We start from the raw sequence: 144,179 nt of genomic DNA on the forward strand, positions 1-144,179 counted from the left end.
GCCAGAACTGGAGGAGCGTAGATATCTCAGAGGGTTGTGGGACTGGAGGAGATTAAAGATAGGGAGGGCTGAGGCCAAAGAGGGATTTGGAAACAAGGATGAGAATTTTAAAGCTGAGGTGTTGCTTCACTGGGAGCCACTGTAGGCCAGCGAGCTTGGATAATAAGTGAACGGGATCTGGTGCTAGTTAGGATTCAGGCAGCAAGAACTTTCAATGACCTCGAGTTTAGAGAAGGTAGAACATGGGAGGCCATCCAGGTGAACATTGGAATCGCCAAGTCCGGAGGTAACAAAGGCATAGATGAGGTATTTCTGCAGCCACTGAGCTGAGGCCAGGGCAGAGTTGGGCGATGTTACATGGGTGAAAATAGGCAATCTTTGTGATGGCCTCAGTACATGGTTGGAAGCTCATTTCAGGGTCAAATATGACGCCAAGGTTGCAAACAGTCTGGTTCAGCCTCAGAAGTTTGCAAGGGAGAGGGATGGAGTCTGTGGCTAGGGAGTCAAGTAATTGGCAGGGATAGAAAAAAGTGGCTTCAGTAAACTCGATAGTATGAACAAATTTTTGTTCACCCTGTACCAAATGTAGGGCAAGCAGTCTGACGACTTTGAGACAATGGGGGTGTATCAGTTCCAGTGCTTCCAACCAGCTCTGGTATCCTGGGACCATCTCCCTTTGCCCCTCCAGGTTTTTACACCTCTCCACACTTTGAAAAGCTTCCTCAAATCTTTGTGGAGTGTGCTGTCAGAAACAGAACCAGAAACTATCGTAGCTCTTAAAATTCGAGCATGTTTAGTCAGTAACTGTGTTAATAGGTACACTTTAAAAAAAAAAGTGTATTTGTGTTCCATGTAAATTGAGGGGGAAAATGCCCGCAATTAACTTCCTGCTTTTTCTCTCCATGTTTGCATTTTCTACAGAGATGCAGTAGATGGTGACAAAGCATTAAGCAGTAGTGGGTAGGAGGCAGGAATCTCTATTTCTGGCTCGTACAGCCGCAGTCAGTGGTCAGCATGATTGTGCACTGCATTTTGCCACACCTGGAATTTTGAATTTCAGCTGTGCCTCAGCTTAAGTGTAGACGCAGTGAGTGAGTGAGTGCCGTGTGCTTCATAACAGCGGGTGACAATGTAGAACTTGGACCCAGGTCATTCATCCGAAGCATCTTAGACCGTGGAAGGAGACCATTCAGCCCATTTGCAGCTGTGCTGACTCTTCAAAAGGACTAACCCACTTGGTCCCCATCCCCGTGCATTTTCCCTCACACTTTTTTTATTTATAAACTTTTTTCAAATACTTATCGCTTTTAAAACCTATCCTGAATTTTGTTTCTAAAAACTCCTGACCTTTCCCTTTGTCCATTTCAGTGATCATCTTGAGTTTCCAACCTCTTGAAGACATTTTTTTTAAAAATGATTTATTCGTTCATGGGATTTGGTTAGCATTTATTGCCCATCCCTAACTGCCCTTGTTCAGAGGGCATTTAAGAGTCAACACTTGCTGTGGGTCTGGAGTCACATGTAGGCCAGACCAGATAAGGACAGCAGATTTCCTTCCTTAAATGATAAGCTAGTGAACCAGATGGTTTTTTACAACAATGGTTTCATGGTCATCATCAGACTTCTTAATTCCAGATTTTTATTGAATTCAAAATCTGTCATGGTGGGATTCGAATCCGGAGCTTTACCCTGGGTCTCTGGAACACTGGTCCAGTGAAAATACCACTATGCCACCACTTCCCCCTCCAGTCTAATTGTTTTTCCTTTTTACCTTTTCAAAATGATGAGAGTTATTGATCACTTCTATCAGGTCTCCTGTTGACTGCCTGTGCTCCTGTAACTGAAGCCCCTCATCCGTGACAGTATCTCAGTAAACCTCTTCTCTATCACCTCGAGGGCTCCAACCTTGTTAAAGCAAGACATCCACAACTAGAAACTGTATTAACTGTGTCCTAACCAAGCAGGATTTCTCTCAGTCCGGAATAGTTGTGTTAGGGCGCAAGGAAACCAGCAGAATGGTGAACAATTCACGCGCCCTGTGCACAATTGGATCTTTATTCCACAAAAAGTTACTTTTGTTCAGTTCAGGAGATCTGAACACACTTTCCGAAGCTTAGGCTACATAGAATGCGCAGCCCAGAAACAGGCGGTTTGGCCCAACTGGTTCATATTCAGTGTTTATGTTCCACATGACCCTCCTCACGCTCCTCTTCATCCAACCATATCATCATTGCTTCCTACTCCTTTCTATCTCATGTCTATCTAACATGCTATTTACCTCAACTACTCCATGTGGCAGCAAGTTCCACATTCTAACCACTCTCTGGGTAAAGAAGTTCTGAATTCCCTATTGAATGCATTGGTAACTACCTTATTTTGATGTCCCCTAGGTTTGATCTTGATGAGTGGTAACATCTTTTACCCTATATCCACCCTATCAAACCTTTGATAATCTTAACGCCTCTTATGAGGTCACAGGGAGAAGATGGCGTAGTGATATTGTTGCTGGACTAGTAATTCAGGGACCCAGGGTAATGCTGTGGGGACCTGGGTTCAAATCCTGTCACAGCAGATGGTGGAATTTGAAGTCTAAGGATGATCATGAAACCATTGTCGATTGTTGTTAAAACCCATCTGGTTCACTAATGTCCTTTAGGGAGGGAAATCTGCCGTCCTTACCTGGTCTGGCCTACACATGACTCCAGGCCCACAGCAATGTGGTTGACTCTTACATGCCCTCTAAACAAGGGCAATTAGGGATGGGCAATAAATGCTGGCCTAGCCAGTGATGCCAACATCCCATTAATGAATAAAAAAAAACCTCTGAGTCTTCCCTTTACTAAAGAAAAGAACCCCAGCCTAGTTCAAATCTTTCAATCTGATAGTTATAACCTTTCAGTTCTGATGTCACCCTTGTACATTTATTTTTCACCTTCACCAGAGCCTCGATACCCTTTACATAATTTCATTACACTTGGTGCCAAAGTCAGTTAATGTAGAACATTTCCACCTCCACCACCCTCAAGGTACTTTATGGAGGCTGAACTATTATTCTGTTCTCTATTGAGCTTACTCATCCTGCACCAGATGCATTAACCTCCAAAAGGAGGACTTATTGCTTCAGAATCAGGTTCCATTAAGTGAAAGCACCACTTGCTGATGTCACTAATGTAGGTTACCTTATAATGAGGCATATAGCAAACTTCACTCAAAGTAAAAATAGAACCTGGGGAAGCTGCACTCGAGCTGGTGAAATGAAATCATTAGTTTCGAGAGTTTAAATGAGAATTACTGATCAATAATTGGTGCCATTCTGCTTTTGTCCAATTTTATTGATGTTCCATCCTCACACTTCCTTGCATGTGTGACCATAGACGTGTCCCTTTGTGGAAAGTCTGAAGAGAGGGCTTGTGCGCGATTGGAGCCATAGCACAAAGCTTCTTCAAATGGTTTTGTAATTGAGGTCAGTTGGATGGAAATTTTAGTTATCACAATACTGTACTGCCTCATATTTAAATCTCACTCTTAACTGCAATTGAGATGTTGATACAGTAAAAACTCTCCTCACCCTGAGGTTGACATTACTCAGCTTTTGACATGGTTCCTTGAGAGTCTGCAATCTCTTCCAGCATCTCATTGTCTTCCCAGCTGGGTCCAATTGTATCATTTTTATATCTTGTTACGATCTCCGTAGAGATTGATAACTTGGGGGAAAAAAATTGCATTTCCAGTGACTGACTGAAAGGATCACTTGGCAAGATTTCGAGTTTTAATACTTTTACTGTAACAAACAAACTAAAAGCAACATGGACTATATTTGGTAGGCAACTTATACTTTGAGCAACAGAAAAGATCCCTATGTGACTTAAACACAACTGAAAATCGCACCCAATGAATATACTCTACGCTGTCCTTTAAGGAGATTCTTTATTCTCCTGGACCCAGTCCAAAGCTTTCCTTTCCTTTCTGGGTAACTTTAATCCCAGAACTGATTTTCACTGAGGATTACACTGAAGATTCCTTCCCTCTAGCCCAGACTAGGCTAATCTTCCAGCCTCCTTTAAATCTTCATGAATTCAATCTGAGCATGAGCTCCCACCTGGATCCTGAATGGTGAACAGTAGGGTCAGCAGTTTCTCTGCTTCAGATGCAGGACTAGCTGCCTCTATCTCCTTCTCTCACTTGCACTCTCGTTCGCTCGCTCGCTCGCTCTCGGTCACTTGCTCTCCGTTGCTCGCTCGCTCTCATTCGCTCACTCCTGGAGGGACGTTATACAGATTGGGCCAATTTTTACCCATCGGTGTGGTGAGATTTGATCATAAAGCGGCAGTTTTACCATTCCATAAAAATCAAAGCTTCTGAAAGTAGAAATTTGCAACCTTTTGAAGGGGTTAGAGGAAGAAAGGGAGGAGGAGGAGGCTCGTGTGGAACAAAACACCAGCACAGACAGGTTAGGCCAAGTAGCCTGTTTCTGTGCCGCACACTTAATATAACAATCTAAACCATAAATGCCTTTCCTTCCTGTACATGTTGATGGATCGGCAATTTTGGAATTCAATGGTTTTATGTCTCTACATTAAATCTGTACATGGTTAACTCCATTTTCAAAGCATGAGATCATTATCTGACTGTAAACCAGGGGACATCCAGCCCGCTGTATAATAGCACACTCATAGGTCAGAAATATGGTAACCTCGTAGGCAGAAAGAGCACGCTTCAGTGTTATGCATTGAAATAAAGAGCTTTAATAATTGAGATTCTGCTTTGTATAGTATGTTTAAAAATGTGCATTACTATCAAGTAGAAGCTTAAAGGTAATGGATTCATGCTAGGTCATAAATGTGGTAATATAAATTGTTTGGGTTCTAATTAAAATATACAAATATTTTTATTCCCTTGCTTCCTCCTGAAAGCGTTGAAAACAGTTCATCCCACCTCCCCACCACTGCTCTTTGGCAACCTATCCATAGGAAGGATGTGATTGCACTGGAGAGGGTGCAGAGGAGATTCACCAGGATGTTGCCTGGGCTGGAGCGTTTCAGCTATGAAGAGAGACTGGATAGGCTGGGGTTGTTTTCCTTAGAGCAGAGAAGTCTGAGGGGGACCCGATAGAGATATACAAAATTATGAGGGGCAAAGATAAAGTAGATAGGAAGAAACTTTTCTCCTTAGCGGAGGTGTCAATAACCAGAGGGCATAGGTTTAAGGTAAGGGGCAGGAGATTTAGAGGGGATCTGAGGAAACATTTTTTCACCCAGAGGGTGGTTGGAACACGGTCCTGAGGGGGTGATAGAGGCAGGAACCCTCACAACATTTAAGAAGTATTTAGATGAGCATAGCGTACACGCCATAGCATACAGGGCTACGGGCCAAGTGCTGGAAAATGGGATTAGAATAGATAGGCGTTTGATGGCCGGCACGAACACGATGGGCCGAAGGGCCTGTTTCTGTGCTGTATAACTCTGACTCACGAAGGCAGATGTGCCTTCAGTCAACATCTCAAACGCCTTGGCCTGGATTTTCACTCTTTGGTCAGGAGACGGGACATTTCCTGACTCCACGAACCCGACCCAGAAAAAAGAGGCCCAGAAGTTGCAATTGGGGGGCTGGGGGTAGGGGTGGTGGGCTGGATTAGAATTTGAGGGGGATGGTGGGGTGGTGGTGGGCTGGATTAGAAGTCTAAGGATGACCACGAAACCATTGCTGATTGTTGTAAAAACCCATCTGGTTCACTAATGTCCTTTAGGGAAGGAAATCTGCCGTCCTTACCTGGTTTGGCCTACATGCAGAGGCTGCCAGGTGTGGAGGCAGGCCGGGCAAAGACCTGCCCTCTGTGCACTGGCACTTTGTTGAGTTTATTTTTTAAAATGATCAAAACATAAAACGTCCCTCTAACTTTCACCCCTCATCCCACCTCAATCCCCTCACACACTCCCCGTGCACCATCAAAGCTAACCCATGCCACCTTATGTTGCCCACCCATCCCCCCCCATGGCCCCTCATACTCCTATGCCATCCTATCACCCTCTATCCAACCCATGCCCCCAACCCATCCCCATGACCCTTCATAGTCTCTATGCCAACTTAGTGCTGATGCATGCCAGCCATGCCTACCCTTTGCCCTTACCCTCTCCATGCCAACTCACCTAGTATCTACCATGGGCAAACATCAGAAGCCATGCTGACAGAATAAAGTTATCTATTGATGATGTCACCATTTTAAAAAATTGAAATTCTTTCAGCTAAACTCTTATGAAAACAAACATTTCTATTCTATAACCACTTGGAGCTGTCAATCAAACAGCTTAGTTAACAAGCACCCCACTGTGATAATATCAGGTTGTAAAATCAGTCATTTAGCACAAATCCTATAATAGCTGTCAGGCTTATGTCAACAGACAGTGAAATATCAAGCGCTGACTTTTTTTTCATTAAAAAGAATTAAAGCCCAGCAGAGTTAAATCCCTTGACAGTTCCAGTGGGTTTTGACAGTTCCAGTGGGTTTTGACAGTTCCAATGCATTTATACACTTTTTACGCACAATCTTGTCTAGTTTTAAGAATCCCAAAGGGCACCTGATCTCTCGCAAAGGTATCCTGGGACCATATCCATAGGGGTACCTTACCTCTCCAAAAGGGTACCCTGACTATCCAAATGAATACATAAGGTTCAGATTTGCTCCTCAGGTCTAATCTGCACACTTTGGGTTTCAAACCCCTACCTCACCAAAATCAGACGAGTGGAGGAAGTTGCTGGTTTATATGGGTAGCTGCCTCCGTGACACATGAACACATGATGTGCTGCTTAGAACCCGCCACCATTGCGCCCCCCCCCCCCCCCCCCCCCCCCCCCCCAACCCACCCTGCAAAAATGGCAGAGGCTGGGTTCGAGCCTTGGCCAGCATTTATGTGCAGAGTCCGCCTCCATCTGCGTGAAAATTCAGCCCGTTACCCGGTCATTTATCGCCTTACTTTTTTTGGGAACTTGATGCGCTCAAATTGGCTTCCATGTATCCTCCATGACAACAGGAACTCCACTTGAGAAGTACTTTATAAGCTGCAGAGTGCTTTGGGACATCCTGCGGTCACAAGGGTGCTATATAATTTCATTTCCCAATTATTTGGGTGTACCGAGACTTTTTTCTTTATTCTTCCATGGGATGTGGATGTCACTGGCAAGGCCAACATTTGTTGACCACCCCCAATTGCCCTTGAACTGAGTGTCTTGCTATAGACCATTTCAGAGGGCAGTTAAGAGTCAACCACATTGCTTTGTATCTGCCGGGCCAGCTAAGGACAGCAGATTTCCTTCCCTATAGGACATTATTGGACCATTATTGGGTTTTTACAACAACCGATGATAGTTTCATGGTCACCATTACTGAGGCTAGTTTTCTGTTCTAAGCTTGTATTAATTGTGTTTAAATTCCACCAGCTGCCTTGGTGGGATTTGAACCCATGTCTTCAGAGCCTTAGCCTGGAGGTCTGAATTACAGAGTCCAGTGACATCACCGCACACATTGAGTGGTGGCTGGGGGAAAACGGTTGTCAAGTGTGTGAAATGCCCATGTTTGACTTCCCAGTAGAAATTCTGCCTTGTTTTCCCCTCTGTGATTCACGAGTGCTGAGTCCCATTGCAGAACCCCTACTGTCTTAAGATCAGCAATCTCTTTATACACTGGAGATTGGGCGTGGAACTTGATGGCACAGCTACACGCTGTCTTTATCAATTGAGCAATCGGGGAACCTGCAATTATTGTGAAACCTGACAATGCCCAGCTTTTAAGTGCCGTTTCTGGCTTAGCTGCAACATTGGCGTTAGTCATTGCTCCTACATCTCTGGAAGTGTAAACAGCTCCATGTTAATCACTTTGTCAGCACACGTTTGGCAACTGGACCATATTGCAACCTCCCAGCCTCCTTCATTAGAATTACAATGGATCAGGTTTACTGTATGGTTAACAACATGTCATACTGTAGTTAAAAAGTAACCTTTATGCTTTCTTACCCGCTCCCAGACACCAGTAGATGCGTGTGTTTGATACCAGAACTCTATTTTTTTTACCTGCATTTCACTAGTGTTTTGTAGGAGATTGAACGTTTTGTTTCCAGGGGAGTTTGGCATGGAAACTGTGGTGTGCTGTATATATTTTTTAATACGTCTCCATGTAACAACTCCAGCCAGCCCTCCATTGAATAATCCGCATCTTCCTTGTGATGATGCCGAAGATTTACTTTGGCAATGTCCCTTGATTGTGTGCACCTAGTAATTTAAGAAATGTCTTGGTGGTTTTCTGGCAACTCAAGCACAGGCTTAATTTCTGTGAGCTGTAATTTACTGCATGTAAATTATTGTCTAAGCTAATATGGTACTTATCATTAACTAAATCCGCAGTGTTTGTCATGTATTTAACTTGTGTCCTCTTTGGTTCATTGTCGCTCTTTTTCACAGTATCAAAAGTAGAAAAGTGTAACTTTCCATCCAGCCTCATTCAAATTTAAAAATACCTATTGTCTGTGTCTGTGTGCGTGCGTGTCTGCATGTGCGCGTGTCTCTGCGTGCACACGTGTGCCTGTGTGTATGTGTCTCTATGTGTGTGCGCATGTGTGTATTTTTATACACAATCTAATCACAATAGTGGCTACACTTCAAAAGTACTATGTTATCTATAGACGTTTGGTGGTTGTGCAAAGCACCATATAAATGCAAGTCTTTCTTGCTCACAAAATGTTAGAAATGCAAACAGGTTAGCCAGCGTCTGTAAAGCAAAAGGAGAGGTTATGACGTGTAATGTGTTTCACCTTCAAACCCGAGTGCATAGCAGAAGTGTCACAACTTGTGACACGTGAATTTACCTGCTGTGCATTTTCTGCTTTCCTATTTCTAACATTTGCATTTAGTTAATGCCTTCCACCCAATCCTGAAGGGTTTTGAGAGAGTAAGCAAAGGAGAAACTGGCAGAAGGGGTCTGTAAGCCTTCAGATCCAAGGTAAATGGCAAAAGAAGCAGCAACAGGATGAGAATTTTTTTTAAATGGTCTAGAATGCGCTGCCTGAAAGGGCGGTGGAAGCAGATTCAGTAGTAGCTTCCAAAAGAGAATTAGATAAGTAACTAAAGAGGGAAATATTTCCGGACTGGGAAATGGGACAAATTGGATAGATCTTTCAGAAGCATGATGGACTGAATGACTGTGCTGTATCATTCTCAGATCGTAATTTTATTCTCTTCTTCCTATCCTGTTGCTTTCCCTGTTATCGTAACTGGTGATGCGATGACCGATGGTATCAGCTGGCCAGATACACAAACAGTTGCACTTGGATCAAAAATGTGCATGAGGTTGCGGAGGAGAAAGAGGGACAGTGATGGTTAAAATCTTGGACTGTTAGATTCTTGATTTGGGGTGTCAGTGGAGGAATGTGAAACGAGACCCATGGTCTGAGCGTGGAGTGTGTTTAGCCTCAATGAGTGTGATCCAGATGTAGTTGGAGTGGTGGAAATTATCCTCATCGAAATAGCTTTGGAAAGACAAGTTTCCTAAAGGAAACACACCCCCGCCCTCTCTTGTTGATGTCTAGAAAACTTAGCTGTCTTGAATTAATGACAAACTTTCTCAGATGAGTGAAGAAAATCACACTTGACAATCTAGCATTTGGGCAGACGTTGACCTCAGTGGGAAATGAGTTGTTGTGGGAGATAGAAATAGATTTAGAAGTATCTTGACTGAATTATAAGGCAAACAGTAACCTTTAGGCACCAGGATTGCAAAACAAACTATGGGAGATAAAGTCATAAGGGCAAAGATTGAGTTGAATCTCACCTGCGGCATTATATAGGGACATTAATTGTACTTGACCCCCAAGGCTGATTCTGCTTTAATTCTGGAAGTTATTCTGTTTCTTGTGTTTTTCATGCAGTTTATATCTTTACAGGGTGAATTTCCCAAATAACAGGGATTTAAACGTCAGCCATTAGTGAATTTTTACTGCTGATATCTCTGCTTTTTTCTTTTTCATGATTTTATTTCAAAAACATGTTGGCAACCTAATGGTGAACGCTGATAATATGAGGGGAGGTGAGAGCCGTTTAGATCAATAATATTTGCAGTGGCTCTGCTTCACCTGTGTTCTATGTAATAACTAAACCCCTGTGAGCCAATTTCACCCAATTATGTCATAAGCAGCAACCTAACAAGGTTTAATAAAACTATTATATTCAGAAGTGTGAGAGTTCCATTCGCCAAGCTGGCTCACTAACTACAGTCACCACTGCCAATGGCGGGCAATTTGGTCCTTGTGTGAGTTGTCTGCTGCACACATTGGATGGCTAGATCGTTATGACCCCCCAGCTGAGATTACCCCTGGACAAGCCTGGTCCCAGGGTGGAACCCAGCCTGATAGATCCTAACTTTTATTTGTTTGTTTAAATACGTGGAGGGTAGCTACTGAACAGAGTCACAGGAGTCAGCTAATGAGCTTTTAACAAAAGAATAAAACATCTATTAAACAAGAAAAGATTAACTATATTACAATACACCTTCATCCACAACTATACCTTTACAGATATATACAGATTTGTAAGGAAAACACAAGTTACAAAAGCTATATTATACTCTAATGTCCATGTACCAATAGGCAACCTGTGGTCAGACACACCACACTCTGAAACCAAGTGACGGATGCTACCTCAACCAGATGCTATGGATCTCTCCTCAGCTACCCCCAGATGTTTGTCACACCGCGAGCTGACCAGTCTCACTGAATTCCGCCCTTCACACGAGGGTTTCCAATCTCCACTCTTCAAGACCTCACCTTGGAATCTTCTCCCAAACCGACACTTTCTCTCAGACTCAGCCGTCAGCAGTACCACTGCATCACATGCCCGTAGCAAAGAGTTACAGACCTTCAGCTGTCTCTTTGGACCTTCTGGCCTCTTGCAAGTTGTTCTCGCTTTAAATCTGCTTCCTGAAGCTTTTGTCTCTTTAAATCTGGAGCTTGGAGCCTTTTTTCTCTGCCCCTCACTCTTTACTTCACTTAACAGGACCTTTTCCAGGTTCCTGTCCTTCCTTTGGCTATAAGGTCGTCTTTGGACTTTTCCCTCTTCCACTTCCCTGGATTTATGGGGTTTTTCCTTAGTTTGGGATTGGCTATCTATCCCTCTTGCTCCAGTCTCTCTCTTTTTAATTTACTCCAGCAGCTTCCCAAACAAACTGCTGTTTCTAGCTTTTCTGTGTGTGTCTATGAGAGGAACCTGTCTCTTTGGATCCCTGTTGCTAGGCAACAGTCCAATTCCTCTACCCTTGTTTGTTTACCTTAGTTGCAGCAGACGTAAAAATAACCTGATTAGAAATGCAGGCACCTTTTTAAAGTGAAACTAAAACTCAATTTGACCTTTCTTAACACAGAGATACAGAAGTACAAATCAAACTTAAACTTTAAAGCTAAAACTCATTCCTAACACTTACAAATGCCAACATAACTTATTTAAACTATCTCTATTTCCAAACATACAACATCAAAAAGTTCCCATTACTGATTACACTGTGTCTCCTGCCAAACGCAATAAAGTCCCGCCGTTCACCACTACCTTGTTCGCGTTTTCTCTTACCCATGCTTTGCATTTTGTACACTGCATCGCCAGTCACGTGAGCAACGCTCGGTTATCCATGTTTTCTTGCCCCTCTCTCCTCTTTGCTCGGGGAGAAGAGAGCAGCAGCCACGAGCGAGCAGAGACTGGAATCGCTGCAGCTGAAGAGCAGCCCGAATGAAGGGACTAACCCGGAAATGTCCAAATCTCTCAGCCCAGGACTGCAATGAAGGCTCTGTTCAGTTTTGAAATCTTCACCAATGTATTGCTCAGAGGCTCCCCCCATCTGTCGTATAAAGGAATTGCGCCACAATTTGCTGGTAGGGTAAATGCCCAAACCAATGCTGCCTTCATGTGGCTAGAACCTATCGAATTGAGTCCCATTTAAAAACAAGTTCATCGTTCACGATTTCACCGTTTGCGAGGTTTTGCGGCTACGTAACCCCCACGAACGGCAGGACTTTACTGTGTGGGCCTGCAAGATGGCTGCCAATACCCGCGCTGATATGTGCATGCACAGAAATCCAGTGACATGCACAAACCAGTTCACGTCGCCAACTCATTTTGCTTTCTGACGCGGTTATCACAATATGCTCTTAGTTTCTGGAATCCTGCATCAAAATGCCTGTCACGTCCTGAAATCTTTTCAGTTTAAGAAGGATCAATGAATTAATGACGTTGCAGAACTAAATACGATTTTGAGAAGCACTGACAGCCACTTTATTTTGATGCACGATACATAGTTCTTGAAAGTAAATAAGCTGGGTTCACGTTACACATTGCCCCATATAAAGATGGAGGAGCGCATGCGCCCTCTTGCACACTGCCCCCTATAATGATGGTGGCCATTAACCTGGGCCTACCATCAGCGTATAACTGCACATGCACAGCGTTGGCGGCAAACACAGCCTATTAATTACAATGAAAGACTAATTACAATGAAAGACACGTATTTATATAGCCCCTTTCATGATCTCAGGGCACTTCAATGCACTATACAGCCAATGAAGCACCTTTGAAGTGTGATGTAGGAAACTCAACAGCCAGTTTGCACAAAGCAAGCTCCCACGAATAGCAATGTGAAAGTGACCGAATAATCTGTTTAGACAATTTGGTTGAGGGATAAATATTGGCCAGGACACTGAGGAGAACTCCTCTGTTCTTCTTCAAAATAGTGCACCTAAGAGAGCAGAGGGAGACTTTGTTTAATACAAATCTCAAGCTCTCTTGAAGGATCCATTCTATGTGTAGTGTCAGCAATACTTCACATAGAAAAGGAACACTCTCTGATTTAATCCTTGTTGCTTGTTGGTTTTGACTTCCTCCTCTCAGTTACTGCCTACATCAGAGGATCCTGGCCACTGAAGCTCAGAAGCGTTAGTTAGCAGCTGATGAACCTCATTACAGAAAGGATGTAACTGCACTGGAGAGGGTACAGAGGAGATTTACCAGGATGTTGCCAGGACTGGAAAATTGCGGCTATGGGCAAAGGTTGGAGAGGCTGGGGTTGTTCTCCTTGGAACAGAGGAGGCTGAGGGGAGATTTGATTGAGATGTACAAAATTGTGAGGGGCCTGGATATAGTGGATGGGAAGGGCCTGTTTACTTTAGCAGAGAGGTCAGTGACTAGGGGGGTATAGATTTGAAGTGATTGGTAGAAAGATTAGAGGGGAGATGAGGAAAAATTATTTCGCCAAGAGGGTAGCAGGGGTCTGGAACTCACTGTCTGAAAGACTAGTAGAGGCAGAAACCCTCAACTCATTTAAAAGGTGTCTGGATATTCATTTCGAGTGCCGTAACCTGCAGGGCTACGGGCCAAATGCTGGAAAGTGGGATTAGGGTGGGTGGCTCTTCCTGTGCTGTCAGCTTTCTATGATTCTAAATATCAAAGATGGAATTTTTTTTAAAGTTCCTTCATGGGATGTGGGCATCGATGGCCAGCCCAGCATTTGTTGCCAATCCCAAAACTTGCCCTGAACAGAAACTGTCTGTTATAAAAAGGCTGATTTGGATTGGCTGTGACTGACCTGTTTGGCTGGGGTTATAGTCATGTGATTTACTTTTATAATTAAAAATGTACATCTAAACGAGCTGCAAACTACTTACTACAAATCTGTCCAAAATAGCCAGCATCTTGACTACGCGGTAAGCGGTGAGTTGGTGGCGGTAGTTCTAACGGAAATTGGTTGACCCGACTTGCCACATTTAAGCGTGGGTGGTTTAAGTGGTGAGGATTATATCGCTACCACGTCTGCTGTTGCTGCCACAGTCTACCCAGTAGCAGTCTATTATTATTGTGCTGCCTTCCAGACTGAACTGCGGTGTGTTTAGGGGTGTTACATGCTCAGAGATGAGCTGCATTGTCCCCTGTTACAGAATAATTGTTTCTGCCCATGTTCAAAACAAATCCATTACTAATCCACCCACAGGCTGAATCCCAGTTCAAAAATTAAACACAACAGAAAGCTGATTTTGGAAGGATGACAGATTTGCTTTCATTGAGATTTGCGACATTGTTTAACCATGTGGCTCCTGGTTTTTGATGTTCAGAAAACATTTGGAACTCATTTCTGGTTTTCTAGGAACACAACTAAAACTTACGCAGCTGTCTTTTGCGCAGGAGAAGCATCCTGTACCTCGTGACGCCCTATATGAACAGGTAGAAGTCTGAAAGAGCAGAGGGGAGATGGTGAGAAAAAGCAGGGAAACCTGCGACTCTCTTGAGGCAGAGGAGATCTGAAGAAGAGTTTTGAGGAGGCCTTTGAAAGTGGGCAGGTGAGATAGTCAGAGGGCAAGTTACAAGAGTGGCCACAGTCAGTGGGTTAGAGAGATCGGAAAATGGGCCATCATGTGTACACAGATAATTGGCTGGTAGAAATAAGCAATTTAGATTGGAGTGAGCCTGCAGGAAGGGTTTAAAAAAACAGGTCAGGGATCTTAATGTTGATTGACAGATGTATGGAGATCACTGGAATTGGCAGAGGAGTGTCAGTGAGGGTGGGAATGGTTTTGTAATTTGAGTGTGTTGGGGAGCAGGGAAATCAGCGTTAGCCAAGTCCGGCCTTGTGACCAACAAAGTGCTGGGTACATTTTTTAAACTATCAAATTTCCCCACATTCCAAATCTCACTCTGAAGACAAGCTCTCTAGTTATCAGACCGAATTAGTTCCAATTACAATGCAAAAGCGTGCTTGGCAAAGAAACAAAATGCGCACCTGTTCTATCCCGAAGGACGCTCTTCATTAAGGTGAGCTTTGCAAAGATCTAATTTGTTTACAATTGGTGTTAATTGACTTTTTGCTTTTCCCCTGAAGGCTGTGTAATATACAGCACTCTGAGAGAAAGTCAATTTAAAGTTTTCCTAAAGTTTCAGCAAGTGAGAACTTGTCATTCTAGCTTCTCGAACACACCTGTAAGAGGTTAAAAATACCTTGTTGAGGTTGCAAAAATTGGGTTATGACTTACCAGGGCGATTTATAGACTTGCCAGTGCAATCTTAAGAACTAAACATCAATTAAGCCACCTATTGTCAACATACGAGATAATCCGGTGAATTAACTCAAAGCAATTTCTTCTTGCTACACCTACAGGGTTAGTTACAGGGCTGATAATATGCTTTTTGAATTAGGAGCACAAGATAATTACGAATGAGAAAAGCCTTTTGGCCTATCTTAGTTCATATATCCAGAGAAACGTCTCCCTGGTGTCCAATTGTTTCTTATGTGTTTCCAGGGTTTTTGCCTGTGTCTGGAAATTTACTGTAGACATTCATCACTGTGTGAAGAACTATTTTCTGAGTTCAGTCCTAAAATTACCTTTTCACTAGTTGAACCTGTTTGACTTGAGCAGTATAATTCAAAGTAATATTTTAAGTTAACTTTTCCGTACCTTCAAGAGTCTTGCTGCATTGCAGCAGTGACTAAATCTTCAAAAAAACACTTCATTGGCTGGAGAGCACTTGGGGATGTCCTGGAGTTGTGAAAGGTGCTGTACGAATGCAAATTTGTTCCTTCTTTCCATAAGATCACCTCTCGGATGCCTGAAGAACCCATGTTTCACCATTATTTCCACAAACTCAGGCCCTTGACAGTGAGGATTAACTTTGTGGTTCTCCTCTGTGCTGCCCCCAGTAGTTGAATGCCTCTCTTGTTTCTTAGCGACCAGAACTGGATGTTTGATAATTATCTCCTCTTCTGGCCGCTTTGGCTATGCAGTTAATTACTGCTCTGCCTTTGCTGCACATGCAAGTTTATTAAGACTCTCTTAGCTTCATCTTTGGCAGTTTCAATGCCATTCATAGGGTATGAGTGTTGTCTATTCTCCTATCCTAAATCTATACTGGTCTGTAGTCAGTTTCATCTGTCATTCTTTCGCCTACTTGCATATTGTACCTGACCTTTTCTGAAACCTCTTAGCTGCCTCCTTCAATTCCACTCTTCCCTCCTTGTTTGGTATCATCTGCAAAAGTTGGCCATGTCACGTGTTTCTGAAACCAATTCATTTGTGTAAGTTAGAAATAGTGATCTCAGCACTGAGCCTCGAGATACCCCATTCAAACTTCACTCCCACTCCACCATAACTTCTCTAACGAGTGCTTGTTTCCTACCCTTCAGCCAGTTTCAGATCCATCCTGAGCGTACCCTGAACCTCCATAGCCTTGAGGTTAATTTGAAGCCTTTCGTTTGGAACTTTATCAAAAATCTTTCAGAAGCTGAGATACACCATTTTGGAAGGAAATTGGTCAGAAAGAAATTTCCTCATCTGGATCTATGCTGTTAACTGGGATATCCTTCATATAGCCATTTTCTTCTATTTATCCTTTAGATGCTTAGTTTTTACTTAACATGATAATTGGAGACTTGTGGTTGTCAGATGAGCAAAGCAATGTTGAGAATGCTGCAGTAGGCAGGGGAAAGAGACTGTTTATAAAAGCAGCAGATCGCGTTGAAGAGCACCAACGTAGAGTCGCACCATTACCTTAGGAGTGAGTGGGACAGGGTTAGCGATATCCAAACACACTAAATTGGCAGACAGCTGTTCTATCAAGTCTATCGCATGCTCATGATGGCTGGAGCATCTCGACTAAGCATTCTTTCCCAGCGCCATACAATCTCCTAGAGCAGCGGGAAAAAAGAGGGGCACCGGGGCACCCCCCCTCCCCCCCCCTTGGACAAATCAGGGGTAGTACTTTCGGCCGCCCCTCAGCCAATTGAAATCAGTCCAAGAAATCACTCGGATCAAAATTAACGATTTATACAGTGGATCTCACCGTGCTCTATGACAGAAGCAACCCTGATGATTGGAATGGCGTTTCCTCATTTATGTGTCACTTTCTTAAAACAGAGGGGCCAGAATACTACCCCCCGTTTGTAAAAGAGGAGAGGAGTTTAAATAGCAATTTGCTGCTATTTTTTTTTCATGCCTTTCCTTGGCAACTCTCGAGTGGCATTTGGTAGCTGCCTGGGAGTTGCAAGTGGCAGGAGCAGAGGAGAGAAGGCGATTCAGGAGAATGAACACGTGACTAATGCAAGTCTAGTGATGAAGGGAGATTCTAATTGAAACTATATTCAGCAACAGAGTGGATATCTCTATTCTAAAAGATTCATCAGGCATTGTGGCTATGTGCTGAGGCTTGAATGAACGTACAGATTTGATGGTGGATTCTAAACTGACCCAAAAATGACCAAACCAAAAAAAAGATGATTTTGGAAAATTCAGACGTCGACAAAAATAATATACTTTTGGTTTCAGTTCAGTGGAATATTTGGGCTGGATTTTCCTGTAGGCTTTGGGACCCCCAATACCGGGACCAAATGGGAGTCAAAGCCTACACTTCCTGGCAGTGAGACCAGCTCAGCAATCCTCCCAGACGAATCCTCCTGCCTCCACGCAAGGGGAGGGAGGGAGGTCCGGTCCCCGATGCTGTGCTGGCCTCATCGAAGGGCTGTCAGCTCAGGAGGTTTGGTCACCCACCCCACCCCCCCCACCCCCCCCACAACCCCCCCACCAAGGAGAGTGGGGTACTGCTGAGACGTGTCAGGGGCTGTGAGGGTCCCTGAACATGGAGGCCTCCTCACTGGCTAACGTAGAAGGGCTGTGCTGAGCTGGAAGGGGCATTGGGATTGAGGGAAACCCCATCTGCAGGGCCAGATGTGGCTGCGATTATGACCTTTCACCCAGTCATTGGAGTGTGGAGCCCCTGGCTGCGATGGCCCTCTACCATTGCCCCTGGCCTACCACAGGGAGGCTGCCTCCAGTGAGCTGGTGGGTGGAGGGGGGGCTCCCATCTGTCGTCCATTGTCCCTAACTGGCTGCCATCTCCATGGAGCGGTTAACCTATCCTGTTCTCAGTTCACCCCTGGGAAAATGCCCTGGGGATGGAAATGTGTTGGGGTGCATCTCGGTTCTGCCCTGTAGCACCAACACCCCCACCCCCCACCCCCAGTCCCACTCGGTGTCCACAGGGTTAGGAAAATCCTGTCCATTGTGCGATTAATCATTTGTCCTGTCACGAGCGAGTCATAATAGAAAATTCCCTTCCATCTCCCCACTAAAAGATAAGTTAAAACTCCTGCAGCCTTTAGATTATGCTGAATGGGGGAGGGGGGGAAAAATCAGACGGTGACCTCCTCTTAACAAATAATCAGTTTGTTGAACATATTGCACTTGATACACGAGGTGCTTTTATGAGACACGTGGATTATATTGAGATGTAGATTCTTCATTTGGGTGTTTCATGCTCATTTTCATTCCTCCCTCTCTCTCTGCAGGGAACCATTTCTTGCTGCACTTCATGAGGGCTACTTGGCTCATCAATATCTTTCTCATGTGGTTACTGTTCCCGTAAGATTTGACAGTGTTAGCATCGCTATTTTATCTATCCTCGGGATGTGGGCAGCATTTGTTGCCCATCCCCAGATGCCCTTGAGGGGTGGTAGTGAGCCGCCTTTGTGAACTGCTGCAGTGTAGATTCCGCCCACAGTGCTTTCTGTAGCCGTTTTGTACAGCTGAGTTGCCATTTCAGAGGGCAGGTGAGAGTCACCAACATCGCTGTGGGTCTAGAGTCACATGTAGGCCAGACCAGGTAAGGACGGCAGATTTCCTTCCCTGAAGGACATTAGTGAACCAGGTGTCTTGATGACAATCTGGTAGTATCACAATCATCATTAATAAGGCTTATTAGTTAATTGAATTTAAATTCCCCAATGCTCGTGTGAGATTTGAACTCGTCTCTGAAGCATTACTTGCCCAGTAACGTTACCGCTATTCCACCATTGCCTAAGCTACCCCACCATGGGGACCATCATGGCCAAAGCCAGTCCCACCCTTACCCAATGCCCATAAAAACACCCTTTGGAGCAAGGGTCTCAGGGTACTGAACAGGAATGATAGCTAATTTTCACATTCCCAGTCCGCTGGTTGATGGCATTTCCATTTGGATTCCAAATGGAATGTTTTATCATCACTGTGACTAATGTGCAGGAGCCATCTATTGCTTGTATCAGGACGTTGCTTCTGGTCACAAACGTTTCATGAGACCGCTGATGATTTGTTTTCTCATCTGACTGTTTTTGTTTGTTGTGGAAATCAGCTCAATGTTAGTTTGCAGTTTCAGATCCTTGACAGCGCATTGCCCAAGATAATATTAAGCCCAAAGCAAAAGCCGTGATCTGTCTAGCTGGTATCCTGTGTTACAATGTTGTCATTGGTGCTCTGTGCCTTCTAGCCCCTCTGTGTCCGATGGAGTGGAAAGCTTACTGCTGTCAACAAGCATGTCCTTCAAACAGATTAATTTTCTAAGAAAGCATTTTAACTTGCGAGTTTGTTTTGCCCGATTCCATGGCCACCATATGAAAGAGGCCAAAATTGTACATGGCCACTGACAGAGAAATGCACAAGCAACATAAGACAGCGAAATAGTTGTAAATATAGAGGGTGACAATCCTTCAACCAGACTGACATTGGAACAGGTGTAGGCCATTCAGCCCCTTGGTCCTGTTCTCCCATTCAATTAATGTGGCTGATCTCGATCTTAACCCTGCTGACCCACATTTCATACGTTTACCAAAGAAAACCTTATCAATCTGAGTTTAGAAATTTTCAGTTGGCCTGGTTAGGCAGTGGTGGGGACAGTGTCCTCTCTAACTTGATTTTGTTGTGCGTTGCCTATTTAGGGGTGTGGCACCTTTAGGGTTTTTGGTTTTTTGCAGACACGCACGCACTTTATCTTGTGTGTGGCCGCAGAGCTCGGAGGGAAGATTAGGCGGAGGGATGGAGTTTTGGATTTTCACGACTCTTTGTGTGAGGGATTCTTCCTGGCCTCACCCCAGAATGGCTTGGCTCTAGTTTTAAGGTTGTTCCCCTTACCCTCTGCAAGTCATAAGCACTTATAGTACCTTATTACATCTCTCAAGCGTCTCATAGTGCTTCAGATGATTTACATTTGCAAGTTGCCTGTCAAAGTGAAACGAACAGTGTTTTTCAGGCAAATGAAGCGGCCATTTTGTACACAGCACAGTCCAAATTATGCAGGAAGAAAGATCTAGTTTCCCTCATACAAAATCCCAGGACAGCAGGTGCGATTTTTAAACTCTGCCTTCCCCCTGATTTTACTTTTATTCATTTATGGGATGTGGGCTTCGCTGGCGAGACCAGCATTTATTGCCCATCCCTGATGCTCCCGCTCTCTCTCTTCCCCCTCTGACAGCCCCCTCTCCCCCCACCCCGACCTCCTTTCGAGCCCAAGGGGCCTTAGAATTTAAATTGTTAAAGGAATGTAATTTTTAAACTAACGTTCTAACATTTTTCTCCCATGTCTTCACTGGAACATTGGCTTCAACGAAGCTGCACAAGTAGATCTAGGGAATCGGGTTCAAAGTCATAAAACAGTCATTTTAGGGCAAGGATCAGGAAATAATTCTCCGTGGTGATCAAGGTGCTAAGAAAGAAGTGAGCAAGTACTGTTCTGCTGTTTTCACAATATCTTCACACTCGCCTGGCAGTATCTGTGGCGAGAAATACAGAGTAAACATTTTGAGCTCTGAGGTCTTAAGGAGTTGAGTTACAGGGAAAGATTAAACAGGTTAGGACTTTATTCCTTGGAGTGTAGAAGAATGAGGGGAGATTTGATAGAAGTTTACAAAATTATGAGGGGTATAGACAGAGTAAATGCGAGTAGGCTCTTTCCACTTAGATTAGGAGAGATAAACATGAGAGGACATGGCTTTAGGGTGAAAGGGGAAAGGTTTAGGGGGAACATTAGGGGGAACTTCTTCACTCAGAGAGTGGTGAGAGTGTGGAATGAGCTACCATCTGACGTGGTAAATGCGGGCTCACTCTTAAGTGTTAAGAATAAATTAGATAGATACATGGATGGGAGAGGTCTGGAGGGTTATGGACTAGGTGCAGGTCAATGGGACTAGCGGAATAATATTTCGGCACAGACTAGAAGGGCCGAATGGCCTGTTTTCTGTGCTGTAGTGTTCTATGGTTCTATGGTTCTAAGAAGAGTCTTACGGACTCAAAATGTTAACTCTGTTTCTCTCTCCACAGACGCAGCCAGACCTGCTGAGTTTTTCCAGCAATTTGCGTTCTTAGATCAGATTTCCAGCGTCCGCAGTATCTTGCTTTTATCTTCACACTCGTGTTTTACTGCCTTTTGTAATGGTGCTGAACAGATGTATGGAAAATATGACATGCTGGCCCTACTGCTGTCAGTCATATAAATTTCATAATGATGGGGTGTGATAGAATCAAGCTCGTAGTTTGAGCATTAATGAGACGTTTCGATCATTGAGGCACAAGCGACGCATTTAAGCCCTGCGGCAGCACAGAGAGCAGTGGGGTTGATCCCTTGCATTGATTTGCCTGGGAGAACGGGAGAAATCTGACCTCAAACCGGAAAATGTTGGAGAGGGATCTCTCTGAAATATGGGAGAGAGAAACGAAAACAGACACTATTTCAGAGTAAATTATAGCTGAGAGGTTAAAAGGAACAAAGTTCGAGTTGATGGGAAAGGAGCCTATGACAGATGTCGCGAAGTTCTTCACAAGGAAGAGTGAGCATCAGACGGGATGTCGATCAGATGGAAACAGTGGAGGCAAAAGCCTTGGAATAGTTTGTAAGACAGATGCTGTGAGTTGTGGGGGAGCCTCCTGGGTTTATCTGGATGGATGAGCTAAGATGAAGCAAAAGGCCACCCTTGACCAGCCATCCAAAGGTTCACAAGGCAACAACTTGTGCTAATATCGTTCCTTTTGAGTGCATAACACACGGGAGGGGAAACTAACTGAGGAAGGAAACCAACTTATTTCCTTTCAGATCTTAATCCATTTTAAGTGCATGACTTTTTTTCCTGTGCGAAGCACCATTATGATTCGTCGTGGACAGTTTGTACACTGGTGCTGTTGACCTCTACTTTTTGGATTGAGTCTCTTCCAACCAGGGAACCAACACTCTACTGTGGAGAAGGAACAGAAATCCTGCTACGCAACCCGTGTGTTACTAATGTCAGTCCCTGTCGACAAAACTAATACATGCCTTCGAAATGGATTAAGTTTGGAAATATTTTGGCAGGAAGGTTACTTTAGCTTTTCGAGAAGAAAGATTAAATTCTAAGGTATTGAACATTTCCATTATTTGGGACTTTTTCCTATTTTACATTTCATCCATTTCTCATGCATTAATACCCAATCCTGTTAAATATTTTCGTAGCTTTCTGAATGAGAAGGGTGAGGTGAGCTATCAGACTCTGAGCCTCCCTCTAGTGTTCTGTTACTTTTCTCCACCGCCCTCTTCCTCTCCCTGAGGCAGTGACCCATTGATTATTTAAGAGTTGGCATTTCCACAGTCACTGGGCTTTCTCCGGCACTCGATCAAGGACAGTCCCCAGATATGAAATGAGTTTGCGTGTGCTGGCAGACTGTTGCATTGCGGAGAGTGGAACCTAGCCTGGCCTTCATCAGATATCTGTACACAGTCATACAGGGGTTTCTAGGATATGAGTGGAAACTATTGAAAACTCTCTAGACCAAAGTGGCAGTTTATATGGCTGAGCCAAACTGGATTTCAAGCACTGGACAAGTTCCCTGCCCTGAAACCTCTCTCGACTATTTGCACAGTGACGCGATTTGAGGCCAAGCAAAAAATGAGTTTCGAATGCAAATGGGCACCACTTTCAAGGTAACTTGACAATTGGGCAGTGTTCCTGTTCCACCTCCACTGTGTGGTAAGGAACAGGAACTAAAGAAATCCGTTTGCATCACAATATATATTAACAGAGAAGAGAAGCAGGTGGTTGCATCAACAACTTCCATTACTGCACATAAAGAAAACTGCCTCGAGTCTTTACAGGGAAGGAGAAAAATGATCATTAAAATATCTCATGGTGCACTGGTAGAGTGGTGAATATAGATTTCTATGACAAGGGTGCAGATCAGGTTGACTGATTTGTAGAATTTTTTTTATTGCCTGTAGCACTTGCTGGCTTGATGGCCTCTGATTCTCCTCGTACTCTCCATTGAATGTGTCAGTTATCTGAGCACAACATAAATGTCTCTTGTTTTTTTTTGAATTTGCAACTTGGGTCTCTCAGACCCCTGCCCCCAACACTCGACAAACCCAGAATAAATCTCAAAGGCTTCTGGAAATTCCAAAATAGAAATGCTGGGAATGCCCGGCTCTGTGGGTGCAAGAACCCTGGAAAGGTCACTGACCTCGAACGTTAACTCTGTTTTGCACTCCTTTCATGCTGCCTGACCTGCTGAGTGTTTCCCTGTATCTTTTCTGTTTTTATCGCAGGTTAAAATGCAAATCTCTTCCAGAGAGTTTAGCAGCACTTTTCCAACCAATGATTAGATTTTAAATCTAATTAGAATCAAATTGGAATCTTTCTTTTAATAAAATGTTAATCCTCCCTCCACCTGCCCCGGAATCCCCAAATGAACTGCATTTGAGCACAATGCTGGACATTACTCCAATAGCTGTTCTATAACATACATTCAATCAGTACAGCTGCATAATAATGCCATCTGGTGATTTCCCCTAACCAGAGGCTGACTTTGGGAATGAAGCCAAGTGGCCTGGCTCGGAGTGAATGCTCTGAGTGGATTGACCTATAAAACCACACAGTACATTACATTTAATTTTCAGTGGGAAGATCCCGAGCCTACGTAGTCGCTGCTGAAGTGTGTGGATTCTTAGTGTCCCTTTTTAAAACCTCAAACCATTCACAGTCGCTGACCATTAATGAGCTAGAGGGCTGGGATCATGTTAATTGGTATTGCAGAAGTAGCACTTCCCCTGCCTCAGATGAATGTTGGGCATCTCCTGGCAAGGCAGAGTGCCAAGCACGGAAGTGCACCCGCGGGTGGGGATCCCCAGCACCTCGAGTCAGTGGTGACTTCGTTGGCTGGGTCATGGGAACCGCATCCCCAAAGACACGCTCCATGGCGAGCTGGCTCTTGGCACGAGACCAACAGGGATGCCTGCAGGTGAGACCTCAAGTTGACCGGGATTGGAATCGATGCACATGCTGACCACTGTACCTGGGGGTAAGCAGTCAGGAAGGGCGTGGAAAAAGCAGAGGGCAAAATTAATAACCAAATGGCAGAGAAGACAACCCATCGAAGGGAAAAAAACACCTTGGGCCAACGCTATTCATCTGTGCCCACTGCAGAAGGGACTGCCACTCTCGATTCGGCTTCTATAGCCACGAGAAATTTCAACCCAGAAGTGACATGTACCTTGGGTGCAGCCCGTTGTCTCCCGAGATGGATGGATGGTTGGATGGCGACCAGCAACTTTTGCTGTGCCATTTGAAGTTTGAGAAGTAACCTCAAGAGGTACCTCAGGCATGGATAGGAATTTCAGTGTCAGTAGGGGAAGTTAGGGAAGAGGCAGGAGTTGTGAAGGTGGACACAAGGATTCTTGATCAGTAAAATGTAGGGTTAAAGCTTGGCTCTGCGTTGATTAAAACTCATGAGTTCTGCCTGAGAGAGCAGCTGTAGAGGGGGGGTTGGAGCCATTGGCAAAGCTGCAGAATGTTTGGCAAGGACCAGAAGTGAGGTCTTCCCAACGTTCAATCATTCGCAATTCTGATTCATCCACCACTTACATGCCAGATGGAACACATGGATCCTCGTGGAGAGATGCAGCTTGGTGTCTTCAGCATGCTGATCATGCCGCTACAGGGCAAGATGTAGAGGAGGTGAACAAGGATGGATCCTGAAGGAAATTTGGAAATGAATCCCCAATCTTAATCACTCCACCACTGGCAGTGATGATCTCTGCTCTGGAATTTCCTCCCTAAACCTGTCCACCTGACTTTTCCCCCTTTACTAGGCTCCTTAAAACTTTCTTGGTCATCTAACTTAATATCTGCTAAAGTGGCGCAATGTCATCCTTTTATACCTCTCCTGTGAAGTGCTTTGCGATGTTTCGTTACATTACGGGTGCTATATAAATGCACGTTGCTGTCTTTGAATGAGTGAGAGCTGGAGATGAAGCCATGGCCAGAGATGGGCTGACCGTATTGTAATGCGTGGGGTGGGAGGGGAGAACCGCACAAAGACAGTCCTGCTGCAATGAACTGTGAAGGAGAATGACATGATCCTACAACAACAACGACGAAACATTTTTCACCCGAAGGAAGAATTCCCAGAAGGTGGTAGGGATCTGAAACTCGCTGCCTGAAATGGTGGTAGAGGCAGAAAACCTCATCTCGTTTAAAAGGTGCCTGGATGTGAACATGGAAGTGCCATAACCTGCAGGGCTACGGACCAAACGCTGGAAAGTGGGATCAGGTTGGCTGGCTCATTTTTTTTGGACGGTGCAGACACAATGGGCCGAGTGGCCTCCTGTGCTGTAAACTTTCTCTGATTCTATTCCATGCTATGAAATGATATCTTGAGCACTGTGTGCAGTTTTCGTCACTTTACTCAAGGAGGGACGTTCTTGCATTGGAAGCAGCTAAGAGCAGGGTCATCAGGCAGATTCCTGAGATGAAGGGGTTTGTCTAATGAGGAAAGGTTGAGCAAGTTAGGCCTTTACCCATTTGGAGTTTAGGAGAATGAGAGGTGATCTTAATGAAACATATAAGATTCTGAGGGGGGCTTAACAGGATGGACGTTTTCCACTCGGGAACGGGGAATGGAGAATTAGAGGCCACCCTTTCAAAATAAGGGGTCTCCATTTAAGAGGGAGATGAGGAGGAATTTCTCCTCTGGGGGTCTTTAGTGTTTGTAATCCTCTTCCCCAGTGAGCAGTGGAGGCTGGGTCATTAAATATAGTCAAGGCTGCATTAGACAGATTTTTGATTGACAAGGGAGTTAAGGGCTATGGGAAACAGGCAGGAAAGTGGCAATCAGATCAGCCATGGTCTTATGGAATGGTGGAGCAGGCTCGAAGGGCCGAATGGCCTACTTCTCCTATTTCTTCTGTTCTAATGTTTGCATGCTACAGAGGATAAAGTGGGATAAAGCCCCATAGTTACAGTATGGGATAGCTTCAGCACATAACTTGTATAATCCAACTAACCTGCAAGCCTTTTGGATGAAATGTTTGTGAGCTGGTATCCCTGCCTCCTAAATAAGACCAGTTGTCCACGGCACCAAGCAAAACAGTTCAAAGATATAACGGTATGTTCAGTGCATTGAATCACTTATGGTTACTATTCATGTGTTGTCCTTAACTAACTAAAGTCTTGACTGTGTTTAATCTGTTTAGCTTTGGGTCATAATTCTCATATTCTGGCTAACTTCAGATCAAAGGGCTACCTATAGCTGGGCTCCAGTCCTCACCTGTTGCCCAAGTGAAGCCTTCCTCCTCCTTAAAAAAGATTGATTGCTTGCAGACGTCTTAAAATTTTATACAATAGACATTTCCCCTAAAAAAAAGCTATTGCTTTTCTTTCAACATTTCAACATTTTGTCAGCCAATTGGACCTTTCTGTGTATCTTCAGACTCAAATTGAATGTGACCAAGGAATGATCTAATCAATAGATATAAACACAAAAAACTGCAGATGCTGGAAATCCAAAACAGAAACAGAAATACCTGGAAAAACTCAGCAGGTCTGGCAGCATCGGCGGAGAAGAGCACAGCTGACATTTCGACAGAAGGGTCATGAGGACTCGAAACGTCAACAGTGATCTAACCAGTTCTTCTTGGTCCCTTGATGATCATTCAGTCTAGTGTCATAAACCATTGTGATTAAATGCTTAAACCTCCCTGGATGAAATGGGGCATATCTCCACAAGCACTATTTAACCAAAAAATATATATAGAATTAGAAATGAAAGTGGGAATATAATTTCTTGAAATTCCCACCCCGCCCCCGTGCATCAAATTTTGTAATTCGTGTAACACTGTAAAAATGTTGGCTATTTATTCATTGAGCGACCAAGTGTTTGTGTGTAGGGCATTTGTCACTTTAATTTTCAAAATTACGTTTCAGTGGTACCGCTGGTAGTGATATTCTTCACAAAGATTCTTTAGGAGATTTGCCAAGTCTTCCTCAGGGCATTTTAAAGCTCGGTAGGGTCAGGAGAGATTCCTAACCCTTGGTGAGTTTTGCGGCCATCTTTGGATTCCATCTTAACCCTTTTGTGTTTTGCCTTGCAGGACAAGCATGGCAGACATCCTCACCAAGGTAAAACAAGGGCAGCAATCCTTAAATACCGTCACTGCAGATAAAGTCTCTATCGGTGAGATCAAGGAGCACATTCACATTGTCAAGGAAGACGTTGACAGCTTGACCAACATCAAGGTAAGACTTAAACATTCCTGGATTTCGCTTCAGTGTGCGTTTGGTTTTTCCACTGTGAAAGAGCGTTTGGACCTGAAACTCAAACTCCTATTAACCTCTTCAAGTGGTTTTGGGAAAGAACAGGCAGAGTCCCAGAGAGGATTAAATTGGCTTGTATAAGTTAAGTCTTTGTTAGCAGAAATTGGTAAAAGTTTGAACTACAAAAGTTTATTTAAGTTACAAGGGGAGGTTAAGCATTACTTTGAATGCACCAAAGGCGATGTGTTGTAAGAGTGCAGACAAAATTTGTGCCTAATAAGAGTTTCTCTGGCCATCACTGTGTTTCCAGCAAATTTGTAAATTATTGGAATGGGTTCATTGTTATCAGAAATACTCAACTAGGGGAATCTTCAGGAGTGCAAAGATAATATCATCTTAGCATTTTACTTGAGGTGGACAGGTGATGGGGAGAGAATAGATCAACGTGGGTCAATGCCACTAGTTAGTTTGGAGCGTTGCTGGGGGCCTGGGAGGAGGAGGTTAGCCTGAGACTTTTGCTGATTGGGATGATACTATGTAATGTTGGTGCTTCTTGAAAATGAGGATCAAAAACAAACTTGGGGAGTGGATTAGTGGGGAGAAATGAGAGAAATTGTTCTTTCCAATTTCTTGAGAGTTAAAAGAAACCCAACCAACTCAACTGCATGCTATTTATTGGTCTCTCACCATTCCATAAGTTGGCACCCAGAAGGATCAAACAGTTCAGACCAGTACTCTTATTTCCCAGCTTTTACTGGTGTTCCATTTTGAGGTATACAAGACCAGGCCGGACCAGTATTCTTATTTCCCAGCTTTTAGTGCTTTTTTCATTCTGGGCAGTAGGATAAAGCAAAATGCCAAGGCTACCTCTTTAAACTGGAAGCATGGCCTTTGAATTTGAGTGCACAAGACCCCACATTACCTGAATAAGCAGTTACTCATTCTAGATATTCATTGTAACTAACTGTACCAAGCATTGTGGTGTTTGTGACAGAGCTGTTTTTGTGTTGTTACACTGAGCAAAATTGGAGGGTCCCTCTTAAAGGCTCTTAAATTGGATCCAACCTACTGGCAAATCCAAACAAAGTGGATGTGCTTTAAATGTCGTCATGTTGCTTCCATTTCTAACACTTTCTTTTTCAAGGCTTTCAGTAATGGTTCTTCTCCCACCCAGCCCCCACAACATGTGCTTATTGTCCGTTGGAGAAAACTACTATTCTGAAGGCAGAATTAATGTTTGTCAGATGTTGCACAGATTATTCATCCTGCTTCTGTAGGACACGTGGCATTTCCCCAGGGGAAGAGTGAGACCCAGGCCTGTTTTTGATAGAAATTCACTTTGCCAGGCAATCGCCTGAGGGCTTCCGTTAAAAGCCTTCCTATCCTGAGAGGAGGAGGAGGGGATGCAACCTTGCCCTGCTTTCAGTATTACTGCCGGGCATCCCAGTTGTACTCTCAGTGACAGTGTCAACTATTCCACAGGGCCACGCAGGATGCAGATAGTCTTCCCCAGAGACATGTTCACTACATGCACTCCAGTAAGCGTGTTTGAAACAGTGCCCTTCAATTTGTGGTTTCACTCAGGAATGTACAGTAGATGACATTTTAAACACATAACAAGATGCATTTCCCCTTCCCAAACAAAACTCTCAATATCTTGTCGATATGTTGGTCTGGAGATCTGGAATAAAAAGGACGAATTATACTTGAGACCCTTTCCACCCCAAACTACTGCCTCCAAAGTAAATCTTAAATTATCCTCATAGGTATCAGATATTTATCATGCATAAAAGATAGCTATCCTATTAGAGAGGCTAAAGTTCCCTGCAAAGAAGATGCAAATATGCAAATTCTAAGGAACAAAGGGACCTTGGCGTGTGTATCCATAGATCTCTGAAGGCGGACGGGCATGTTAGTGGGGTGGTGAAAAAGGCATATAGGACACTTGCCTTTATCAATCGAGGCATAGATTACAAAAGTAGGGAGGTCATGTTGGAGTTGTATAGAACCTTGATGAGGCCACAGCTGGGGTACTGTGTGCTGGATTGGGTAGGTAGGTCAGGTGTTTCTCACGTGTCCGTGCAGACTCAATGGGCCGAAGGGCCTCTTCGGCTCAGTGATTCTGTGAAATATTGGTTTGCTGTTTTGTGATTGTGTAAGAGTGCATTTGCTTGGGTAAGTAAGCAGAGTTATGATCCCTGTAGACACCGATAACATTTATGACAGGAAGCCTCAAGATGCCAACCTGAAGGATTTAATTTTTTGAAACTTTTGCTGAAACAAACCAATTAAAATCAACATAACTCAAACATTAATTAGCAGGCGAAGGATATTTCAAATAAAAATAAAAATTTCACTTTAAATAGTCGACACAACAAAGATACGTCTCACATAGTTATAAGCACTCGCATCACTTCCTGCATAAATGTGGCACTAGGGGCGATCTGTGTTTCCATCCCTGTCTTCGTTTGTAGGATCTCTCACTTTCTATCTGATCATTTTAGCCCTTGAGTCGCATTCTCCAACAGCTTTATTCCATCTGAAATCCTCAGGCACGTTATCACTGATGAGGCACACAGGTCACGACAGCCCTCATGGCACAGCATCTCCAGAGCCTCCCTTCTTTAATCTCCTAAACATTCTGGTGGGCTCTGATACCACATCAACAACAGCAATGGGTATTGTCCAATCCACAACCCTTCGCTCTCCCTGCCTTCAGTGTTCTGTCCCTTCTAACTATATAACACACACAGTAACACTGTTTCTGCTCTATCCTCAGAGCCCTGCTTCAACACCAGAATCTGTTTAAAAGTTCTCAAACAGAAAACTGTTAAATTCCGAGAGAGCCTTACCTGTTTTGCTCTTTACATTTATTCTCTGCCAAATGGAAGAAACAAACTGAGACCCAACTCCACTGCAATTAGCTTTCTATTTACCCTTTGTTTCTTAGCTGTTCATCCCCATGGCAACCCCAAGTCACATGAGTATTTCTTGGACTCTAATGGCATCATTATCAGGAAACCAATTAACCCACTTTCAAAATACTCCCCAGCACATTTTGTTCACAATGGGATATTACACAAAAGAAAATATAGACTTTTCCCAGCCCATGGGTCATTACAGCAGTGAACCTCCAAAAACTCATGGAGGGAAAAAATTATATGTCCATTAAAGGGAAATTGGATAGATATTTTGCCTCTCCCTTCTGAAACTGTGACCTCCACTTTTTCACTCGCATTTAAGTCAGTGTGTTCATCTTGGCACTTTTTAGTTTGGGTTGTGCCTGTACATGATTAAAGTAACTGCTTTTGACTTGCTGTGCCATGTTTTTGAGATGCATCCTAATATTCAGTTAGCTTTGTTGACTGCCATTTAAATTGACTGTATATTTTCAGCAAATTATTAACACTCCTGTTCAAAGCCTTTTTCCTTCACTTTCTCCAATGAACATGTTCTAAGGGCACAGAGTTACATTTTCCTCTTCCAATATGAAGTGCCTTAGATGACTTGCCAATAACAAACTCTTAAATGGTAGAGTACTAGTTGTTGACTTGCTGATGTGAATGACTGTTTTTCAGTTGGCTCACAGACAATGGGTCAAGTAGCCTCCTTTTGTTTCCATGTCTACAGGTTGCATACGGTAAAGTGCCTCAATCATTTGTTTTACAGGTTCAACATGTCACCTGCCCAAAGGTCCCACCTGTTCCATCCTGTACTTCAGTTTGGCATTTCTTGGCGTTCATTGTCCTCCAGTCTATATTCTTCCTCTCTTACCTAATACACAGGTAATCCGATTGTGTGCTTGAAAGAAAAGTATACTGATAATATGCACTATTAACAGTGCTGTTGAGCTAGTTAAAGGATAAGCAGCAATGCAAAAGCCAACCATGCAGCTCATGTACCTGGCCTGTTTGTTAGCAACGCTGAAGGTATTGGTGTAACTTTTCCTGTAGTCCTTAGCAATAATACATAGCCGCCCATAAGTCAGGTATTATCATGTCACGTGTAGGACGTCTGAGGACAAATGAACCAAAACTCGTGAACTGTTTATTTAGTGGACAGTACTGAAACTTTACTGGGTCTGATTGGTGGAAAGGTGCACACAGCTTGGCGTGATGATGAGCTACACAGACTTTAAAGGTCCTTTTTAAAAAATATTTCAGCCCCCCCCACCCCCGCCCCCACCCCCACACCGCCCCAGCCGCCTGTGGTTTGAGCCGGGAGAGCATTAAAAGTTCCTCAGCTGTACCTAGGTGAGAGTGCGAAGAGACAGCCAAGGTGACCTCCACTTTTTCACTCGCATTTAAGTCAGTGTGTTCATCTTGGCACTTTTTAGTTTGGGTTAATGTTAATGTTAATAGCCCAGGTTAATGTTCAAGATCTCTGCTGAGAACTGTAGACGCGATTGGGCATGTAGTATCCCAAAAGCCTGCCAACGAACACTATCCAGGTCCTCGTGATGATTGGTACCTTGTAGGACGGAGCCAGAGTATGGCTCGATGCCTCCAGCACAACAGGGAAAGAGAGGAATTTGATTTTAAACTTAATGCTCCTCTACGTTACCTTCCCACTATTGTATTTATTTGTCAGCTCTTAAGAAATCAATGCAGGAGCAGCGCTTAAGTTGTGTGATCTTGTCTCTTGTCCTTCAGGGACTAAGAAACTGTGACTCATCCAAGCTTGTGATTTCTTGAACTGCCATTTTGGGGATGAGAAGCATTTCACTCGACTTCACTGTTATTGTCTACACAATGAGCACGTCATAAGTAAAAGGGAAAACGTGTATGTTTGTTCTCTTTTAATTATCCACCTGATAATAATATACCCTTGCTATCTCGACGTGTTATTAATGCCTCAAAACTTGTGCATTGTTGAGCGCTCCCTGTTTGTCTAAGATTATGTGGCACAATATGCCCAAGTGTTACTTCTGTGAAATCAGAGTTCAAATCCTGGTGACTGAGTTGAGGTAATGGTCTCACTTGTCGTCAGGTTGTTTGAGAATTGAAGGAGCAATGGATTTAGGACATGGTCCTTCTGACTAAGATGTTTCCTCAGCTCCTGACTGTCCTGACTCAGGTTTAATTAATGCTGAAGCAGAAAAAACTGACTCCAGTGCTTTGTGGTACCTCCGTGCTTTAATATCATGCCTAGCTCCGGCAACTGCATCCATTTTTCTCATGTTTGTGGTGTGTGGTAGCATAGCTGATAACGTTACTGGGCTAGAAATCCAGACTCTAGGACTCGTCCAGCAATACGAGTTTCAATCCCATCATGACAGCTGGAGAATTTAGATTCAAAAATTAAATAAATATGGAATAAAAAGCTAATATCAGTAATGGTGACCATGACATTACCGCGTTGTCATTAAAAACCCAACCAAAAACCCAACTAATGCCCTTCAGGGAAGGGAGTCTGGCATTTGTGATTCCAGGCACACAGCAACATGGGCGAATTCTAGCCACCCTCTGAAATGGCCTAGCAAACCACTCAGTTGCATTTGAGAACCATTGCTATTTTTTCTTTTCCCTCCAAGAGTAATTTCAGGGGCTTGGAATGACTGAGGAACGATTGTGAGACTGTCAGAGGTCGATAGGTTCTTTGTTTTGGCAAGGATATTAAGGATTACAGAATCCAGGCGGATAGATGGAGTTTAAAGGTGCAGATTGGCTGTGAGGTAATTGAATCGTGGAACAGGAACAAGAGGCTGAATAGCGTCCTCCTGCTCCAAGTAATGCTTCCTCCCCGTGGAAGTCTTGCTGACTATTATACAATGAGCTCTCAAGCCTTGACCTTCAGAAACTTGTACTTTAAATTTAGTAATGAAAATGTTCAAAAACTCCAAAATATTTATCTTTTAACAGGAGTAAAAGAGAAACAAGTTACAAGAAATATTTCTGAGGAACTGCCGCAGAATCATGAAAAATGCGGGTATATATGTTTTTGGTTACATTTATGAACAAGTTTCCAAAGTAATTGTGTCTTTTAAGACTGCCTTATATTCCTTCTTTACTTGACATTCTAAGTGCAGCACAACAAATGGACAGTACCTGCAGCCACCATCATGGTGTAAAGTGATTTACTTTCAAAGTGGGGATTATTTTTTAAAAAAAACTAATACATGTAATTCAAAGACTGGCACTTAAATATTAAATTACACAGGAGTATATTTTACTGCCAGTAATAATTTTCATGTCAAAGTGGCTTGGATTTATAAATGAAATATACTCCGTATTTATATGCTAAAACCCTGCTTGTTAGACTTTTCCCTTTTTCATTAATTGAAAATAATCTAAATATATGTCCTAATTTATTTAAATCAGCCTTATAGATTGTACAAGGTGTTACAATGTACTGTGAAATAAATTCATAAGCATTCCTTACTGGAGTTATTTTTATATCCAGTTGTGAAAGATCTGGATTTTCTAATCCTAAAGCCGATTTATTAATGCTTGTTCCTATCTCCACGGACTCTTGCTCACTCATTTGAAATGCCATTGTAATATCAGTTGCTATACCACTCAGAGTGTAGAGGGCAATTGCCTCCTTTTGAAAGCCAAGGATCAAAGTGTGAATGATGGCAGGTAACAGAGTGCAAGCATTGAAAGAAACTACCTTCAATGTTCCGAGAAGTACTGACATGTCCGAGATGCTCGCACCTGCCAAAAAGAAGCAATGATTCAAAGCAATTCAACTGCAAACACTTACCTTGAGGCAGTAATCTCATTGATTCCAGTTTTGCTAGGGCTCCTTGGTGCCACACTCTGTCAAATGCTGCCTTGATGTCAAGCGCAGTCATTCTCCCCTTACCTCTGGAGTTCAGCCCTTTTGGTTCAAACATGGACGAAAGAGCTGAACTCCTGAGGTGAGGTGAGAGTCACTGCCCTGGGCATCAAGGCAGCATTTGACCGAGTGTGGCATCATGGAGCCCTAACAAAACTGGAGTCAATGGGAATCAGGGGGAAAACTCTCCACTGGTTGGAGTCACACCTAGCACAAAGGAAGATGGTTGTAGTTGTTGGAGGTCAGTCATCTCAGCTCCAGGATGTCACTGCAGGAGTATCTCAGGGTAGTCTGAGGCCCAACTATCTTCAGCTGCTTCATCAATGACTTTCCTCCCACCATAAGGTCAGAAGTGGGGATGTTCGTTGATGATTGCACAATACTGATGCAGTCCATGTCCAAATGCAGCATAACCTGGACAATATTCAAGCTTGGGCTGACAAGTGGCATTCATGCCACACAAGTTTCAGGCAATGACCATCTCCAACAAAAAAGAATCTAACCATTGTCCCTTGACATTCAATGGCATTACCATCGCTGAATCCCCCACTATCAACATCCTGAGTGTTACCATTGACCAGAAATTAAACTGGACTAACCATATAAATACTGTGGCTACAAGAGCAGGCCAGAGGCTAGGAATCCTGCAGCGAGTAACTCAACTCCTGACTCCCCAAAGCCTGTCCACCATCTACAAGGCACAAGTCAGGAGTGTGATGGAATACTCTCCACCTGCCTGGATGAGTGCAGCTCCAACAACGCTCAAGAAGCTCAACACCATCCAGGACAAAGCAGCCCGCTTGATTATCACCCCATCCACAAACATTCACTCTCTCCACCACCAATGCACAGTGTAAGATGCACTGCAGGAATTCACCAAGGCTCCTTAGACAGCACCTTCAAAACCCACAACCGCTACCATCTAGAAGGACAAAGGCATCAGACATATGGGAAAACCACCACCTGGATGTTCTCTTCCAAGCCACTCACCATCCTGACTTGGAAATATATCGCCGTTCCTTCACTGTCACTGGGTCAAAATCCTGGAACTTCCTCCCTAACATCGCTGTGGATGCACCTACACCACATGGACTGTAGCCGTTCAAGAAGGCAGCTCACCACCAACTTCTCAAGTGCCATTAAGGATGGGCAATAAATGCTGGCCTAGCCAACGACGCCCACACTCCATGAATGAATGAAAAAAAAGTTTCTGTTTTATAGACGAAAGCAGCATCAGCTGTGCATAGAGCATTGCAATGAATGTCCAGTTAAGCTGCTTTTTGGAATTGATTGAGGGAGTCAGTTTCTCAAAAGTACTCGCTGTTCTTCTTCATGTCTGAGATCTTTGACACATAGAATCACCTGGGCAGTTAGACAAGACCTTGGTGTAGTGTGACATTGAAAAGTGCCACCCAACCATGCAGCACTACCTTAGTATTGCCCTTTTAAAATTAATCTAGATTACGTGCTCAAGTTCTGCATCGGTTCAAACTTTGGACTGAAACAAGCGTGTTACCAATGATGCCAAGAAAACACTTGACTATAAACCTATGGAGTTGCCTCAGATTTCTAACTGCATTCACATGAGGCTAGGGCCTCAAAATGGCTTGAACTTCCCAGTGTTTACAATGACTGAACAGATTCACCAGAAGTTAAAATTGGTTCCGAGATATAATGGTAAATCTGTAGAAACGCTGGGTTACACTGCAGTTAGACAAGTTTGTGGTTTTCTGTTTCCACACTACAGGAACGATGCTGAGGTAACGGTGTGGATACAGCATCGATTGACTAGGATGCTGCCTGATATAAGGATGTAATTATGCAAAGGAGGGCTTCAAAAAATGGAAGTGTTTTCATTAGAACGGAGAAGAATTCAGGATGATTTGATAGAGGTGTTTGAAATAGTGAAGGGATGGGCGAGCATAGTTAGAAATTTTTTTTCCAGTGGTTGAAGGTTCTAGAATATAGATACACAATTAACTGTAGGACACAATGGACAATAAGCAGGAAAAACCTTTTTATACAAGATTGTGAGGCACTACCAGAGTCTGTGTTTGAAACTGAGACCATGTCAACATTTAAGGGGGAGTTGAAGGAAAGGAGACTAAAGTGATATGGGAATGGGGCAGATAACTAGGATTAGAACTACTGCTTACGTGGAGGATCAACATCAATATGGATTGTGAGCTGAGCCGCCTATTTCCATGTTGTAATTCTATGTCACTTCATCCTCAATCGCCCCCAATTCCCTTGTGTCTAACTGCGACTGTTGGTGTTTCCTAATGCATCCTGAGTCTAGGAAACTGCCCAAAACTCTCAGCAGGAGCTGAATGCAATCAATTCATTCACGGGAAGTCTATCCTGGCAACAGAAATGTTGGAGTTTGGCTTATTCTTGGATTCTGATTCTGCACAAAAGTGGTCCTTTGTCTCCAGGCCAGAGAAATTGAATATAGTCGGGTAACATTCCCAGGAGTGATCTAAAAAGAACACATTGGCCCAACCACAACTGTTTTTGTTTATATATCAACAGTAACTACATTTCAAAAGTAATTTGTTGACTGTAAACTTTGAAATGTCGCGAGGATGTGAGTGCTGTATGATTTTAAGTTCTTCCTTGTTCAGCTATGGAGAAGACATTGCAGTTTAATTAAGGCTCACAGCAGCTCACAGCATTGAATCCAGACCTGTCTATGTTTGGGTTTAACAGATGAGTTTGATAAGGGTTCCCGCTGTTTGACCAGGGCATCTAATTCATAGAGCGATTTTGCTGAGTAATCTTTGACATCATCTGCTTTCTGTGGACTTAAGCTCAACTCCAGTCAATGAACTAAGGGTGGCTCTGAACCAGAGTCCAGGTTGAATCCTTTGAATGAAATCAGAAGAAAGAGAAATCTGTTTGACCAGCACATAGTGCAAAGCTGGCTTTTTTTTAATGTGGAGATTGAATTTAATTCAAAGAATGACCAAAACTCTTGTCAGTATTGGAAAATCTAACCTTTTTGAAATTACCTCATTATATGAAATTATCTATGCATTTCCTATTTTTAAATTACAATGATTCCTTTAATTGTTGGGGTTTCAGTTTGTATTTCATAACTGACCGTCCGCTGCAGCTTTCATGGATTTATTTAATTAAGTTTTTCAATTAAAATCAAAACAGTAAAATGACTCAACTTGTGTGACCTATTAGAGAATTTTATGAATGTGTGTGGACATTGTACAAATAGACAGGTAGAAAGTTACACCCTAAATAAATCTCTGCCTTCTCCAAATAGTTCTAATTCAAGCATAGAATCATAGACTGACAATTTGCTACCCCTCATCCACAATTATATATAGGGTTTGTAATCCTAGCCTAACATACGAATATTAAATCCTGGTGCACTCTTAAAACCCTACTGCCCAGATGGGGACTTTGTATTATGACTGGAACTGCGTTGGCATTTTTCCAATCTAGGTTTTGTCCTCTGACAAATGTTAAAAGCTAACTCTGATGTTGGCATTATGCAGTTCTGCAACACATACCCTTGCATGTAGACGTGGAGAAAAAAACTTGGCAACCCAGAAAATATTCTAAATTCCTGGCTTAAATCCTCACACATTACATATTATAGAATGATGGTCTATAACTGTGATCCTGGCTCTAATGATATTGACTTCTGGCTTCACATTTTTGTGTTAAATGTTCCATTGCATTGCTTGAAATATTGTGCCTTTCATTTGAAATTTGTATCTGCAGAGTTTCACCTAGAATGAAAATTGTCTAATCCACTCAGGGAAACACATGGACTAATAATCAATAGTCCAGAGTCTCCCAGCATCCTGTGATAAATGATTTCTCTTTATGTGCACATTGCATGTTTCCTTGCGCTCTACCTTGCAAAGTATTGTGTATTAAATATACATTGTATACTAGGTGTATAGCATCTATTGACAGCATTGTGTGAGCCAGTGAACTCGAGGTGGGGCAGGAGTTCCAACAGGAATTAGAACATTCATTCAGCAAACACCAAAGCAAACTAGGTCTATTTAAAGAGTCTCATTGAATTGTGACAGTAAACAGCAACTTTTCCTCATTAAAAACCGTGAGTGAATGGAGGTTGCATATTACAAATTGATATTTTTTCCAGAAAGACGTAATGAGTAGAGGAGCATAATATAATACACATTAGCCCAGATTTTGCAATTAGAGTCATAGAGTCATGGGCCTGAATTTTTCCATCGGCGAGTTGGGGGCGGGACCTGCTCGCTGACACGAAAATGATGCGGGATGACACCCCATTTAAATATTCAGGAAGGCGGGGGCACAGTGCGATCAGCTGTCTGCCCGCTGACCTGTCAATGGCCAATTGAGGCTATTGACAGGATCATTAAGGCAATTAAAGGACCTGCCCGTCCAACCTTAAGGCTGGCGGGCAGGCCAGGAACCCCAGCGGGCTTCTGAAAAAAACATGAAAACTCATTCACCGGCAGGACGAGGTTTCATGTCTGTTTTTAAAAAGTTTAATAAAGTTTTAGTCATATTTATTAACATGTCCCATCTCATGTGACATTGTCACATGAGGGGGCGACCTGTTAATAAGTTTTTAATTTTTCTATTTTTGACGTTTATAAAACTTTCAGCGCTCTCCCTGAGACGGCACTTAGTCCCAGGGAGATGTGCGCTCTTTCGCACGCGTGTGGAAGAGCACACTTTGACATTTGGGGAATCCTTCCCCCCCTGCACAGGGAGTGCACAGCGCTTCCCATCGGGCAGCCCGCCCACTTAAAATGGCGGCAGGGCCCGTTTCGGCAGCGGTGATCGGCTGCCTGCCCGCCACCGAGCCGGTGGGGCCCACCTGCCCATCAAAGGTAAATTTCTGCCCATGGAGTCATACAGAACAGAAACAGGCCCTTTGGCCCATCATGTCTGTGCCGGCCATCAAGCACCTATCTATTCTAATTTTCCAGTACTTGGCCCGTAGCCCTGTATGCTATGGCGTTTCAAGTGCTCATCAAATATTTTTTAAATGTTGTGAGGTTCCTGCCTCTACCACCCCCTCGGGCAGTGTGTTCCAGATTCCAACCACCCCTCTAGGTGAAAAAGGTTTTCCTCAAATCCCCTCTAAGCCTCCTGCCCCTTACCTTAAATCTACGCCCCCTAGTTATCGACACCTCCGCTAAGGGGAAAAGCTTCTTCCTATCGACCCTATCTATGCCCCTCAATTTTGTATACCTCTATCAGGTCCCCCCTCAGCCTTCTCTGCTCTAGGGAAAACAACCCTAGCCTATCCAGTCTCTCTTCATAGCTGATATGCTCCAACCCAGGCAACATCCTGGTGAATCTCCAGTGCAATCACATCCTTCCTATAGTGTGGTGACCAGAACTGCACACAGTACTCCAGCTGTGGCCTAACTAGTGTTTTATACAGCTCCAACATAACCCCCCTGCTCTTATATTCTATACCTCGGCTAATAAAGGCAAGTATCCCATATGCCTTCTTAACCATCTTATCTACCTGTGTTGCTGCCTTCAGGGATCTATGGACATATACACCAAGGTCCCTTTAATCCTCTACTTCCTAGGGACCTACTATTCATTGTGTATTCCCTTGCCGTGTTAGTCCTCCCAAAATGCATCACCTCACACTTCTCAGGATTAAAATCCATTTGCCACTGCTCTGCCCATCTTACCAGTCCATCTATATCGTCCTGTAATCTAAGGCTTTCCTCCTCACTGTTTACGACACCACCAATTTTCATGTCGTCTGCAAACTTACTGACCATACCTCCTATATTCACGTCTAAATCGTTAATGTACACCACAAACAGTAAGGGTCCCAGCACCGATCCCTGTGGTACACCACTTGTCACAGGCTTCCAACCGCAAAAACAACCTTCAACCATCACCCTCTGCTTCCTGCCATTTAGCCAACTTTGGATCCAAATTGCCCTGGGCTCTTACCTCCTTGATGATTCTCCCATGCAGGACCTTGCCAGAAGCCTTACTGAAGTCCATGTAGACTATATCAACTACATTACCCTCATCTACACAACTAGTCACCTCCTCAAAAAATTCAATCAAATTTGTTTAAGGAGCTACTTTGAGCACTCTACTAATGTTACTTATGAACACTCTGTTCAACACCAGAGCTCAGGAAGAGGGAGAGAACATTGATCAGTATGTTACTGTATTGAAATATCTAGCTGAACCTTGAGAGTTCGAGCAACTGAAGGATGACCTGATCAGAGATAGGATTGTTTTAGGAACAAGAGATCCCACCATCAGAGCACATATGTGAACAAAGAGAAAATTACCCTCAAGAAAGCTATTGACACTTGATGTAATGGTGAGGCTAACAGCACTCACTGTTAGTCTGGAGTAAATCGGACAGTAATATCTGGGGTCTGCACATGTGAAGTTAAATATGGAAATCCAACAGTTGCTGTCTGAGTTGATCTGCTGTGCCACAAACTTTGCGGTACCAGTGCCTTGCCAATAAACTCAGCACTGAAATTTATGTAACTAGGTGAAGTTGCTGTACTGGCTCACCTAGATAGCCAATAAACACTAGAAAAAGTTAGGACTTTTCCATTCAGGTGTAAGGGATTTTTTTTAAAACTGTGTTGAGTTGTGGTTACTCCTAAACAACCTCTCTGGCTCTGATAAAAATAATTTTACAAATGTGGAGTCTTATTCCTTTAGAATTCAATCATTTGAGATATGAAAAAATAAAAGTATGTTTTTTTTACCTTTTACTTTCTCTTCTACCTTCCTCAATTCCATCTTTCTTTCCCTCTGTATTTTGTTTTCTGTATGTAACATTGAATTAAATATTTATGTACATAACATTGAATTAAATACTCTCATTTATATTTCCTGCTTTATACTGTTTTGAGAATATTGTTCAATCTGATTAGTTGAAGAGACATGCTACTACTTGCTTGCACATATCACAGATCCCCTGTAGATTGTGCCCTGCTGAAAAGCATTTCGATAGTGTAAGTTGCCACTCAAAAGTCCATGACATGTGTTTGGGTAGCTGCAAGCATCATTTCTTTGCTGTTGACCACAAAATCAGGATGGATACATGAGTAAAACCAATCCTGGTCATTTATGATGGTGTTGTTCATGGGAGAATTATCCAGCCATACCCATACAGACCAGGAATAGTCACTATATGCAGCCCTATTAAATATGTTTTTTCAGTCTGTAATGTATGAGTGTGCACACCTTAAGCTACATCCTGAATTTATATTAAATGTTCGTGATAATTGTCTCTAATGAAAAAAGAAAATAAACTGACATTTATCATGCATTTCTGGAGCTTTGCCAATTCATTGATAAACAGTAATTGTATAATGGAATGCATTCTGTAAGATGTGCTACATTCAAAAGCACTTCACATAGAAAGCATTATATTGTGCAGACAGCATTATGTGAATGAGCAGAGAGTTACATCCCACAAGAAATAATGAGATAAATGACCAGTTAATCTATTTTTGGTGTTTGTTGAGGGAGAGGAATGTTGACCAAGGTGCTGGGTGAATTCTGTGCTGCTTTACTATGCTATCTTTCATGGCCCATCACACCTGTAGGGTGACACCTCTGACCACGTAGTTCCCTTGGTGCTGCAGTGGAATGTCAACCTATAGTGGAAGTGGCTGCACACCCTTTTCCATTAATTACAACACTTGATGGTCTAACTTCACGTGCATTTTGGGAGAGGAGGAGTTTCGAATCTCTCAATAAATAATTGTTTACAGGACATAATGTTTTGCCTGTCTGCTCCTGGAATATCACATCCATATATTGGGAAGTTATGTATATTTTCTAATTACAACAGTAATATTTCTGTTGCTCTTTAGTGTCAGTTGATCGAATTACAATGACGTTGAGGCACAATGAACTATTTGTTCAAAAGGAGTGATGAAACAGAATCAAGGCTTTTTTTTGAAGAAATGATTTACCAGCTGAATGCTGATTTTAACATGTAGGAAACACTTATATACACACACACACTAATAAAAATTTGGAACTGTTTGCTGTAAATGGCAATTTATGCTAAATCAATTGTAAATTCTAACCTGAGATTGATTGATAGGTTTTCGTTATCCAAAGATATTAAGGGAGATAAGAAAAAGGAGGTTGCAGGTCAACTGTCATCTAATTGAATGGCTAAATGGGCAGGTGGGGCTAAATGTTCCTATGTATTTAATTTGCTATTTTATATTCTCAAAAGGATTATTTTCTGTTGGATAGAGATTTTGAACATTTACAGATGTGGTAGTTGAGGCTGTAGCCTGCAACCTCATTTTGGTTTTGCTTGTGTTGCCGTCCTTGTATTACTTTTACAACAATATGTGGTCTTTTACTTGAACACAGAGCACGAATAGAACAAGAAACAGATACTCTAAGCTAACGGTGCGAGCCAATTCTGAAATACAAACTTTCTGAAAAAGTTCCAAATGCTCCCAGGCCGCAGTTAAGGTTGATAACTGAAGCTAATTAAGGAATGACAGTGCTGTTGCTGAATTCAGAAGGTTGTGATTTCCAGCTCCACTCCAGAGACTTGAGCACATAATCCCGGGCCCAGGTCAGTGCTGCACTGAGGGAGCGCTGGCTCGCCTGAGGCGCCGCCTTTGGTAAGAGACATTAAAACCGAGGCACCCATCTGCTCTCTTAAGGTGCCGGCTAAGGGTCCCATTGGCTTATTGCCAAGAAGAGCAGGTGCATTTTCTAGGCCAATATTTACCCCTTGAGCAACACTTAATACAAAATGATGCGGTTAGATAAAAGCAAAATACTGCGGATGCTGGAAATTTGAAACAAAAACAAAAATTGCTGGAAAATCTCAGCAGGTCTGACAGCATCTACGGAGGGAAAAGACAGAGTTAACGTCTCGAAACATTAACTCTGTCTTTCTCTCCACAGATGCTGTCAGACCTGCTGAGTTTTTCCACAAATGATGCGGTCACTGATTGCTGTTTGTGGGACCTTGCTGTGCACAAATTGGGTTGTACCCAAAATAAAGTACAGTGCTGCATTTGGTTGTAAAGTGATATGTGACCTCCTGAGGCTTATGAAAGGTTCCATTATGAATAGAAACCTTTTTAGCTTAACTTAAATCAGTGTGACTCCATACCATAGGACTTGCCTTCTCATTTAATTACTTACTGGTCTGATTTTCACTTGTTTTCAATCTTTTGGTTAACCTCGGTAATGTCATTGATTGTGAGCATTGAACTTTCATAGCTGCCCCAAGTGACAGAAGGGGGTCGGGGGAATGCACGATAGGCATGGGAGAGGTGATGCTGCGCCGCCAGTCAGGAAGATTGCGGGTCCCAAGAGCTCGAACTGGAATCTCGTAGCCCCCTTCTCCAACTCCCACCAGCCTCGTCCCTATGAAAGACAAGGAAGATCATCTCAGGAGTCACCGTCTACAACAGTGAAACTTGGGCAATTCTTCATTAATCCTCGAGAATTAAAAAAAAACGGATCATTTGAGTTGTCGGTTCTGGCTCTCGCTGATTATTTTGGTGGTACCGACGGCGGAAGTTGTGTCAGGACATAGCTAAAGGATTAAAAAGTTCACGACTGCGCTGCAAGATTACACGAGTTTAATGTGCAGTAGATTGTTAACAGATGGTCGAAACGTTGTACATAATCTGTGAATATGAGAGATTATTAAATATCCATCATACTGAAGCCAAGAATAGTGAGACAGGGGGGGAGGGGGGAAAGCCAATATAAAACCATCAGTTACTGAAAACTGATGTATATTTTTCTAATAACTTAAATTTTGGTACGGATTGGAAATGTCTCTGTTGCACGGTTAAGACTGTACATCTGTCTGCTTCCTTCTCATTAGCATCATTGAGTCCTGATCTATTGCTCTTTCACCCCGGCAGCGTGTACTTGTGTGCAGCTCTGCCTTCCTCGAAACAACAGCAAACTTAATTGAGTTTTTTTTAAACAGAGCAGTGACTGGCTGCTGGGGCGAGGGAGAGGGAGGGAGGAGATAGTGGAGGCTGTCCACCAATCTGTCCATTCAGTAGAGCGCTGTCCAGATAGCGTGGTGCTGAAACTTCCACCGACCCACACCGCGCGGGGAGCTGTTCGACAGTCGACCCTCCTGAAACCGGCACCATGGCTTTCATGGTCAAGACTATGGTCGGGGGCCAGTTGAAGAATCTGACGGGGGGCCTTGGAGGCGAGGATAAGGGCGAGGGAGAAAAATCGGAAGCCGCAGCCCAAGGGATGACAAGAGAGGAATTTGAGGAATACCAACGGCAGCTGGTAGAAGAAAAGTAAGTGTCTTTTATCTCTGATCACAGCTAAAGTGCTCCCAAATTATAATCCCACAGATACGTCCAGACAGACATGAAATTGTACAGCGTCAAGTGGTCGGGATGCGAAGGCACAATCCGCCTCTACAATGTCAGAGTCCCTTTCTCGTGAATCCAGTTTCCCTTCAGCTCCATTCGATAGGTATTAATCGAGATTCGAGGGCTCCCTTTCCCAAGTGTCACAATTGTCCTAAAAAAATCAACCGATACGATTATAATAACATGGTCAATGATTGGTATAAGAATGGATACCCGGATTTTTTTTTAAAAGAAGTATTGAACTATTGAGATTCTGAGTCAATGCCTTATCCTCTGTAAACGAAAAATTTAAGATCGTAAAAAAATAGGTTTGCTAAAGACAAGTGTAATTGGACATTCGAGAATTTGAGTCATAAAACGGAAGGTGCAGGATCATTGAGTTGGCGAAAGCTTGCACATTTTCACCGAGTTCAGCACTCGATCAAGAGTACAATCCCTTTCAAAATATTTTATAACACTTAAAATTTGTTGCTTTTAGTGTCACCCTCATAACTTTTTTGTAAGATGAAGAATCTTTATCCGAATCATAGACTCTTACTGCACAGAAGGTGCCATTTGGCCCTTCATGCCAGTGTCAGCCCTTTGAAAGAGCCACACAAACTGGTCCCACGCCTCAATTCTACCCCCCATCCCCAATTCAACCCCCCATCCCCAATTCTACCCACCCCCACACCATAGCCCTTCAGATCCTCTGCAAGGACATATCCAATTGACTTTTGAAAGTTCCTATGGAATCTGCTTCCATTCCCTTCTAGCTTTTGTGTTCCTAATCACAGCCTCTGTGTGTGTGTGTGTGTGTGTTTGGGTGGGGGGGTGGGGGGAGAGAATCTTAATTCCCCGCTAGCTTTTGTTTTGCCAATTCTTTTACATTTATGACTTTTGATACCGTCCCACTCTCCAGAAGAAACAATTTGCCCCTATGCATTCCATCAAAACCCCTCGTCATTACGGATATATTATGTCTCTGCTTGGTGCTCTCTGCAACATTCTAGTAAATCTCTTCTGTACTCTCTCCAAGGCCTTGACTTCTTTCGTGAAGTCAGAAGCATGGACTGCAGATGTGTTACTGTTCCCTTTGCTGCCTTCCCCATAATACAACTGCGGTGCTGTTTTATCTGTTAACTTTTTCTCTCGGGATTTATACTTCTCATCTCCTCAATCAAACCATCACATCCAAAGTTATTTTTCACTCAGTCTCCCAACGTTCAGACTACAGCTGATGAAAACATCATACAAATTCACTTTCTGACCCCCCTTGAGCCGTGCTGTATCTCGTACTCTGCACTTGGCTAGTGGTTTTACGGGTTATTGGTAAAAAGCTATTCCTTCACATATTTCATTAAAACAATTAGTGCTGTATCTCCGGTAGAAAATCAGGAAGTGCACACAGGTACTATACTGTGAGGAGTAGGTTTCTGATGTGACATAATTTGTTGTTGGTAAGAGGATCAACTATTGCATTTTTAATCAAATGGAATTCTCAGAGTGCCAACAGCTAAGTGAGGTTTATCTGATACATTCCCAGCAGAGCGTGTTTCAAGCTATAGGTCTTTGTGATTTCATTTGACATACAGATGGATTTTGTGAAGGAATTGCCTGTAGCTTTGGTGCGATAACATGTAAACATATGCGTCCTATTAATTGCCATAACCAATAGAAGAACAAGGATTTTTTTTTAAAATGTCTTAATCAATCTGGAACCCGTTTCTTCTATTTGGAAGTATTTATAAAGTCAGTTTCCCTTCTGCTGTGCAATGATCCACTGGACAGTATTTGGTAAATGAATGTTAATGACCATATTATAGTCTCTTGGATTAACATTTGCACCGCGTGTCCGTACAGGTCAATGGCAAATTTACCAAAAATAAAATATGATTGTATAAAACAATTCGAATTCTCTCCTGTGTTATCGCACCTGATTAAACCAGTTGAGTTATGCAAACCAGAAAGATTCATTATCTGCGCCTAGTTGATGGGAGTAGGGGTGTTACGGGGAGGCGATGGTGTAGTGGTATTGTCCTGAACTAGTAATCCAGAGGCCAGGGGTTCAAATCCAACCAGGGCAGAGATGGTGGAATTTGAATTCAATAAAAATCTGGAATTAATCTGGAAACATTGTCAAAACCCATCAGGAAAATCTGTTGCCCTTGTCTGGGCTGGTCTACTTGGTTGACTCTTACATGCCCTATGAAATGGCCTAGCAAGACACTCAGTTGTAACAAACAGCTACAATGTCACAAAAAAGGAATGAAATCAAGACCCTGCTTTCTAACATCTGGGGGTTTGTGTCAAAATTGGGAGAGCTGTCTCATGGACTAGTCAAGCAACAGCCTGACATAGTCATCCTCACGGAATCATACCTTAAAGATAATGCCCCAGACACCACCATCACCATCCCTGGGTATGTCCTGTCCCACCAGCAGGCCAGGCCCAGCAGAGGTGGTGGCACAGTGCCCTTGGAGTTCTTAACATCTTCTCTACGCCCCATGAAGACTCATGGCATCAGGTCAGACATGGACAAAGAAACCTCCTGCTGATTACCACGAACCAGCCTCCCTCAGCTGATGAAATGGGGAACTTCAATGTCCATAACCAAGAGTGGCTCAGTAGTACCACTACTGACTGAGCTGGCTGAGTCCTAAATGACATAGCTGCTAGACTGGGTCTGCGGCAAATGGTGAGGGAACCAACAACCTCATCCTCACCAACATGCCTGCCGCATAATACTGTCATACTGACCATGATAGTATTGGTAGGAGTGACCACTGCACAGTCATTGTGGAGACGAAGTCCCGCCTTCACACTGAGGATACCCGCCATCGTGTTGTGTGGCACTACTATAGATTTCAAACAGATCTAACAACTCAAAATTGGGCATCCATGAGGCGCTCAGGGCCGTCAGCAGTATCAGAATTGTACTAGAGCACAATCTGTCACCTCATGGCCTGGCATATCCCCCATTCTACCATTACCATCAAGCCAGGGGATCAACCCTGGTTCAATGAAGAGTGCAGGAGGGCATGCCAGGAGTAGCAACAGGCATACCTAAAAATGAGGTGTCAACCTGGTGAAGCTATAACACAGGACTACTTGCATGCCAAACAGCAAAAACAGCAAGTGATAGACAGGGATAAGCGATCCCAGAACCAACGGATCAGATCTAAGCTCTGCAGTCCTGCCACATCCAGTCATGAATGGTGGTGGACAATTAAGCAACTCACTGGAGGAGGAGGCTTCATAAATATCGCCATCCTCAATGATGGAAGCGCCCAGCACATCAGTGCAAAAGATAAGGCTGAAGCATTTGCAACAATCTTCAGCCAGAAGTGCCAAGTGAATGATCCATCTCAGCCTCCTCTGGTGGTCCCCAGCTCATAGATGCCTGTCTTCAGCCAATTCGATTCATTCCACATTATATAAAGAAATGGCTGAAGGCACTGGATACTGCAATGGCTATGAGCCCTGACAATATTCCAGCAATAGCACTGCAGACTTGTGCTCCAGAACTTGCTGTGCCCCTAGCCAAGATGTTCTAGTAAAACTACAACACTGGCATCTACCCGGCTATGTGGAAAATTGCCCAGGTTTGTCCTGTACACAAAAAGCAGGACAAATCCAACCTGGCCAATAACTATCCCATCAGTCTACTCTCCGTCATAAGTAAAGTAATGGAAGGGGTCATCAACAGTGCTATCAAGCAACACTTGCTTCGCAATAACCTGCTCACTGATGTCCAGTTTAGGTTCCACCAGGGCCACTCAGCTCCTGGCCTCATTACAGCCTTGGTTCAAACATGGACAAAAGAGTTGAACTCCTGATGTGAGGTGAGAGTGACTGCCCTTGACATCAAGGCCACATTTGATCGAGTGTGGCATCAAGGAGCCCTAGCAAAACTGGAGTCAATGGGAATCAGGGGGAAAACTCTCCACTGGTTGGAGTCATACCTAGCACAAAGGAAGATGATTGTGGTTGTTGGAGGTCAGTCATCTCAGCTCCAGGATGTCACTGCAGGAGTTCCTCAGGGTTGTGTCCTCGGCTCAATCAGCTTCAGCTGGTTCGTCAATGACATTCCTTCCATCATAAGGTCAGAAGTGGGCATATTCGCTGATGATTGCACAATGTTCAGTACCATTGGTGACTCCTCAGATACTGAAGCAGTCCATGTTCAATTGCAGCAAGACCTGGACAATACCCAGGCTCGGACTGACCAGTGTCAAGGAACATTCGCACCACACAAATGTCAGGCAATGACCATCTCCAACAAGGGAGAATCCAACCATCGCCCCTTGATTTTCAATGGCATTACCATCACTGAATCCCCCAATATCAACATCCTGGGGGTTGCCATTGACCAGAAACTGAACTGGACTACTGTGGCTACAAGAGCAGGTCAGAGGCTGGGAATCCTGCATTGAGTAACTCACCTCCTGACTCCCCAAAGCCTGTCCACCATATAAAAGGAGCAAGTCAGGAGTGTGATAGAATACTCCACACTTGCCTGGATGAGTGCAGCTCTCACACACTCAAGAAGCTTGACACCATCTAGGACAAAGCAGCCCACTTGATTGGCACCACATCCACAAACATTCACTCCATCCAACACCGACGCACAGTAGCAGCAGTGTGTACCATCTACAAGATGCACTGCAGGAATTCACCAAGGCTCCTTCGACAGCACCTTCCAAACCCATGACCTCTACCATCTAGAAGGACAAGGGTAGCAGTTAGATGGGAACCCCACCACCTTGAAGTTCCCCTCCAAGTCACTCACCATCCTGACTTGGAAATATATTGGCGTTCCTTCACTGTCACTGGGTCAAAATCCTGGAACTCCCTTCCTAACAGCACTGTGGGTGTATCCACACCACAGGGACTGCAGCAGTTCAATAAGGCAGCTCACCACCACCTTCTCAAGGGGCAATTAAAGATGGGCAATAAATGCTGGCCCAACCAGTGAAGCTCACATCCCATGAATGAATAAGAAAAAAATTATCATGTCAGCGACTGAGGGGAGGCAATGAAAGAACTGGACCAGGCCTTGCACTCCTGATGGTGATCCCTCGCGTCCTGTTGCAGGGGAGAGACATCAGGTGCGGATAGGTTGAGGCTTTGTGGAGCTTCTTCAAACAGTTTGCCAACACTCATTTGTTATGCTCATTGATGAATGGTTGCCATTGGGTTGAGGAACTAGAAGTGGGAGATTAAGTCCAGAAAGAGGAATCTATAAAGTGGCCACTTAATGCCGCAACTATGTTAGATAGTAAAATGGCCAATCCTTCAGTGTTATGTGTATCTTGGCTATGGACCAGACATGAGAAGTAATGATAAAAGCAAAATACTGTGGATGCTGGAAATCTGAAAGAAAAACAGAAAATGCTGGAAAAACTTAGCAGGTCTGACAGCATCTGTGGAGAGAGAAACAGAGTTAACGTTTCAAGTCCGTATGACCAACAGGGCTAAAGAAAAGTATAAATGTGATTAAATTTATACTGTTTAAGGGGGGTGGAGCAGGTGCAGCTGAATAGAAGGTCAGTGATAAGTGAGGGTATGGGGAGATTGACAAAGATGTCATGAACAAAAGGACAAAGGGGGTGTTAATGGTAGTGGGTAAGGACTAAAGGAGATGCTGATAGTGGCATAAAGGTAAGAAAGCAGAATGTGAAATTAGCAGAACAGGGTTAAACACTCTGAAAAGAACAACATGAAACAAGTAACAGATGGGCCTTGTTGGAGTGGGGTGGGAGGAGGGGGCAGTGGTGGGAGGAAAAGGATCAAAATGGGATAAAAGGGGGGAAATAAAATAGGGGATAAATGAATAAAAATAAAATGTGGATAAAAAATTATGAAAGAAGGAATTAAAAAAAGGGGTGAAGATGGAGGAGAGAGTTCATGGTCTGAAGTTGTTGAACTAAATGTTAAGTCCGGAAGGCTGTAAAGTGCCTAGTCAGAAGATGAGGGGCTGTTCCTCCAGTTTGCATTGAGCTTCACTGGAACATTGTAGCAAGCCAAGGATGGACATGTGGGCATGAGAGCAGGGCGGTGTGTTGAAATGGCAAGCGACAGGGAGGTCTGGGTCATGCTTGTAGACAGACCGAAGGTGTTCCGCAAAGTGGTCACCCAGTCTGTGTTTGGTCTCTCCAATGTAGAGGAAACCGCATTGGGAGCAACGAATGCAGTAGACTAAATTGAAGGAAATGCAAGTGAAATGCTGCTTCACCTGAAAGGAGTGTTTAGGCCCTTGGACAGTGAGCAGGGAGGAGGTAAAGGGGCAGGTGTTGCACCTTCTCCAATTGCATGGGAAGGTGCTGTGGGAGGGAGGTGAGGTATTGGGGGTAATGGAGGAGTGGACCAGGGTGACCCGGAGAGAATGGCCCCTATGGAATACTGACAGTGGGAAGGTGAAGGGAAGATCTGTTTGGTGGTGACATCATGCTGGAGTTGGCGGAAATAGTGGAGGATGATCCTTTGAATACAGAGGCTGGTGGAGTGAAAAGTGAGGGCAAGGGGGACCCTATCATGGTTCTGGGAGGGAGAGGAAGGTGTGAGGGCGGATGCACGGGAGATGGGCCGGACACAGTTGAGGGCCCTGTCAACCACCGTGGGTGGAAAACCTCGGTTAAGGAAGAAGGAAGACAGGTCAGAAGCACCGTTTTGGAAAGTGGCATCATCAGAACAGATGCGACGGTGATGAAGGAACTGAGAGAATGGGATGGAGTCCTTACAGGAAGCGGGGTGTGAGGAGCTTTGGTGGTGGTAGCTGTGGGAGTCGGTGGGCTTGTAATAAAAATGAGAAGTAATTAATTGGTTTGTTGCATGAGCTGGGCGAAGAGGGTGACTAGAGTAAGTTGGTTAGCTAATGAAAGGGAAACCCCAATCCTTCCCTCTGTCTAACCCCACAGTTACTCCAACATACAAAGATATAAACTATGAACTGAATCGCCGTCAGTTCTGCTGACCTGCACAATGTATGGGATTAGCCAACAAACCTCGCCTGTGATTCTAGCTGTCCCGTATCTGAGTAGCCGGAGGGGATGTCTAACTTTCAGGAGTAGTCCTGCTGGCCTGCTGGACTCTTGACTACTACGACTATTGCATAAACTTGACCACAGTTTAATTCCCATTGCACCATCCTATTTTCATCTCAAAGCGTCGCTCCAATCGATTCAATGAGTGTTGAAGTGAACTGGGCTCAATAGAGGGAGGTGTGCAAAGGGCAAGTTTAGGAATTTTGCTGTTGAGGGTCAGATTGACCGAGAGATTCACACTCACCGACCTCTGGGTGATTCTAAATTCGTTCCGTTCCCCGGGCACCTGGTTCGTGTCAGTAAACAAGGGGGGAATAACAGGAGGCAAGTCAAAGTGGTCGTAAAAACGAACCGTCTCGGTTCTTCCCTGGAAATTGCCTACTTCAATCTATGAAAGGGCCGTTTCAAAGAAGCAGTTAATTCCTGGTCTTGTGGCCCATATTTTAAATGCACAAAACAAGTTACAATATCCAATTCAACCCTGGCGGAATTGCGCCCTCTCCTGTGTAGGTTTGCTACACACCTTCTCACCAATGTCAAAGCCCAGGCTTGCAATGTTCAAACATGTCATTTTTAATGGCTGCTAATACACAGGCTGAAAGATTGTTCCCCACGGCCACCCCCGCGCCCCCTCCCCAAGCGAGCCCCATAGAACGGGGTTAACACTTCTACCGAAGTAAACATGTGTATCTGTCATTGCATTGCTAGTTTCAAAGTGGGATGAGTTGTAATTCATTAGCCAGAATGCCTTAACCAATAACTGTGCTGGGTCAATGGATTTGATCGCTGGCAAAGTGCTACTGTAAACACTATGTCTCATAGCAAAGCCACAGACACCGCATGTTAGAAAGGGAAAAGGTTACTCCCAGGTATCAGCATGGAGGAAACTCTTTCGAGTTACCAACAGTCACAGATTGCAACTTCTTTCGAGTACAATCACAGTTCTTGGTTTTCCAGGAGTGGGACATGAACCCACAACCCTCTGATTCAAAGGCGAGGATGCTGTGAACTGAGCCACAGCTGACACCTCATCAGCATGGAGGAAGACCCAATATTTTAATCATGCAGTAGCAGCCAAAGCCTCTGTCTTCCACATCAACATATTTTGACAAGTGTTTAAATGATAAATTATTATAGGTATGTTATGATTTCGCTTTGAATTGAAGCTTGGAGCAACTTAACAGTGACAAAGCTGAGGCTTAGAATCATAGGATGTTTATTCATGGAGAGGCCATTTGGCCCATTGTGTCTGTGCCAGCAATAAAATGAGCCACCCAGCCTAATCCCACTTTCCAGCATTTGGCCCGTAGCCCTGCAGGTTAGGGCACTCGAAATGTATGTCCAGACACCTTTTAAATGAGTTGAGGGTTTCTGCCTCTACTACTCTTTCAGACAGTGAGTTCCAGATCCCCACAACCCTCTGGGTGAAAAATCTTTTCCCTCATCTTCCCTCTAATCTTTCTACCAATAACTTTAAATCTATGCCCCCTGGTCACTGATCTCTCTGCTAAAGTAAACAGGCCCTTCCCATCCACTCTATCCAGGGCCCTCACAATTTTGTACATCTCAGTCAAATCTCCCCTCAGCCTCCTCTGTTCCAAGGAGAACAGCCCCAGCCTCTCCAACCTTTCCTCATAGCTGAAATTTTCCAGTCCCTGGCAACATTGTCATAAATCTCCCCTGTACTTTCTCTAGTGCATCTTCCATACCAAATCCTGAGCATCTTCACTTCCCATCAATTGTTGTTTGGTCTGAAAAATAGAACACGATCTAGAAATGGATGGAACTGCTCAACAGGTCTGGCCCTTGTGGAGAGAGAACCAGGATTTAACATTTTGTTAACTCTGATTCTCTCTCCACCGATGCTGCCAGGCATACTGAGTGTTTCCAGCATTTTCTGGTTTTTTTATTTCAGATTTCCAGCATCCGCAGCATTTTGCTTTTTTACTGGATATGAATGTTAGACTCTCCTGTCAGCCTCTGGAATCCATTTGCTCTAGGAAATAGTATGGGCGATCATTATCAGTGGCTGATTATGATGCAATGTGGAAGGTAGATGTAACCGGGAATGTGGTGGCATAGGGGCATTGTTACTGGACTGGTAGTCCAGAGACCCAGGATAATGCTCTTGGAACCCGGATTTGAATCCCACCATGGAATTTGAATTCAATAAAAGTCTGATGAAGACCATTGTCAATTGTCGTAAAAACCCATCTGGTTCACTAATGCCCTTTAGGGAAGGAAATCTGCCGTCCTTACCTGGTCTGGCCTACATGTGACCCCAGACCCACAGCAATGTGACTGACTCTTAAATGCCCCTCCGAACAGGGCTGTTCGGGGTGGGCAATAAACACTGGCCTAGCCAGCGACACTCAAATCCCATGAATGAATTAAAAAAAAACTTTTATATAAAATATTTTGTAAGAGTGCAGCTCACTGACCTGAATTATTCTAAAATGATATATTGAAAATTCTATCTTGAAAGCCTGGAAGTATATTGAAAAGCTAATGTCCCAGCTGTGCACTAATGTTCCTGCCCTTTATTGTCAAACTTCTTATGGAGTCATAAGGATTACGTTTATAAGAGGTGCAATGGGGTTATGATGACTGGGAGAGATGCCAACATTTATTTTAGCAGCAAATTGCAAGTAATTCATATCAAGCTGCCCTAAGTGGAGACATAATATGGCTGAACTGTTGACCCAAATGGCACACGTGTGAGTTTTGAAATATGATGTACCACACCATGTAGCTAATTAGAAAACTATAGGTATAATATCAGAACTCAGGCATCAATTTGTATGGAGCAGTATGATGCATTTTCATTGACTACAATGAGATTAATAATTCTTATAAGTGCTGTTGTATTGCTAACAAGTAATTAGCTTTACAGTTTCCTAATTATACTCACTGCAAAACAACATTGAAAAGGCTTTAAAAACAAAAAACTACTGCGGATGCTGGAAATCCAAAACAAAAACAGAATTACCTGGAAAAACTCAGCAGGTCTGGCAGCATCGGTGGAGAAGAAAAGAGTCGACGTTTCAAGTCCACATGACCCTTCAAACAGAACTCCTTCTGTTGAAGGGTCATGTGGACTCGAAACATCGACTCTTGAAAAGACTTTGTTGTTTTATAATATATGGAGAGGGGACCCACTGGTAACTCCCTGCCATTTTGAGTGAATACGAGCTTGTGGGGCTGCAGTTGTGCCCATACTTCATAATGAGGCCCAATTTCCATGTAAACGTGCAGGGCTATGGGGATCAAGTGGGGGGAGTGGGACTGCCTGGAATGCTCAGCAGGGAGCTACCACGGACTCGATGGGTCAAATGACCTTCTTCCCGTGCTGTTTTTGACTCTGACATGTTGCCACCCCTCCTTTGCCTTCAAATGTCACCATATCTGATAGTGGATAGACCTGGTGATTGGTAAGATGGATGGTGAGCCACCCAAAGCATCTTTCGTTTCCGTTTAAAAAAAACCACGTAAGCAAGAAAAATATTTGCAAGAGTCTAATTTAATAAACGGGAAGCCCATTGTCAAAACATTTGCACATTTGTTACTTGTTCATGTTTTTTTTCAGAGTGTGCTCACACTTGTTCTGCTATTATCACATTCTGCTTTCTTACCTTTATGCACCTTTTTAAGCCCTTACCCACTGCCATTAACACTCCCTTTGTCCTTTGGTTCATGACATCTTTGTCAATCTCTCCTTTGCCCCCACCTATCGCTGGCCTTCTATCCAGCTTCACCTGCCCCAACCCCCTTAAACAGTATAAATTTTTATCACATTTCCACTTCTCTTCAGCTCTGAAGTGGGGTCATACAGGCTTGAAACGTTAACTTTGTTTCTCTCTCCACAGGTGCTGCTGGACCTGCTGAGTTTTTCCAGCATTTTCTGTTTTTGTTTTAGGTTTCCAGCATCCGCAGTATTTTGCTTTTGTATTTTTTTGCTATTGTCAAAACATTTGTATGCACACAAAGATGTAGAACCCGGTGCTGATATTACCTCATCAAATGGAATCGGGAACGAATCATAAGTAGTGGCAACTCTGCACCATTAAATTTCTGATACAAATGGAAATGCCTTGGCCATATGGACAAAACAGCAACATCAGAGCTGGTGATAGACATCCCCATGACTGTACAAGACAATGTCCACATAATTTGCTCTCTTTGCGTGAACTATATCAAGAGGAAGTCAGGTTTGATAACCATTAAATAAAATCCCTCTTACACTTTCTTTTGTAGTAATATTACTTTTTATGATAGATATGGTTTTCATAAATATTTGGTTGTAATTTTTTTCAACATTTTAAAAAGTTATCTTTATCTGAACATAAAAGTGTTGCAGTTTAGTGAACTCATCACTTATTTAGGAAAATATTGTACTTAACATTTTTTTTTTAAGTTCCTACTGTCTGGAGTTTAAAATATTTCTTACTTAAAGGTTCTGTGCTGGGCAGCAATGAGTTATCCCTGTAGTTATGCTTGATGTGCTGTACCCTGCATTGCAAGAGGAGAGATTTATCATGTTGCTGTTGACCTTGATCTTGACCTTTTCCTTGTTAATGTCTCCATGTTGTAACAGGTGACATTTCACAGGCATTGACTTCAGTTGTGATATCATCACTGCAAGCTTATCTGAAAAAGGTCCTTCATGTTTGAATGTTAATGTTGCGTGCCAGGCACTGACTGGTGTCAGTGCTGAAGGCAAACACGAAAGTAAAATACCACCTCATAAAATGTACAATAAACGCAGCTATCCAGGAGTGATGTGAAGGTTACCATCTTCCCCATAATACCTGGCAGAATTTAATGCCCTCACCCTGAGGTGAGTTTGTAAGTGGGGGAGGCGGGGGCAGGATTTAATCAAGTGGGAGAGTGCCAGGTGATGGTCAATCCACCTTCCCAGTTCTGCCCCAATTAGGTTTGGGGCAGGAAGGTTCAGGGATGGCCTTCCTGCCCCAACAGCGATTGAGGCCCTGAATTGGACAATTCGTGCCCAGTCAAGGGCCTCATCCCACCACTGCTGATAGTCAACCAGCAGCAGGTGGGGCAATTGCCAAGCTGGAAGCCCAAAAAGCAAATCTTGGAGCATTTGCTCGCAGGTTGCCAGGGGGAGGACCCTCGTTTAATGGCACAGAGCCTAATTGAGGGTCCCAGCATTGGGAAGAGACCTGCTGAGAGCCACCCCTTGCCCTTTCTGTTGACCACCCCCTCCCCCACTCCTCCCACCCCACGACCCCCACCCCACCTTTGGCCTGGGGATCTCATTGATCCTGGGCCTACAGCTGCCACTGCTCCCTCTGACTGGCAGCAACTCTCCGATGTAGAATTTCCACCCCCTGGGTCCTTGATCCCAGTGAAGGCCCACAACTGGCTGCTTAAGCGACTGGGAGGCACCTAATAGGGTGGGCCTTCCCCCAAATGAGGCAACATGGGGGGTCATGCTGGCTCTCCAGCTGGCGTGGGAGACCCCGACCCCCTGAATTCAAAACCACTCACACACTAACAATGAGTCACATTAATGTGCCCAGAAAGCCTATTACAGAATTCCTTAGGAGGCAGATGGTTAAGCAAGTGAAAGTTTCCCTTTTGACATCTTAGCTGAGGTGCAGTGTATGACAAAGACATGAAGGGAAATTTTTTGGGAAAGAATTCTTAAAAATGGTTATTTAATACAAGTGTGAAGAAGTTATTAATGAGTTATAGTGATTGTCTGAAATTGAACTTACTAATGGGTAGGCAATGAAGCATTGCATCAAAAGTATAAGCGTATTTTAACAGTAGCCTTGGAATGTATAATTTAGTCAGATATGAACAAAATTGAACAATACTGAGTATGGTGCAGTTGGATTATGTCCGATTGAATCTCCACATTCAGTTGGTCTTTCAGTTCACTCTGATCTCTTCAGGCCAAGAAAATTATCGTTGAAACCAGCCAACAATTCTGCCTCCTGAATCACAGAGGGAATCGTTTCAATTCAATCCACTATCTTTCTAAATCACGAGTTAAAGCTCATCGATTCAGCGGTGAAAATAACTTGGAATGTAAACTCGGGGAACACTTCATTAGTACTGTCTCCCGACGAAGGCCAGAACTGGCATATTGATTGAGATAACAAGTTGGCAATTGCAACAAACTTGACCTTCAAACATCACATTAGCAGCAGGTCAATCAGCTTCTGCAAGGGAGAAAAAACACAGGTTAATGTCTCCAGCATCACTCACTGGAACTAGCGTTGCTTTCAAAATATTAAGTGATTTTCTCTTTCCAATACTTCTTCATCAGTTGTGTTTTTACAGACTTTTGCACTTTGAGATTTGGTATTTGAGATACTAGCAAATCTCCTGTATCAATTCTGCCTGAAGTACGGTTGTGATGTTTAGCAGTTAATTTGGCCTTGACTCTAAGGTACTCCTTAAATGTTTCCCACGGGGAGTAGGGTTGCCAACTGTGATTATATGTATTCGTGGAGGTTTCATCACATGACTTGCCCCCACGCTCTTGCCATTCGTCGGCCAACACATACATCCTTCCCTCGCCGCTTGGGAAGCAAAAAATTGGATGATGTTTGATTGTCAGCCAACCCTCCTTTCTTCCCCCATTTTAAATATTGTTATAGCTGGTAAAAAGAAATGTTCAAAGAAAATGACCATTTTTAAAAATGTACCAATGATTGCACATGGGGTTCCACACAGCAGAGTCCTGTAAGGTGTAAGGGAAGGAGTCCAGGGGGTGGAAGGAGTGTGGGGAGTGGAGGGAGTAAAGGTGGAGGAAGAAGTAAGGATGGAGGAAGGAGCCGGGAAGAGGGAAGGAGTAAAGCTTGGAGGAAGAGGTGAGGCTACCGTGTGATGTATATGGACAGGTTTCATCCTCATGGCTTGCTGCACCATGTACGTATGCGCTGCCCAAGACACAGATAAGTGATGTCCCTTTACGGCCTATCTTATCTATGACCGGTTCTGCACAGCATTAATTGGCCAAATGGTTGAGTGAACTGGTTACAACTGGTTTTGACCAAGTTTTCCACACACACAGTGAAGGACACTTTCACCTTTGCGAAGGACGTACAGGACTTGCATATCGATAGCAATTCTATGTCCATGTGCTGATTTTTTTTATTGGAGGGGGGGAAGGACTAAGGCTGGAGGAAGAAGTAAGGGTGTCTGAGGATTCAGGAAGGGGGAGGGACTAAGTGGTGCATTGAGAGAGGGATGATGTGGTGCAGGATCCTTAAGAGGGTGTCCATTGCCAACCTCACTGTCACCGCAGGCACGGTCCACATCCTCTCCAGTCAGCGCAATGGCACACTCCTCAAAGTGAGTGAAGGGCCTAATGTGGGCCACACAACCCTTGGCTTGGGGCCTCTCCCTGCTGATGTGAGCAGGCTTCTCCTGAATGAAAACAGATGGTGAGAGTGTGACCAGGACACATGGCACTGCGTGGAATGTTTGTGTGGTGAGCATGAGCAGGATGAGGACATGAGCTTGACAGGATATGATCGTGATGGAGATGTGAGGGTGTGTGTGAGAGTTAGTGGTGTTGTCCCTTGAGGCGTGAGATCCCTGTGGATGTGATGGATTTGAGTGTGAGTTGAGAGTGATGAGAAGAGTGAGTTACGCTGGCGGAACAGATGAGACCATTTATCCTGTAGGGGCACTGGGTGACTGTCCTCCTTTGCAGGGCATTGGCACTGACCACCGCTGCCAAGCCTCCCAGGGTGGATTCTGCCCATCCTGTGGACAGAGTGGGGGTAGAGGACATCCGCCGGCCACTGCACTTAGAGCAAATCTGGGACGATTCTGCCCCAGGTAATTGTAGTTGTAAATTTCAGCATCCAGGTCAATGCCTGTTTTTTTTTTCCTTTTTTGCTGTGGGACTATTTTGTATCTGTAACATCGTCAGTATCACATTTATTCTAAATAAGTTAATAAATTAATTTAAACACCGTCCAAAGAAACTTGACACAGAGCATTGAGAATAGCACATCGTGGAATTTTCTTCTGTCAGTTTCACTTGCCATTCCCAACTTCCCTCAGGTTCTCCCGACTGTGGAAGACGATGGGATGGATTTTATGGTTTCCAACAGGATGAGGGAGGTGGGACAGGAAATGCACGGTCCACTTGCTCCCTCCCCTGCCATCTCACCACAGCGATTCAAGCGTGGCCTGGCCAATTAGCGGCTGCCCGTCGGGAAAGCTGGCCTGTTGGCATTGGGAAAGTGGGTTCCGCGCCCAATTGGGCATCCAGGGTGAGGGGTTAGGCTGCGAACTGGAAGTCAGTCATGGCCAAAAAAAAGCAAAAATAGCTGGAAAAACGCAGCAGGTCTGACAGCATCTGCGGAGAGGAACACAGTTAACGTTTCGAGTCCGTATGACTCTACATCAGATGAAGAGTCTGATGAAGAGTCATACGGACTTGAAACATTAACTGTGTTCCTCTCCGCAGATGCTGTCAGACCTGCTGAGTTTTTCCAGCTATTTTTGTTTTTGTTTCATATTTCCAGCATCCACAGCATTTTGCTTTTAATGGCCACCCATTTAAAGACCCCCTGCTCTCTCACTCCTTATTTGTTATGTCAGCCTAAAACCAGGGAAGAAATAAAATCTGCTAAAATCCAAACACTGCCAGCTTCAGCAGCAGACTCTTCTGCTACATGCAGCCATGATCCCATTTGCAGGCCTATTCATCCACCCTTGTGCCACCTCCTGATGCCTGGCATAAATCGCTCCCAACGTTTTACCCCATGTGACTACCGAAAAATGGAGCGGGCAGCGAAAAATTGCAGTCGACAGGGTCTTTAACAAGCGTAATAGCTTGTTCATTGTTTTTTGTTTCAAAATGGCAGGTGGGCTTCTGATTGTGGTGCCCGGTCATCTTCCTTATTATTGGAGACTGGCAGGATGACGTCGGATTGGCAATTCGGTGTCATCACGCCATATTGTGCTTGAGTGCAGGTGGGTTGTGGTCCACCTGATTTGCGGCAATACAACCCAGCCCCATTTCTCCCGCCAGTATGGTTCAGATAAAGGCACTGGCAAAGGTGCGTAGAAGATTTATTAGAATGATACAAAACTGAGAGATTACATCTGTCAGGGAAGATTGATCAGGCTGGGGTTCTTTTTTATAGATGAGAGGAGACTGAGGTGTGACCTAATCAAAGTCTTCAAGATCATGAAAAGCTTTGACAAGGTAGATATGGAGAAGATAAATCCGCTTGAAAGAGAGGTCAGAACCATTGGATTAGGACCAATGGATCCAATAAGGAATTCAAGAGAAATGTCTTTACCCAGAGAGTGGTGAGAACGTGGATCTCATTAACACACTGGGCAGTTGAGATAACTAGTTTAGATTAATTCAAGGAGGAGTTAGATAAACGCAGGAGGGACAAAAGAGTCACCTTCAGGAAGAGCAGTCGGAGAGGTGGACCTGAGGGAGATACACGGAGTGAGGAGAGAATAAATACTGCCCGGTACCTGTCAGCTGCTCAGAACTGGCCCGCACTGAGTTCGAAAAGAGAGTGAAGATACAAATTGTGACATCACAGGAAAGAAGCAATTTGATTCGTCGGAGAAAGAGCGCTGCTTGGTGAGTATCTGGTGAGTATCTTGTAAGCGTTTAAGGTTTATTCTATTCCTAAGGTTTAAAATAAAATAGGAACTGTACTTTTTGGTAAGGTTTATTAAGTAGGACCAACTAAAATAATTTTCAACTTGGATAAAACAGCGAGGGTTCAGGGGATAAAACAATGGGAGATAAAACAGTGAGAGTTCAAGAGATAAAACAGTGAGAGTTCAGAAGATAAAGCAGCGAGAGTTCAGGGGATAAAACTGCGAGAGTTCAGGAGATAAAACAGCGAGAGTTAAGAAGATAAAACAGCGAGAGTTCAGGGGATAAAACTGCGAGAGTTCAGGAGATAAAACAGCGAGAGTTCAGGAGATAAAACAGCGAGAGTTCAGGAGATAAAACTACGAGAGTTCAGGGGATAAAACAGCGTGAATTCAGGAGATAAAACAACGAGAGTTCAGGGGATAAAACTGCGAGAGTTCAGGAGATAAAACAGCAAGAGTTCAGGAGATAAAACAGCGAGAGTTCAGGAGATAAAACAGCGAGAGTTCAGGAGATAAAACAACGAGAGTTCAGGGGATAAAACAGCGTGAATTCAGGAGATAAAACAATGAGAGTTCAGGGGATAAAACAGTGAGAGTTCAGGAGATTAAACAGCGTGAGTTCAGGGGATAAAACAGCGAGAGTTCAGGGAATAAAACAGCGAGAGTTCAGGGGATAAAACAGCGAGAGTTCGGGAGATAAAACAGCTGAGTGGAGAGACAGTTGGGAATTGAAAGCAGCACGAGTACAGAAATGTAAATTTCTAAACAAGCACGGGGAAAGTAAGAATTTATAGGCACAGGAGAGGTAGCTGATTTGTGAGTAAGGGCAAAGAATTTCTACTTTCTACTAATCTGCAGTTTAGAGTTAATAGTACAAGAGTAAGGTTAAAGTAAGTAAGAGTAACTAAAGTTTAAGCAAAAAAGTGATTTAGAAGTTTAAGATTAAGGCATGGCAAGACAGCTGAGCCAAGCGGAATGCCCATCCTGTGGCATGTGGGGAGTCGTGGACACTCCTCGTGACCCAGACCAGCCCATGTGCAGGAAGCGTCACCGGCTGCACAAGGTTGAGCTCCATGTTTCAGAGCTTGAGCAGCGTCTGGAGTCACTGAGGCGCATCCGTGAGGCAGAGAGCTACGCGGCTAGCATGTTCAGAGAGGTGGTCACACCGCAAGTTAGGGGCAAGCAGGCAGAAAGGAAATGGGTGTCCACCAGACAGTCCAAGAGAAATAGACAGGAGCCCCCAGATGTTCCGCTCACTAACCAGTTTTCCATTCCGGATATCGGCGAGGGTGATGGATCCTTGGAGGAGTTCAGCAAGAGCCAAGCCCCTGGCACCATGGATGGCCCAGCTGTACAGAAGGGGAGGAAGAAGAGTGGAAGGGCAATACTGATGGGGGATTCTTTAGTTAAGGGAGCAGACAGGCGTTTCTGCAGCTGTCAACGTGACTCCAGGATGGTTTGTTGCCTCCCTGGTCACAGAGAGGCTGCAGGACATTCTTGTGGGGGAGGGCGAACAGCCAGAGGTTGTGGTCCACATTGGTACTAATGACATAGGTAGGAAGGGGGATGTGGACCTGCAAACAGAATTTAGGGAGCTAGGTATAAAATTAGCCAGCAGGACCTCTAAAGTAGTAATCTCCGGATTATTCCCAGTGCCACTTGCAAGTGAGCACAGAAATAGGAAGATAAGGCAGGTGAATGTGTGGCTGGGAAGATGATGCAGGAGGGAGGGCTTTAGATTCCTGGGACACTGGGACTGGCTCTGGGGGAGATGGCACCAACCGGTTGGGTTGCATCTGAACAGAGCTGGGACTGAGTTCCTCACGAGTTGTTTTGCTAGTGCTGTTGGGGAGGGTTTAAACTAACTCAGCAGGGGTGTGGGAACCAGGAGAGAATATTAGAAAGTAACACCAGGGTACACGGAATGCTGGGAGAGGCAGATAGCACTAAAATAGAGAATAGTAAGTTAATAGATGGAGTCGGAGTAAGGGAGCAAGTAATGAAGCCTAAATCAGGGTTACACTGCATGTGTGTGAATGCACGAAGTATAGTTAATAAAATTGGGGAGTTACAGGCACAGATTTCCTTGTGGGATTATGATGTTGTGGCGATAGCGGAGACCTGGCTTAAGGAAGGGCAGATCTGGGTGTTAAATATTCCTAGTTACAAAGTGTTCAGAAAAGATAGGAAAGGGAAAAAAGAAGGAGGGGTGGCGTTTTTGGCTAAGGAGAGTATTGCAGTATTGGAGAAGGAGGGTGTGTCAGAGGATTTAAGGACAGAGTCGATTTGGCTAGAGCTAAGGAATAAGAAGGGGGCAATTACATTGCTCGGTGTAAGATATAGACCACCAGCTAGTGGGAAGGATAAAGAGGAACTAACCTGCAAGGAAATTACAGAGAGGTGTAAACATCATAGAGTAGTGAAAATGGGGGACTTTAATTACCCGTATATAGACTGGGATAGTGGTAGTGTGAGGGGCAGTGAGGGACAAGCATCCCTGGGTTGTGTTCAGGAGAACTCCCTACAGAAGTATGTGTCCAGTCCAACAAGAAAGGAGGCACTGCTAGACCTGGTTCTTGGGAATGAGGTGGGCCAAGTAGATCAAGTGACAATGGGGGAACATTTAGGGGGCAGTGATCATTGTATCATAAGGTTTAGGATGATGGTGGAAAAGGATATTGGTCAATTGAGAGTAAGAATAATCAACTGGTGGAGAGCAGACTTCGATGGGGCAAGAACGGAGCTGGACTGGATAGACTGGGACCAAAGGTTGGTGGGAAAAACAGTAGCTGAACAATGGGCTACCTTCAAAGAGCAGATGGCTTGGGCACAGTCAAGGCATGTTCCCTCAAAAGGGAAGGGTAGGACAAACAAATCCAGAGCTCCCTGGGTGACAAAGGAGTTAAAGAAGAAAAAGTGTGCTTACGACAGGTGTGAGGTAGCAAATACAATTGAGAACCAAGCTGAATACAGAAGGTTCAGGAGGGATGTGAAAAAGCAAATACAAGAAGCAAAAAGGGATTATGAAAAAGGACTGGCAGCTAACATAAAAGGAAATCCCAAAGCATTCTCTAAGCACATCAGTAGTAAAAGGGTGGTAAAAGGAGGATTAGGGACTATTAGGGACCAAAAAGGGGATTTACACATAGAGGAAAGAGGCGTGGCTGAGGTGTTAAATGAATACTTTGCATCTGTCTTTACCTGTGAGGTAGATGCTGCCCAGGGCATGGTGACAGAGGAGGAAACTCAGTCACTAGAAGGGTTTAAAATTGATTAAGAGGAGGTATTGGATAAGCTGTCAGTACTTAAAGTTAATAAGGCACTGGGATCGGATGAGATGTATCCAAGAATATGGAAGGAGGTGAGAGTGGAAATTGCAGAGGTACTGGCAATAATCTTTCAATGTTCCCTGGATTCGGGGGAGGTGCCGGAGGACTGGAGAATTGCAAACATTACGCCCTTGTTTAAAAAAGGTTGTAAAGATCTGCCCTGCAATTACAGACCAATCAGTTTAACCTTGGTGGTGGGGAAACTTCTAGAAACAATTATTCAGGATAGAATTAACAGTCACATGGACAAATTTGGATTGATTCGGAAGAGTCAGAATGGATTTGTTAAAGGAAAATTGTGTCTAACTAACTTGCTGGAGTTTTTTGAAGAGGGAACAGAGATGGTTGATGAGGGCAAGGCTATTGCTGTGGTGTATATGGACTTCCAAAAGGCGTACGATACAGTGCCACACAACAGAAGTGTGAGGAAAGTTATAGGTCATGGAATAAAAGGGACAGTAGCAACGTGGATACAAAATTGGCTGATGGTTAGGAAGCAGAGAGTAATGGTTAATGGGTATTTTTTGGGCTGGAAGAAGGTTTGTCATGGAGTTCCCCAGGGGTTGGTATTGGGACCTTTCCTTTTACTGATATATATAAATGATCTGGATCTTGGTGTGCAGGGGGCAATTTCAAAGTTTGCAGACGGCATAAAACTTGGGAGAATTGTAAACCGTGAGGAGGACAGTGTAGAACTGCAAAAGGGCATTGACACATTGGTGGAGTGGGCAGATAGGTGGCAGATGAAGTTCAATGCAGAGAAGTGTGAGGTGATACACTTTGGTACAAAGAACATGGAGAGGCAGTGTAAAATAAAGGATATTATTCTAAAGAGTGTGCAGGAGCAGAGAGATCCTTATGTACATGTACATAAGTCATTAAGGGTGACAGGATAGGTAGAGAGAGCTGTTTTTAAAGCATACAGTATTCTAGGCTTCATTAATACGGGCATAGAGTCTAAGAGCAGGGAGGTTTTGATGAACTTATATAAGACACTGGTTAAACCTCAGCTGTATTGTGTACAGTTCTGGATGTCACACTATAGGAAGGATGTGAATGCATTGGAGAGAGTGCAGAAGAGGTTTACGAGAATCGTTCCAGGGATGAGACACTACAGTTCTGAGGATAGATTGGAGAAGTTGGGATTGTTTTCCTTGGAGAGGAGAAGGCTAAGAGGAGACTTGATAGAAGTTTTCAAAATCATGAGGCGTCTGGACAGAGTAGATAGAGAGAAACTTCCTGTTTGTAAATGGATCGAGAACAAGGGGGCACAGTTTTAAAGTGTTTTGCAAAAGAAGCAAACGCGAGGTGAGGAAAAACTTTTTCACACAGCGAGTAATTAGGGTTTGGAATGCATTGTCTGGAAGTGTGGTGGAGGCAGTTTCAATTGAGGCATTCAAGGAGGTATTGGATGATTACTTAAACAGAAACAATGTGCAGGGTTACGGGGAAAAGGCAGGAGGTTGGCACTAAGTTAAAATGCTTAGAGAGCTGGTGCAGACACAATGGGCTGAATGTCCTCCTCCTACACCATAACAATTCTGTGATTCTGTGAGTCAAAGGGCATGTTAATGGGATGAGATGAAGAGGGTCATGTGGAACATAGAGACCAGGATGGATTTGTTGGGTAGAGTAGCCTGTCTCTGGGCTGTAAATTATACTTTGTATTAGATTGGATCTTACATGACAGATGTAAATCTGGATTCTATCTTAGGGCACAGTTTGACTTATTAAATCAGAGCAGCACATCAGACCCTCCTCACGCTATCTTTAAACTGTCGGATCTGCTATATATATCAAGTGGCTCTAAACATGTATTTAATTACAGAATGGAGCGTGATGCCAATTTCGCTCAAAAAAAGGCAGAACGAGCAACACTGAGAACACATTTGAGAGACAAGTACAAGCTACCAAAGGTAGGCTATTTATCTTCACATTGATAATAATGCCAATAAGATAATTTTGTTCAATTTTTCTGGTGTTTATTCGTATTGTGCTGTCACTGCTGTTACTATTCTACCCCACGGGTAATATATTCTGACTGGCGCTATTGTTATGCATGTACTTAATATCTTCATGCTAAATTTCCCTGTGTGCATTTTTAATGTCAATATTAAATATGATAATTGGAAACTATAACCCCACAAATCCTTTCTTTAGACTTCTTGGTGGACTTACGGATTTTTGTTTTAGGTTTGTTGAGCAATGCACTTCCTCATAACAACATGAGACAATGGATAAGGAACATTCAAGATCATTCAGCCCTTCAATCATTCCTCCAATATCCCAATTTACCATTCAACTCCATATTGAATCCCACCCATTGTCTTTGATTCCATTTCCTTACCTGGTAGGTTATTCCAAATGCTTATGAACCCTCGGGGATTTCTTTTCAGATGAAATCGATTTTAAATGAGCTTTCCAATGATTCTATCTGCTGTCCCCTTGTCCTTCTGCCCTGTTTTACCTCGACGTGTTGATCTTGACTCATTGTTTAATATGTCATACACATGGACGAGGTTCCTCCTTAACTTTTTTCGTTCCATGCTGCATTGTTTGTGCCACCCTAACCTTTCTTCATAGCCCATTCCCTTAATAGTTGGGATCATTCGTGTTGCTTTGGTCCTGCACCCTCCCAGTATAAACACATTGCTTATTGGCTGAATTGTACATAATAGTAATGAATTGAATGTCCCAGTAAATCGGGCAATGCTTTGGTTTCTTTATGTCCATGTAGGGTGTAAGAAGGAGACTTTGTTAGATCAAATATGCTTATAATATAGTATTAATTTAATAATAAACATAAAGAGATAAAAATGTAAGAAATAAGATGATTAGGCCTTATGTTCCCTTGAACCTGTTCAGCCATTCAATAATATCCTGGCTGATCTGATGTTTGCCCCATCCACTCTCCTTCTGTTTCCCATAACCCTTGATGTGCCCACACCTGATTACCTTCTGATTTATGTGAAGGTGGAGTTTAGTTATCCAGTTAAGGATAATCAGTTTTAAGACCTAGGAAGAAATGAATTTAAGTAAAATATGGTGGCATGTCTGCTTGGTTGAAAAAGGTAACAAACACGCTAATAGGTTTGTACGAGATTCTTTTATTATTTTAATCAAGAATTAACACATTCAAAACAACAAGATTGAACCGCTTATTAAAGTAGCAAAGAATTTCATATGAAAGTAGTTACTGGTACCATGCACTATGATCACGACACATTGATGTCAACACTTTAAAGATGAGGAGAGGAGAAACAATGTGTACCACAGTGTAAGTGTTTTGAAAGTGTTGACACAGAGGCTATTAATCCATTTTATGATATCACCAGGATGCTGTTGTGATATCAGTGTAATTGTTGTAATAAATTAAAGGCACATAAAACCATAAGGTCATAAGATGTAAGAGCAGAAGTAGGCCATTCAACCCAATCGAGTCTGCTCCGCCATCCAATGAGATCATGGCTGATCTGATAAATCCTCAACTCCACTTTCCTGCCTTTTCCTCATAACCCTTGATTCCCTTACTGATTAAAAACCTGTCTATCTCAGCCTTGAATATAGTTAATGACCCAGCCTCTACAGCCCTCTGCGGTAAAGAATTCCACAGATTGACTACCCTCTGAGAGAAGAAATTCCTCCTCATCTCTGTTTTAAATGGGCGACCCCTTACTCTGAGTTTATGCCCTGTGGTCCTAGACTCTCCCACAAGGGGAAACAACCTCTCAGCATCTGCCCTGTCAAGCCCCCTAAGAATCTTATATATTTCAATAAGGTCGCCTCTCATTCTTCTAAACTCCAATGAGTACAGGCCCAACCTACCCAACCTCTCCTCATAAGAAAATCCGACCATACCCGTCAACAACCTAGTGAACCTTCTCTGAACTGCCTCTAATTCCAGTATATCTTTCCTTAACTAAGGGGACGAGAACTGATCTCAGTATTTTAGATTTGGTCTAACTAGTGCCTTTTATAGTTTTGGCAAGACTTCCCTATTTTTATACTCCATTCCCTTTGAAATAAAGGCCAACATTCCATTTACCTTCCCTATTACCCGTTGAACTTGTATGCTCGCTATTTGTGATTCATGCACGAGGACCCCCAAATCCCTCTGTGCTCCAGCTTTCTGCAGTCTTTCTCCATTTAAATAATATTCAGCTCCTCTATTCTTCCTGCCAAAGTGCACAACCTCATGTTTTTCCCACATTATATTCCATCTGCCAAGTTTTTGCTCACTCACTTAACCTGTCTATATCTCTCTGTAGGCTCCCTGTGTCATCCTCACCACTTGCCTTCCCACCTATTTTTGTGCCATCCACAAACTTGGCGATAGTACATTCACCTCCCTTGTCCAAGTCATTAATATATATTGTACACAACTGAGGCCCCAGCGCTGATCCCTGTGGCACTCCACTAGTTACAGGTTGCCATCCCGAAAATGCCCCCCTTATCTCAACTCTCTGTTTTCCATTAGTTAGCCAATCCTCTATCCATGCTAATATACTAACACCATGGGCTCTTATCTTATTAAGTAGCCTTATATGCGGTACCTTATCGAACGCCTTTTGGAATCCAAACATATTACATCTATTGGTTCCCCTTTATCTATCCTGCTTGTTACCTCCTCAAAGAATTCCAATAAATTTGTCAGGTATGATTTCCCCTTCATGAAGCCATGTTGACTCTGCTTGATTAGATTATGTATTTCTAAATGCTCTGCTATTGCATCCTTTATAATAGACTCTAACGTTTTCCCAATGACAGATGTTAAGCTAACTGGCCTATAGTTACCTGTTTTTTGTCTCCCTCCCTTTTTGAATAAGGGTGTTACATTGGCAGTTTTCCAATCATCTGGGACTTTTCCAGAATCTAAGGATTCTTGGAAGATTACTACCAGTGCAGCCACTATCTCTGTAGCTACTTCCTTTAATATCCTAGGATGCAACCCATCAGGTCCAGGGGACTTATTGGCTTTTAGCGCCATTAGTTTCCCTATTACTTTTTCTCTAGTGATAGTTATTCTATTTATTTCCTCCCATCCCCACCTTTTGCCCCTTGATTATTTAGTATTTTTGGAATGCTGTTAGTGCCTTCTACCGTGAAGACTGATGCAAAGTATTTATTCAACTCCTCTGCCATTTCCTGGTTCCCCATTATTATTTCTCAGCTTCATTCTCTAAGGGGCCTATGTTCACTTTGGCCTCTCTCTTCCTTTTTATATATTTAAAGAAGCTCTTATTGTCCATTTTTATATTACTTGCTAGTTTGCCCTCAAAGTTTATTTTCTCCCTCTTTTTTATTTTTGGTCATCTTTTGTTGATTTTTGAAACTTTCCCAATCCTCTGGCTTACCACTAATCTTTGCCACATTGTATGTTTTTTCTTTCAATTTGACACTATCCTTAATTTCCTTGGTTAACCATGGTTGGTTTATCATCTTCCTAGAAACCTTCTTCCTCACTGGGGTATATCTTTGTTGAGAGTCATGAACTACTTTCTTAAAATTCCGCCATTGTTCATCAACTATCTTTTCTGTTAAACTCCTTTCCCAGCCCACTCCAGCTAACTCTGCCCTCATTCCTTAGTAATTACCCTTATTTAAGCTTCACACAGTTGTTTCTGACCCAAGTTTCTCACTCTCAAACTGAATGCTAAATTCCACCATGTTATGGTCACTTTTGGGATCTTTTACTCTGAGACCATTTATTAAACCTGCCTCATTACACATTACCAGATCCAAAATAGCCTGATCCCTAGTTGGATCCACAATATATTGTGTGAGGAAACTGTCCCGAATATACTCGATGAATTCTTGTTCATGGCTACCTCTGCCAATTTGATTTTCCCAATCTACATCAAGATTAAATTCACCCATGATAGTGTACTGCCTTTTTTACATGCCCTCATTATCTCCTGGTTTATTCTCTATCCTACAGTATAGCTACTGTCAGGGGGCCTATAGACTACTCCCACTAGTGTCTTCTTCCCCTTGTTATTTCTTACCTCCATCCATATGGATTCTACCTCTTTCGATCCAAGATCATTTCTTGCTAACATACTTATTCCACCTTGTACTAACAAAGCTACCCCACCACCCTTTCCTTCTTGCCTGTCCTTTCAAAAAGTCACATACCCCTGAATATTTAGTTCCCAGCTTTGACCTCCTTGTAAGCATGTTTCTATAATGGTTATACAATCATACCCATTAAACTCTATTTCTGCTATTAATTCAGTTATTCTGTTCTGAATACTATGTGTATTTATGTAAAGAGCCATTAATTTTACCTTTTTGTCATTTTTTTCCCCCTTTGACCCTATTTGCTGCTGTTTTTTTATATCTGTACACTCTGCACTCTGTCTCTTCCTGTCACACTCTGGGCTGCCCTGCAATGCTGCCATATCCTTTTGCTTTGCAGGCCTACGTATCCCCTCTCCAGAACCCCACCCCCTTACCCCCTCCACTATTTAGTTTAAAACCCTCTCTACAGCCCTAGTTATTCGATTCTCCAGGACACTGGTCCCAGCACGGTCCAAGTGAAGCCCATCCCACCGGATCAGCTCCCTTCTATCCCAGTGCTAGTGCCAGTGCCCCATGAACCAAAACCCGTTCTTCCCGAACCAATGTTTGAGCCATGCATCTAACCCCTTGACTTTATTTACCCTATGCCAGTTTGCCTGTGGTGCAGGTAGTAATCCCGAGATTATTACTGGAGGTTCTGCTTTTTAATTTAGCTCCTAACTGTTCAAATTCTTTCAGCAGAACCTCCTTCCTAGTCCTATCAATGTCATTGATACCAACATGGATGACGACAACTGGATCCCTCCCCTCCCACTCCAAGTTCCTCTCCAGTCCTGAGGAGATATCCTTAACCCTGACACTGGGCAGACAACACAGCCTTCGGGGCTCACGCTCATGGCTGCAGAGAACAGTATCTACCCCTTTAATTATACTGTCCCCTACCACTACCACATTCCTATTTCCTCCCCGACTTGAATGGCTCCCTGTACCATGGCGCCATGGTCAGTTCACTGATCCTCCCTGCAGTCCCCACTCTCTCCCACACAACTTGCAAGAACCTTGTAACTGTTGGACAATTGCAGGGGCCGAGGATCCTCGAGCGCTACCTCCCTGGGTCCCCATATCTGCTTCACCTGCAGTCACACCCTCTTGTCCCTGATCACAGACCAAATTTGAATTACCTTATCTGAGGGGTGTGACCAGCTCCTGGAGCAAAGTGTCCAGGTAACTTTGCCCCTCCCTGACATGGCACAATATCTGCAGCTCGGACTCCAGCTCCTCCTTCACTCACAGGTGTAGCATTGACTTTTACAGTGCGTGTACTGGCCAATCCTTATCCCTCAACCAACACCATCAAAACAAATCATCTGCTCATTATCTCAATGATGTTTGTGGGAGCTTTCTGTGTGCAAATTAACTGCAGCATTTCCTACATTATTAAAGTGACTACACTCCAAAAGTACTTCATCGGTTGTAAACCTTTTGGGAATGTCCTGAGATTGTGAAAGGTGCTGTATTTATTCAAATTCGTTCTTTTTTATTTTTTACAGCTTGGTGTATGACCCCATAACCTCGGCAAGAACACAAAATCCATTGGATATTAGTTATAATTAGTTTTAATATGATTTAAATCCAGCAAGAAATCTGACATGAAAGCTTGTGTGCAATGAAGTCATAATTGAGTTATGCTCCATGTGTGAAAGGGGAGCAAATTATGCTCCATTAATTGAATGAAAGGGTTAAAAAGATAGGTTTAATGATGCACTCACTTGCTCTGTGGGTTTTTGAATTAACCTAATGTAGGCAACTGAGGGGGGACGTTGTAAGATCGTAAATAGAATGCAGAAGATGCATCCAGAATATTATTTCAATGCAAACTGAGAGTAGGATGAGGGAGACAGATTCACACTTGGTGAAAGGCAAATTTAGGATCAATTTCTCTTCCCACAGAGTGGTCAACATTTGGAATAGGTCTGAGGGTAAGGAGTGGGTGTATGGATGTGTTGATTAGGGGACTATAGGCTTTTCTAATTGGGTGAGAAAGATGGGATCATTCTCCCCAATGGCCTGGCACTCATTGGGAGCTCAGGATGTTTAAGTTGCATGTCCTCCTCAAGTGAATCTTCAAAACATTTAATTTCAGTTTTGAGAACATGTTATCACATCATTTGCATGAAATATACAAACATATAATGAAATAACTAGAAGATAGTGTATGGAGATGAAGGGTATTGGAACTAGGAGGTACAAGTCAGGGGTGTGATAGAATACTCTCCACTTGCCTGGATGAGTGCAGCTCCAACAACGCTCAAGAAGCCTGACACCTTCCAGCCCGCTTGATCAGCACCTTATCCACCAACCTAAACTTTCACTCCCTCTACCACCGACACACTGTGCCAGCAGTGTGCACCATATAGAAGATGCATTGCAGGAGCTCACCAAGCCTCCTTGGATAGCACTTTCCAAACCCGAGACCTCTATCACCTAGCGGGACAAGAGCAGCAGATACGTGGGAATACCCCGCCTGCAAGTTCACTTCTAAGCCACACACCATCCTGACTGGGTATTATATCGCTGTTCCTTCCCTGTCGCTGAGTCAAAATCCTGGAACCCCATGTTTAACAGCATTGTGACTGTACCCACATCAGATGCACTGCAACGGTTCAAGAAGGCGGCTCACCACCACCTTCTAATGGCCAGTTAGGGATGGGCAATAAATGCTGGCCATGCCAGTGACACTCACATCCCATGAAAGAATAGAAGAAAGCTCATGAGCCTCACAATCATGAGTTGAGTTTGTTTATTTATAATTACTCAGTATTTTAAATAGACTTAATTAGATTGCAGTTATTAAAAAATTACATTGCTTTCTTTATGCTCCATAAGATCCTCTTCATTTCTCTCCGGATTTGTCCTTGTATCTGCTCCATAATTAAACAGCCATCTTGTGAACTTCCCCCACTGACTATATTTATTTAAGCTGATCAGGGGTTGGGGATTTTATCTCTAGTGAAATGCCAGCATCCCCATCTGCTCACTGCTTCAAATCGTTAATCCTTTTCGATGTAATTAAAATGAATGGTCCAGGATCCTGGACTCATGCATCCAAGACACTCCCAGTTCAGATGGAACGCTGGCCCCAATTTTAACATCCTCCAGCCTGATGGAAACCAATTAAGATGGAGTGGGGGGGATTTCCCCCCAATCTAATCAGCGCAATTTTAATTTGGAGAGGGGAAGGACACATGCCCTGAACCGCTGGAATCCTTCGAGAACTCCATCCATCCAATTGTGGTCACCTCTGAATTCCTTTCTTTCCCTGATTCCATAGTCGCAAGGATGCAGTGGAGAGGGAGTGTGTATCAGGACAACATAGGTGAAGCTGAGAAAGAACGAGAGATGATAGGTCAGACGAACAACAACCATAGTCCTACCAGTAAAACAGAGAGAGGGAATAAACCTTCCCCCATTGAGAATGTTTCAGAACAATTGAAGGAGCTGAAGGTTCGAATTTACATGGGTACTGCCGCGAGCTGGTGTAGCGTGAAGGGGGAGGATGCAGGATCCTGCGATTGAGAGACTAATTAAAAGTTAGTCCAATACCTAGAGCAGAAACAATCTCAGCCTTGTTATTTGACCTTGAATGTCAAGTTGAACTGATGTGAATAGTAATTTACTGAATTCAATCCTCTGTCAAGGCAAATGCGTCTTATTTGGTCTATTAATAACCAAGACAATTAGCTCCTTGTTCTCCTTACAGCTGTTTATATGTAATCATGTATGTTTGCACATAAGGAATTGGCTGCATTAAATCAGCCGAGGTGCGGATTCTGTGACAGCCAGCAAATGAAACTTAGTGAGTCACGCTTTAAAGTGCAGTGAACATTTCGATGAATTTTTCTTCTCAGAGTGAATTAGATGAGAATCAGATCCAACTGGCTGGTGGCGATGTGGAACTGCCCAAAGAGTTGGCCAAAATGATTGAGGAGGATAACGAAGAGGAAGCAGAAAAGGACTCTGTGTTGGGGCAGCTGACCAGCATTCAGAACCTTGATCTTGACACCTTGAAAGACAAGGCTCAAGCGACCCTGGAAGACTTCAAGCAAACGGCAGAAAAATGTTGCATCATGTGAGCAAAAGGGACTGATTTTCACGACATTTACAGCGAGACAAAGGAAAGCTTGAGAGTTACAGACTATTAGACAGTGACCTGAAAAACAAAAAGTCACAGTGAATAAAATGCAATAATTGTTTAGACACAAATCAGCTGCAGTTTGCAAAACCTTGACTGTACAATTTACGCAGCAGTAAGTAATTCATAAGGACATAAGAAATAGGAGCAGGAGTAGACCACAGGGCCCCTTGAGCCTGCTCTGCTATTCAATATGATCATGACCGATCTTGGGTTTCAGCTCCACTTTCCCGCCCGCCCCCCTTATCCCTTAATTCCCTGAGAGACCAAAAATCTGTCTATCCCAGCCTCAAATGTATTCAACGATGGAGCACCCACAACCCTCTGGGGTAGAGAATTCCAAACATTCGCAGCCCTTTGAGTGAAGAAATTTTTCCTCATCTCAGTCCTAAATTATGAGCCCCTTATCCTGCGTCCCTAGGTGTTTTAGATTCCCCGGCTAGTGGAAACAACCTCTCAGCGTCCACCCTATCAAGCCCCTTCAGAATCTTACAGAATTCTGACTTATGCTAACGTGAGCTCTGGCTTCCTTTGCTTCCAATATATTAATTTGTAAGAGTGAGTGTGGTACAGGCTTGGGTACCTGAATATGGCACACAGCTCCTTGTTGACAGATGTTGTTTCCCCTCTATTGCCCCAGGGACAGTGTCAGAAAGGGGTCATTGTGAGAATAGTAGGCACATGGCTAACAACTTTACCTAATTTGCTTAGTTGTTTTGCACTGTAGGCTAATTAATGAAAATCACAATAATAATGATATTGGATTCTTTCCACTCTGCCCATTTACATAGGAGATCTTGCTGTCTATCCAATTGCTTGTTAGATTGTTGATGCTCCAATTAGATGATGCAGAGGTTTTGTTTTATTCTTTCATGGGATGTGGGTGTCGCTGGCAAGGCCAACATTTGTTGCCCATCCCTAATTACCCTTGAACTGAGTGGCTTGCTAGGCCATTTCAGAGGACAGTTAAGAGTCAGTCACATTGCTGTGGTCTGGAGTCATACGTAGGCCAGACCAGACCCGGTAAGGATGGCAGATTTCCTTCCCTAAAGGACATTAGTGAACAAGATGGGTTTTTATGACAAGTGATGATAGTTTCATGGTTACCATTACTGAGAATAGCTTTCAATTCCAGATTTTTTTAAAAAACTTTTTAAATTGAGTTTATCACCACCAGCTGTGGGGTTTGAACCTGTATCCCCAGGATATTAGCCTGAGTCTCTGGATTACTAGCCCATTGGTATTACCATTGTGCCACCATCCCCCCAAATGTTACGAGATGTCCAAATTTGACAACCAATCAATTAAATGGTTTGCTTCAAATTATTATTCATTTCGGGCGTCATTGCAAGGACTTATCTCTAGTGTGCTAAGAATTACAAGAAACAACCAATTTAAGATTATCAGTCAGGTTTGCAATGTGGCTCACTTACCCTTGCTAGAAGCTACATATATTCATACGCAGAGACCTGTCCTCTGCAGGCAAAAGGAACATGTCCATGCATTGATCCTTTTTTGAATTAAACAAAAGTATGGGGGACAATAGTTCCCTGGTGCATTCTCCAGGGCAACGCTTTGACCAGTCAGAGTCAACTTGCCAACCAATTAGCACCCTGTTCTTTTGCTCCCTTTGAAATTTGGCATTCTTGCATCTGTCCTGATGAGTGCAAGATGAAAAGTTTTGCCAGCTTGTCTCTTTTTTCAGCAGTACTGCATTTATTGTCTGACCCTCGGCAACTGAGTGGCTTCCTTGGCCACTTCACAGTAGGAGGCAGAGTCAGAAATAGGCCAGACTTGATGAAGATGACAGGTTTCTCTCCCAAGGGATATTATTGAACCAGGTGGGATTTTACTGATACCAGCTTTCTATTTTTACATTTAGTCATTTGGTAGTACAGAACTTGAGCATTGCTGAAAAAAAGGCTTTTTTGGTCAAAGCTTTTCATCTTGCACTCATCAAGACGATTCGCAAGGATACCAAATGTAAAGGGAACAGCAATTTATACTGTATGAGAAGAGAGTGTTGATTTGTTGGCAAGTGGAGCCTGATTGGTGGAGCTGTTGCCATGGAGAATGCGCTGGTTGGTGGTGACTGACAAAAGCTTTGACAAAAAGGGTATTATCTTTCCAGGTTTCTTTGAAATTGAATTCAAGTTGTCACCCTCGTGAGATTTAAACTCAGCTTCTCTGAATTATCAATCTACTACTCTGGGTGACTCATCCAATAATATAACCATCACACTGACATAGCTGAGTTATGATACTGCATGTCAACATTGACTTCGTCATAGTTACAATGCATGCAAAAGACTTGGTGAGTTGGAAGCTACAATTGTCTTCTGCTTTTCGCTATTTCACAGTTTGAATCTAGAGATTGGGTACAGAAAGCTGGTCGTGATACGAAGAAATGCAGACAGACATAAAGGTATCCATGGCTATATGTGGTGGCCCCCATTGACGGGCGCTTTACAGAGTTCTTTAGTTTGTTTAACGTAGACTTTATTCCAGCTCCATTCAGTCCTTACTGCTTTTTCCTACAGCGCCTGCTTAGTTGAGAGTGTGGTGGATCTGAAATTGCTCAACATTAATGCTGCTTTAAACATTAGCCAAGAGTCAAGCAGCATGGGTACTGCACTGCACTTCCCTTCTTCCTTATATAACAAAAGCTTTTAACTAGTGGGATAGTATACTGAGATAGCCAATCCTTAATCAGCGCTGGGGAACAGTCTTTGCAGTGCTGGGAGCTGCCCTTGATGATTTAATGTTGGGTAGAGCTTGAGGTGGTGCTTCCCAAATTTTTTCCTGGTGTGACTCCATTTTAACATCTTAGACTTCCTGCGACCTCCGAGTGAAAATTTGTGGGGGATACGAGTTGTTGAGCTGGGGGGGGTGCGGAGGTTGTGTTGAGTGGAGGTGAGGAGTGGGGGCTTGTTCTTGATGAGCAGGGGGTGAACGGGTTGAGCGTGGTGGGGAGTTGACGAAAAGGCAGAGGCTGGGATTTTCCCATCCCGGCCGTGACAACGTGTGCCACTAACGGGGCCGGAAAATCCTGCCCAGGGTTTCTCCAAAAAGAGAATCAAACACCTATCTACTCAGAGCCGTTTTTTTTGCAGCAGCAGCAATTGGGATCTCAGAAAGATTGTATTAGGCTACAGCCACCAACGAAAAATATAGCAAGCATTTAAAGGGGTCTGGCAGCCGACAGAAATCTCTCTGAGCTCCATGGCAGCCATTGGTGCCTAGGTGCATGTGACACCTAAATCTCATCTTGCAACCCCTGTGGGTCCCGACCCACAGATTGTGAAGCTAGCCTAGGGAGACACGTATAGCTACTCATCTTGTCTAATTAACACTTTTGTTAAAATACATAGTGCAAGTCACCACTTAGGATTCTCCCATCAAGGGCTTTCTTGCTCTGCTGGAAAATAAAGGGTCATTATGGAAAGTAAATGTCATTATTAAAATATCTAAATCTTAAAAGCCTATAGATTGTATGAGGAAGGGAAGACTGATGCTCAGGAATTAGACTGTTTTGAAGTCCTGTGGAAAGTGGATGGGGTGACACTGCATTTTGATGCAGTAAAGATGGATCGGGAAAGGTGAGTGTGTAGAATGACATAATTGAAGCTTAAGAGGAACATCAACAACTGTATTACCAATAAAATAAGGGAAAATTAAAAACAATAGAGGTTAAGGTGCAGAGGTCGGGGTCAGGATTCGACACAACAGAGGGCATACATAGGGAGATGGTAGCCTAGTAGTAATGTCACTGGACTGGTAATCCTATGAGGACATGGGTTCAAATCCCATCACAGCAGCTGGTGGAATGTAAATTCAATTATGAAATCTGGAGTTGAAAGCTAGTCTTGGTAATGGTGAATGCTGTGGGGAAAAAAACCCATCTGATTCATTACCTCCCTTCAGGGAAGAGGAAATCTGCTGTTCTTATCTGGTCTGGCCTACATATGTCTGCAGACCCACAGCAATGTGGTTGACTCTGAAATGGCCCAGCAAGCCACTCAGTTCAAGGGCAATGAGGGACAGGCAACAAATGCTGACCTTGCCAGTGATGCCCACGTCCCAGGAACAATAAATTAAACATTTTGGTGGATTTTCCTGAGAAACGGGAGCTGGATTCAAAGCCTTGGTTAAGTGAGGCTTTCATGGGAAGTTGTTGAGGGAAAAGCGTTTGTCACTGGAGATGCTGGGCTGAAAGTCTTGTGGTCTCATTTATGCTCTTGAGATTTATTGTGTACTATAATCTGTCCTTATCTTCAATTTGTGCTATTCAGCCAGAAATCACTGCTAAAGGGTTTCATCATTATGGCGGAGTGTTGTTTTAAATTATTCAACTGTTATGACCTTGCTCCTTTCTGACACTGATAGATGAGAGATGCAGATATGACTTGAGAGCTGTTGGTTTGCATCACCAGCATAACAGCCCATAGCTTGGGGGAGACTGTGGCATAGTGGTAATGTCACTGGACTAATAATCTAGTGGCCTCAGCTGATGCTCTGGGGCCATGGGTTCAAATCCCACTATGGTAGTTAGTGGAATTTAAATTCAATTAATAAAATTTGGAATTAAAAAGCTAATCTCAGTGATGATGACCATGGTAATTATTATTGATTATTTAAAAAAAACCATCTGGTTCTGGTTCACTAATACCCTTTATGGGTGGAAATCGCACCTGGTCTGGCCTATATGTGACTCCATGCCAGTAACAATGTCGTTAACTCTTAACTGCCCTCCGAAATGGCCTAGTAAGCCACTCAGTTCAAGGGTAATTGGAGATGTGGAACAAATGGCTTTGCCAGTGATGCCCACATTGCATGAAAAACCAGTGCTGTGCCTGGTGCCTGCCTCCAGTCCTGTCTTGAAAGTTGCTGGGAAGTGACTTGATGTAACCAGTGGTCTTCCGGGATATATCACCCTGCTCATGGTGTTTGAGCCTGATGATGACTGTTTGACCTAGAGGTGGGGGGGGTAATCAAATCCAAGCCTGAGATGACCCTAACTCTTTATAGTCAGTGACAATGCTTCAAAAGTACTGTGTGGCTGTACAGCACTGTGGGACGCCCTGACGTTGTGAAAGGCGCTATCTAAATGCAAGTCCTTCCTTTACTTAGCAGAGCAAACCAGAGCTCTCCACACACCAAACGTTAAGCCAGCTTTCCTCTTTCAGATTCTCACATCTCTCCAGCATTCCAACTTATTTCTTTGCTTTTAGACAAATGGTGTTAATGGACAAAATATCTAATATCTCAAGCATGTCAGCCGGAGTTTGAAACCCTCCGGCCGAGGCAAGTCTGGTGGCCGGGGGGGCGCAGTTAATCGGGCGGGTGGGGACCTCACCATCTTCCCACCTCTGCCGCCCCCCCGTAAAGTCCGGGCCGGGAAGGCTCATAATCGGCCTTCTTGCCCTGCAGCCAATTGAGGCTCTTAAGCCGGCAGTGAATGCCTATTTAAGTGCTTCTTCCCACCGTCACTGGTATTCGCCCGATGGTGGGCAGGGGTCTTGTCAACCGGGAAGCCCGAAAAGCAAACTCTGTCAGGGTTGCTTGCAGGCTTCCTGGGTGGGTGGGGAGTGGGCAGTGGTGGGGGTGGGGAGTGGGCAGTGGTGGGGGAGTGGGCAGTGGTGGGGGTGGGGAGTAGTGGGGGAGTGGGCAGTGGTGGGGGAGTGGGCAGTGGTGGGGGTGGGGAGTGGTGGGGGAGTGGGCAGTGGTGAGGGTGGGGAGTGGGCAGTGTTGGGGATGGGGAGTGGGCAGTGGTGAGGGAGTGGGCAGTGGTGGGGGTGGGGAGTGGGCAGTGGTGGGAGGGGGGGTAGTGGACAGTGGTGGGGGTGGGGAGTGGTGGGGGAGTGGGCAGTGGTGGGGATGGGGAGTGGCAGTGGTGAGGGAATGGGCAGTGGGTGGGGGTGGGGGGTGGGCAGTGGTGGGAGGGGGGGGTAGTGGGCAGTGGTGGGGGTGGGAGGGGTGGGGTGGGTATGTGTTCCCTTACTGTCAGGCGCTCGGTGTCTGATTGAGGGACCGGACATTGGGATGGGAGTGGAGGTCAGCACTGAGAACTCTGACCCGTCCATTAAATCCCATCCACCAAGTGTCAGTGATGTTTGTTGAGCAGCTTTGGCAAGTTAGCAATTAAGAACTCTTTCGAGTTAACCCCCTACAGAGCTGCACACCATGCAGGATAAAGTGAGAAGAGGGAGGGGGTGGGGGGAGACCATTAAACCTGCTGAACCTTAACTTCATCATTGTTTCTGTTCATCCAGATTGGAGCTGCCAGTCAGCAGCAGGGGGGGATTTGCAAATCGACCAATTTTTCCCAGGATTTACTGCTGCTCTATCTTATTGAGCCACAAACGTTAAATGTTGGCTTATGTCCCAACTTCTTTTTTTTAACCCCTTTCCTCTCCCAAAGCTGTGGCTTCACACTGGGACTCCCCCACCCCACCCAACCCCAGCCCAGCCCAGCCCAGTGAATTTCAACAGGGAATCAGGTCGGAAGTTGGGGACAGGGTGGAGGACGAATTCAAAGGCGAATGATGTTGTTCCGAATCCTGTCCTTGTCCAGATTCTCCGGTGGGCACCTTACAGCTGGGGTCACTGGACAGTAAGCAGGAGCAGGAAGCCTGATGATTGCCCCCCTCAGCCAAGGGGGTCAGGAGCTTAGGTTGGGGCTGGTGGAAGATCAGTCCGGGTGTTCACACACTCCACGAAATTTCTGATTTACTTTTGCATAGTCTGTTCCTGTATGAGTAAATTGCAAACCTGTTCAGGAGCGTCTTGAAAGGTCTGTTTCTGTGCTGCAAATCCTGTAATTATTAATTAAGTTCATCCTTGTGACCTGGACCTCTGTATAAATGGTCAATAAACCACTTTCTCAATAAAGGATTCAAAGTGTTTTGTTGTGTGTGTGTGAACTACCAAGCCACATTTTGTGTGTTCAGGTTTACTGGTTAACAGCTGATATTTAAGGGGGAATTTTAACCCAAATGAGAGGCGGGTTTGGCTGTTAAAATCTGACCAACCTGTTTGCAAACCTCCCCCCCAACCTGCCCACTTTCGACTTTAATTGAATCTAAAGGTAAGAAGCCAACTGATCCGCTCCAAGGAAGAGCTTAAATGTGATGATGAGTCTTGTTGCTATTCTTTTCCTCAGCTTTAATGCTGGGTTGGCCGAGGGTTGGGAATCCCGGCAGCTTCACTGAGGCGAGGGTTTGGCAGATTCAGGAGGTGAGGGTTTTAAACACCCAGCTCCTAGACCCAGGTACCAGCCTGAGGAATCTCCACAATCAGGTACCCGCCCACTGGGTGGGTTTGATCCCACAGCCAGGTCTCCAACGCCCACTCTCCCGCACCCCATAGGGGCCCAGGTTTTCCCCCTTACAGCAGGACACCAGATCCTGCAACACCACGAGACCCCCATTTTTTCTCCCCCACCCCACCCTCACCCCACCCTCACCCCCTGATCATCGACCCTCAATCCCCCAAACCCTAGCTCAGACATATCTGCTCTGACTGGAAACTAAGTCTGTCAATCTTTGTTAAAACTCCAGAGTGTGTGTGCGGGAATCCAATCTTCCCGTGACTTTTTGACCAAGCGAATCAGGTGAGTTAAAATTCAGCCCTAACTTTGTTCCATGTTAATGTTTCAGCTATTTCTCTCTCTCTCTCTCTGATGCTGACTGACCTCATTTGACACTCTTGTTTCTTGCATTTATTTTGAATTTCCGGCATTCCCAATTTCTCTTTTTATCCGAGGATGTCTCTTGTCTTGTGAGGGACCCCGGTAACTGTTTCCTCGTTCATGTGGCAATTTTGAAAGTCCAAATTTTTAAAACTCCCATCCTTGCTTTCAAACCCACCCATGGCCTCTGCCCTTCCCTGTCTCTGTAACCTTCCCCAGCCCTGCAGCCCTCTGAGATCTCTGCAATCCTCTAACCCTGGCTTCTTAGACATCCGCAGTTTTAATCGCCCCAACATTGGTGGCTGAGCCTTCAGTTGCTGGGGCTTTAAGCTCTGAAATTCCCTCTCTAAACCTCTCCACCTCTCTACCTCTCTCCTCCTTTAAGACTCCCCTTAAAACCTACCTCCTTGACCAAGCTTTTGGTCATCTGGCCCAGTATCCCTTACGTGGCTGGGTGTCAAATTTTATTTTCTTTCAAGATGTTAAAGGTGCTATATAAATGCAAGTTGTTGTTGCATTTCTCCCCCTCTTCCCAATCTCTTCCGCCCCCCCCCACCCCACCCCCCATTTATCTACTGACTGGGATGTGTTTCCCTGGAAACCAGAAGCACTCCGGCCTCCCTAGTGATGATTCTTCAGGCGTCTCCCTGGATGGTGTGTTTCAGCAGGATATTCAACCTTGGAGGCATCGCAACCCAGTCTAATCCAAACCTCACACGTTTTTTCCAGTAGGAGTGAGGAGTGGGGAGGGGGAGTTTGGGGTCACTGGATCCTAATCAAGAATGGGGACCCTAGCTTTTCTCCCCCACCACCTCCACCCCCCCCACCCTACCCCACCACCCTAGCACCCTACCACCCTACCCTAACTGGAGGATGCAGTGGTTAACCTTAATTCCGTATATTTGACGGTAAGAAAGTTATTTCTGAATTGACGAGAGGAGGTGAGGCAGTCAGCATTCATTGCTGGACAGGTTGTTGTCCTGCTTCTGACCCAGTGCTGCTGACTATCAAGTCTTGGGACCTCCTCCAGGTACCACGCCCTAAGAGGGCAGAGACAACCATGGACTTATGTTGGATTGGTCCATTGGTCCATTATTATGCTTGGTAAAATACTGGAGTGGCTTGTCATTGCCTTCTGCAGAATGGCTGACCAGGAAACTCTCCTATTCTTACTGCCTGGCCATGGGTGTATTGGAAGGACACACAGGCTGATAGTTAAACTTTTGGGCAACGTTATGAATGCACCTTCCAGGGCATAAGACCATAAGACATAGGAGCAGAAGTAGGCCATTCGGCCCATCGGGACTGCTCCGCCATTCAATGAGATCATGGCTGATCTGATAATCCTTAACTCCACTTTCCTGCCTTTTCCCCATAACCCTTGATTCCCTTACTGATTAAAAATATGTCTATCTCAGCCTTGTATATACTTAACGACCCATCCTCTACAGCCCTCTGCGATAACGAATTCCACTGATTCACTACCCTCTGAGAGAAGAAATTCCTCCTCATCTCTGTCTTAAATGGGCGACCCCTTACTCTGAGATTATGCCCTCTGGTCCTAGATTCTCCCACAAGGAGGAACAACCTCTCAGCATCTACCCTGTCAAGCCCCCTAAGAATCTTATATATTTCAATAAGGTCGCCTCTCATTCTTCTAAACTCCAATGAGTACAGGCCCAACCTACTCAACCTCTCCTCATAAGAAAATCCCTCCATACCCAGGATCCACCTAGTCAACCTTCTCTGGACTGCCCCCAATGCCAATATATCTTTCCTTAGATAAGGGGACCAAAACTGTTCACAGTATTCTAGGGTGTGGCCTTGTATAGTTTTAGCAAGACTTCCCTATTTTTATATTCCATTCCCTATTACCTGTTGAGCTTGTATGCTAGCTTTTTGTAATTCATGTACGAGGACCCCCAAATCCAAATAAATTACATCTGCTTGTTACCTCCTCAAAGAATTCTAATAAATTTGTCAGGCATGATTTCCCCTTCATGAAGCCATGCTGACTCTGCTTGATTATATTATGCATTTCTAAATGCTCTCCTATTACATCCTTTATAATAGACTCTTAACATTTTCCTAATGACAGATGTTAAGCTAAATGGCCTATTTAGTTTTTTGTCTCCCTCCCCTTTTGAATAAGGGTGTTACATTGGCAGTTTTCCAATCCTTTGGGACTTCTCCAGAATGTAAGGGTTCTTGGAAGATTACTACCAGTGCAGCCACTATCTCTGTAGCTACTTCCTTTAATATCCTAGGATGCAACCCATCAGGTCCAGGGGACTTATCGGCCTTTAGCCCCATTAGTTTCCCAATTACTTTTTCTCTAGTGATAGTTATTGTGTTTATTTCCTCCTCTCCACCACCCCCCCCACCCTCACTTTTGCCCCTTGATTATTTAGTATTTTTGGAATGCTATTAGTGTCTTCTATCATGAAGACTGATGCAAAGTATTTATTTAACTCCTCTGCCATTTCTTAGTTCCCCATTATTATTTCCCTAGCCTCATTCTCTAAGGGGCCTATGTTCATTTTGACCTCTCTCTTCCTTTTTATATATTTAAAGAAGCTCTTACTGTACATTTTTATATCACTTGTTAGTTTACCCTCAAAGTTTATTTTATCCCTCTTATTTTTTGGTCATCTTTTGTTGGTTTTTGAAGCTTTCCCAATCCTCTGGCTTACCATTAATCTTTGCCAAGTTGTATGTTTTTTCTTTCAATTTGATACTATTCTTAACTTCTTTAGTTAACAGTGGTGTATCCCCTTCCTAGGATATATCCCTCTTCCTCACTGGGATATATCTTTGTTGTGAGTCATAAACTATTTTCTTAAACGTCTGCCATTGTTCATCAACCGTCTTTTCCTCTAAACTCCTTTCCCAGTTCACTCCAGCCAACTCTGCCCTCATTCCTTTGTAATTACCCTTATTTAAGTTTAGCACAGTTGTTTCTGACCCAAGTTTCTCACTCTCAAACTGAATGCTAAATTCCACCATGTTATGGCCACAGTTTCCTGGGGGATCTTTTACTCTGAGATAATTTATTAAACCTGCCTCATTACACATTACCAGATCCAAAATAGCCTGATCCCTGGTTGGATCCACAACATATTGTTCTAGGAAACCGGCCCGAATACACTCAATGAATTCCTGCTTGTGGCTACCTCTGCCAATTTGATTTTCCCAATCTACATCAAGGTTAAATCACCTATGATTAATGTACTGCCTTTTTTAGATGGCTTCATTATCTCTTTATTCTCTGTCCTACAGTATAGCTACTGTTAGGGAGCCTATCAGTGTCTTCTTCCACTTCCCCTCCACCCATATGGATTCTCCGGCCACGATTTTCCGGTTGATGTGCGGATGGTGTAGCCTGCACGTTAGTGTGCCAATGTCAGCGCGCGCCATCGCGATATTTCGGTGGGTGGTCGCGCTCAGTTCGCCCACCATTAATTGAAGGGCTCGTTAAGCCCCTTAACTTGCCAATTGTGTCCGATTTTGAGGGGTCCGTGCGAACTTCGGGTTGGCGCACGGGCCCAACGGGCAGGCGGGTAGGAGAGTGTTTAAGAAAACTTTTGCAATGTCGGGGTATGTGGGCTCAGAGGGGTTGTTCATGTTTTTGACCAAGTTATAATTGATGAAAGTGTTTAAAACTTGCCTGTGTGATTGTTAGCAGTTCTCATCGATTTCCAAGAGCTTCTTGTGTAGTTTGAAACCAGTCTGCAGACAGGAATCTTTCTCGGGCCTGCAGCTTTCTGGAGGCCTCCATTTAGCCTGGGGATATGGGTTCTGACATCTCCACTGGAGGCAGCTCCCCTGAGGAGGAAGGGAGGGATAGAATAAGGAGGAGGCCAGGACTGGACAATCAGCCTCCAGGGGAGCCACCTTTGGGAGGCCAGGTGCAGGCGCAAGGGGCGCAGGGCCAAGAGGTTGTCCAAGGTGCAAGGGTCCGCAGAAGACACCACTATCCTGTTACCAGGGTTTACAGGCAGTGAAGCAGTTACCTCAATATGACTGAGGTGCAGTGCCGAAGGAGGCTCTGAGTCTCAAGGGAGACAGTCAACTATATCTGTCAGATGATTGGCCCTGAGATCTCCCCTAACTGTGTGGGCGGACACCCCATGCCAGCGACTCTGAAGCTCACAGTTACCCTCCACTTCTATGCCTCTGGCTCCTTCCAGGGCTCGGTGGGTGATCTTTGCTGTGTCTCCCAATCAGCTGTCCACACTTGTGTCAAGCAGGTTACAGACGCTCTGTTCAGATGGGTATCCACCTTCATCCACTTCCGCTGCGACCAGGCAAGTCAGACACAGTGAGCCAGAGGCTTTGCGGCCATTGCTGGCTTCCCCCGTGTCCAGGGTGCTATAGACCATCAAGGCGCCAGCAGGTGAGCCTGGTGCCTTCATCAACAGGAAGGGCTTCCACTCCATGAACGTGCAGAGAGTGTGTGATCACAGGATGCTGATTTTACAAGTCTGTGCAAGGTACTCAGGCAGCTCCCACAATGCCTACATTCTCAGACACTCCCAGGTGCCGGGGCTCTTCAGTGCTCCAGCCCAGCTGGATGGGTGGCTGCTGGGTGACGAGGGTTATCCCCTCAGAAGGTGGCTCATGACGCCTCTCCACCATCCAAGAACTGAAGCTGAGCAGCGTTACAATAGGAGCCACGGCACCACAAGGGCTGTGGTGGAGAGAGCCATCGGTCTTCTCAAGATGCGCTTCCGTAGCCTGGACCGCTCAGGGTGATGGCCCCACCTGGGAGGAAGTGGCCAGTTCCAGAACTGGCACCTCCCCAGTTGTCGCAGCCTCAACGAAGAAACGTTGACTGGCAGAGGGGCGGAGGAGCTGCTGCCCTCATCCAGAGCGCCCTGAGAGGAGCTCGCAGTGACGACAGGCAGCTGCTGCACCGACGTGAGGTCCAAATCTACCTCCCTGCTCACCGCAGATGCATGGGCACCGAGTGCCGACGCTTGGTGTCCACAACATCTCCCACAATGGAAAACACCACCTGTGGCCAGAACCACTGCGAGGGTTTGCAGGTCAGAGCGTAACCCAATCATATTTTGATCCATTTGGTTGAAGCCCCTCTCTCTGAGAGTCGCCAATCTCTCATTGAAGGAATCCTGATGCTCCGCCCTGAGGGCAGATTCTTCACGTGCACTCTGCCTAGACTCCTCCGTCACAGAGAGCAACTGAACCATTCCCTCATGCAACCCTGCCAGATGCAAACGCACTTCCTGCTGCCTTTCCTGCAGCTGTTGCAATGGGGACAACTCCAGAGGCACGTCATCAGTGCCGGACTCTGCATGTACCTCGTCCCCTGTAGCTCTCCAGCTGCTGGCGCCATCGGCACTCTCTGTCCCTACCATCTCCTCCAGCGATCGTGATGTGGCCTCTCCACTGTGACCCGGGACACTAGCCAACGGTAAAGTCCCCACCGAGGTGTGTGTGTCTGCGTTGGTGCCTGGCTGGCTGAAATGATGTGCTGCAAGTTGCACATGTTGTGGAGGGGGGGCCGTGGGGTTGAGGTGTGGGTCACTCTGGCGGTGATGGTGAAATTAACAACAAGGACAGTGCATCAGTTAGCGTACATTCAGTTCAACTTTTCATCCCTTTCCTCCCCAGCCTCATAAGTCGCTCAACCTTCAAGACCCTAAGGAGAAGAACATTGGTGAGTTGAAAAAGAGTCAAGACAAGCCCCAAATATTAAACACACATGCAGACAGGCTGGTCAGATGGCCTCAGGAATGCCACACGGCATGTTATGAACCATAGGAGTGGGGAGAGTGCAGAGGTACCTGACCTGGATGCATTGTGGCCTGGATAGTTGCGGGGCTGAGGAAATATTGCAAAAAGGAGCGACATTTGCTGTCGATCACAGGAGATTGAGAGGTCACATTATTGGCCTTCATCCGTAAGGAGGGACATAGACCGGGTGGGCAGAAGGCAACATTTCTCCTTGGCGCAGGGATGAGTAACGTGGTGGCATTCATCTAAGTCGAGTGCCATGATGTTCATAGCTGAGGTGCTGAGGACCTTTTGGACAGAGTAATGTGGGGCACACTGGCTGAAAGTGTGCAGGAGGTCCCAAACCCCCTCAGATGAAATAAGTCTTTGGCTGTGCAGCAGCGATCCAATGGCATGTTAGACCATAGTGATGGTGGTCACAAATGGGATACGGTGACTTTGGAAGGTGGTGGAGACGTGATCCCTCAAGGGACGAGGGTCCCTTCTGTATGACCCACACGTCAGAATGTCTCAGTCTGTGAATGAGCATTGTTTCAGCATTAACAATTGCAGCAATCATCAGTGGTTTGAATGGTGGGCAGACAGAGTGGATGGGACTGTGGACCTCAAATATCTGCCCGCTGGACCCCAGCCTCGCCGCCCCCGGCCGCCCTGGCCTCCTGCCTCCTGTCCAGCTCCATAGCCTGCTCCTTGAATAGGGTGAGGCACTGGAGGAGGGTGCGCCCACCTCCAGTCCTCTGGCGCTCCCAGGCATTGTGGTGAGTTTTTGCCTGCAAAACAGATTTATTGGGGCTGATCGCTCATGTACTCTGCACACGCACCCCAACCACTGTGGCCCATCTGAGGCCTCCAGCGGCTCCTGTCCACACTACTGGTGATCAGTCCCCAGAAAATGGCACAGCTGGTCTCAACCCCCTCCCCCAACGGCCACCTTGGACACATTTGGCATCCATCACTTTGAATATCACATGGCTCTTAGCGCCCATGGCAAGGAGGCGCAACTAGGTGTGGTGCCAATGCCAGCAGATGGCACTTGCCCAAAACACCTTGAATCGCCCCTTGCACCATCTCATTACCATCATTATGACATGTATTGGAGCTCTGAGTATGTGTCGTGTGGCCTCCCCTGTAGGTTGCCCCCAGACTACTCAAATGCCACAAAGACCAACATATGCTGCGGGGAGAACCCTTCTTCTCCTCAACCACTAAGGCTGGTGTAAGCAAGGTCAGTACCCATTTGCCCACCCAGCGAGCGACAGATGCCTTCTGCAGTAACGACAGCAAGACATGGTGAGGGGGGGGGGGGTCAAAGGCTAAGGCTGCCTTCTGGGTCAAATGGCCAAGATAGACATGGTGCTCACCCTTCCAGAGCGCAGCCAATCATTGAATCTTTTCCTGCACTGTGTGCCAGTGCACCACACATCATCATGGGCGCTTACAGCATCACCAACCTCCTCTCACGTCTGGCTGGTGACATGGGGGGGCCCTCCTCCTCCCCCCATCCTCCGGATACAGCAGGTGCCAACGGATGCCCACCTCTTGCAGGAGGACAGCCAGGCATGCATCGGAGAATCGAGGGGCACAGTGACCCCCCCGCTGGCCTCTCCTGCAGCCTGCCCCCCTCCTCCTCCTCCTGCTGCTGTCCACTCAGACCTCCCTCCCTCTCTCCTCGATTGGCCATGGTGCACTGCCTCAAGCAGACTGCCCGGCCACTCTTTATACAGGCTGCAGTTCCCCATTGGAACCGGCAGTCTGAGCACGCCCACCCCCACTGCTATTTTCCCGTTCTCCCCGGGAGTCGCTTACCCGCTGGGTGGGCCTTAATTGGCCCGCCCGCGGAAAATGGAGGCGCGGCCCACTTCTCCAGCGGCAATCGGCCACCCGTCTGACCGACAAACGGAAAATTCTGCCCTACACCTTCTGATCCAAGATCATTTTTTGCCATCGTACTTATTTCGTCTGGTACTAACAAAGCTACCTCACCACCTTTCCCTTCCTGCCTGTCCTTTCAAAAGATTACATACCCGAACCAGCATAAAACGATGCGCGATGACATCGGGTGAGCATCCCGTCATCGCCCGCTCACGCAATGTTTTGGTCGGTGGGCCTGTGCGGGAGTTGGAAGCACGCCCGCCGACAGTGAACAGGCCTAGTGAGACCGTTAAAGTCCCAGTTAAATGTAATTTTTCACTGCCCAGTTGGCGGGCAGGCGAAAAGGCCAAGCGGCCTTTGCATTTTTTTGCGAAACCTCATTACTCAATAAGTAAAGACACTCCTTTTTGATCTAATGGCATTAATGATCTTGGTTACCTCTTGATTGAATAAAACCGACAACGTTAAGTGGTTAAGTGCAGATAAGATCGGAGGTCCATTCTACAGCAGGCTTGGACTCAGAGCCTTAAACCTAACTGGGTCATTAGTCACCGCCTGGGAATTCATGATGAGCTGCTCAAGCGATAGTGTGGTCCCATCTGATTTGCTGTTGCCACATCTGTCCGAGAGCAAAGATGCTCGCTTCCTTCAAGACTTTTGGATGCAAAACAAAGTTGTTCACACAGCAACTTGTGTGGCTGACAGCAAGGGAAATTTCTAAAGATTGTTGCAGAGTCTTATCAGTCATCTACCCCCATATGTGACAGGACAGTTCACTACCCAGAGCATTTAAACATTTCACTGGCCATCGCAAGTAGGTCACTTTGATCTTTAATGATATTGGCATTTTTTAAACAAGAGTAACATTTTAAGAAATGGTAAACATCCTTTTAAAGTATATATATATATATATATTCACAAGCAGAAAACAATATTCATTTTCATCTGCCGACTGCAAAACTTACTGCTGCTTATTTCCTCCATGTTGCACATATCTAAGATATTACTCATCCCGGCTACAAGTTTTAAGCAAATTATATTCTTTCCAAACAAATCAATGTGCCAGAACTGATAATGCTTTCCACCTCGCTACATGTCAAACCCATTCTGTATCTCAACTGTTGCCAACTTCCTGCAGAGCTGACAAGCAATGAGGAAGAATTAGATGTGCCCAGTTCTGGACATGCTTAGTCATTTACACAAGGCTGTTTGCCAACAAGAACGACCCCGTGAACTAGTTTACGGGAAGCAGGAGTTAGGATTGAGAACAGTGGAGAATAAAAAAAAAACATTGCTGCTTCCAGTAACTCCAGCGAATGGAGAGGTAGCTTTTAAGAGGGGGGTAACGACACCTCTTTTCAGGTGGCCTTCGACAGTGCCTCGATTCTGTTGTTGACGCTGCTGCAGTTGGGCAGTATTGTTGGGGGGGACATGTTAAACTGAGTTGGAAGTTCTAGGCACTAGTAGAAAGCTGTTGCATTTCTACAAATTAACATCTGTACAGTCATGTCTCTCCCCTTCACTTGCCTTCATTTATGTGGATCATTAAGCTATTAAATGCGACCTTACATGTCTAAAAATAACCATGAAATACGTAACAATAAATGTTTCTGTCCCAAAGGCACAAGATTTAAGGTTAATGCAGAAAATATATTATTAATCGGAATTGAATTGTTGTCAAAGTTTATCAGCCCTTTCCTCCCTCTCTTTTGTCAAGGACTCTGAACTCTGATGGCTGCAGGACCCTAAAGTGTTTCCCTCAAAGATTACATTCTGTGTTACTTTTGAGATCCAGGTGAGAATGCTGACTCCTACAATGGAGGGGTTTCTGGAGTGTGGATATAGTCAATACTGAGGTTGAAACTTCTTGTGGTTGCCGCCTGCGCTGTAAGGATTCCTTATGCAATATGAAAGGGACTCAGTCGGTGCAGAGACAGGCAGGACTCAACTCGGTCTCCATTCCTGCACAGTCTAAACACGGGATTGCACTGCAGCTCTGGCTCAAATAAAATGCTGTCCTATTCTCCATTGGGATGCTCTTTTCTCAATTCCCCTTCCTCATTTTTTTTTTTAATCGCTGCAAAATTTGACCATTTAATTAGCTTGATGTGTATTTCATTCACATCCAAATGCAACCATCCAACTTGATACATTCCTCCTGAATCTAAGGTGAGCCAGCAACAAGTGTCCATCTTCTCCGGTTTAATTGCTTTACATTTGATTTCTTCTGAGCAGACTCCTCGCCTCCTGAGTGCTGCAGCAGTCACATCTTTGTGCAAAAATACAAGAACAAACGTGAACTAAAAAAGATTGTGTGTTTTTCCGCTTCTAGTCGGCAATGTCTAACGATAGAAATTGAAGGGTACTTGGAACAGACGTGGTATAAAAGCCAAGCTCTTGAGAAAGCAAAAAGCATAAAGTTTTCTGGTGGGAAGCTGCTCATAAGTGGATGCAGCAGGATTTCTCTCTCGTTTATACAGCCTTCTCTAAACTCTGGAAAGGAAGGGAACAAAAATTCAATTATGCTGTGTGTAAGATCAAAAATATTTAACATGGAAAAAGTTTGGAAATACATTATAGTGAGGTGGGGTGGGAGGGAGAAAGAAAAGGAAGTGTTGGGGGTGCAGAAATTGGGAAAGAAATGTAGTAAATTAACACACCTTTTGACCAAGCAAGTCACAGTTGTAGAGCGAAAGTATTACTTTTCCAGTGTTCTTTGTTGGGGCAGGTTGAGTTTTATTCTGCACCTTTTAAAGTCATTTTAGGAGTATGAGAATCACTGGCAAGGCCAGCATTTGTTGCCCATCCCTAATTGCCCTTGAGAAAGTGGTGATGAACTGCTGCAGTCCGTGCAGCGAAGACGCTCCCACAGTGCAGGGAGTCCCAGGGTTTGGACCCAGTGATGATGAAGGAATGGCTGATACACATCCAAGACAAGGCGGTGTGTGACTTTTTTTTTCTTATTTGTTCACGGGATGTGGGCATCGCTGGCTGGGCCAGCATTTATTACCCATCCCTAATTGCCCTTAAGGTGGTGGTGAGCTGCCTTCTTGAGCCGCTGCAGTCCGTGTGATGCAGGTCCACCCACAGTGCCGTTAGGGAGGGAGTTCCAGGATTTTGACCCAGTGACCCAACTTGGTGGGGGAGCTTGCAGGTGATGGTGTTCCCATGCACCTGCTGTGGGTGGCGGTTTAAGGCGATATTGTTGAAGAGGACTTAGTGAGCATCTGCTTCCAAACTGCAGGCTGGGGATCGGGATCGAGCATCACACACTCTTCAGTTTCAGGCATTGTTGAAGGTTTAGGTGTGAACTAATCGCAAGGTGAGTCCTGGGGCGTGAGAATTGTGGTTGTGACAGTTTGGCCAGGGCACGTGTACCCTGATATAATGGTATATGTGGTCAAAATTAATGGGCAGAAAATTAAGGGAAGTGTACCAGTTTCCTGACATGTAACTGGTGGCCAAGGGTCCCCATGCCTGTGGAAGAACTTGGGAACTTTGGCTTTACAATCTGACCATCCTGTAGTGGAAGTGGAGCCCTTCTTGTGACAGAGACTCAGTAAAGTTGGGAATGCATAATGCAACAACTTGCATTTATATAGCGCCTTTAAGGCAGTGAAACGCCTCAAGGAGCTTCACAGGAGTGTTATCAAACAAAGTCTGACACCAAACTTTGGTGCAGTTTGGTCAAAGAAGTAGGTTTTAAGGAGCGTCTTAAAGGATGAGAGAGGGGCGGAGAGGTTTAGGGTGCAGATTCCATAGTTTCGGGCCCAGGCAGCTGAACTCTCAGCCACCAATGGTGGAGCGATTCAAATCAGGGATGCACAAGAGGCCAGAGTTACAAAAGCAGGAAGATTGCGGAGGGATTTCCAGTTTCCTGCACTCACCTCTAGTGGCAAACTCTGAACAACTTTCTCATCATCTCCGTAAGTGTGGTTAAAAAAGCTAGTTTCATGGCTGTCTTCTTCATTGTTGCTGGCATTTACCAGAAAGACCTTGTCCAAGGTTGTCGGGACAAAGGTGCTCATGGCTATGATGGCTCCCCCGATTATTAAACAGAGCAAAGCTGCAACAATAAAACAAACAAAAGAGAAAGTCAAACTTCTTTAGCTTCTGAAGCTTCATGTCTGTAAATGACACATTCCATTTGTAACCCCACCACTACAAATTCCATTTGGGGGCATGGGGGCATTGGGGGGTGGGGGGAGGGAGTGTATATTAGTGTAGATGCTGTGAGGCGCCAACTCTGTCAGATCTCAGTTGCCGGCCCCTCCAGATGGGGTCAGGGGTCAATCCCATCGTTGTTGGGTGCTCACAGCCACCAGGGGTACATCTGGGACACCCATCAGATAAGATAAGCACATTGTCTGCACAGCGACGGTTGCAATTCCAGTAGGTTTGGTGCAGGGGCCCATGCAGGGGAGAAGGGCCTGTCACACCTCCCCCTACCCCCAAAACGTCGACCTCAGAGGCTCCCTTAAAAAAAAGGAGCATTTTTTAAAAAAAATCTCTGAGCCTGTACCCCAGATCATTCCGCATTCACCCTTGGTCAGCTGGCAAACTTCTACTACTTTAAGGCCCAGAGTCCTGTGATTTTTCACACAAGACGGGGATATGGCCGAGTTTCTGAATTTGCCAACAAAGGGACATAGGTCATCAACTGCCAGTTGCGTTTCAGTCGGGGAGTCTAGGACCTGACAGCTTCTCCTAAAACTTAGAGGCAGATCTTTCCAGAGTAGAGTTAGGAAATACGTTTACATGGAAAAGGTGGTAAAAGATTGGAGCTCTCTTCCGCAAATGGCATTCAACGTTGTGTCAATTGGTATTTATCAACCTGAGATTTTAAATTGTCAACCAAAGGCGTATGCAGTTAGTTCATAGATCAGGCACTGAATGGCAGAACAGACTCGAGAGTTGAATGCTCTACACCCGTTTCTATGATTCAAAGCATATCTGTTAAATCTATTAAGGCACTGGCTCTTGCTGGGATACTGTTCCACTGGCATCGACAACTCTTTATGATGAGACCATATAGCCTGACTGGCCCAGCCTGTTTTGACCTCCTAACATGGTGTGTGCCATTGGAGCATTGGAAAGGCTGCAGTAGAGATTCATTCCCAGTTGGAGGCAATTTGTTTTTTTCAATCAAGTTGGGCTCGAGAAGCTGAGACTCTAACATTATAGAGAAGAATAGACTTAGAGGGCAATTTGATCACAGGTTATCAAGTGCTGAAGGGGATAGGGTGGGACCCATCGTGGGAGATTCAGTGGTCCAATCAAAAGTCCATTGACTTTCGGTGGGACCGGATGATCCCGGTGGTGGGCGGGGCCAGAAAATCCCACCCATTTGAGTTGGAAGTTTGTTCCAGAGAAGACTAGAAGTCACAATCTGAAATTATGGATCTAGGTTAGATGTCCGGAGGTGGCCCTTTACCCAAGGAATAGCCGGGTCTGTAATAGGCTGCTGGCTTTCGCGGTTGACTCCGATTCACTGAATTCCTCCTGCCAAGTGCCCGTAGGCCCATTCCTGGCTGGGGAGGACTTTACTGCTCACAAAAGGTAGGTAGCGCACACCATCAGTCAACACCTGAGTGATCTCCTGGCCTCATTCCGATCGCCTAGAGAGGCTGAAGAGGAATTTCACAGAGCTACCCCACCTAGTTCCAAGTGGGATGGAAGAGATTGTGTGTATGTATGTGTGTATATACATATATGTGTGGGGTTATGTGTGGGGTTATGTGTGGGGTTATGTGTGGGGTTATGTGTGGGGTTATGTGCGGGGTTATGTGTAGGGTTATGATCAAACTACAGTAGATATGATAGCTTACTCATGTCTGCCCTACCATTCACCCCACCCCCCCCCTCCCACCCCACTCCCCACCCTTTCCCCTGGCTCTGCACTTCCATACAAGCTGTTGAAACTCTAGCTTTTTCAAGTTCTGACGAAAAGTCATCGGCCTGAGACATCATCTCTCCATAGATGCTCTCAGACCTGCCCGGCGTTTCCAGCATTTTCTAAATTTATTTTGGTAAACGTGAACATTTAAGGAGAATAGAGGTCACAGAGCCACTGATTGGCTCATGTCTTGGTCACATGGATGCTTCATGGGTATATCAGCAACTATCTTAAAAGGAATGAAGAGCAGCCGTCAGCACAATGGGTCAGACAGCTTTAACACTTTGTAGTCATCTGCTCTCCAAAGGATTTGGGGATAATAGCCATCTTACACTGCATTGCCGCTGTGTAACTAATTGTACTTGATTATTAAAATTGTTTGAGTTATTGGTTTCACCATTGAATTGGTCTACGGTAGGGTAGGGTGAAATGAATCGACATTCCCGCCTTGGACCCCAGCCCCAAGAATGACTGTACTGGTTACCTACCGGTTACTAAGGTTAGCCAAAAGGATGGCCCGAGATAAGTCTTCAAAGTCATATCATCAAACTGGATGGTGCAGAGTGGAGTATTCCGTGTGGTACCAAATGAGATCAATGAGAAGATCATGAATAAGCCGGTCACCAGTATCATGTATCCTCCATATAAAAAGACCAGCAGCCACAGAAGGATATTAGAAAGCATCCAGCCACAGAGAGCCACCCTGGTGAGCAAGAAGGAAAATATAAAGGCACTTCCTCAATCTCTAAAATCTTTGTACAGATGAGTTAAATCAGGTTGCATAGACTAGGCTTGTATTCCTGATTATAGAGGATTGAAGGGTGATCAGATCAAAGCATTTAAAATGATAAAAGATACAACATGGTGGATACAAACTATTTCCTCTGGTAGGGAAGTCAGATCGAGGGGACAGAGCCTCGTGAGAGCCGGGATAATCGGAGGGGGTGAAATCAGGAAATGCTCCTTCACACAAAGGGTAGAAATCTGGCACTCTCTCACATAAATGGCTGTGGATGCTGTGGAATAATTGAAGTTTTCAACGCAGATTTTGTTGGGTAAGAGTATCAAATGATAGGGAAGCAAGGCTATGAAATGGTTTGAGATACAGACCGAACTGAATGATAGAAAAGGCTCAAGGAGCCGAATGGCCTCCTCCATTCCTATGCTCCTATAGGCACAGGAGTGTAAACAGCTTTAAATTTAACAGTGGAGAACATCCACAGCAAGTATTAATTATTACCAATAGTGAAGTATTAAGACTCACATTTGTACAACTCCGCATCATATTGAAACGTCTCCTAGAGCTTCCCATTGCAAGGGTTGATTCCTCAATAGGGCATTCTGGTGCTTGCCAGGAGCACTGATCCCAAAATCGAAGGCTGGCGGGCTTGGGTCGTCCATTTACTACAATAAACTGGACAGACTATCAAGGGGCTGCAGACCAGTGCTCTTGGTGAGCACCATTCCTCATGAGGAATGTCTGAGCAGAGCAGAGCCCAGCTCTGCAATGAATTGCTGTTGTGCCCAGTGGATTCTATCTATGTGGCAGCGAGTTCTTGTGCACAGCCTGACAGCACCTTAGATAAACTCGCTGAGTCACTGTGGAGGGGGGGAACTTTTATAATTTACATCTAATCCCAGAGAAGAAGCAAACGCTAATGTGAAGGGCGCGATTACCCAGCAACACCTCCGAGCACTAAAATAAGACCTGTTGGTCAGGCCCAGTGGCCTTGCTCCATGCTGTAAAAATTTTGTGCAACATTCTAACCAGCTGATGATTGAATGATGCTTTTGCATTACCAACTTCACATTTGTGCCACAAAAACACAAGAATTAGGAGCAGGAGTAGGCCATTCAGCCCTTCAAGCCTTCTCTGCTATTCGAAAAGATCTTGGCTGATCAGATTGTGGCCTCAACTCCGCCTGCCTGTCTGCTCCCCCTAACCCTTGAATCCCTTGTTGATGTAAAATCTGTCTAATTCAGCCGTGAATATATTTAATGCCCCAGCCTCCGATCCTCTCTGGGGAAGAGAATTCCAGGGGAAGAGAATTCCAAAGACCCTCAGAGAAAAAAGATTCTCCTCAGTCCTAAATGGGAGAGCCCTGATTTTTAAACTGTGTCCCTTTGTTCCAGACTCTCCCGCAAGGGGAAACATAAGGCCATAAGACGTAGGAGCAGAAGTAGGCTATTCAGCCCATCAAGTCTGCTCTGCCATTCAATGAGATCATGGCTGATCTGATAATCCTCAACTCCACTTTCCTGCCTTTTCCTCATAACCCTTGATTCCCTTACTGATTAAAAATCTGTCTATCTCAGCCTTGAATATGCTGAATGACTCAGCTTCTACAGCCCTCTGCGGTAAAGAATTCCACAGATTCACTACCATCTGAGAAGAGATTCCTCTTCATCTCTGTTTTAAATGGGCGACCCCTTACTCTGAGATTATGCCCTCTGGTCCCAGACTCTCCCACAAGGGGAAACAACCTCTCAGCATCTACCCTGTCAAGCCCCCTAAGAATATGTTTCAATAAGGTCACCTCTCATTCTTCTAAACTCCAATGAGTACAGGCCCAACCGACTCAACGTCTCCTCAGAAGAAAATCCCTCCATACCCGGGATCGACCTGGTGAACCTTCTCTGGACTGCCCCCAATGCCAGTATATCTCCCCTTAAATAAGGGGACCAAAATTGTTCACAGTATTCCAAATGCAGTCTAAGGCCCCAAGTTCAATTAGCTGCTAGGCCAGAAAGCAGTAAAGCCCATGGCAATGGTTCTTTCTCCACCACCAAGTGGGCCAATATGTTGTTGACTATGGAGTTTTCAGAAAAAAAAGGTTGATTTGGAGGCCCTAAGATGTAGCAGCATTTTTCCCTTAACACACCGATTCTTTGTTCTATAACTTACCACATTGTGGCCGAGGCGTATTGGCCAGAGACCCTGTGCTGTGAATAAACACCACATGGACTGCTGGGAGTAAACTTCTCTGCTACGTACAGGATTGGGTTCGGAAGGCCCCTCTCTAGCCCTTTGCGATACTGGCCTTCATAGTCCAGACCAAACATCCATAGAAACTCTTCATTGTAGTTGATGATTTCATTCAGTTGATTCTCAGGGAGTCCTGTGGACACATCATTACATGGCTCATGAGTTCTTCATTGTAGTATTTTCCCTGCTTTCATTGAGGGTTTTGACTTGCAACCAATAAACAGATGGTTTGAGATGTTTCATGATCTAATACATGCTATGCCTGTTTTCAGCCTTCATCACTGGTGAACCTTATCCTTCATTTATATATTTGCAACTTAAACATGTTCAATAATTGAGCATAATTCATGATTTTTTTTTCTCTTTATTCTTTCATGGGATGTGGGCATCGTTCTCAATTGCTCCTGAACTGAGTGGCTTGCTACACCATTTCAAAGGACAGTTAAGAGTCGACCACATTGCTGTGGGTCTGGAGTCATATGTAGGCCAGATAAGGGTGGCAGATTTCCTTCCCTAAAGGGAATTAGTGAACCAGAGAGTCACCATTGCTGGGGCTAGTTTTCAATTCAAGATTTTATTAATTGAACTTAAATTCCATCAGTTGCCATGGTGGGATTTGGGTCTCCAGGGTGTTAGCCTGAGCCTCTGGATTACTAGTCCAGTAGCATTACCACTACGCCATGGTGTCCCTCCCTTAAATTGAGAGAATGGGGGATAATGAGATCCTGGAGATTAGCTCAGATGAAAAGGGAAGTCCAAATATTTTAAAATATATTTGTTTTTGGAACATGGACAACAGTGGCAAGGCCAAATTTATTACCAACACTAGCTGGCCTGAGGTGGCAGTTGGCCCCTATACTGGCTCCCTTCCAGATAAGCAGTAGTGAACCAATTGGGTTCTTGCAACCACCTGGCAGCTTCCATAACCATTTTCCTCTTTTCTTGGTGCCAACCCACAAATCAGCAGATTTATTGAATTCAGTGGCACAATTTGCCATGGCAGGATTTCAACTTGGGGGATACACAGTCCCACACTGCAGCCATTGCACTACCACCCACCGCAAACAGGGGAGGACGGAGAAAACTGAAAGCCTTACCTCTCAGGGTTATATTTACTCCTTTGAACCCAACGTGAATCCCAACTTCTGCCTTGACATTCTCATTACTGAAGGACTTATATGTTGTGTTCACTGTGGTGTACCCTCTCTCCCAGTCATTGGTGAAATTCACAGCTGAAAGAGAAATAAAAGGATATTGTTTGACTTACTCTTCGCCAAATGTGAAGACATGCTTTGAATATCCTCCTTCTTTTCCATCACAACCAACTATGCCCAAACAATCTGGCCCAATATCATAAACTAAGCTCAACTTCCTTATTTGGACCTGTATTGTAAATCAGTTGTCAAGTTTATGTTGTGGAGTCATTCAGACTTCGATTGGACATATTAGTAAATTTTGGATCGCTCAGCTTCATACACAATCATCGACAATCAACGAGCAACTGTGTCTCTGAGTCATTCTTCCAGTGTGTACACGTTTATAGAAACTGAAATTTATTTGTTCAGGTATGGCTAGGTCTTGTTGTAATTCCTTGGCTCATAGAGAAAGTCTTTGTGGATACTGACTTTGCCAATTATCTTCCCGAGCAACTTTTGCAGATCAGTTCTAAAACTAATTAATCCAGTTTGCCTGTAGCCGCTTCAGTTTGCTGTATTTTAATCCATGCCCCTTGTACAATAATTAGCCACTACTGAATTGTCCAATCCAAGCTGGCTTTACTACTGCCATCTCCTGGCAACTCACATTGCCTCAGCAAGCCATGACAGGTGCATTGTCTGGGTGCGGTTGTTATTTTTGCTTTGTTTTATTGTGGGAAGAATAGGTGGTTAAATATTAGGCTGAATAGCTTCCCACAGGGACACTTCTCCTGTAGCTTTGAATTTACTTCTATAATTTTTGAGATGTTATATAATTTAAAAGTTTGACCTCTTCAGGGTTAATGGTTTATATGCCTGCATCTTCTGTTTATACAGTTATACAATACAATATAAACCCTTGTTGCTGATGAAAGCCAGTCGGTGACGGTCGATAGAGGGGCTAATCTTTATTCAGTCTTATATTTATTTACAGAGTGAAGTATCACAAGCATATATCTCCTAACTCAACCCCACCCAGTTTCAGTAAGTGCCTTGTTATACCTGCTCAAGTAAAACACCAATTAATGCCCCCCACCCCACCCACCCCCCCCCCCCGCCTGCATATAATTAAAGACAAATTAACAATTTTCACTCTTTTTAAATTCAGATTATGAAACTGCCCTTGGATCATAAATTCACACAGCACACAAGGGAGGCAGCATTTGCCCCATTATACCGTGCCTTCTGTTTCAGTTTCCTACAACATTTGCAGGCTTCTCTCCTGGTCCGCATTTTGTTTTTGAATGCCAACCAAAGAATTGTTAAAATTCAGGTAGGGAGGGAAATACTCTAATATCTACCATTCATGTCTAGACACAGACATCGTGAAACTCCTGAGCTTGAAGGAGTAAGAGCAGGATGGAAGTCAGGCAGCTCCCGGGTCCATTGGGTTCACTACACTTTCTTTTATAAATACACAGGGAAGGGGAGCGAATGTCTTGTGTCTGCACCCACCCACCCCCCCCCCCCCCCAACCCGTTCAAAGGGAGAAGATAACTTGAGAAAAAGCCATCAATGCTACCTTTACTGGAGTTGAAGGATTATTTCCAGTTCTCTAATGGCAATCAATTGCAGATCAAACATCATTAAGACAGTGGTAATCAAAAAAAAACACTTTAAAATCCTAAACCCCATTTGCATTAATATTCCTGAACAGGTTGGACATTTAAGGGACAGTGTTAATGTCACAGGTACCCACCCCTTTCATGAATTAAGGATCCTAACACCAGAATAACTACTTCCTACTTCACTTAACTTTAGTGGTCTTTAGTGGTCTGCTCTCACACAGAGGTTCTTTTTCATTTCCAACATTAAATTGTAGCTCACTGCTGCTCTGACTGAAGCAAAATGCTGGCCAAGTTAACAATGTACAATTACACTTTTCAGTTATTTCTCTGGAGCAATTTGTTGTTGCCATAATTTAGGTCAACACAGGGCTGAATGGTGCAGCCATCACTGCACTGTCAGGCCCTCACTGAACTGTATCCCTTTGATCAAACAAAGTGCCCTTAACAATCTGACGCTACTCACCAACGATAACGGCACCAATGAAGAGGCTCAGGCTGACCCTCACAAACCAGTGGAGTTTCTGGAAAATGGTCACATGTTATAATACAAAGCTGTTATCCAATAGCAAAGAGATATCCCAAGCGCTGTGCCACACCAGTATTTCAGCCACTCTACATTCAGCCCAGGGAACAGGTTGAACCGACCGTCACGATACATCTATTGTGAAATTGCACTGGGTAATATCAGAGAAATAAACTTATCACATCTACCCAGTTCCACGTGTCATATATTCTTAATTATCCGTATACTCATCCATGAGGCCAAAGAAGCAGTGAGCCCAGGTTTACATTTTATGTAGACTGATCAAACAAAGGCAGAACAGCTTGAATTGGAAAGGGGCACATCTCGCACTACGTAGGTATAACTCCAACTGAACGGCTTCTGAGTATTGTAGTAAATCAATACTTATAATCTGCTGACCAGCTTAATACCCTTTCTTAAATACCAATCAAAGGGAATCGCACGTAATGCTTCAGTTGCTAGTGTACAGCAGCTATTGTACTCTCAGCTCCTGACCCCATTACAGCCTTTGTCCAAACATGGATAAAAGAGCTGAACTCAAGAAGTGAGGTGAGAGTGACTGTCTTGATGTCAAGGCAGCATTTGACCGAGTGTGGCATCAAGAAGCCCGAGCAAAACTGAAGTCATTGGGAATCAGGGGGAAAACTCCCCGCTGGTTGGAGTCATACCTAGCACAAAGGAAGATGGTTGTGGTTGTGGGAGGTCAATTATCTCAGCTCCAGGACATCCTGGGGGTTACCATTGACCAGAAACTGAACTGGCCTATCCACATAAATACTGGGGCTACAAGAGCAGGCCAGAGGCTAGGAATCCTGCGACGAGTAACTCACCTCCTGACTCCCCAAAGCCTGTCCACCATCTACAAGTTACAAGTCAAGAGTGTGATGGAATACTCCCCAATTGCCTGGATGAGTGCAGCTCCAACAACACTCAAGCAGCTCAACACCATTCAGGACAAAGCACCCCATCCACTACCCTAAACGTTCACTCCCTCCACCACTGACGCACAGTGGCAGCAATGTGTACCATCTACAAGATTCACTGCAGCAACTCACCAAGGATCCGTCAACAACACTTTTCAAACCCGTGACCTCTACTACCTAGAAGGTCAAGGGCAGCAGACACACACCACCACCTGGAAGTTCCCCTCCAAGCCACTCACCATCCTGACTTGGAAATATATCGGTCGTTCCTTCCCTGTCGCTGGGTCAAAATCCTGGCACTCCCTCCCTAACAGCACTGTGGATGTAACTACACCACAGGGACTGCAGCGGCTCAAGAAGGCAGCTCACCACCACCTTCTCAAGGGCAATTAGGGATGGTCAATAAATGCTGGCCCAGCCAGCGACACTCTCACCCCGTGAAAGAATAAAGTAAAGTTCAAGGTAAATGTAGATCTGCAGCGAGAAGACATTGCGGAAGAATTGTTCCCCTATTCTCCTTTGGACAAGTCACCTTTTTAAAAAAAATGGTTCAAACAGGGATACAGAGGAACAAATTCCTTTGAGTTGGATACAAGCTCAGTCCTTGAAATTCCTCTATTATCTGTAAACAGAGTCAGAGCCAGACAAAATCATTCTGCAACGCCCCACCCACAATCCACTCACAAGGGTCAGGCAAACCCCTCCCTAACATTGGAGATTTGAGCACTAGAATGCAGACTGCAGTGAGGAATAAGGTTTTTTTGTGGTTCAGGATTCAAAGGGCATATTTGAGCCAGGCCAGTGAAGAAAATAACGCTATTGTTACGCAGAAAAATCATTCCTCACTTCTCCCAGAAGATGTTGAAAATATTTTTGGTATCTCTGCTAATGTCGGCTGGGTGTGTTTAGGCATTAAGTAGAATCATACAGCACAGAAGGAGGCCATTTGGCCCATCATAACTTTGCAGGCTCTTTGAAAGAGCTATCCAATTAGCCCACTCCCCTGCTCTTTCCCTGTACACTGCAATTCTTTTACTCCATTTCATGTATATATTCAATTCCCTTTTGAAAGTTACTAATGAATCTCCTTCCACTGCATTAGAAGTCAGGCAGTGCATTCCAGATGACAACAAGTCACGACGTTAAAAAAAATTCTCCTCATCTTCCCTCCGGTTCCTTGGCCAATTGTCTTAAAACCGTGTCCTCTGGTAACTAAACTCGCTGCCAGTAGAAACAGTTTCTTCTTATTTACTCTATCAAAGCCCCTCATAACCGTAAAACTCCCTTTAACCTTTTCTGCTCCAAAGATGAGAACCCACCTAAACCCCTTCATTAAAATTACTCTTGCAAAATCATTCTTGGGTGTTTTCTATGCACTGGATGAAACCCCCAAATAAAACAGGTACTCACTTCTATCCCCCGGAAGCCAACGAGTATAACGAGAAAGGCCACTAGGAAGACTAGAAATATAAGAATGATCACAATTTGGATGGTGTTGAACAATACGGGTGTCCTTGAAGTTGGATAGAAGGGGTAAATGCCATCATAAAAGGTCATCTTTGTTGCCCTTTGCGTATGCCTGAGAATGACAATTGAAGATGTTACAAGTCCAGAGTGAAACTGCACAACTTATTGGATACAGTCAAGCTGAAATGCTTTGATTGGCAATGCTATTACTTAGCGTCATACTTCACAGGATCATAGGACAAGCAGTTGCAAATATTCTGTGGATTGTACCAGGAAAGATAGTGGAATCTTTACTCAGATGTAATGGAAAGACATCTAGAAACTGAAACTATAATAAAGAGTAAAGCACATTTTGAAAGGGAAGAGCATACTTGCCCAAGCTCATCGAATTCTTCCACAAAATAACAAAAAGGCTAACATAGTAGATGTAACATATTTGTATTTTCAATAGATCTTCAATAAAGGTACTGCAGGCAGGACTTATGACTAAGGTAGGAACATGTAGAACAAGGCGACAAATGACAGGATAGATAACAAGCTGGTTATAAAACAGAAAATAAAGAGTAGAGGTTAAGAGGGTTACTCAGACAGTGGAAGATGGGAAGTGGTGTTCCACAAGGATTGATGCTCAAACCACTGTTGTCCATTATTTACATAAACAATTGGACTCAGGAATTGGAAGTACAATTTCAAAAGTTGCAGGTGACATGAAATGAGAAGCTATAGTTAACAATAAGGAAGCCTGACAACAAATACAGGACAACAGCATTAATAAACTTGTAGAATGTATGTGTAATTGGCAAATATAGATAAGCAGGAGCTTTTTTCCATTCATGAGGCATACATGTCACTGGTACAGCTAGCATTTGTTGCCCATCCCTAATTGCTCTTGAACTGAGTATCTTGCTAGGCTGTTTAAGTCAACCACATTGCTATGGATCTGGAGCCAGATGTAGACCAAACCAGGTTCCTTCCTTAAAGATGTGCCAGTGAACCATTTGTGTTTTTATGACAATCAATGATAGTTTCAGGGTCAGCATTACTGAAACTAGCTTGATTTTATTAATTGAATTCAAATTCTGCCAGCTGCTGTTGTGGGATTTGAATCTGTGCCCCAGAGCATTAAACTGGTATCTCTGGATTACTGGTCCAGCAATATTACCACTTCACCACCATCTCCCCCAAACATTTGGCAGGAAGACTAAGGAGGCTGCATACCCCTTAGGAAAAACAAATCTAAATGAGGTACAGGAACAGAGGGATCCAGGGGTACAGACAAATCAGTTACTAAAAGTAGCAATGCAAGTTAGTAAGGACATAAAAATAGCAAAGCACGGGGTTCATTTCTAGAGGGATAAAATTGAAAACTAGAGAAGTTATGTTCGACTTGTATAGAACCTTGGTTAGAACTCACATGGACGAATGTGCATAATTCTGTTCTCCATGTTATCAGAGGTACTGGGGAATGTGAAAAAAAATATACAAGAATGATGCCAGAAGTGAAATGTTATACCTCACTGGAAAGATTGAACAGGCTGGGGCCTATTTTTTAAAAAAATGAGAATGTGGAGGGGGTGGTGGCCTGATTTAGGTCTTCAAGCAACTGTGTAGTTCTGAAAAAGTTTGATAATAAATCTAGGGAAGACATTTCTACTTGTGGGGGAGGCCAAAACTAGGACTCATAAATATGAGAGTCAACAATCAGCCCAGCAAGGAATTCAGGGGAAACTTCTAGGTAAAGAGTGATTGGAATGTGGAATCTGCTGCTACAGGATACAATTGGGGTGAATAGCATAGATGTATTTACGGAGAAGCTAGAAAAGTACATGGGGGATAAAGGATAAGAAGGATAGGCTGATTGCGTAGACACAGGTGGCTCGTGTGTAGCATAAACACTGAATTGTACCTTCTGGGCTGAATGACTCTTTTCTGTGCTGTAATTTCTGTATGATTCTATGAAGGATAACACTTAAGAGTCAGCAAACAAAGCTATTATGCCACCTAAGCACGATTTTTCTTTGGAAAAGGTGAGGCTGAGGTGGGGTAGCCTATTAGATGACGGATGTAATCCAATATACGAGTTCAAAGGAACAGCCTTTAGTAGGATTAATAGCAGTGTAGCTTCATATTTTTTTAAGTTCATTTACAGGATGTGGGATGTGTGCGTCACTGGCTGGGCCAGCATTTATTGCCCATCCCTAATTGCCCTTGAGAAGGTAGTGGTGAGCTGCCTTCTTGAACACACGCAGACCATGTGGTGTAGGTATGTTAGGGATTCAAGATTTTGACCCAGCAACAGTGAAGGAACGGCGATATATTTCCAAGTCAGGATGGTGAGTGGCTTGAAGGGGAACTTCCAGGTGGTGGTGTTCCCATCTATCTGCTGCCCTTGCCCTTCTAGATGGTAGTGGTTGTGAGTTTGGAAGGTGCTGTCTAAGGAGCCTTCATGAATTCCTGCAGTGCATCTTGTAGATGGTACACACACTGCTGTTACTGTGTGCCAGTGGCAGAGGCAGTGAATGTTTGTGGATGTGGTGCCAATCAAGCGGGGCTGCTTTGTCCTGGATGGTGTCAAGCTTCTTGAGTGTTGTGGGAGCTGCACCCATCCAGGCAAGTGGGGAGCTTCCATCACACTCCTGACTTGTGCCTTGTAGATGGTGGACAGGCTTTGGGGAATCAGGAGGTAAGTTACTCGCTGCAGGATTCCTAGCCTCTGACCTGCTCTTGTAGCCACAGTGTTTATATGGCTAGTCCAGTTCAGTTTCTGGTCAATGTTAACCCCCAGGATGTTGGTAGTGGGGGATTCAGTGATGGCAATGCCATTGAATGACAAGGGGCGGTGGTTAGATTTTCTCTTGTTGGAGATGGTCATTGCCTGGCACTTGAACGGCGCGAATGTTACTTGCCTCTTGTCAGCCCAAGCCTGGATATTGTCCAGGTCTTGCTGCATTTGGACATGGACTGCTTCAGTATCTGAGGAGTCGTGAATGGTGCTGAACATGGTGCAATCATCAGCGAACATCCCCACTTCTGACCTTATGATGGAAGGAAGGTTATTGATGAAGCAGCTGAAGATTGTTGGACCTAGGACCTACCCTGAGGAACTCCTGCAGTGATGTCCTGGAACTGAGATGACTGACCTCCAACAACCACAACCATCTTCCTTTGTGCTAGGTATGACTCCAACCAGCGGAGGATTTTCCCCCTGATTATTATAATGCTAGCTCGGTTGATCACTTAGGTTTCTTGTCAAAATTGGAAGAAGAAAACTAAATTGTTGGGAGTGACTGCAACTAGAAGGATAAGCTCTAGTCTATGTTAATGCCAATATCTATGTCTGGTTTGCTGCTTTAGGCCTCAGAGGACAGTTAAGAGTCAACAACATTGCTGTAGATCTGGAGTCACATGTAGGCCAGGTAAGGATGGCAGATTTCCTTCCCTAAAGGACATTAGTGAACCAGATGGGTTTTTACAACAATCAATGATAGTTTCATGGTCACCATTACTGAGACTAGCTTTCAATTCCAGATTTATTGATTGAATTCAAATTCCACCAGATTCCACATTCTAATGCAATGAGTTTTGAGCCCACCACCCAAGAGCATTAGCCTGGGCCGCTGGATTACTAGCCCAGCGATATTACCACTATCCAACTGTCTCCCCCCAATTTCTAGCATCTGTAGTGTTTTGCTTTTGTGTTAAAGTTGAAAGGAGGCAGTGCAACAATCCATTTGGCTCTTTGTTCAGTCTTTATGTCTTTAATAGATTTTTGTAGAATTCTTCAAAATAAGTAAATCTTTATTTGGGAAGTTCCTTTTTAAGTTCATTCATGGGACGTGGGCATTGCTGGCAAGGCCAGCTTTTATTGCCCACCCCTAACTGCCCTTCGGGAGGTGGTAGTGAGCCATTTTCTTGACAACCATGAGGCTTGCTAGGCCCTTTCGGAGAACAGTTTACAGTGCTGTAGGTCTGGAGTCACATATGATTCAAGGTTTCCTTTCTTAAAGAGGGTCTGTGAATCAGATGGGGCAGGATTTTGCTCTTGGTGGGCAGTGCTCGGTGGGGGCGGTAGGGAAGCTGACTACCTCCCGCGATCGGCAGTGCACCGCAACTTTACACGGGCGGGCCAATTAAGGCCGGCCTAGCGTGATACGCGGCCCACGAAGGGACAGGCTGGGGCAGCAGCTTAATGTCCGCCGGGTCCAATGGCGACCTGGCAGCTGATTCAAATGCAACCTCGGCAGCCCCTTGAAGGCTGCCGCTGAAGGACGCGGAAGTCCTGTGCACGGAGACCGCAGCGGGTGGACACGGCAGGCGGGAGGGCAGGTCGGCAGGGCAGTCGGACCCGCATCTCTCAGATGAGTGCCTCGTTCCCCCTCCCCGGAGGAGGTGGCAGCGAGGAGAGGAACCCTTGTCCCCAGGGACGGGAGGGGGAGGAGGAGGAGGAGGAGCCCCTCCCCCCTCACCAAAAAGGCCTGGGAGTAGTTGGCATCCAGGGTCAACAGCCACGACGTGGTGAGGTGCACATGGGTCCAGCACCGGGAGCGGTTTAACGATCGGGAAGGGTGAGCACTGAGTTGGCATGGGTCACTTTTGTAGAACAGGTAAGAGCTGCCCATCCCCTCCCTCTCCCTCCCCCCTCCCGTGGACCTCAGAGGTGTTGCAGTGTGAGTGCCAAATGTCAATGAGGCAGGATCTGGCCAAGGGGGTGAGCCCTGGCTGCTTGGGACAAGTGCCTTGCGGCTCGAGGGCCACAGCTCAGATGTGCCCTGCGAGGTGTTCCTCAGGTGGGATTGGCCAGGCAAATGCTGAAGGAGGCTACCTCTGCCTTAAAAATTGTTCCTTCGTTTTTCTCTCCCCACAGATGCTGCACCGACTTGCTAAGTAGTTCCAGCGTTCCCTCTTTGTGATCCAGCCTCTTAGAAAACATTTGTGACACAGAAGGAGGCCATTTGGGCCATTGTGTCCATGCTGGCTAACAAAGAGCCTAATCCTACCTTCCTGCACTCGGGCCATTAGCCCTGCAGGCCACGATCCTTCAAGCCCACATCCAAATACTTCCTAAGTGCGCTGACAGCTTCTGCCTCTACCACCCTTTGAGGTGATGAGTTCCAGATCCCCGAGCACCCTCTGGATGAAGAAAAATGCTTTTTCATATCCCCTCTAATCCTCCCACCAATCTTCAGCTTCTAAATTTACAGCTGAATTTAAAAAAAAGTAGGATACATGTTGTTAGCCCGAGTTACAGTTAGCATTTGGGTTTTGTTAACTGGCATTCAGCAGGGAACTATTGTCAAGGAGACATTTCTCTCTCTCACACACACATTTCACTGTGTAACAAACCCTGGTTTTAAAATCTATTTCCTATAGGACCTTCGAAAATATGTTGTTAAACATCCTCAATCCAAGTAGGTCTTTGTAATGCTTTCAAACCATTTGATACTGAATAATTAACTCGATCCAAAGCTTAAGTTCTTCTTGCCAATTTTTTCTAAAATTCAACTGGGAGACCCACCCCCGCCCTTCAACCTGCTGGGCGAGGGCGATCTCACTTGTTTTTGCCACCGCTATGTCTGCAGTTTTGGAGACAGCAGGCGCACAATTCATTAGAGAGAGAGAAAAAAACAACCTTGGGGGATAAAAAAGACAATCAGAAACATCTTACCTTAGCAAAGTAGATTAGAAGCTCCAAGACTGAGCAAGAGGTAACTTTCCTTTACCAGGAGGGAAACTGACAGCGACTCGCTGAGAGGAACAGGCTGGAACGAAGTCAAGTTATTTTATATCCGCCTTTCCGAAGCTTCGTCGTGACTTTAGCGTGACAACTATGCAGATAGCATTTTCAGGTGGAAATGTGCGGAATGAAATGAACGCGGATGGTGTTGGAAGAAGGCAATTTTCAAAGGGTAGCCTTTCCTGGAAAATGCATTCCTTCGCTGAAGTTGGTAAAGGTTTAGTTTTTGGACACCGTTGAATGGTTTACGCCTGATGTGAATAGAACAAATGGTCCTATTATAGGCTTAGTTACCAGACAAACGAATAAAGAACGTGTAAATAATACGAGAAGGTGGCAGGGGGAGTGATTGTGGAATCTAAAGTATGATGCTCACTGCATGGACAAGACTTTTACATAGGCACATACATAATCCATCAACAGGCTTCTATCTAAAACACAGATTCATCTTTTAAAATTAAATAAATTGAAATTAATTTAAATGTAAATTAATAAAAAAAAATGAGCACTTTAGGAAAGTGAAGGCTTTGGAGAGGGTGTGGAAAAGATTTACGAGAATGGTTACAGGGATGACAGACTGGTTGACATTGGAGCTGGGGTGTTCCAGGGAAATAGGACTTAGAGGCAAGAGTAGGTCATTCGGCCCTTCGAGACTGCCCTGCCATTCACTAAGATCATGGCTGATCTGGTTGTGGTCTCAACTCCACTTTCCTGTCTGTCCCCCCCACAACTATTGACTCCCTTGTCTATCAGAAACCCATCTAACTCAGCCTTGAGTAAATTCAGCACCCCAGCCTCCCCTGCTTTCAGGGGAAGGGAATTCTACATACTAATGATTCTCTGAGAGAAAAAAATTCTCCTCATAGAACCATAGAAAAGTTACAGCACAGAAGGAGGCCATTCAGCCCTTCTTGTCCATGCCAGCCCAAGGACACCCAGGTGCCCTTTCTAATCCCACCTCCCTGCACCTGGCCCTTAGCCCTGCAATTTACAGCACTTAAGGTGCAGATCCAGGTACTTTTTAAAAGAGTTTAGAGTTTCTGCCTCTACCACCAACTTGGGCAGCGAATTCCAGACACCCACTACCCTCTGTGTCAAAAAGTTCTTCCTCATGGCCCCCCCTACACCTTCTGCCACTTAGTTTGAATCTACGTCCCCTGGTTTTAGAATTCTCCACCAAGGGAAACAATTTTATCCTGTCCACTCTATCTTCTCCCCTCATAATTTTGTACATCTCAATCAAGTCACCTCTCAGCCTTAAAAGGAAGACTTCTTATTCTTAAATTGTGAGACGAGAAGATCGAGAGGAGATTTAATAGAGGTGTTCAAAATCATGAAGGTTGAGGGGGAAACTTTCCATTGGCTGATGGGTTGAGAACCAGAGGCCACAAATTTCAAGTGATTGGCAAAAGAAGCAAAAGCAATATGAGGAAATCCTCTTTCTTCTCAGCAAATGGCTGCATTCTGAATTGTATCCCAGTTCCACCTACAAGATGCACTGCAGGAACTCATCAAGGCTCCTTAGACAGCACTGTCCAAACCCATGACCACCAGGAGGACAAGGGCAGCAGACACATGGGAACAAAACCACCTGGAAGTTCCCCTCCAAGCTACACACCATCCTGACTTGGAAATATATCGCCGTTCCTTCATGGCCACTGGGTCAAAATGCTGGAACTCCCTCCCTAACAGCACTGTGGATGTACCTACACCACATGGACTGCAGCGGTTCAAGAAGGCAGCTCACCACCACCTTCTCAGGGGAAATTAGGGATGGGCAATAATTGCTGGCCCAGCCAGCGACACCGATCCCAGGAATGAATTAAAGAAAAACTGAAGATTGTGGTGGAGGCAGGTTCAACTGTGGCTTTCAAAAGGGAATTGGCTAATTATCTGAAGAGAAAATATTTGCGCAATTATGTGGCAAGGACAAAGGAGTAGGATTCGAGGAAATGGTGGTGTAGTGGTAATGTCACTGACCTAGCAATACAGAAGCCTAGGTTAATGCTTTGGAGATGTGGGCTTAAATCCTATCATGGCAGCTGATGGCATTGTTAAAAAAAAAAAATCAGTTAAATTTTTAAACTCTGGAACATAAAGCTTGTCTGAGTCGTCGTGACCATTGATTGTTGTAAAAACCCATCTGGTTCACTAATGCCCCTTTAGGGAAGGAAATCTGCCGTCCTTACCTGGTCTGGCCGACAAGTGACTCCAGACCCACAGCAACGTGGTTGACTCTTAACTGCCCCTCTGAAATGGCCAAGTAAGCCACTCAGTTCAAAGGCAATTAGGGTTGGGCAACAAACACTGGCCTTGCCAGTGATGACCATGACCACGTCCCATGAAAGAATTTTTTAAAAAATTGATAAATGGTTCCTTCATAGACATAACTGACCGACAAACCTCCTCGGTGCTGTAGCTATTCTACGAATCTGTGAGCAATTTAATGTTCATATTATCCTGTTCCATCACTGTTCTAGATTTTTTTAGCCCTATCATTTCTACATTCTGAAACACCCCTCCCTATATCCCTTCACCTTGTTATTTCTCTCCCTGTTATGCTTTGGTCATCTCTCCTCCTATCCCTATTACAGCTTCATGAACAGTTTTTTTTCTCTATAGCACCTCCTGGCACATTTTCTATATTGAATGGACTTTGTAAATGCAAGCTGTTGTTGTTAGAGTATAACTCTATTCATGCTTTAACCTCCTGCTAGGCTGGGTACAGTAAAGGGTTTTATTCAAGATGTAGTTCTGCCTACAGTTACCATGACTATAATCTTCATATTCCCGGTATTGATTTGCTTCTGCTGGAGGCACAGCTCACAAGAAACGGACGATTGAGAGTTCTATAGTGTCTTTCACAACCTCAGGGCATCCCTGAACACTTAATAGCCAATGGAGTGGCTGCACTTTTGAAACATTAAACTAAGGCCTCGTCTTTCCTCTCTGGTGAATGTAATGACGCCATTTTGAAGGGGAGCAGGTGTGTTCTCCCAGGAGTCCTGGCCAATATTTCTCCCTCAATCAATCCGATTACCTGGTCATTATCACATTACTGTTTGCGGGAGCTTGCTGTGTGAAAATTTCCACATTTCTTACATTACAATACTGCCTACACTTCAAAAAAAAGCACATCATGGCTATAAAGTGCACATGCTGAGGTAATGAAAGGTGCTATATAAATGCAAATCATTCCTTTTTCTTTTGCTGTGATTTGGATGGGACATTAATCTGAGTCCAGATCTGATGATCCAGGTGGGTATTAAAGATCCCAATGTCTGAGGAAGGACAGGGAGTTTTCCCAGTATCCTGACAAACATTTAGACCTCAACCAAAGAAAGATTAATTGGCCATTTTATATTTACTATTTGTGAACACAGAATCGATACAATGACGCATTTCATCACCAAATAAAGTGCTGAAAAAAAAGGCTGTTTCCATTTAGCTGACGGTACAAGAACTAAGGGACACAGGTTTAAGGTTTTGCGCAAGAGATACAGGGGGATGTGAGGAAGAGCATTTTTTACACAGTGAGTGATAATGACCTGGGACTCGCTGTCTAAGAGGGTGGTGGAAGCCGATCAAAGATTTTGAAGGGAATTAGATTACATGAGGACAATTAACTTGCAGGGCTATGGGTGGGGGAGTGTAGAGGCGAGGAATGTGACTGACTGGATTGCTCTACAGGGAGCCGGCATGGGTTTGATGGGCTGAATGTCCTCCTTCTTTACCGTAACGACTTTATCACTACAAGCTGCTTTTGAGATGTAATTTGTTTTGCAACCTTTGGCATCGCATATCCTGAAAGTCTTCCTCATCCCTTCCACCCCTCCCACACACCTTCCCTCAAATCCTTTTCTAACTAAAGCACTGCATGAATTTTAATTTCGACGTTCCACCTGTCCGGCTCGCCCCAGCACCACCACCACCCCCCCGGAACCCCCTGCAACCTCACAGGGACAGACTGGTGTACAGGAATCCAAAACAAAGGAATTAAAATGAAGTGGCTGTAGTGATAAACATTTTGCTTCTCCTAAACCTGCATAGAATGATAATAGCTTTGTCTGGGAAACGTGCCAGAGTCTAACCCCTGTTCTCTAAAAGATTTTTTAGTAATGGGCATGGCTGCTTTGGAAAGGAAAGTGCAGAGAGTTGCCAATGATTGCTAAGAAGACTTGAGAGCAGAAATTTTGAAGGAAATTAGATGGGGGCACATGAGGACAATTAACTTGCAGGGCTATGGGTGGGGGAGTGTAGAGGCGAGGAATGTGACTGACTGGATTGCTCTACAGGGAGCCGGCATGGGTTTGATGGGCTGAATGTCCTCCTTCTTTACCGTAATGACTTTATCACTACAAGCTGCTCTGAGATGTAATTTGTTTTCGACTTTTGCCATCTTTGGCATCGCATATCCATTCAAAAATTTCAGAATTTGCTGGGTCAATAATAATTCAGAACCCACACTATTATCAGTGTTTTAATGGTCCAGCAATTTGCGGTGAGGAAGAGGTATCCTGTGAACTATGAATCTCTATAGGTTGCTAGACAATTCACACTGCTCCAACATTTATATTCCTCCAATACTCAGCCTCTCCAGCCCAGAAAGGGAACCTTGCCCTGAGAGATCTTTTTACAATTAAACCTTCTAAATTTTAAAACGTTCTTACTTTTTCTTTCTTTCCTTTCTCTCTTGCTCCAATTTTTCATTCCCCTTATTTGCCTTCCCTTACCTAACTTGACTCTGTCACTCTATTTCTTTCTCCATCATGGGCAGATGGCCGTGTAGTAGTATTGTCACTGGATTAATAATGCAGAGGCCCAGGGTAATATCCTGGGGGCATGGTTTCAAACCCCACCATAGCCATTGGTAGAATTTCAATTCAATTGAGAAACTCTGGAATGGAAAAGCTAGTCTCAGTGATGATGACCATGAAATTATCATCGATTGTTGTCAAAACCCATCTGGTTCACTAATGCCCTTTAGGGAAGGAAATCTGCTGTCTTAACCTTTTCTGGCCAACTGTGACTCCAGACCCACAGCAATGTAGTTGCCTCTGAAGTGGCCTCGCAAGCCTCCCAGTTCCAGGGCAATTAGGGATGGGCAACAAATCCTGGGCTTGCCAGCGACACCCACATCCCATCAAAGAATAATTTAAAAAGCATTTCTCCGTTTCTTTCCTTAAATCTCATTTGTTAAGGAGATAGACTATTGGTTCTGCCATTCACTAAGGCCCTAGATGCCCCATTACCCTCATGTGCTTTTATTAGCTTACACTTCCTGCAGCTTGCAGAACAAAAGAATTACAAGTTGAAGGGCATGGGCAACAATCTAACTAACTGGGCCATACTGCGAGATAGGAACATAGTAACAGGAGTGGACCATACAGCCCCTCGAGCCTGTTCTGTCACTCTGTGAGATTATGTCTAATCCGTATCTTAACCCCATCCACCCACCGTCTTATCTTTCTATATCTTTGTCTAACAATAATCTACCGATTTCCGAATTAAAATTATGAATTGATGTAACATCCGATGCTTTTTGTAAGAGAGAGTTCCACACTTCTATCAACCTTTGTCTGATAAAATGTTTCTTAATAACCTTCTTGTGTGATTTGAAAGTTATGTCCCCTTGTCCTAGACTCCTCCAGCAGAGAAAAATGCTTCTCTTTATCCAGCCTATCAATTCCTTTCAAAATTCTTTTAAAAAACTCAATTCAAATCTCCCCTTAACCTTCTACATTCCAAGTCTAGTTTATGTAATCTCTCCTGATAATGGAGACCTTGGAGCTCTGGAACATTCTGGATAATCTGCACTGTGTTCCTTTCAGGGCCAATATTTCCTTTCTAAGGTGAGGTGGCCAGAACTTTACACAATATATTTGATATGGTCTAGGCAGGCTTTAATAGTTATTAAAAAAATTTCCTCCATTTTATAATCTATCCCTCCAGTTATAAACACCAACATTCCATCAGCCTTTTGGATTATTTTATATCTGACTACTATAATTTAGTGAACTGTGTACAAGGACCCCTAAATCTCTTTGGGCCAGTGCTGTTCCTAGCTTTTCACCATTTAAAATATATTAATATTTTTCCTTTTTGGTCCAACATGGACAACCTCGCACTTACCCATGTTGGAATCCACCTGGCACAGTTCTGCCCACTCCCTTAACCTATCAGTGTTTCTTTGCCCTCATCTACAATCAAAATGTTTTGGACATTGGTTGAGGGATAAATGTTGGGGAGAACTCACCCGCTCGTCTTCAAATAGCCCCAGAGGATCTTTTCCTATACACTTCAGAGGATGATTGGGCCTTGGCTTAACATCCCATCTGAAAGACAGCATCTCCAACAGTGCAGCACTCCCTCAACACTGCATTGGAGTGCCAGTCATGTGGGACTTAAAGCCACAACTTCTTGTCTCAGAAGTGAAAGTGCTACTCACTGAGGCAGAGCTACATCTCAAGCATAAGGTACAGGTTATGCTATAGGATTATCACACTGGATGTCATGAATTCAGACCCCACCGTAGAAAATTGTCAAATTGAATCCAATAAATCTGGCAATTTATGTATTTGCATGATGAGGGAAAAATGTCATCATTAAAGCGAATGGATGCTTGTGATAATGTCCTTTGGGAAAGGAAGTCTTCACCTGATCTGGTCTACATGACTGTTTATGACTCTATTACAAAGAGCAGATAAAGAGCAAATTTAGGGGAGATGGTGGTAATGTCTGAACTAATAAGCCAGAGGCCCAGGCTAATGCTCTAGAGACACAGATTCAAATCCCACCATGGCAGCTGGTGGAATTTAAACTCAGTTAATAAATCTGGAATTGGAAGCTAGTCTCAGTAATAGAGACCATGAAGCTATCGCCAATTGTTGTTAAAAAAAAAAACATCTGGTTCACTAATGCCCTATAGGGAAGGAAATCTGCCATCCTTACCTGGTCTGGCCTACATGTGACTGGACCCACAGCAATATGGTTGACTCTTAATTGCCCTCTGAAATGGTTTGGCAAGCTACTCATTTCAAGGGCAATTAGGGAAGGGTAACAAATGCTGGCCTTTCATGTGATACTCACATCCCATGAAAGAATAAAAAGAAGCTGGCTAATCCTCAATCCTTTTTCCATTCATCCTAGGGCTGTAAACATCGCTGGCTAGGCCAGCATTTATTGCATATCCCTAAATGCCCTTGAGAAGCTGGTTTTCAGTTGCCTTCTTGAAGTGCTGCAGTCCATGAGGTGTAGATATACCCACAGTGCTGTTCAGGATTTCCAGGATTTCGACCCTGTGATGATGAAGGAACGGTGATATATTTCCAAGTCAAGGTGGCAAGTGACTTGGAGGGGAACTTCCAGGTGGTGGCATTCCCATGCATCTACTGCCCTTGTCCTTCTAGGTGGTAGAGTTTATGGGCTTAGAAGGTGTTCTTGAAAGAGGCTTGGTTTTTTGCTGCAGTGTATCTGGTAGATGGTATACACTGCTGCCACTGTGGTGGTGGTGGTGGAGGGAGCGAATGTTTATTATGGTGGATGGGATGGCAATCAAGCGGGCTGCTTTGTCCTGGATGATATCAAGCTTGAATGTTGTGGGAGCTGCACTCATCCAGACAAGTGGAGACTATTCCATCACACTTCTGACTTGTGCCTTATAGATGGTGGATGGGCTTTCGGGAGTCAGGAGGTGAGTTACTCACCACAGAATTTCAAGCCTCTAATCTGCTCTTGTAGTCCCAGTATTTAGATGGCTGGTCTAGCAATTTTCTGGTCAATAGTAACCCCCAAATGTTGATGTTGGGAAGAATGCCAGATGGTTAGATTCTCACTTGTTGGCAACGAATATTGCCTGACACTTGCGTTGTGCAAATGTCACTTGCCACTTATCAGCCCAAGCCTGAATGTTGTCCAGGTCTTACTGCATGCACACACGGACTGCTTCAGTATCTGAGGAGTTGTGAATGGTACCGAACATTGTGAAATCATCAACGAACATCACTATTTCTGACATTATTTTGGAAGGAAGGTCTTCTCACTATCTTCATCCGGTTGGCAAACTTCTCCACTCAGGCCAGAGCTAATGTAGCAAGCAGGAATGGATGATGGGCAGCCATTCCCTGGTTCATTCTCCATGGCAATGCCTCTGCCAATCAGAGTCCACTTACCAACCATTTATTACTCTCTTCTCATGAATTATAAATTGTCGTTCCCTTTATAATTGGTATTCTTGCGAATCTGTCCTGATGAGTGCAAGGTGAAAAGCTTCGTCAACACGTCTCTTTTCTCAGCAACATTCAGATTCTGATCTGTATGTTTAAGAGAGAACTCGCCTCTGAAGAGGAAGTAAAAATCAAAATCACAGGAAATCAGTGGTTAAGTCATCGTGGGAAATTTAACTACCTACCCACACAGATCCCACTGGGTAGGTATGGGTTAAAATATCAAGATGACCTCTGCCTTATATGGTATGACTGTGTGTTCCATGGTCACATATTCCTGATTTTGGTAAAATCAACACTCCAATCAACTATTGTCCGATGATGACCCAACATCAATAGGATGAGATCCAGACTGGTGCAGGAACTTCCACCTGGTGTAAATATGCCACAGGTAGTCAACTTGAAAACTATGATGCAAAGGTGGTTAATTTACACAAAGGTGTTTTAAACTGGTTCTTCTAGTGTACCTGACATATAACCATGAATGGTTGTAAGCTACAGGAAGAATATTCTAACTTTAAACAATTACTTCCTTAAACTTACCTTTACATTCGGTTGATGAATTATTAAACTGACTCAGGTTTCTGTTTAAGTGAATGTATAAGCGCAACTGGAAAGTCTAATGTTAATGAATCAATGATGAAGAACACTAAAGCACTTATTTATATTTTTTCTCCAAAACTATACTGTAGACTGATTCTGTGCTGTAGATAAACAGTATCTTTATCTTGTTGACTTAGGCAATCAGCCAAATGCCAAGATTTATGGTGTGTCAAGTTTGTATTTCAGGAAGAGAGAGAAATAGCTTTTATTTATATAGCACCTTTCACAACATCATGACATTTCAAAATGCAGCAGCCAATTTGCACACAGCACGGTCCCACGGAGAGCAGTGTGATAATTACCAGATAAGCCGTGTAAAGTTTATTGAGGAATAAATATTAGGCTGGACACTGGAGAACTTCCCCCCTGCTCTTCTTTGAAATAGTGGCTTCGGGATCGTTCACATTCACCTAAGAGGGCAGCCAGCATCTCGATTTAACTTCTCCCCTGACATATAACACCTCTGAAAGTTCAGCGCTCCCTTGATACTGCACCGAAGTATTGGCCTAAACTTTGAGCTCAAATTTCTGGAGTGGAATTTGAACTGGCAATCTTTTAGATTAGAGGTGTGCTCGCAACCCACAGAGCCAAAGCTAAGAAGGCTAGGTTAGATCGGGGAGTATTCAGATCTTATAGCCCATGCGCCAGGCTGCTTGTGAACCAATGAAATATAGGATGATTAGTTTTCCGACTATTTAAATTAGTGATGGAAAATTGAGCAGGCTTCCCCATGAGTATGTGCTCTTATAAAAACAAAAAACTACTGCGGATGCTGGAAATCCAAAACAAAAACAGAATTACCTGGAAAAACTCAGCAGGTCTGGCAGCATCGGCGGAGAAGAAAAGAATTGACGTTTCGAGACAGTTCTGCTGAAGAGTCGTGAGGACTCGAAACGTCAACTCTTTTCTTCTCCGCCGATGCTGCCAGACCTGCTGAGTATGTGCTCTTCTCCCAATTTTACAGGCAGTCAATTAGTCAGGTCCAAGAAATGGAAATTATATTTCTTACACCTCTGGTTTCTACAATTAGAATTCGGCCAGTTTAGAAAGATATTCTATCTTCACTACATGGGCAGTTGTATCTTACATCCTAACATCAATGTGCATTAGCACCGAGGAAGTCTGTTATATGTAAATTGAATCATTTAAACTTAATATGCAATCTGTGAAGTTCCAAGGTCTGCACCTAAGTGTCCCAGGAAGACAAACATTTGGACACTTCCAGTTTAAACAATAACCATCATTGGAGGAAGCCTCCCTATCTCCCTTATTGGGGGTCAGCCATCTGAATATTGAGGTGAATTTGAGACTTTCATGCTCTTTGAGCATATTTTAATCCAACATACATGGCCATCAGTCTAATTTAACACTAATCCAACATACATGGCCATCAGTCTAATTTAACACTAATCCAACATACATGGCCATCAGTCTAATTTAACACTAATCCAACATACATGACCATCAGTCTAATTTAACACTAATCCAACATACATGACCATCAGTCTAATTTAACATTAACCCAACATACATGGCCATCAGTCTAATTTAACATTAACCCAACATACATGGCCATCAGTCTAATTTAGCACTAATCCAACATACATGGCCATCAGTCTAATTTAACATTAACCGAACATACATGGCCATCAGTCTAATTTATGAGAAGAATTGTGGATGCATTAATGTTGTAGTAATGTTTCTAGAATGGGACTTGAAGCCACATCCTTCTGACCCAGGGCCAAGGAGTCCTATTCAGTGGGTCATGGTTTTGCTGATGTGGCCAAATTGAACTCTTTTAGGGAAGTCTTGATAGTGGGTAGCACCCTTGCCTCTGAGCCAGAGGGTTTGGGTTCAAATCCCATTCTAGACATATGAAAATTTTAAGGGAATGGTTACATTACTAGGCTAGCCGTTCAGAGGCCAATAATCTGGAAGGATGACTTTAAATTGATGTGGAATTTAAATTCAATGAATTAAATCTAGAATTTAAAAAAAAAATTTGTATCAATAAAGATGACTATGAAACTGTTGAATTATCATTAACACTGGTTCAGTCCTGCCCCTTCATAATGGAAATTTGCTGTCTTTACCATCGAACCAGTGGCACGTTAATATGGTTCATTATTAAAGGAAGCCTCTCCTTCAAACAGTCTCATGAGATTGTTGACATCCACCTGAGAGAGCAGCCATTTTTGGATGGATAATATGGGAATTTCCAAAATGTAAACCAGGCCCCAAAATGTTTGTAAAATAAAGGTCTGTAGAGTCTATGCTGGATAATGGAGATTCTTCTTTGAACAGAGGCAGGTTCAACTCGTAGAGCCATAACCTCCATCATGGGTAGGGCAAGGAGGCAGGTCCCAAATGCACCCCAGCCAGAACAGGGATCGAACCCTGTGCTGTGGGCACCAGTCTGATCCACACCGGCCATCCAGCCAACTTCCCCCTCCCCCACCCCAAAGGGGACCAAGGGGAGGACTTTCCCCTTGTCGGGCGGGCGCGGTGGACGGGTCCAGGAGCAGCCGCACCACAGTCCAGCCCCCTGCGATTGGACCCCAGCTGCGACGTCATGCTGGCTGGCCAATTAACAGCCAGCCAGTGTGAATCGCGCGTGGAGATGCTCAGCGCTGCCCGGGGGTGGGTGCGGGTGCATAGGGTGGGAGGGGGAAGAGAAGGGCGAGCACCGAAGTCAGCGCATGCGCGCGGGTGCGCTCAGTGAAAGGTCCCCGAGGGCACAGAGCTGCCTCAGGGAGCTGAAGGTTTCTAACATTAAAAAATAAAGATTTTAAAATTAAGGTAAACATGTCCCCTCACGTGACTCTGTCACACGAGCAGGGACACGTTAGAAATGAGATTTAAACATTCTCATTTCATTTTTAATTGGCATCGTGAACCTCATCCCGCCCGTGGATGAGGTTTCCTCAAAAACCCAACGGCCGCTTAGCCTTTTCGCCCGCCTGTCAACCGTGAGGGAAAAGTCAAATCAAATTGGTTAATTAATTGGCTCAACTCAAGACCTCTTAATGGTCGGCGGGCGCGCTGGCAAATCCTGCACGCGCCCACCGACCGAAATATCGCGCGCTATTTCACGCTCGTGCGCGCCCACTCGCCGAGCCGAAAATCCAGCCCCAAGTTGCTGTGGCAACGTGTACGTTTGCGTGGAATTCTGGATAGTGATGGTAGAGCCTCCAATGTTCTTTCCATCACAATTGCTGACCAGGAATCTCTTACCGCCTGCCATTGGGAGGATTCACAAGTTGGCACCAATTGGGCCATGTTATGGACGCATCTTCCCTGTAGTGGGACTTGAAGCCGGAGCTTCCGGCTTGGAGGCCGGGGTGCTATCCACGAAAACCTCCTCAATGGGGAAATAGGATTTTCAAATTAATTTGTATGTTCATGAAAATGTGTGTTGACTATTTTTCCCCTGTATACTAGCAGGTGATAAATGGCCCAGCATTATGGTCCAAGGAGTTTGAACAATTGAGAAACAGTGATTAAGGATCGGACAGTGCCATGCAGGCCAACACTCCTGATAAGACCTGATTAGCAAATACCAGAAAGGAAGTGAGTTAACTGATTCAGGACAAGAATATTGAAACAAAAATATAAGGTGCTTCCAGATTATTAACCTGCCGCTTTTCTGTTGTTAGAAATTGTTCAAACTACCCACTTCTTCATGAGTTTGGAGGCTTTGTTGTTGCCTGATGTCTGGTAGAAATTGAGGTTAGGTAGAAGCACAAACGGTGCTGGGGTAATTTCACCAAACCAGCCCAGCATTGTTTAAGTTTGTAGTCTTCTGCCAAACCCAAAACTGGGCCGCGAGTGGCACTTCTCAACATTTAATTCATGGACAAGTCCATAATGAAAAGTAATAGCCCATGGGCCAACCTCTCTTTCCTTCTCAAAGGTGAGGAGATGAAGGCAGAGGCAGTGAATCGAACAGAAACAGGAGGTTCCTGTCCAACTCTTGATAGACCATAAATCTTCAGTATGCTCCATGTGAGGATTAACAATTTTACAATTGAATTGATCATTCAAAACACATTGAAACTGAGGTTGTTGGTCTTGTGGGCAATAGGAAACCACTAGAGAAAATATGTGAGCAAATGGTACAAGCTTTACCTGATGCAGTAATCTTGCTACCAATGAATCCTGTAACTTGATTTTTTAAATATTTGTCTATGTTGTTATGTTTGAATTGAGGTTTGAACAAAACGCTTTCTGTTTTTGGTATCTATAAAATGTTATAGTATAAAAATAAGGCACCTTATGTTTGAACCAGTAATTTTCTCTACATGAGCCACTTAACCTAATAAGTGAAATAGTAAAACCTGCCTACAGACCTGTTTGATTTGGTGTGTGGCATTGTTGGAGGTACCATCCTCTGGATGAGATGTTAAATGGATGTTGCACTTTCCTTCTTACAATCTGACTGGACATTCAGGATCCCACGCTATTCAAGGGAAACAGGGGGTTCCTCCCTCAACATTTTTTTACTCATTCTCGGGATGTGGGCAGCACTGGCTAGGCCAGCATTTATTGACCAATCCTAATTGCCCTTGGGCAGGTGGCGGTGGTGGTGAGCCACCTTCTCGAACCATCCATGCGGTGGAGGTAAACCCACGGTGCTGTGACAGAGCGAGCTCCAGGAGTTTTTGACCCAACACCGATATACTTCCAAGTCGGACTGGTGTGTGTGTGTGTATGTGACCTGGAGTTGAACTTGCAGGTGCTGGTGTTCCCATGTGCCTGCTGCCCTTGCTCATCTGGGTGGTAGAGGTTCTGTCGAAGGAGCCTTTGTGAGTAAGTGCATTTTGTAGGTGGATTGACACTACTAAATGTAACAGGTTACTGGTTATGCATCCTATTGCTGTTTGTGGGACCTTGAAGTGAGTGAAATGGCTTCCATTGTACTTCAAATTACTTCAATTTTATATGAAACAATTTAAAATGTTGCTGAGAATTGTGTTTTTGTTTATCACTGTAATCTGAATAAGAGCTTACATTTATAAAGACCTGTATAATATCAACAGGGCATCTAAAAGCATTCGACATTGAATGGCTATCACTATTCTGTTACTGAACATGGCAGACAATATGCGTGCATTAAGATGCCATAAATGACAGAAATGAACGATCAGTGGGCCTAAAATATGTGCCCTAAGTCCTATAGTTGGGCCTGAACCCCCAAATGCTTTTTCACTGAAGAGTGCTTCCATTAGAGCCAAATTCACTCTCCGCGCTGCAAAGACCAGTAGGAAGGGTTCCAGGAGTCTCTGATTTGTCAGGCGTGCTGTCAATTACTTCAGTCAGCCACGCTCCACACCACCATCCCCACCCCCCCAACACCCACCCCGGCAGGCATTGACCACATGCCCATCTACACATGCGCGGGTAGTTGTCAGGCAAGGGGCTCATGCACATATTGCTTCTTTTGGGAGGCCTTGCAGAAATGGATGCCCACCTGTCAGCGATTAAAATACTTGCCCTCTGTATCACTGAGGGTTCTTACTGAGATATAATGCTACCAAATTTGGGGATATCCAAGGTAAGACTCTCAGGGGGAGGGGTAACCTGTTGATTGACAGCCCAGTTGACTGACAGCCCTGTTGATTGACAGCTCTGTTGATTGACAGCCCTGTTGACTGACAGCCCAGTTGACTGACAGCCCAGTTGACTGACAGTTCTGTTGATTGACAGCTCTGTGATTGACAGCCCTGTTGACTGACAGCCCAGTTGACAGACAGCCCTGTTGGTTGACAACCCAGTTGACTGACAGCCCAGTTGACAGACAGCCCTGTTGATTGACGACCCAGTTGACTGACAGCCCAGTTGACAGGCAGCCCTGTTGATTGACATCCCAATTGACAGACAGCCCTGTTGATTGACAACCCAGCTGATTGATAGCCAGTTGATTGACAACCCTGTTGATTGACAGCCAGTTGACTGACAGCCTTGTTGCTAAGGATCTGGGTCAATGATGTGCAAAGACCAGGGCATTGCTTGGGTTTGGGGCCTTCCAGTGGTCAAGTTCTTGGATTCCTCCTGATGTGAAGCTTTATAAAATACAACAGAAGAGCAGGTATTTCGAAGAATATGAACTAAATGATACAATTTCACAACAGGGTACAGGAACAGAGAGACCTTGGGGGTGCATTATATACAATTTCACAACAAAGAAACAGGCCATTTGGCCCAACTGGTCTGAGCTGATTCTAGTTTATGCTCCACATGAGCCATCTCCTGCCCCACTTTAGCTAACCCTCTCACCATACACTTCTATTATTAGGACACAACCAAGTTTATCAATCTGATTGTGTCTAATTAATAATCTTATACATTTTTCTGTACAGGTTTTGGTCAGGTTTTGCAGTTAGGATAGGGATATAAATTTCACAGTTTTTGCACTGACTTGATGAAAGATGCACTGCATAAAAAAGAACCATTTTCAGCAATGTAGATTCACTATTGCTTCGGAATAGTGACCCAGAGAGGTGTTAGGAATGGATCCTAGACTCTCTTCCTCATTGGTGGATTTGCATTTACATAGCATTTTCATAAGCTCACACCATCCCAAAGCGCTTTACAACCTGTGAAGTACTTTTGCAATGGAGTTGCTATTGTAGTGTAGGAATGCAGCAGCCAATTTTGCGCACAGCAAGTTCCCACCAACAGCAATGTGACGATGGCCAGATAATCTGTTTTTAGTGATGTTGATTGGCCACGACACCAGGCAAAACTCACCTGGTTTTCTTTGAACGATGGCCTTGGGATCTTTTGTGTCTACCTAAGAGAGCGGACAGGACTTTGGTTTAACATGTCATCCAAAAAGTGGCACCTCCGACAACGTAGTGCTCCCTCAGTATTGCACTGGGTGTGTCAGCATTGAGTTTTGCGATCAAGTCTCAGAAGTGTGACTTGAAACCACAATCTTCTGACTTAGAGGCAAGAGTGTTGCTAACAAACTGCAGCTGACACTTTCCAATGTGTTCAGTTCTGCGCACTATATTTCAGGAAGCATATCAAGGCCTTAGAAAGAGTACAGAAGAGTCTTACTACAATGGCACCATGGCTGAAGGTGCTTCAAATTGTGTGAAACGATTGCTGAAGCTGGTTTGCTTTTCTTTGAGCAGAGGAGGTTAAGAGAGGATTTGATAGTGGCATTCAAAATTCTGAAGGATTTTTGATAGACTAAATAAGGAGAAATTGTTTCCAATGGCAGAAGGGTGGATAACCAGAGCGACACAAATTAGAAATATTGTGTAAAATGCTTGAGGCAACATGAAGAAATAGTTTACTGCACTGGTGTTCTGAGATTGGGTCCTTTATCTTGGAATTTAGGCATGGGTTGTGGTTCTTAGACAACTGTAGACATTCTCTGGTATCTGCTTAACACTTGTTTATTAGTAATACTTCTAAACAGGTTGCAGAGTAGGCACATAGTTCTAAGGCATGATTCCAACCTCTCTCTCTCTCTCTCGCCTAACACAATTGACTAATGTCAGCAGTACATCGTCATCTACATCTTACATTAGAATCTGTTAGCCCTTTGTACTACAATGAGGGATTGTTGTGGAATGCCTTGCCTGTAAGGGTCGAAGCAGATTCAATAGTAACATGCAACAGGCAATTGGATAAATGCTTGAAGGGAAAGTAATTACAGGGCTATAGGTGGAAAGAGCAGGAGAATGGTATTAATTGGATAGCTCAACCAAAGAGCTAGTACAGACACAGTGGGATGAATGGCCTCCTGTGCTGTATGTTTTTATGAAGAGCAGGGGAGTTCTTCTGCCACCCCCAATCACCAGTGCCAACCTGTCCCCTCCCCAAGCCCTGAAGCCCAAGCATACCCATACATCTAGGTCCTTCATTGTTGAATATTGAAGAGCATTGACAGGGCTGATAGGGAATGATTCTTTGCTCCAATAGAGGAAACTACAATTGAGGGATATATTCAAATTAAGCTTTAATTCAGATTAAAGGTGAATCCGGGTTGGAGAATTGTGGAACTTGCTGTCCCAATAAGGCTGTAGATAACAATTCAACTGAGATTTTTAAAAGAAAGTTAGTTACTGACTTGTGAAGGAAGGATATTAATGGCCTTCCGGGAGAAAAGGAAGAGGATTGAGACTGTTGCCATTTCTTGGAAAGGTATAATGGATCAGGTTCACTGGATCAAATGGCCTATTATTCCTACAACAAAACACCAAATGAAGGGTCTTTCTGCAGAAAAATGAGCTCATCTCTTTCTTGATGTACCTGCTGTGTAATCCTGACATTTCACGTGGCAGGTTAAAGTGTTATAGTTTAACCCACCTCCTCAGCTCCCTTTTTAATTCAGTGATTAATTTAGTCTATCTTTCCTTTTAATTAAGATGCTCCAAAAGGCTGTTCTGCCTACCCCACAAATGACTAACGTGGTAGATTAATTTCAGTGCTGGTGCATTGCCAGGTAACAACTGGTGGCTTGTATCAAATAGGACACCCTTTGTCTGTTTGCAACAGGCAGAACACTGACTGTACTCAACCAGCCGGTGCTTGCAAAACTCAGAACATAACGTCTAACATTAGTGGTGATTCCGCAATTGCTCAACAATCCTAAATCTGCCAAGGATTACAATAACAATCAATTTAAGATTATCAGTCAGGCTCACAATGTGACTCACTTACTCTTGCTAGAAGCTATATATATATTCATTTGCAAGGACACATCATCTGCAGGTAAAAGGAAATTTTCCAGGCATTGTGCATTTTTGAATTAAGCTGATGTCTGGGAGACAATAGCTCCCTGGTATATTTTCGATGGCAATGCCTTGACCAATCAGAACCAACTTGCCAACCAATCAGCTCATGAAGTGTACTTTGAAATTTGGCATTTTTGTGTCTGTCCTGATGAGTGCAAGATGAAAAGCTTTGACAGCATGTCTTTTCTTTCAGCGATACTCAAGTTCTTTACTATCAAGTGACTAATTACAACACTGGTTATCCTAACTTTCCGTGTGTAGTAAAGGATGACAATCAAAAAGTGAGATTGATTGTTAAACCCTTTTTAGGAATGTGATATTTTCAGAGTGCGGTACCTTAGCAGAAGTTACTTAAAATTCCAGTTTTCTTTTGGCCTCTTCTGAAGGTGCAGCCTCTCGCTGACTGACAGTTCTGTTGGTGTGGGAAGTCGCGCAGTATTTCATCCAAGTGGCACTTATACTTGTGAAAGGCCCAACTGTCAATGTTAGGCTGTTCAACTGTGATAGCAGAGCCTGACCATGTTTGCCTACAAAGTTCACACATTTCTACCAGGAGTTATTGGATGTTAATCAGGAGCACTAACCCTGGCTGATTATATATTTTTTTGCTATGTTGCTTTTTTTCCTGCTTTCATGAGAGCCTATGAACATAAGAAATAGAAGCAGAAGAAGGCCATTTGGCCCTTCAAGCCTGCTCTGGCACTCAATAAGATCACGACTGGTCTGATTGTGAGCTTAACTCCACTTTCCTGCCTGCCACCCCCCATAGCCCTTGTCAATCAAAAATCTGTCTAACTCAGCCTTGAAAACATTCAATGACCCAGCCTCCACTGCTCACTGGGGGAGAGGATTTCAAACTCCAACCACCCTCTTGGAGATGAAATTCCTCCTCAACTCCAGAGCGCAGGACTAGATGATTCATTTTATTCCAGGAAGTGGCCAACACTTGGTAATTTTTTTTCGCTTTATTCTTTCACTAGGACGTGGGTGTCACTGGAAAGGCCAGCATTTGTTGCCCATCCCTAATTGTCCTTGAGCTGAGTGGCTTGCTAGGCCATTTAATAAGATAATAAGAAATAGGAGCAGAAATTAGGCCATTTGGCCCATCGAGTCTGCTCCGCCATTCAATCATGGCTGATAAGTTTCTCAACTCCATTCTCCCGCCTTCTCCTTCTCTTAATAGTCAACCACATTGTTGTGGATCTGGAGTCAAATGTAGGCCAGACCAGGTAAGGATGGCAGATTTCCTTCCCTAACAAACCAGATGGATTTTTATGACAAGATTACCTTTCAATTCTAGATTTATTAATTGATTTCAAATTCCACCAAGATGAGATTTGAACCCATGTCCCCAGAGCATTAGCCAGGGTCTCTGGATTAACTAGTCCAGTGACTTTACCATGACCACCACACAGCTATCTCCCAGGGAAGGAGGAACAATGACATTGACTGAAATGTAATATCATGAAATAATCCAGCAACACTGAACCAACATGCAGAATACATTGTTTTTATTTTGCAACTGTATACACCCTGAAATCCAACTTGGCAAGTTATAATATTGCTGCATAGGATTTATTTCAATGCTTCTGTGTTCATAACATTCTTAAATTTGATTTATATGATTCTTGGTCCACTGAACAACATGCTTCCTCATCAATGAACCAGTTTAACAGGTATTTAATGTCATTGTTGTGTGGGGTATATTGTTGGTTTGGAACTGCTGATGCTTAACTCCCATTGTTACACCCTTACAATTTTGCAATCTTTCAGCAATGATGTGACGCTCTCTTTTCACTTTCTTTCTTGCTGTACGTTTATGTTTCCATACAATTTTTTAAAAAATCCTTCTGCTTTGAAAACGATGCACAGTTTTATGCTGCTGCACTGCTGAATGTACTGACCTCAGTACAATCCATGCTTGCTCTGAAGAGTGCTTCAGAAACATCTCCTCCTCGTGGATGGATTATTTTCAATTGCACAGATCAAATCAGAAGTGGCTTCCGTGGCAAAGGTTTGGGAAGAACCTGCGGGTGCTTTTGGGTGTGTCTCTGGGGATCAGTGAATGGCTTGTGGGGGAGGTGGGGGGTAAATTGTGGTTTCTTCATTAACCTCTTGGATTGGTTCCTCTACATTGAAACCAGTTTTCCAAGGCAGAGGAAGCAGTGCAGCAACATAAACTGATAAATTTTGCTTAGCATAAAAGACAGCCATTCTCCACTCTGAGTCAGAGCCCCTGCTGTATGACATTACAGTTCCTGAGTTACACAAGTTGATACAGACTAGTCTTTGTTTGAGAAAGGTTCAGGAAACCTGGAGCGGGCAGAAGGAGGAACAACATTGAGCAAAACATAATGCCATTACACTGAACAAACATATACAATTAATTGATTTTATCTTTAGACCATTAAAGGTGAGGTGAGAGTGACTGCCCTTGACATCAAGGCAGCCTTTGACCAAGTGTGGCATCAAGGAGCCGTAGCAAAACTGGAGTCAATGGGAATCAAGGGAATACTCTCAGCTGGTTGGAGTCATACCTAGCACAAAGGAAGATAGGTGTGGTTGTTGGAGGTCATCCATCTCAGCTCCAGGACATCACTGCAAGAGTTCCTCAGGGTAGTGTGCGAGACCCAACCGTCTTCAGTTGCTTCATCAATGACCTCCCTTCCATCATAAGGTCAGAAGTGGGGAAGTTTGCTGATGATTGCACAATGTTCAGCACCATTCGCGACTCCTCAGATACTGAAGCAGTCCATGTCCAAATGCAGGAAGACCTGGACAATATCCAGGCTTGGGCTGACAAGTGGCAAGTAACATTCGCGCCACACAAGTACCAGGCAATGACCATTTCAAACATGAGAGAATCTAACCATCTTCCCTTGACATCCAATGGCATTACCGCCACTGAATCTCCCACTATCAACATCCTGGGCGTTACCATTGACCAGAAACTGAACTGGACTAGCCTTATAAATACTGTGGCTACAGGAGCAGGTCAGAGGCTAGGAATTGTTCAGTGAGTAACTCATCTCCTGGCTCCCCAAAGCTTGTCCACCATCTACAAGGCACAAGTCAGGAGCGTGGTGGAATACTCTCCACTTGCCTGGAGGAGTGCAGCTCCCACAACACTCAAGAAGCTGGACACCATCCAGGACAAAGCAATCCGCTTGATTGGCACCCCATCCACAAACATTCACTCCCTCCACCACCGACACACAGTAGCAGCAGTGTGTACCATCTACAAGATGCACTGTAGGAACTTACCAAGGCTCTTTAGCCATCACTTCCCAAACACACAACATCTGCCATCTAAAAGGACAAGGGCAGCAGTCACATGAGAACCTGGAAGTTCCCCTCCAAGCCACTCACCATCCTGACTTGGAAATATATCAACCTTCCTGTACTGTCGCTGGGTCAAAATCCCTTCTTACCAGCACCTACACCACATGGACTGCAGCGGTTCAAGAAGGCAGCTCACCACCACCTTCTCAAGGGCAATTAGTGTTGGGCAATAAATGCTGGCCCAGCCAGTGACATCCACATCCCATGAATGAATAAAAAAATAAAAACTGGCATGGACTGGTGGGGTCTAATGGCCTCTTTCTGTGCTGTATGTCCTACGTCATCCAATGTGATCAAAACTGTACAACAGTGGAAAACTAGGGGTTACTTGTCCTGCACTATTACTTTCACTAGCCTGGATCCACAACTTTGGATTTCCCTGTCCCAGCTGTAAGGAGGTGTTTGAAAAGCCACCTGATTGCCTCGCGCTCAATTGCTGCTAAATTACAGGGATTATCTCTACTGAGTTATTTTGACACTGATGTGAGGCTGTAAATGCCAGATGAAGGTTATTTGAAAAGCAAAGTTTTAATTGGGAACAAAAACGAGATTTTAAAAGTAAGCTCTTTGGCTCGAAGCCAAAAAGCCTTGGGCTACAACTCGACCCCCCACCCGGTCCCTCAATAATTAGAGAATAGCTTTGTTTGGAATTAGGAAGAGAGTGAAAGAAAATGAAATGAAATGGTTCATGTAGTTCAGGTGCCAGAAAACTGAACCAAAAGCAGAAAATGCTGGAAAACACTCAGTAGGCCAGGCAGCTGAACATTTTCATTTCAGATTTCTAGCATCTGCATTATTTTGCCTATTAGTGTTTAATTCGTGACCACATTCCTTCCAGGAACGCACACCATGAAGATGGGAATGTTATTTGCCTCCTTTTTTGCATTGCTGGCCTTCATTGATTCTGTTCCCCTGTTCGTTGTTTGACCAAGTGTCTGCCAAAACTGGCTTTCATGGCCACGTTGGCTGGATTTTACGTTGATGGTGGGCTCCCCTCTTCGACTTGGCCCGCTCGCCCCCGCTTTAATTTTTTAGGGCGATAGCCCTTTAATCAGTACGAGGTGGAACATCTGCCTGCCTCCAGGAGGGCGTCCTAGGCCTCAGAGCAGGTGGGCCACCCCTACTGCCGGTGGTCACTGCCGGTATTGCAGGAGGCCCAGGAGGAAGGGGATGCCCCAAACTCAGGATCTCACCAGGGCCGCGTTGGCAGGGGACATGTCGGACAGGGTGGGGGGTAGGGGTGGTGGCTGGATGCGAGGAGGCAAAGCTGTGGGGTGTGGTTGTTGGGGGGTGAGGGGGGTGGGGAAAGAGGGGACTCCACTTGGCACAGGGGGCCCAGGAATGCCCAGGAATGTGGAAAATGGCACCCCACCCCCCTCACTTTCACTGACAAGCAGCCCACATGGTTAAACTGCCAGGCTACATGTTTGGTGCAGTCCTCTCTCGTCGCCCATTGTATCAGAGCCGTGCTGGGATGGGGCCCTTAATTAAGCATTAATTGCCCACTTAAGGGCCTCAATTAGGCCTTGGGCAGCCCCCCCAATGCCTGCCCTGCTGCCTGTAAAATCATGGTGGGAGTGGATGGGCAGGCAACGAGCACACTGCTGATGGCATGGCACCCTAATTTACAGGTCCACCTGTCTGTTTACCCACCTGTGGGTGAGCTATAAAATGCAGCTGGTTAACTCTGTTTCCTCCTCCACAGATGCTGCCTGACCTGTTGAGTATTTTGCGTTTACCTATCGTTGCGGCGCAGCACCAGGAAGCATCACAGCGGAGAGGCTGTGCCAGAGCTTACGGTCCCTCCCATTTTGGTGAATTCCCTAAACCCAGCTCTGACACTGCTGGCAAAACCTGAATGGCAGAGAGGAATCGCATTTACATACATGCATTAAAAACCTGGCAGCAAAATGCACACCAAGCAGGAAAGGTTTTTATTTATCTAGTATCTTTATCTTTCCTTTTTAGAATTGCTTGCTTGACATAAAGGGCCCAGGTTCCTCTGCTCTCTGGATTGTTGGTGACCCAAGACTGGCGTCGGTACCCCCGCAAGATGCGCCTCAGGACCCCGTGGAATTCCCAACGCACTGACCTTCGTGGGAATTACCCAGGAATTTTGAACTTCCAATGGGCAATACCCCTGCTGCCCAAGACCCTCCAAAACAATCTCCGACTCTGAGTTGGTGTCAGTGACTTCAGACAGTTATGACTTACTTACCTGGATAGTTACCCAAGAAATGCTAGACAGTGAAGTCACAGAATCACAGAGTGCAGAAGAGGCCCTTCGGCCCATCGAGTCTGCACCGACACGTGAGAAACACCTGACCTACCTACCTAATCCCATTTACCAGCACTTGGCCCATAGCCTTGAATGTTATGACGTGCCAAGTGCTCATCCAAGTACTTTTTAAAGGATGTGAGGCAACCCGCCTCCACCACCCTCCCAGGCAGCGCGTTCCAGACCGTCACCACCCTCTGGGTAAAAAAGTTTTTCCTCACATCCCCCCCTAAACCTCCTGCCCCTCACCTTGAACTTATGTCCTAGTCTAACTCCTGGGTGACTATCCAACTAACCCCATAGTCACTCACATTGACCCGCCTGACTCTCCTCTCCCTGATTACCCTTCCTGACTACCCTTCCTGACTGCTGACTGCCACGCTCCCCCCATCCACCTGCTACCCTACTTTGAGATCCTTAAACACTCACCAGAATACACCAACGAGTGGTGTAAAAAGGGACTGATTTTCTTAGCTGCCCTGTTTGTGGACCCCTGCGCTGAGAGAGTCCTTTTACATCGTGGATCGGAAGTTTGGCCAGGGAAATTGTATCCAGGTAAGTTGGTAGGTTTCGGTCTGATCAGCGTCAGAAAAAGCAGTTCTGATGCTGATTGGATGATTTGGGCCAATATCGATTAGTTTGCAGTAGTTGCTGTTAAGTTAGTAATCACTGCAACGTTGTTGCACACTGTTAATTGTCCAAACGACAATGAGGTGAATGGTTGGTCAATCTGTTTTCTTGTTAAGTTAATATATAATTGGAGTATTATATTATTGTTTAATATCCTGCAGCATAAAAAAGACTTGCTTTTTCTCTTACTGCACTATCTTACTTTACCAATGTGGCCATCACCAGCAAGGCCACCTAATGGCTCTTGGGAAGGTGGTGGTAAGTCCATCTTCTTGAACCACAGCAGTCCATCTGGTACGTGGACAGTGCAGTCAGATAGGAAGCTCCAGGATTTTGACCCTGAGACAATGAAGAAGCAGTGATAGATTTCCAAGTCATGGTGGTGAATGACTTGGAGAAGAGATGGCAGGTGGCAGTTTTCCTCACACTCCTGGTTCCCTTGCCCTTCTAGTTGGTTGAGGTTGCGGGTTTGGAAGGTACTGTCACAGGAGTCTTGGCGAGTTCCTATAGTGCATCTATGTGGTTCTCTGCATGGGCTGCATTAATACCATAAGAATGGCCACTTTCACACCAACCTCAAATGCCCACATCAAGATCGACAGTTTGTTACTGCACATTATTGGTGCAGCATTAACTGTTCTAATAATGCAAAGTGTTTTAAAATCTTCAATCCAAAAATGGAAACCTTTTGAATTGTTTAACTTTATAGATTATTGGATTAGATTTGAATGCTGCTGTTTCTCTTGTGTTTGCATGTGCTCCAGGACAGTTACTGACGAGTATATGACTCCCAAAGCTTGTCCATCATCCACAAGGCACAAGTGAGGAGCTTTTCTCTCCGTTTTTTTTTATTCATTCATGGGATGTGGGCTTCGCTGGCTGGGCCAGCATTTATTGCCCATCCCAGTTGCACTTGAGAAGGTGGTGAATAGCCGCCTTCTTGAACCACTACAGTCCATGTGGTGTAGGTACAGCCACAGTGCTGTCAGGGAGGGAGTTCCAGGATTTTGACCCAGTGACAGTGAAGGAACGGTGATATATTTCCAAGTCAGGATGGTGAGTGGCTTGGAGGGGAACTTCCAGGTGGTGGTGTTCCCATCTAGCTGCAGCCCTTGTCCTTCTAGATGGTAGTGGGTCATGGGTTTGGTCTAAGGAGCCTTGGTGAATTCCTGCAGTGCATCTTGTAGATGGTACACACTGCTGCTACTGTGTGTCCGTGGTGGAGGGAGTGAATGTTTATGGATGTTGTGCCAATCACTTACCTGGATGAGTACAGCTCCATCAACACCCATGAAGTTTGACGCTATCCAGGACAAAGCAGCCGCTTGGCACCCCAACTACCAGCTTAAACATTCACTCCCTCCACCACCATCACATAGCGTCAGCAGTGTGTACCATCTACAAGATGCACTGCAGCAACTCACCAAGGCTCCTTCAACAGCACCTCCCGAACCCATGATTTCTTACCCCTTAAAAGGCAAAGGGCAGCGGATTCTTGGGAAGACCACCAGCTGCAAATTCCCCTCCAAGCCACACACTATCCTGACTTGGAAATATATCGTCGTTCCTTCACTGTCGCTGGGTCAAAATGCTGGAACTCCCTTCCTAACAGCACTGTGGGTGTACCTACACCACATGGACTGCAGCGATTCAAGAAGGTACCTCACCCCCACCTTCTTAAGGACAATTAAGGATGGGCAACAAGTGCTGGCCTTGCCAGAGATGCTCATATTCCATGAAAGAATAAAAGAAAATGTTCACAGGTGTTACAGGACAGAAACAGGCCATTCAGCCCGTCAGGTCCAAGCTGGTATTTATGCTCCACCCAATTCTCCTCCTAACCCTCTTCATCTCACCCCACCAATAGGTAATATCCTATTACCTTCTCTCTCATGTTTATCTATCTTCCCCTTAAATGTATCTATGCTATTCACTCGAATACTGCAATACTGTTAGTGGTTGTGAGTTCCATATTCTGGCAGCTCCCTATAAAGAACTTTGATGTCTTATCTTTATGGCCCATAGTTTTGGTTTTCCATTCTGTTAAGTGTAAATATCTTTGTTATGTCTACGATCTATGTCTATGATCAAACCCTTTGATGATCCAAATGAAACAGATAAGGTTGTTATGCAGTAAATTGATGTTGATGGAAAGATTCGAATCACATCAGTGACACCTCGAAAGGTGCAACATCACTATGAGAAGCATTTAGACTACCGAGATTGTAATTCCATGCCACCAGATATACCTGTTGAACGCAGTAATGTTTCACGATTTAGCTCCAACCTCCTTTATTTTTCATAGCTTTCGCAAAACCTATTCTTATCAATGGGGTCAATAATACATATGGTTCATATGAGAGTTTTATGTTAAGTCCTAATGCTCAGTCTCTGTAGCTTTAGAACACCACTAGTAATTGTTCTCTGTTCATTTCATAGATTAATTTGATGCAGAGAAAAAGACTTTCAAAAGAGATTTTTCTTTTTCATTTTTTGGTTTGGAATTCATGCTACCACTGCCATTGTGATTCAATGTGCAAGCTCCTTTACAGTTTGGGTTTCTTTAATCACAATGTAACATAGATCCAATTGTCATAATCTTAGTTTAATTTTCACTATTGCTAACACTGGGTGTGTTTTGTTCTGTTCTTCTGTGCTAGATTTTACAGTCCCTTTGTCTTCTTTAGCACAGTGGTTGGTTTTTTTGAGGCCACGAACACATTAATTAGGAGGGTCAATGACAGTGCAATGCGCTCACAGCTTCAAAATGATCGAGCTGGGCACATAAACTGGTAATTACTGACGCCATTAACAAAACCTTGGTGGTGCTAATGCTCGATGTTTCATCTGTTGTAGACTTGGGGAAGGGGGAAGAGGGAAGGATACTTACAGTACTGACACAAGATACTTACAGTACAGGCCCAGGGGAGATGATGGCTTAGTGATAATGTCACTGACACAAGATACTTACAGTACAGGCCCAGGGGAGATGGTGGCTTAGTGATAATGTCACTAGACCAGTAATCCAGCTGCCCCAGCTAATGGGTTCAAATCCCACCGTGGCAGCTGGTAGAATTTAAATTCAATTAATAAAACCTGGAATTGAAAGCTAATCTCAGTAATGGTGACCATGAAACTATCATTAACTGTTGTAAAAATCCACCTGAGAAGGAAAACCGCAGTCCTTACCTGGTCTGGCCTAGATGTGACTCCAGATTCACAGCAATGTGGTTGACTCTTAGCTGCCCTTTGAAATAGCCCAGCAAGCCACTCTGGTCCAGGAAACATCCCATGAAAGAATAAATTAAACAAATAAGAAATCAACAATTAGACAATATGAGCAGAAGTAAACCATTCTTCAGTGTCCAGTAAGACCAAATTAATGTGCTGCAGTGTACATCTTCCTGCTAATTTCCATGGTTGGTAGCTAGACGACCCAGCAGAATCGTAGACCCAATTTCCATGCTCCTGGATAAGGGAGCTGAGCTTAGTAGGGTAGAGACAGGACCTTGTGGAATCCAACCACTATAAATGTGTCTCAAGTGACAGAATAGGAAAGGCCATGAATAATAGCATCCAGATCAACTAGACCCGAGCACCACTCATCACAGGTGCCAGTGAGGATGCAACTCCTTTGGACATTAGCCCAGTCAGGGAACAATCCTTCCATCTAGATCACGATAGTTTCCTTTTCCAATGCTGTTACGACCGGGTGAGGAGGAGTGAACTGGTTCCCCTCTATTCAGCCTCTTTGGTTGCTCACAACAAAGGTTTTTAAATTTCTTTTCCCCATGGATGCCTTTCCAAATCCAAATGTCTTTTTTCCTTCTGAACAAAGAAAAGATGGTTGCTACAAGTCACCTGACCACAGGGTTGGCCCTTTTTCTGGGCGCTATCCCCAGGAGTTTCAAGGACAAAAACATTCTTTTCACAGCTTCTGGAATCCCACACTTCATCGTACAAACTCCTTGTAATCAAAGAAAACAGAGGACGTACAGTCGAACTGGCTCCCCCATCCCAAACTATCATAAAAGAAAGAGATTGAAACTTGATACTGGAAGAGATGCGAACAACCACCTTGTCTCGCCTAAGGAGGAACAATGGAATTCTGGCCAGAAACACAGAAGCTGATTGTTAACCTGCATTTAACCATTCATAGGCCATGCCACATGACCCAAGCCTCTAGCCTTTTGGACAGTTTAACAGTTTAATAGTTTAACATTGCATCTTTGGGCTTTACAGCCTGTCTGCTGTTTTAGCATCCAACTGGCGAGCCACAAAGATGCAGGCTCCTCCAAGCAGCACACCCTGCCCATCTAGCCTGTCTGTGCTGGAAGGTTTTGTACCATCACCGACAGAATCAGCTCAATCCCTGCGCACCTACTTCATCTTGCGATATCAGCACCGACTGAAAAGCGAATACTACAACCCTGGTCTTCAGCCAGCTGAACTTGAACGCCTACATGAAAGAATTCCTCACTGGACTCTGGCTTTCAACTCTGGAACTCTCGTGAACTAATATTCATGTTCTGTGGTCCTTGCACTGGAAAACTCCGTTTCTCTATCCCCCCTTTCCTGGACGGAGATGTGTGTGTGTGTGTGTGTGTGGAGAACACTCTTTTCGCAGGGTTTGAATATGGAAAATGAACTAACATTCTGAGTTAATCCTAACTTGAGTTTACTGGTGGATTATTAATGAATTAGATCACCAAAAATGAGGGATTGGGAAAACTCGCCACTGCCTATTTTTTAACGAGGCAACTTGATTGAAGCCAATAAGATCCTGAGGGGTCTTGATGGGATGGATGTGGAGAGGATGTTTCCTCTTGTGGGAGAATCTAGAACTGGGGGTCATTGTTTAAAAATAAGGGGTCGCCCATTTAAATCAGAGATGAGGAGAAACTTTTTCACTCAGAGAGTTGTGAGTCTTTGGAACTCTTCCTGAAAAGGTGGTGGAAGCAAAGTCTTTGAATATTTTTAAGGCAGAGGTGGATAAGTTCTCGGTAAGCAAGGGGGTGATAGGTTATTGGGTTAGGTGGGGTGCAGATTTCAGGTTACTATCAGATCAGCCATGATCTTATTAAATGGCGGAGCAGGCTCGAGGGGCTGAATGGCCTCCTCTGCTCATTGTTCATATGTTCGTGACCACTTGCAATTATGTAGCCCCTCTCACTTAACAAAATTCCCCAAGGTGCTTCACAGGAGAGTTATCAGATTAAATTTGACACCAAGCCACAGAAGGTGGAGTGGGGTGGTGGTGGGTGGAGGGGTAGCGGAGAGTAGAGGAGGGTCTCAGGACAGATGATCAAGACCTTTGTCAAAGAGGTAGTTTTTCTCGAACGTCATAAAGGCAAAGAGAGAGAGGCTAGAGAGGCAGAGAAGGGAATTCCAGAGCTTAGGGTTCAGGCAGCTGAAGATACACCCACCAATGGTAAAGCGATTAAAATCGGTGATGCATAAGATGCTAGAATTGAAGTAGTGCAGAAATCTTGAAGGCTTGTAGGGTTGGAAGAGGTTACAAAGATGGGGAGGTCTGAGGCCACGCCCTAAGACTTGAAAACTAAGTGATGATGATGCACTACAGACTAGCACTACTGACCAAGATTGTATTACAGTAAATTTCCCACGTAAACTGCAGCAACATAACCCGTACCTGATTTAATTCAAACACTATGAATAATTAACACGAAATGGGCACATTGAAGAACAAATAGGGAATGGTTGACATAGACTGGCTTATTTCTATAGCCATTCACTAGGTCCTTTAATTTTTACCTTTAAGCAGTCTGACTATTCCCACAAGCCAATCAGAACTGCTCTGCTATTTCAGCATTGTTTCTTCCAACCCATTCATTTAAGTCTCCCTTGCAGAAATGACCTTCAGATGAACTCATGAATAGTAATTTAGAAAAATGCTAATTACTGTCTGAAACCTATGGTTATTTGTAGGTGTAAATGACGAAGTCTGGCAGCGACGACGCCATCTCACAAACTATGAAAAGCTGCAGCTATTTATTGCTACCTCTGTCATAGGCCACATAATGGATTTTTTAAAAAAGCTTTAAGAATTGAAAGGTCTCTCAGGTCCAACCCTGACATTGTCATCAAACCCGCTGACAAGGGTGGTGCTGTTGTTGTCTGGCGCACTGACCTCTACCTCGCAGAGGCTAAGCGTCAACTCGCAGACACTTCCTCCTACCTCTCCCTGGACCATGACCCCACCACTGAACATCAAGCCATTGTTTCCAGGACTGTTACTGTCCTCATCTCCTCTGGAGATCTTCCTTCCACAGCTTCCAACCTGATAGTCTCCCAACCTCGGATGGCCCGCTTCTACCTCCTACCCAAAATCCACAAACAGGACTGTCCCGGCAGACCGATCGTGTCAGCCTGTTCCTGCCCCACGCAACTCATTTCTTGCTATCTTGACTCCATTCTCTCTCCCCTTGTCCAGTCCCTTCCCACCTACATCCATGATTCCTCTGACACCCTACATCATATCAACAATTTCCAGTTCCCTGGCCTCAACCGCCTCCTCTTCACCATGGACGTCCAATCCCTCTACACCTCCATCCCTCACCGGGATGGTCTGATGGCTCTCCGCTTCTTCCTTGAACAGAGGCCCGAAAAATCCCCATCCACCACTACTCTCCTCCGTCTGGCTGAACGTTCTCACACTGAACAGTTTCTCCTTAAACTCCTCTCACTTCCTCCAAATAAAAGGTGTGGCTATGGGTACCCGCATGGGCCCCAGCTATGCCTGTCTCTTTATGGGGTATGTGGAACATTCCTTGTTCCAGTCCTACTCTGGCCCCCTCCCACAACTCTTTCTCTGGTACATCGATGATTACTTCGGTGCTGCTTCATGCTCTCGTCTGGACCTGGAAAAATTTATTAATTTTGCTTCCAATTTCCACCCCTCCATCATTTTCACATGGTCTATCTCTGACACTTCTCTTCCCTTCCTTGACCTCTCTGTCTCAATTTCTGGTGATAGACTGTCCACCAATATCCATTACAAGCCTACCGACTCCCACAGCTACCTCGACTACAGCTCCTCACACCCAGCTTCCTGTAAGGACTCCATCCCATTCTCTCAGTTCCTTCGCCTTGTCGCATCTGTTCTGATGATGCCATTTTCAAAAACAGTTCCTCTGACATGTCCTCCTTCTTCCTTAACCAAGGTTTTCCACCCACGGTGGTTGACAGGGCCCTCAACCGTGTCCGGCCCATCTCCCGCGCATCTGCCCTCACACCTTCTTCTCCCTCCCAGAAACATGATAGGGTCCCCCTTGTCCTCACTTATCACCCCACCAGCCTCCTCATTCAAAGTATCATCCTCCACCATTTCCGCCAACTCCAGCATGATGCCACCACCAAACACACCTTCCCTTCACCCCCCTGGTGGCATTCCGTAGGGATTGTTCCCTCCGTGACACCCTGGTCCACTCCTCTTACTCCACCCCCCTTACACCTCAACCCCCTCCCACGGCATCTTCCCATGCAACTGCAGAAGATGCAACACCTGCCCCTTCACTTCCCCTTTCCTCACCGTCCAAGGTCCCAAACACTCATTTCAAGTGAAGCAGCATTTCACTTGCACTTCCCTCAACTTAGTCTACTGCATTCGTTGCTCCCAATGCGGTTTCCTCTACATTGGAGAGACCAAACGCAGACTGGGTGACCGCTTTGCAGAACACCTTCGGTCTGTCCGCAAGCATTACCCAGACCTCCCTGTCGCTTGCCATTTCAACACTCCACCCTGCTCTCATGCCCACATGTCCATCCTTGGCTTGCTGCATTGTTCCAGTGAAGCTCAACGCAAACTGGATGAACAGCACCTCATCTTCCAACTAGGCACTTTACAGCCTTCCGGACTGAATATTGAGTTCAACAATTTTAGATCATGAACTCTCTCCTACATCCCCACCCCCTTTCCAATTTTCCCCCCTCCTTTTTGTTTTTTCCAATAATTTATATAGATTTTTCTTTTCCCACCTATTTCCATTATTTTTAAATGTATTTCCATCCATTGTTTTATCTCTACGTTTTAGCCTATTTCGATCCCTTCCCCCCCCAACTCACCCCCACTAGGGCTATCTGTACCTTGCTCGTCCTGCTTTCTACCCTTAATTAGTACATTCCTTTACATAATATCACCACCTTCAACACCTCTTTCTCCTTTCGTCTGTGACATCTTTTGGTTATCTCCACCTATCACTGGCCCTCTATCCAGCTCTACTTGTCCCACCCCACCCCCCCCACCCCCCCTCCTTAAACCAGCTTATATTTCACCTATTTTTACTTAGTTCTGTTGAAGGGTCATTCGGACTCGAAACGTTAACTGTGTTCCTCTCCGCAGATGCTGCCAGACCTGCTGAGTTTTTCCAGGTATTTTTGTTTTTGTTTTCCACCAAAAATAACTACAGCCCCTGGCAATTCTGTTCAATATGGTTTTTCAGGAAGAAAGCTCACAATAATTAGCTTTGTGACTTGCATTTATACCCAATAATTAATCTGATTCTACGATCTGAAAAGCCTGACTCAAATGGAAAGTCTTCAAGATAATCTGAGCGACTTATATACTGAAAAGGTTCACTTCCATATTTGTCAGTCACTTTAAGCAGGCTTGTCAAGTCAAGTAATCGTTAAGCCTCAATTTTAATTGCCTGAGCATGTCAGTTAGTTGGTTTACTCCGGTAATTCCTCAACTACAATGAAAAAGGAACTAAACAACCCCAGATAAAGTGGCAGTCTTTTTTCAATCTCCCAACATGCTATCTTTAAGTAGGATCGCCAACCCTCCAGGATTAGCCTGGAGTCTCCAGGAATTAAAGATCAATCTCCAGGACACTGCTGTGTGCAACCCTGGAGAACAATCATCAGGACATTAAAAAAGGCTGCTTATCTTTACAAGATATAAAATACTGAAAATGGGGGGAAAGAAAAGGCTGCTTGGCTGACATTCAAGCATGATCCAAACTGGTCATGAGTCTTTTTGCTTTCCAATTGGCATAGGGAGGCAGTAGGTCACAAGGATGGACACGTTGGCCAACTAATAGCTGGAGCGTGGGGGAAAGTCATGTAATGAAACCTCCAGGAACACACTTCATCACATTAATGCAACAGAATTGCTTGTAAAATACTTGGGGACGTCCTGAAATTTGGGACGTTGTGAAATGTGCTATATAAATGCAAGTTCTTTCTCTTTAATGAACGCTGTCATGGGAAAATAGCCCACTGACCATATAATAGAAATGTTTCTCAGCTGGAATGTGATCTTTGACCCACATGGTGGTGCTATAAACAAAGCGTCTGTGAAAGTCATGGGGGTGGGTGGGCATACAGAGTAGGGCCTGATTGTGCCATAGATCCGAAAGAGTTGGACACTTACATGGAGAAAAACATGGTAAAGAGGATTTTGAGAAATATTGTAATACTTTGAGAACTGGCACCAATCTAATGTTTCCCTCCACCCCACCATCACCTCCCCCACCCCCCACCCCCCCTCACCACCCCCAGTCTAGTATATTCTTGTGTTTCTGTCATAACTTGTAATCAGGTCTGATATTTTGAAAACAGGAGACTGCTTGCATTATATTCTGATGAATGTCACATTTTAAGTAAAGTTATTCTCGAAAGAGATGTAACAAAATACACCCATTGAATATCTAAACACTGTCTGATTTTTCCTAATCCCATTTAAATTTAATCCTGTCAGGTTGCATTTCCTTTTTCAGTTGTTACAAAAACAAGGATGCAGACAACCAAATAAATTAGATTTCCTAAGAACATAAGAAATAGGAACAGGAGTAGGCCATTTGGCCCCTTGAGCCTGCTCCATCATTCAACGAGATCATGGTTGATCTAATTGTGGCTTTAACTCAACTTTACTTCCTGCCCCTCCATAACCCTTGACTCCCTTGGAGATCAAAAATCTGTCTAATTCAGCCTTGAATATATTCAATGACTCAGCCTCCACTGCTCTCTGAGGGAGAGAATTCCAAAGGTTAATGACCCTCTGAGAGAAGAAA

At 44.4% G+C, this 144,179-nt stretch overlaps 3 protein-coding genes across 3 annotated transcripts in view; 2 read left to right on the forward strand and 1 right to left on the reverse strand.

Annotated features, from left to right (window-relative positions):
* Positions 1–33,742, forward strand: part of LOC144669977 (protein ERGIC-53-like) — a 69,397-nt gene extending 35,655 nt beyond the window's left edge. Inside the window, exons 11-13 of the mRNA XM_078532277.1 lie at positions 27,205–27,349; positions 31,037–31,152; positions 33,229–33,742. Coding sequence (XP_078388403.1) covers positions 27,205–27,349; positions 31,037–31,152; positions 33,229–33,265 — 298 coding nt within the window. The 3' untranslated portion in view covers positions 33,266–33,742. The remainder of the gene's footprint in view (positions 1–27,204; positions 27,350–31,036; positions 31,153–33,228) is intronic.
* Positions 33,743–44,262: 10,520 nt separating this feature from the next.
* On the forward strand, positions 44,263–75,674 carry cplx3a (complexin 3a). Its single transcript, XM_078532202.1, has 3 exons — positions 44,263–44,439; positions 66,321–66,408; positions 74,422–75,674. The coding sequence occupies exons 1-3, from the start codon at positions 44,279–44,281 to the stop codon at positions 74,644–74,646; spliced, it is 474 nt and encodes a 157-aa protein (XP_078388328.1). The 5' UTR covers positions 44,263–44,278; the 3' UTR covers positions 74,647–75,674.
* A 16,330-nt stretch (positions 75,675–92,004) lies between these two features.
* On the reverse strand, positions 92,005–110,637 carry LOC144669979 (dual oxidase maturation factor 1-like). The gene is made up of 8 exons (XM_078532281.1): positions 110,249–110,637; positions 104,527–104,695; positions 102,134–102,191; positions 100,004–100,138; positions 98,826–99,039; positions 96,409–96,623; positions 93,912–94,090; positions 92,005–92,517 (listed from the first exon to the last, which is right to left on the reverse strand). Exons 2-8 carry the CDS (start codon positions 104,671–104,673, stop codon positions 92,497–92,499), a joined length of 969 nt encoding a protein of 322 aa, XP_078388407.1. The 5' UTR covers positions 104,674–104,695; positions 110,249–110,637; the 3' UTR covers positions 92,005–92,496.
* Positions 110,638–144,179: the final 33,542 nt, after the last annotated feature.

The sequence above is a fragment of the Cetorhinus maximus genome, chromosome 30 (assembly GCF_964194155.1).
Source record: "Cetorhinus maximus chromosome 30, sCetMax3.hap1.1, whole genome shotgun sequence".
In the NCBI taxonomy this organism is placed as follows: Eukaryota; Metazoa; Chordata; class Chondrichthyes; order Lamniformes; family Cetorhinidae; genus Cetorhinus; species Cetorhinus maximus.

Bases quoted from the DNA above. Each gene is read 5' to 3' on its own strand.
- LOC144669979 (XM_078532281.1), bottom strand. From the start codon at position 104,673: ATGACCTTTTATGATGGCATTTACCCCTTCTATCCAACTTCAAGGACA. The intron at 96,624-98,825 runs GTAAGTTATAGA...CTTGCTCACCAG, and splicing joins TACGCCTCGGCCACAATGTG to GGTGGCTCTCTGTGGCTGGA. The intron at 92,518-93,911 runs GTGAGTGCAGGA...CTTCCTTTCCAG, and splicing joins TTCAGAGTTTGCCACTAGAG to AGTTTAGAGAAGGCTGTATA.
- cplx3a (XM_078532202.1), top strand. From the start codon at position 44,279: ATGGCTTTCATGGTCAAGACTATGGTCGGGGGCCAGTTGAAGAATCTG. The intron at 44,440-66,320 runs GTAAGTGTCTTT...ATTTAATTACAG, and splicing joins CGGCAGCTGGTAGAAGAAAA to AATGGAGCGTGATGCCAATT. The intron at 66,409-74,421 runs GTAGGCTATTTA...TTTTCTTCTCAG, and splicing joins ACAAGTACAAGCTACCAAAG to AGTGAATTAGATGAGAATCA.